The sequence below is a fragment of the Boleophthalmus pectinirostris genome, unplaced genomic scaffold (assembly GCF_026225935.1).
Source record: "Boleophthalmus pectinirostris isolate CB_2022bp ecotype Guang Dong unplaced genomic scaffold, ASM2622593v1 HiC_scaffold_1, whole genome shotgun sequence".
In the NCBI taxonomy this organism is placed as follows: domain Eukaryota; kingdom Metazoa; phylum Chordata; class Actinopteri; order Gobiiformes; family Gobiidae; genus Boleophthalmus; species Boleophthalmus pectinirostris.
Window position 1 is genome coordinate 32,513,315 of NW_026570970.1, and position 144,179 is coordinate 32,657,493.

Sequence of the window (144,179 nt, forward strand, 5' to 3'; positions counted from 1 at the left end):
TACTGTGTAACTTTGCTGGTAGGGGAAATTTGGTCGTCTCTGTGGGGTAGAAAGGTAGAATGTTTCACAGTATGGCATTAAAGTCCCCATATTACGCTATTTTCTGATCTAGGTTATAATGTTTCCTCATCAAAAACATACCTGGAGTTGTGTTTTGTTTTATTCACACATGTTTAACACAGAAACCCTGCAAATAAAATGCTCTGTTCCACCTTGTGATGTCATGTGGTAAGACAGGAAGTGCTCCACTGTGTTTTTAAACTCCATACAGTTTTACTAGAATCATCTGATCATCATATCAACCTCGAAATTGCCCATCTCAACTGAACAAAAGGTAAAAGGAGGCTAATAACTTGAACATATCATGACATGACAAGGTTGAACATAACATTTTGAACTTTGGAAATGTAAACAGACTAATTAGAAAGGATTACTCAAACGTGCATGAATGAAACGAAACATGTCTCAAGGTGTTTTTGATGAGGTGACACATTGCAATATGAACTTTTGTGGGACCATTAAAGGGACAGTCCGGAATTTTTGACATAGGACCTCCTTTCCTAGTGAGCCAGAGTGTTGGAGACGTATGGAGACACTTTTAAAAATATTCCATCCAGTCCTTGTATTTACAGAGGTCTTACCCACTCCACAAAACACCCGAAGCAAATCTATTATTACGCCAGACTGCCGATGTGAATGTCTGTCAATAGAATAATTTTAGAAGTATAACCATTCTTGCATTTGAAGGATTTCTGTCTGAGCAACAGCATTGAGTTGTACTTCCTGATAGAAAGCTTGGCAATGATGGACTAATATATGAGAAAATAGTCCCTCAACATGTGATGATTCATGCGATGCAAGTTTAGTTTTATTTCAAACATTCTATCAACAAAGACATTCACATCATAGTAATAGATTTGCTTCAGGTGTTTTGTGGAGTGGGTAAGACTGTTTTTAGTGGCAGGATAACTATGGCCATTGACATATGCTAGACTAGCACCAGCGACCTCTGCAAATACAAGGACTGAATGGAATATTTAAAAAAGTGTCTCCACACGTCTCCAACACTCTGGCTCACTACGAAATGAGGTCCTATGTCCAAAAAACTTGTTTAAACTTGTTAATCTTAGTGTTGACAAGCAGGTGAAGCTCCTAGGCCAATTTACAAGTCAGGTCTATGGACAGGTTACCCCATGTTTGCAAGGTTTTTGAGCATTCAACATGTTTGTTTACAATGCACAATGCACTTATTTAGCTGCATAATATTAGCAATAATAGTTAATAAATAAATAATAATAAAGGTTGGAGGTTCAGTCTTTACCCGTATTACCACTGTGTCTTTGAGCAAAGCTTTTAAACGTACAGTGCCACATTATTACTGTCTTAATATATGAAAAATAGAACTAGTGTATTTTAAACGTGACAACATTAAGCTCACAAGAATCAATTTTGTGTAATTTAGAACCTTTAATGCCATACTGCGGAAGTATGCAGGCCAAACAATAACATCTTCGTGGAAAGTTCCATATTGCGCCTTTATGTTAAATCCATTGACCTAATTAAAACCAAATACTTTTCCTACTTTCCTTGTAGCATCTAAACTTGAAGATCCTCCCTGTCAGATAGAGATCCGTGGAATTGCGTTTGGCTTTGCTCTCCAAACCACAGTAATGTAAACTCCACTGTCCATGGTCTCACAGTGTAATCCACTTGGCAACCCCCAGACAGCGTTCATTCTGTAATCTTTTCGTTTTTTCATTTTTAACCAGACGACAAAATCAGCTCCAGTTGTTTGGATTTGCACCGAAGGCCAAGCTAACACAATCTGTGAACACAAACGCACTTAAACACATTATAATGGTTTACATCTGGACAGAGCGGCTGCATCACGTCATAAAGAGGAGGGAGAGTGAATGTACCACCTATTCACAGTCCCTCCTGTGTACCATACAGAAGAGGGACAGCAAATATATGGTACAGAGGAGGGACTGTAAATGTATGCACAGAGGAGTGAGAGTGAATATATGGTACAGAGGAGGTTTTTCATTCACAGTATACTGTATACAAAGAGGCCAGAGCTGTTTTGTAACTGTTATTTATCATTTAAAGCAACTAGAGAACAGCTTTGAAAAAATACAAGTTGAATAATACAAGGTGTTTTGGGCCAGCATTGGTGAGTAAATCATCTTATTACACCAAAGCAACACCGAAATGAGATATCAACTGAACAGCCTCGGCTGGAAAGACCACAACAAAGGAGGGAGAACACGACAACGGCGGCATTTTTAACCCCTTGCGAGGGCATTTATTATAAGAACATGATGTTAATGGGCGTGGCGGCCCCAGAATGGGGGAGGAGAGAGAGAGCATGCACTCGAATGCTGCTTTATTGTCCCGCGGTGATTGGCGGCTAGAGCCAGCGGCAGGGCAATGGAGGGAGGCGAAGACACCTGGAGGGAAAGGAGAGCGGAAGGGGCAGGGCAGAGCACAGCCTGGGCTGTAACACTCCCTCCTTTCAGGAAAAGGGCCTCACTTGGATCTTGTTAAAAACAATTAATTTTCTTCACCACAGTGTACCTCAAAGGCTCAGGTGGCCCCGGGATAAGGGCTCCTCCACTGTGCTGTCCCAGTTGAGCAGAGCACTGTGGTTTCAGCAGCAGTCAGACTTCTGCAAATGCCTCTCCAGAGCTAGGTGGCACCACCTCTCAATTCCATTCTGGCACAGCTGTGGCGAGAAAGAGCATAACAAGGCTGCTTAATTGTGCTGTTATCCCCTGGTAAAACTGTACGTGGTGTACACACTGCATTCGCCTTACTCGAATTTAACTACCCTTGTAAACAATATATTGGAATCGATAACCGATCCATCAAAAGTTTCAGTATTGGCGTTACTATCCGATATTGTTGTGTTCCTACTCCTCAATGAGTGGCTGCCGGTGCTGGGGTTTAGGTAGTGATCATTCAGATCAGAGAGAGGCATTTTAGGTGTAAACCAACTGGATCTTGTGAATCAAAACACCAAATTAACACAAATAATAACTTCTCCATCATATCCAATGTTTTTATAATTAAGAATAAATCAGCATTACAGTTGTTACTGTAAAACGTATTTCTGATTTGAACATGTTTACATCATATCCGGGGATGCACACTGCAAAAACAAAAAATCTAGTCATGTTAAGATTGCTTGAATTAAGACATTTTTTATCATGATTTGAGTAAATTGATCTACCAATGGAACAAGACGTTTTGTTTTTAAAATATGAAAATACATCTTGATACACTTAAGATAAGAAAACAACTCTTTGCACTAAGAATGAAAATCTGTTGTTGCTTGAATAAAAACACATTTATTCCATTGTTGATCATTTTTCTTGCCAAGTTGAATCTACTCAAATAAAGTAAAATGTTCTTAATTTAAGGCATTTTAGGTTGCAGAGATATTGCTTTTTACAGTGTGATTACGTCATGCGTTAAAAATCTAAATCTTACATTTAAACAGGGAAAGATAACTTTTTGTACATTACCATGCAGAATATTTTTGATTAATAGTGTATTGTATAAATCTGATGGTAGCTATGATTGCATAAAGTCCATTGGTTTAAATAGTCAAGTGGATTATCATGTTAGAGAGCAGCACCACTTTAGTACAGGCTTAATCTCCAATCATTTGTTTGAGTCAGGGCTCCATTAGCTGCTATTGAAAAAGAACAGGTGGCTCTATAAGGGCTGGTGCTCAGAGAAGGCTAACACACAGATTAAATGGATTGTAGTAAGTAGTGTCACGATAGTTACATTTCAAACTTCATTTTGATACTAATGCAATAAACTCAATACTGATTTTCCACAGTATGGTATTGAACATATCTACTAGTATCTTGCATTTATTCCACTACAGTTTTTATTGACCTTTCCACAGATATGACCTCTAACTTAGCATTGTGGTGTCACCTACTTGTCTCCATGGAGAAAGATATTAGGGATGCAACAGTATTTGATATAATATCAAATCATTCGGTGGTCTCATACTGGTCTCACGATTCGATACACATGTTCGTTCGATACACGTGTCGATATACACGTGTCCTTCCATGCACGCTGTATTGTCATTTTTTTTGGTTTAAAGGAAAACAGTTATTGCAGCATCCTCAGATGCATCAAGAAAGCAGCTCCATAAGGACTGAATTGTTCTAACAGAGGTGGATTTTATCTTTCAGTCACTTTTATTTTACTTTGACTTTAGGCCCAGGAATGACAGATATCAACTTTTAAATACTTTAGAATTGCTTTTGGCTTTACATTGGCTTTAATCAAATGTTCTCGTATACACACATGCGACATTACTCACAATATACACAATCTTTTTCTCAGACTCTGTCTCACAAGTTTTACTCGAAAATGATCTGTTGAGACATTTCTATGTAATATAACATAGTTTTAGTGTCCAGAAAAAGGATGTGTGTCACAGACTGTAGCAGGACAGTGTGGGAGGAGCTACTGTCTGTCTCTGCTGGAGAGGGCAGAGCAGCGGACACAAGCGTGAGGCATGTGCATGCTGAGAGTGGCAGGAAAATAAACCAAATCATCATGAAAGAAGGAAATGTATGATAGTGTAAGTCCCCTACCACTCTATATTAAGAGTAGACTGGCCATATTATAAAATATAAAATATATAAAATAGCGTGAGAAAGCTCTCTTTCTTATTTTCACTGAATAAAAATTCTGAGCTGTAAATGAACTAAAACACATATAAACTGCAGCTGTACAGTAGTTCTACTGTAATGTATTGTATGTATTGTATGTAATGTAATATATGTAAGTCATTAACATCATAGTTTTATTATATTATACTCATTAGCAGAAAAAAAATACATGACTTTTTTTTGTCTTAAAACATATTGAAATTGAATTGATATCGTGACCCGTATATTGAGATAGGTATCAAATCATCATAAAGTATAGTGGAACATTCCAGGCAAATAACATGTCTAAGGTGATTTTGAAAATAAACAACGATTTTTCATGCCTGGAGTTGTTTTTGTTTTTTTTGTGTGTCCATCCATCCATTTTCGTCCGCTTATCTGGGGCCGGGTCGCGGGGGCAGCAGCCTAAGCAGGGACTCCCAGACTTCCTTCACCCCAGACACGTCCTCCAGCTCCTCCGGGGGGACCCCGAGGCGTTCCCAGGCCAGCCGAGAGACATAGTCCCTCCAGCGTGTCCTGGGTCTTCCCCGGGGCCTCCTCCCGGTGGGACATGCCCGGAACACCTCCCGAGGGAGGCGCCCAGGAGGCATCCGAAACAGATGCCCGAGCCACCTCAGCTGGCTCCTCTCGACGTGGAGGAGCAGCGGCTCTACTCCGAGCTCCTCCCGTGTGACTGAGCTCCTCACCCTATCTCTAAGGGAGCGCCCAGCCACCCTGTGGAGGAAACCCATTTCAAGCGCTTGTATCCACGATCTCGTCCTTTCGGTCACTACCCAGAGCTCATGACCATAGGTGAGAGTAGGAACGAAGACTGACCGGTAAATCGAGAGCTTCGCCTTTCGGCTCAGCTCCCTCTTCACCACAACAGTCCGATACAGCGACCGCATCACTGCCGAAGCTGCACCGATTCCGCCTGTCAATCTCACGTTCCGTCCTTCCCTCACTCGTGAACAAGACCCCGAGATACTTGAACTCCTCCACTTGAGGCTTGTGTGTGTTTTTTTTTAATCATTCACACATTGAGTAATCCTTTATTATTAGTCGGTAATTTCCAAATTTCCAGCTCCTTTTACCTTTAGTTCAGTAGAAATTGGCAATTCCAAAGCTGAAATCATCCAGATGATTCTAGTGATGGTGTATGGAGTTTGAAAACACTGTGGAGCACCTCCTGTACCACCACATGACATCACAATGTGAAACGGAGTGGTTTCTGTTTGAGAAAAGAACTCATTCTATATATGCAGGGTTTGTGTGTTAAACTTCTGAATGAACAAAACATAAACCAGGTATGCTTGTGATGAGGAAACATTTTAGCATAGATCAGGAAATGGCGTAACATGGGTCCTTTAAATGATAAACTCCGTTATGTAACCTTGTCACGTAGCAGACAGTCTGGAAACACCTGGAATATTCTCTCTTCACAGTGTTAGTGTAACCAGAGCTTAACCTTTCCCAAATGTCACCCTTTGGTTCCAGATAAGACGAGTCCTTTCTCTAAAGGCCAGAGTTCCCCCAGGGAGCCGGCCGGGTCTGTCCCAGAGAGGCCGCTCTGTTTCGGGGATAGTCAGCAGCTCCTGGGCCCTTGCTCCAGACTGGACAAAGGCTGAGTGTGCTGTGGGGCTACAGACACTGCTACATCAGTGGAATTCAGAATATTAATACTGATATGAAGAAATATGTAGTTAGTAGTTACGTTATTTTCTGATCTATGTTATGTTTCCTCATCACAAACATACCTGGAGTTGTGTTTTATTTAACACAAAAACCCTGCGCATATTTAAGATGAGTTATTCTCTCAAACAGAAAACACTCCTTGTGATGTCATGTGGTAATACAGGAAGTGCTCCACAGTATTTTTAAACTCCATACACCTTCACTAGAATCATTTGGATCATTTCAGCCCTGGACTTGCCCATTTCTACTGAACAAATGGCAACAGTAGCTGTTAACTTTAAACCGTTTGATGACATCACAAGGTGGAACAGAGCATTTTGAGCTTTGGAGGTCTAGACAAACTAATAATAAAGGTTTACTTAAACATACAATGAAACGAAGCACAACTTTGGGTTTTTTTCGATGAGGAAACAACATTCTAACATGGTTTAAAGCTCACAAGAGTCAATTTAGTGTAATATAGAGTGTGTTAGTGTGTTATGAAGTTGTTCCCTTATCAAAAAGATTCCTGAACAGGTTTTAGATGTCATCCATGCATGTTTGAGAAATCTAGCGATCTTTCCTGGGCCATATTCAAACTCTCCTTAGCAGATCGCAATACTAGCCTGCATAATGCTCAGTCCACAAGCCTGTCATCCATGCTCCTGCACAGCAATTCTCCATAAATATACACCACAACACCATGATAGAAAACAATGCACTACAACGTCACAAACCCAATGCAATGTGCAGAAGTTCTGTTGTGATACTTGTGATATTTGTGATATTTAAACAAGTCAACAATTCCAGGACAAAATTCCAGGTCCAGAAGTATTTAGCAATTATTATAAAGATTTTAAATTTATGTTTTTATTTGTTGGTTTGGATTTTCGTATTCATTTTTTGTCAAATTTTAAAACTCTAATATTAATCTAATTTCTTTATCCATTATTTGGTGTGTCTGTAAGGTAGTAAATGTAACCCTTCATTCTCGTGGCCCATTGGTTTGGTTGTAGTCACCTGTTTGTATTTTGGCTGCAGAGACCCTATGGAGTTTCCGGGTCAGTAGATTAGGGGCAGTCTTTCTTTCACCTGAATAGGCTCCAGTAACACAGATCTAATGCGATTAATGAGGCCAGAGAGAGACAGGGAAATAAACACGGCTACTGTAGCTCACCAGGACCAGAGAAAACAACTGTGGAAAAGCACTGTGCAAGTGGTTTTGTTTTAACAATGATCGTGTTATTTTTAATCATCAGTGATCTGCCTGGGTGTTTTTAATGGACCTCTGTAGCCTCTGTCAGTCAAACATGTGGTCTGGAGCAGAGTTGAGTTTTTGGAGCCTTGGGACCAACTGTTTCCTCTGCAACAAAACCATTCTCCTGTTCATGACATTATTGAATGTAATATCATAAGATCAGTTATCGTCACATCTCTGTTCTTGTAGAGTTTGTCTGGAGCTATGACTGCACTATGAAGGTGGAGAGTAACCCAGACCATGTTCTTCACAGTCAGTTTGAGTTGATGCCATCAGGCAGAAGGTACAGAGTCAAACTGCAAACTGAACAGATTCAAACATTCTTAGGGAATATGCAATCAAAACTGCACATATGCCAAGGGAATGTGCAATCAAAACTACACATATGTCAAGGGAATGTGCAATCAAAACTGCACATAAGTCAAGGGAATGTGCAATCAAATCCTGTTGATAGACCAAGGAAATGTGCAATCAAAACTGACGTGCAATCAAAACTGCACATAGGCCAAGGGAACGTTCAATCAAAACTGCACACAGACCAATGGAATGTGCAATCAAAACTGATATGCAATCAAAACTGCACATAGTCCAAGGGAATGTGCAATCAAAACTGCACATAAGTCAAGGGAATGTGCAATCAAACCTGTTGATAGACCAAGGAAATGTGCAATCAAAACTGACGTGCAATCAAAACTGCACATAGGCCAAGGGAATGTGCAATCAAAACTGCACAAAGGTCAAGGGAACGTTCAATCAAAACTGCACACAGACCAATGGAATGTGCAATCAAAACTGATATGCAATCAAAACTGCACATAGTCCAAGGGAATGTGCAATCAAAACTGCACATAGGCCAAGGGAATGTGCAATCAAAACTGCACATAGATCAAGGGAATGTGCAATCAAAACTGCACATAGGCTTAGCGGAGTGTGCAGTTAATAATAGAATACAAGACTGTGAAGAGCTTGCCTGTATCAAGTGACTTAAAGGTCCTGTTGGTGCCTCACAGTCATACTTAGTCTCTTATTTATTTATGTTCTATGGTGGATGTTTGTCTGGTGCGTATGTTGCTTTGTTGTCTTGGTGTTAAAGCATGTGTCTGTCCCAAGACAAATTTCTCCCATGGGATTCAATAAAGGATTATCTGCCTTATCTATATATACTGCATCTGAATTGAAAATTGAATTGAAAGAGTCACGGCCATGCACAGATCATCAAGGGCTCAAACTAAAAAAAAAAAAATGGGGCACGCATAGAAAACCTGTGGGGTATTTTAATGAGAAGGCAAAAATTTATGCTAACTGATAGAGCAGGTATCCTTGTGTTTGTTGTAAAGACATTTATAGCACTCTGAGCTACTGCACAGGTATGATAGTCACTGCTTTATGTCAAAAACTGCTGCAAACTACAAGTATTTAGATGTACTTCTACTTGTAGTTCAGACCTCTACAAACATGTTAGAGGTTAAATAAATGTGATTCTTGAGCTCAGTATCAGTTCATATTTCAGTCTTCTCTCCTGTGTTAATGCTTCTAAAGCTGTTTACATTGTACACACTGTTAGACTTTGGTGTAAATTAACGGCCAAATTCCAATAGTATTTTACTGTTGTTATAGTAAACAGTACTCTATCGTAAAACGCAATGGATTCTGGGAGAAAAAGCGGTGGGAAAGTGGATAGTGGTAGTATACATCAGCTGCAAAATGAGCAAAGTGACAGTCTTGTTTTAATTACTACTGTAAATCTCCGCCTCTGAACAGATTCCTACTTTTTAAACTGTTGCAAGACTTTCAGGTTTTATGTTGTTGCTGTTTTTTTTATTGTTCTATACTCAAGCCTTTTTAACCTTCTCTTTATCTCTCTTCTCTTCTATTTTTCCATAAGCTCTTATCTTTTTTTGTTTATGTATTAACACAGTGTCATCAATGTTTTTAGCTATTTTAGTTTTTGTTTTTTTATGTTATAGAGGGCGATTTCTTAGATTTCTGCACATACTTTCCAATATGTTTTTAAATTGCAAAGTGCAAATAAACTGAATGGAACTCTGTCTTCCTCTCCTTTCTCTCTTCTCTTTCTCCTCCTAACCCGCTCTTTCTTCCTTTCACTCCCTCCCTCTCCGCTGCTCTCTCTCTTCTTTCTCTCTTCCCTCTCTCTCTTTTCTCTCACTCTCTTTGTCTCTCTTCCTCTCTTCTCTTTCCCTCCCCTCTCCCTCTGTCACTCTTCTCTCTTTCTCTACTGCATCTCTCTTTTCTCTCTCTCTATCCCTCTCTTCTGCTCTCGCTCTCCTCTTTCTCTCTCTTCTTCTCTTCCCTGCTCTCTTCACCTCCCTCTTTCCCTCTCTCTCTTCCTCTCTCTCCCTCTCTGTACATTTTCTCTTTCTCTCTCTCTCTCCTCTCACTCTCTGTCTCTCTTTCTCTCTTCTCTTTCCCTCACCTCTCCCTCTGTCACTCTTCTCTCTTTCTCCACCGCCTCTCTCTCTCTTCTCTCTATCCCTCTCTTTTGCTCTCGCTCTCCTCTCTGTCTCTCTTGTCTCTTCACCTTCCTCTCCCTCTCTCTCTGTACATTCTCTCTCTTCTCATTCTCTTCTCTCTCTTTTTTAGTAAACGGCGCAGACTTGATGGCCGACCTCCAGGACCCGTATTTGGTCAGCGTTCACCTCATCGCAGACCCGGACCAGGGCAGCTTCCTCCAGCACGCCACGGACGCCGCCCTCTCCTGGATACACCCGGACCTGCAGCTTTTCCGCGTCTCCGAACGTGCCCACCGTTCCAAAAAAAGACCCCCGAACCCCACCTCCCAGCCCGCTTTAGCCGTCATCCTCTTCCTCCAAGAATCCTACGGGGGCGAGGAGCATATTTTATCGTTACATCGCGCTTTGCAAAGACCACCGTGGCGTTACCATCACACAGAAAAAGTCAGCAACGGCAAACGGATGCTCCCGCTAACTCCGAGTAGCCAGGATTTCTTCACTCTGACACCCGGGACTCCTTTATGGGCGGTGAGACAAGTCCACTACGGCAAAGAAATAGTCCGATTCACATTTTACTGTCGATATGAAAACTATATTGACATGGTGAGGCTGTACAAACTGTTGCTACAAAAGCGAGTTGCTCAAAAGAAGGAGGATTTTTGTTTTTTCGTGGTGTATTCCAACGCAGATTTGGAGATTCAGTTGTCGTTTAAGAGGCTCCAGAAAGGCCAGGCTCCTTTGGTCTTGGACTCTTCTCTGTTGGAGATCAGAGTGAGGGACGTGGGGGCGCTGGTACCTCTCCTCCCCCACACGTGCAGACCCATCAGTGACCTGCGCTGGCAAACGCAAGACTACGACGGCAACAAGATACTGCTCCAGGTAAGAGGGATAATAAGAGGGATAATAACTACACATTAGTCTTTCAAAGTGCTTTCCAGACACTCAGTTTTATCTATTATTGATTCACTCCATAAGTTATTGTAGCCACTGCTGCCTGGTCCCTCTGACCACCTACACTCACACACCACATTCATACTCTCAGCATAAAGATTGGAAAACTATCAGATCCAGTGACCCACAGGTTGGTGTTGCAGTTCAAGCTTCCACAGATGAATGTCGTTGTTGTGTCCTTGGGCAAAACACTTACCCCCCTCACCCCTGGTGTCTGTGTACACTGATGTATCAATGTGTGTGTGAATGGGCGAGCCTTGATGTAATGACCTTGTGTGTCTTGCTATATTGCTATATTGCTGCGCTATTTACAACTGTGATCATTTACCATGACCATTTACAATTAAAAACAACGGATGTAACAATAACAGAAATACTGTGATATTGTATTGTCAAAATTCTTACAGTAATATCGTGGACCATCACAATATATGGAATTACAAGTCTCTTTGTTTAAATTAAGAGTTATGGTGCAGTAATAGCTAAAAAAAGACAGAGGGAACTACATTGACCATGATCCTTTGCTCCATTTCAGTGCAGACTACAAAAAGAAATAACAATTCTAAGCACTTTTAAGTCTTAGTTCTTTGGATTAAGTCTTGTCAAGGCATTTTAAGAGGAAAATGGAGCATATTAACAGTTTTGTTAGCCTCCACAAAATATCGCAATAAATATCATACTGTGAGATGTATATCGTGAAAATATCGTACCTAGAGATTTGGATATTGTTACATCCCTAATCGTGAGCCTCCCCACCATATCGTGAGCTTTCCCGTGATATCGCAATAAATATTGTACCGTGAGGTTCATACCGTGACAATATCGTGAGACTTGGATATTGTGACACCCCTATTAAAAACATCTGAATAAATGCATAATAGAGGCAAAGCAAAGCAATACTATGGGCCCTCTACCAGAAAAGTTACTTAGAGCACCTTTAACATTAGACATGTTCTTCGCATTTGACCCATCCTTCAACCGGTGCTGTCAGGAGCTATGGGTGTATTGGCAGAGCACCCAGGGGCCCATCTGATCTCGGACCAGGACTAACTAGCTGGAGGATTAGACTATTGCGCATTATAATTAAGAGGAACAGGATTACAGCAATCTGCTCGTGTCTCTGGTTTGTAAGTATCAGTTTCACAGAGGAGCAGTGAGGAGTCAAGCCTCTGAAAGTGTAATCTGATTACTCTGTGTCCATTACTGAGATTGGACCAATACTGATACTGTTATCTAACCTGACAATAGACAGATGCAGCTGGCTTTATACCACCTGGTCCTGTTAAAGAGGGTTTATTCTAACTACAATTACAACAACAGTGAATCCTCTCCTCTGCTCCATCTGACCTCCTTCTCTCGTCTACTCCATCTGACCCTCTCCTCGACTCCATCGGACCCTCTCCTCTGCTCCTTCTGGCCCTCTCCTCTGATCCATCTAACCCTCTCCTCTGATCCATCTGACCCTCTCCTCTGATCCATCTAACCCTCTCCTCTGATCCATCTGACCCTCTCCTCTGCTCCATCTAACCCTCTCCACTGCTCCATCTAACCCTCTCCACTGCTCCATCTGACCCTCTCCTCTACTCCATCTGACCCTCTCCACTGCTCCATCTAACCCTCTCCTCTACTCCATCTGACCCTCTCCTCTGATCCATCTGACCCTCTCCTCTGATCCATCTGACCCTCTCCACTGCTCCATCTAACCCTCTCCACTGCTCCATCTGACCCTCTCCACTGCTCCTTCTAACCCCCTCCTCTGCTCCATCTGACCCTCTCCACTTCTCCTTCTGACCCTCTCCTCTGATCCATCTGACCCTCTCGTCTCCTCTATCTGACCCGTCTCTCACGCATGAAGAGGTTTTGTCCCTCCTACGCAGAAGAAACCAGACTTGAATATTGTCGCCTTCTTTCGAGTCTGTAATTTTCAACATAATCATAGTTCATTTTTAAACAGAAAACCAAAACAGAACATTTTCACATGCACCGCTGTAGTAAACATCAAGACCAAAGTATAGGTAATTTTCTACTTGTAAAAAAGAGAGATCAGGAGTCTAACCCACAACTTTCTTACTGAGACAGGATAACCACTCTGCCACAGTCACACAGAGAGAGCATGCACTGGCTCAAGAATTGAACCCTCACCCTGTAAATAGTATGCAGTTACAATTTAGTCAGTGATCTATATGTGAGAGGAGAATCCAGGCATCATTCGTTCATTCGTTTTTCATAATAAAACCAAAAATAAGAAAATGAAAAGCAACTATTTTCTTCATTATTTGTCTCCAAAACCAAAATGAAAAAACAGATGATTCGTTTTTTTCAGTTTTCGATTTTGTGTTTAAATGAATAATGGAACAAACGGATGATGACTTCAACTGAGATGCCAGACTTCTGCACCGCATACGGACTGAACCAGGACTAAACCAGGACTAAACCAGAATTAAACTGGTTTCAGTCCTGGTCTCAGTCCTGGTCTCAGTCCCGGTTTGGTCCAAGTCTGGTCCTGGTCTCAGTCCTGGTCCTGGTCCCGGTCTGGTCCTGGTCTCAGTCCTGGTCCTGGTCCCGGTGTCAGTCCTGGTCCTGGTCCCGGTCACAGTCCTGGTCTCAGTTCTGGTCTGGTCCTGTCTCAGTCCCGGTCTCAGTCCCAGTCGCAGTCCCGGTCTTGTCACGGTCTCAGTCCTGGTCTGGTCCCAGTCTGGTCCCCGTCTCAGTCCTGGTCTCAGTCCTGGTCCTGGTCCCGGTCTCAGTCCTGGTCTCAGTTCTGGTCTGGCCCTGGTCTCAGTCCCAGTCTCAGTCCTGGTCCTGGTCTGTTCCCGGTCTCAGTCCTGCTCCTGCTTTGGTTCCGATCTCAGTTCTGGTCTCAGTCCTGATCTGGTCCCGGTCTGGTTAAAACACAAACCCTGTTCTTCTCTCAGACAGAAAACACTCTGTTCCACCTTGTGATGTCATGGGGGTAATACAGGAAGTGCTCCACTGTGTTTTTAAACTCCGTACACCTTTACTAGAATCATTTGGATCAGTTGAGCTCTGGAAATGACTTTTTTTTTACTGAACTAAAGGTCAAATGCAGCTGTTAACTTGAAAACTACCGCTTCATGACATCTCAAGGTGGAACAGAACATTCTGGGCTTTGGAGATGTAGACAGACTAATAAAGGATTACTCAAACATGGGTGAATGAAACAAAACACAAGTCCAGGTATGTTTTTGAGGAGGTAACAGCATTCTAACATGTCTTAGTGCTCACAAGAGTCAATTTTGTGTAATATAGGACCTTTAAATAATTTTTTGTCAAATTTTCTAAGGATTTCAAAATCTAAATATTGAAATAAACAGCGAGACAAATATCATATTGGCTACAACTACACAAACTTTTGACCATTTCTACAAATTACTATAGATCTCCTTTTAATTTGTTATGATGGAGTCAGCCTTTTTTCCACAGTAACTATGGTTCAGAGGCACACAGCAGGGGGTTCTGGGTAGTGTAGTGTGTGTGTGTTGGGGTGTGTGTGTGTGTGTGTGTGGGGGGGGGGGGCAGCAGGGGGTTGTGTGTAATGAGGCTGTTGACATGGGGAAGATCAGAGCCAGATCTTAAAGCCTGGTCTCAGATAATCCAGGTCAAAGAGAGACTTGACCCTAAAGAGACAAACACGAAACAACCCTTCACCCACTAACACCCCGGACTGAACTTCAACTTGAGACTGGAGCTTTTTACACTGCACAAATGCAAAATGACATTTGATTCTCATGATCTATCAGCTAATCCATAGTATGAGATTTGGAGAGGAGTTCATGAATCTTATCATTAAAGCTGTGGTACCTGAGTAAATGGTGTGTTTTTCCCAGAGTATTTTGTTAGGGCAGCACTTTGTGACAAAATGAGATTGATGTGCTCTGTCTGGAGTTAACAGTAAAGTATTTTTATTTCTCTCCAACCTGGTAAGTCCCAAGTAAGTGCCAAAAGCAGCACTGTGTTCCACTTTGACATCTGGAAAGAAATGTTCTAAAGCCATGCACATGCCCTAAAATAATAATAATAATGCATTGGATTTATTTTGTGCCTTTCAAGAGACACAAAACACTTAACATTTTATTATTCATTCACTCCACACTTAGTGGTGGTAACCTGCTGTTGTAGCTGTTGTGAAAAAATAATTAATCTATTTGCAAAGCCTGGTGAGTTTTTGGAATATAGGCAAAGGTTTATTCTTGTTACAGCAGTTATGGACAGGGCCTAGACCTGCCCTGGCCACAGACCAACAGCCTCTCTCAACCAGCAGTATGTCCCTACTCTATTTGACCCCGAATGTTACAAAGTTTATTTAGCCTGAGATGACCAGAGGACATACTTTTCAAACTGAGAAGGTGACAATTCCTACTGAGGTGTGGCCAGATGTGCTTGATCTGATTTGCCTCCATATTCACACATTTGTCACATCCTGACAAGATCAGCAAGCAAAAGGGAACAGGAGTGTTTACATTGAAGGGTCTTTCTAACTTTAACGTTAACTACCAAACCAAAACCGAAGGACTTTTAGTTTCAAGACCAATGTGTTTCTATAGGATAAACTCATCACTATTTTAATTAATTATTATTTTAATTATTTTAATTAATTAATCATAATCAGTATTTTTCCTGTGGAGATTGGATAGAAATCACATCCATTCACACAAAGACAGATTGAGAGAAATCTTTCCACAATATAAATTTCCGTCACACACACCACATTCATACTAGACAAGGTAGGTGGACTGTCTTGCCTAAGAAAATATCAACATTTTTGCTATATTCATTCCACAATTGCACCTGTTATTCCATGAGGTCTCCCATTCAAGTACTAACTAGGCCTGACCTTGCTTAAATGGACAGTTCGGAATTTTAGACATAGGATCTCATTTCCTAGTGAGCCAGAGTGTTGGAGACATGTGGAGGCACTTTTTAAAATATTCCATTCAGTCTTTGTATTTGCAGAGGTCGCTGGTGCAAGGCTAGTGCATGTCAATGGCCATAGTTAGCTTGCCACTAAAAACAGTCTTACCTACTCCACAAAACACCTAAAGCAAAACAATTACAACCCTAGACAGTCTATGTGAATGTCTGTGTCGATAGAGTAATTTTAGAAGTAAAACCAACCTTGCATTTGAAGGATTTATGTCTGAGCAGCAGCAGTGAGTTGTACTGATAGAAATCTTGGCAGCAATGGACTGAGATATGAGAAAATAGTCCCTCAACATGTGACGATTCATGTGATGCAAGGTTAGTTTTATTTCAAACATTATTCTGTCAACACAGACATTTGCATCAACTGTTTGGTGTAATAATAGATTTGCTTCGAGGGAGTTATTGGAGTGGGTAAGACTGTTTTTAGTGGCAGGATAACTATGGCCATAGACATACACTAGCCTAGCACCAGCGACCTCTGTAAATACAAGGACTGGAAGGAATTTTTAGAAAAGTGTCTCCACACGTCTCCAAGACTCTGGCTCACTGGGAAATGAGGTCCTATGTCCACAGTTCCGAACTGTAACTTTAACTTGTGTTAAAGGGCTTCACGCTGGGTGAAAATAGGATTTAAAAAATAGATTTTTGTTTGAAAAAAAAATCCAATTGAAAATCTGTAATGAGAAAAATGTTGAATAATCTTTTACACATTCCCCAGCTCTATTTGAATGCATGGAGAAAACAGCTACGTAAAGATGCATTGTTACTACTTCACTACTACTACTACTACTATTACTACTACTACTACTGTTACTACTTTTACTTACTCTTATTTTTTCTCTCCTTATTCCACAGGTTCAGGCTCCTCTCTTCAAACATCGACACACCGACTCTTCTTTCCCTCACCACGAATCCACGTCTGCTCCTTCTACCTTCACCCGCCACAGCGCCCCCTACAGGCACCACCATCACCACAACCACCACCACCACCGCCGACACCCCAACCGCTCCGCTTCCCTGCATTCTAGAGGCCTGCAAACTTCACAAATGTCCATCCCTTTGGCCTACGACTATCTCAACCCCAACGACGAATGGTCCGAGCACAGATACATGGATCAATACACGGAAGAACTGAAAAACAACCATTCCGGATCACTATTCTCCCTCCCAAACATAACCTCTACTCATTCTCTGGACCTATCTCGCAATCAGCATCGCAAAAACCTCCCAAAAACAACTTCTAGTGAGGCGTATTCACTAGTCCCGCCTTTCCGCTTAAACGTTGATGCTCTGATTGGTGCGGAAGAGACAGACGTAGATACAGGAGACAAAGTAGCAATGGATTTATCAGTAGTTTCGGCGTACATTCAAGCTGGACTGAACTTAAATGGAAGACCAGTCTCTGCTCCTCCTGAAGAACTTGTCCCATCAAGATCTCCGAGTATACCAGATGTTAATGTTACGTACAAGGCAGCTACAATAGGAGGCAGGAGTGGCGTGAATCGGTCAAACAGTATGGTTGTGAATGGGAAATGCAGTAGTAGTAGTAGTTTTGGGATGTTGTTGGGACAAGCCGGTCTGGATATAAGCACGACGCCCTCAGTGAGCAGTGTGTCCATAAACCATTCTGATAACTGCAGCATCGACGACGACAAGATAGAAGAAGAGGAGTTTTATATTTAAAGTGCCTATGACAGGTTAAACTACTCATTTCACTAAAACACAGTTAAGATCGTTATATTTAAGATTTTTGCAAAAACATTCACACTTGTTTCCCCAGTTTGGCCATTTTTTTAGGTTTAAAATTTCACTTGGTGGTTGAAAATCGTTAGCCTGATTCATCAGCCGGTTTCACCTCGTGGAAACCGCCTGACCTCACAGCATTAGAATTCGTTCGCTCGACGGTAGGTGGTACCTTTTAAAATTTAACCAATTGCTGCTATTTGGTCGTGACCTATATAACAGGGCTAACTGGTGTATTAAGCTTTTCCCAAATCCTGTAGGAAGAAGGGCAATAACGTCTTTCCCCTTGATAAAATCCACCAAACATTCTCCGGCTTTAAATCCTCGAATCGGAATCCTTGACAACACTGAATGTATGACTCTTCGCTGATTGGCTGGTGCCTGAACTCGCACTTCCAGGGTTTTTGCGAACTGTCTAGTGTATTTTGATTCCTGACCTAGTGAAATTAAATAAAATTGAGCAGAGGCACTAGGTGGCGCTAACCTGGCTTGGACATTGTGACATCGTACTAGGGAAGTCCATAACAAAATTTTTATCTGATAAATACAAATAAGAAGACACCTTTATTTTGTTGAAATCATGTTTAAAGTATCAGGAAAATGTGTTTCATATGTGTGAATTGTGCATACATTTTAGAACTCTCTACTTCGTGTAGTTCAACATATTTTTCAACTTTTCTTTGCAAATTGCTTCTTGATTGGTGTAAAACTATAATTTATATTTAGAAAAGTTACAGTCTCACCAAATTAAGACAAAATTTGAGAACTATAATAACCTGTCTTATGTTTCAGGATAGTGTGGACAGGGCATTCATGTGTGTTAAAGCTACCATCTGGAATTAGATTGGCCGACTCTCCCCTGTTACATTCTCACATATCACCACTAGATGAAGAGACAGAAGAAGACCAGAGAGCGTAGGGCCGTGTTTCATTTCTCTTTTTTCGCTTCCTTCGCCTTGATTCCTCTCCTCAATTCTCCATTTTTCAGCTGCCTATCAATCATATTAAGTGTTGTCCCAAAGCAAACCATGGAAGGAGAGAGTAAACCTGAGGGAGGCTTCAGGAGCAGACATCAGAAAAAAGAATCAAACTTTATCGGTCTTAGTGAGGAGTTTATATCCTCTCCTCACTTTGTCTCCTCTGTGGGTGGGACTTCCTCACCCATTTCCTGAAGAATCGAGGAGAAGAGACAAGGGGAAGGAAGCGAGGAAAGGGAAATGAGATGCTGTCCAGGTGAGGGAATGGGAACAGGTTTGTCATCTGCCATCTACTGGTGAAAAAATTATAGTTTAAAAAAAAAAAAAAAGTAGAACTAAGCTATTTTCAAAAATAAAGAGTCTTTCAATCTTTCTTCTCTCTTTAAAAAAAAAATTAAATCATATAGCATTGACAGATAATAAAAAAGACAGTTAATTAGAGACAACAGATGCTTCAAACACCCCAGAATACACATTTAACCATTACAGGGACAATGAGTAATAAGATAAAAATATTACTTATTTTAGCTTTAAATGACATGTGTGTATTTGCATTTTGTTCAGTTCAGTAAGTTGTATTATAAACTGCGTTCTCATAACATCACAATGTTGTAAAATCTGTATACTGTATTTGAAACAGAGCAGGAGGATAGGCTCTGTGTCTCGGCAATCACACTGTTAGCGTCACTACTTCCTGTCTAATTGTATGTATATGTATGGGGCTTTTGTCAAGTTGTACTAAAATTTATACATATTTAAAGATAAGGCATTGGACAGGGAGTTGTGGGTGGATGACAATGTTGTTAAATGTTAAAAAGTACCCAAATGAAATCAATACTTCTGTGTTGAGAAAGAGAGACGTTTATGTCTCAATGCTAATGCTAATTTTAAGGCATAATACATGTTAAAACAATACCACAAACTACCAGGGATGTAACAATAACGGCAATATTGTGATATCGTATCATCAAAAGTCTCACAATAGTATCGTGGACTGCCACAGTATATCAAATTACAAGTTCCTTTGCTTAAATTCATGGTTTTATAGTAGCAACAGCTTATGAACATTGGAAACTACATATCCCTTGATCCATTTCAGCACAAACAACATGAAGATATATGTTTTTTACTTGAATTCTTGGGATTATGACAGAAATAATTCACACTAAAATCTTGTGAAGGTATTTTAAAAGCAAAAAAGTGTCCCATCTACAATTATTTTAGCCTATTAGCCAAAATATCGCAATAAATATAGTACCGTGACATTTGGATATTATTACATCGATACAAACTACACATGAAAACAATGGATAGTCTTTACTTTAATACATAAAAAAATGTAATTGGTTGTTTTTTCACATTTTATGATTTTAATAAAAGTGACTGTTAGCTTTGGTACACAGTAAGCTAGCTAGCGTCATATTGTTGTTCTGCTTTATGGTTCATATCTCTGTAAATACTGCACCTATCCACATGTTTTTTGGGTTTTTTTGTAAATAGTGTATGTATTTTGCATATAGATATAAGTCAGACTTGTGTACAGAGTCTTATGTTAAAATCACAGTATCCACATATATGTACAGATGCACGGTATAATAAAAAGAATATTTAATTTTGCCCTGATGTTGAACTGTGTTTTGTTTTTGATTTTTTAGGGATGAAAATAAAAAAGAGGGAGACATTTTTTACATTTTATTGGTTTGAAAAAGGTCACAGAAGAGCATGCCCAGTGACTATTTTCGACTGTAAAGTCATAAAAACTGCCCTCAAAACGATCCATGTTACTGAATTCTACAGATATACAAACAACTTTTTCTGTTGGAGGGCCTGCCACCTGTTTCACTAGTCCAAGTTACGGGTCAGATCTATGGAGAGACGACCCCAGTCACGGTAAGAATGCATGTTTTTTCAAGCTGTTTTTGAGCGGTTATTGAATGAATGCAAGATAGACAAGTGTAATGCCATGCTGCAGAACATTCCAGAAAAATTCTAGGGTGGCAGAAAGGTTACATAGTGCCCATTTTAAAAAAAAAGAACTGTTGAAAATGTGTTTTAATGCCAAAGTCACCAGTCCATTTTGATCCGAGCCTTGGTTTGCCTTGTTATTGTGCAGTGAATGAGAAAGTCTAAAATGTTTTAAACTGGGGCGGTTCGAATTCAAAGCAGGAATCCAGTGGTTTTGTTTAATTACAGAGAGTTTGATTTCCCCTGTTATTTTGATCCGACCAAACAACAACCCCAGCTTTGATTTGGAGTAAAAACGAGATGTCTATGTGGCAAATGAAGCACTCAAACGAATAGCACAGTTACAACTTTGGGATCAAGTATTTCAGTTGTAATTTTGGATTTACAAATCATTTTATTTTCAAGATTAAAATTTGGTTTAATGTACACCATTGAAACATTCTGATCTATATTATAATCCGTTTCCTCATCACAAACATAGCTGGAGTTTAATACGCAGGCCCTGTATATTTAGGCTGAGTTCTTCCCTGAAACTGAAAAAACTCCACCTTATGATGTCATGTGGTAATACAACAAGTGCTCTACTGTGTTTTTAAACTCCATAAACGTTCGCTAGAATCATTTCGATTATTTTAACCCTGGAATTAACAATCTCTTTTGAGTTCGAGGTATTTGTTAACTTGAAAACTACTGCTTGATGACATCACAAGGTGGAACAGAGCATTTTGAGCTTTGGAGATGTAGACAGACTAATAATAATGGGTTAGTCAAACGTGTGAAACAAAACACAACTCCAGGTATGTTTTATAACATGTTTTTTTATAACATGGTTTAAAGCTCCTAAGAATCCATTTTGTAATAGGACTTTTAAATTTAATGATTTAATTGAAAAATAAACTTCTAAAATAACACAAGAATCATTGCTACTATTTGCAGAGATTCAGTTTCATTTTGATTATGATCAATTTTGTGTCCATACAGTAGAAACTTTTGGGCTTCTTGTCTCCATGGAAATATTTTTTCTTTGCCTGAATGTTTCACAGTATAGGATTAAATGTAACCTTCTTATCATAATTAAAGTTACTGTTAAATAAATAAGCTCCATGGAGATAAGTTTAATGCCATACTGTAGGACATTCTAGGCATAGCAACAACAGCTCCATGGAGACAAGCAGGTAGTGGACCCTCCAAAAGTTACATAGTGTACCTTTAATACAACAATAAAACAAAACTCCAGGTCACGAATTAAGTGCAATGCTGCCCTCTAGTGTTCGAAATTAGCTTTGGAGTAATACATTGACTTTCTGGTTAAAGTATATAATGTAAATACATACTATATAAAATGTCCTGAGAGTGGCAAAGAAATTATGCATAATTTAAGTAAAATGTGCACTACAATAATAATTATTTAAAAACTGTTATTAAGGAACCTTTCAAAAAAGAAGGCTTGCTCATGTCATGTCACACTTTTTCTTATTTAGCAGCTTTAACCACAAAAAACCATGATGTAAAGAACATTTATCATGACAAGACAACTTTGAAATCAGGAACAGGCCCTTGAAGCGTCTTGTGGGGTCTTTTTAACCACAGCGGGGGAACTCCATGCTTTCACTGTAACTCTGGTTTGGCCATAATCAACTCTGCTCCAGCTCTGAGGAGGAGGTGATGTCATTCTGGACCAATCGGATCTCAGCCTGGTTTGAGTTAGGTCCCTGTGGACCAGCGGCTAAACATGCACGGGTCTGGAGAAGGCATTATACAGGAAATGTATATACCCCCAATCTAATATAGTGTTTAAAATGGGCTGTTATGGCTCCAATGTTTCAGGATGGAGAACAAGTTGTAGAGAAGAGCTGGCAAATGTAAAGGTGCTGTTATTTTGTTATTTTTTTCTTGTTATTTAAGCAACACCAAGTCAAACAACGTACAATTGATCATTTGCAGTGACATCATGCTGGTGGAGTTCTACTTGCATCTATGTGGTGGACTGTTAAGCAGTTACCATGGTGACACAATGCACATAGCAAACACTAACAAAAAAGTAATTGTATGTGTGAGAGACTAAAGCTTAAGCATACAAATCATCTCACCTATTGTGGTTCAAACAAAGTCAGCTCTTTTTGGTCAGATTGTGTTAAAATAAAAGATCAGATTAATGGCTTGAGTAAAACTTGAGTAAAAGAGCTTCAGACAGAGTAGCAAAGTATTCACTCGGATAGGGGTCATACATTAAAGATACACTTTTGTGGTAGAGAGCCACAACCTGCTTGATGTTTACTTTATTGGTTTACCTGGACTATTCCACAGTATGGCATTGAACTTATCAGTGTCTTTGCTGTTATCTCCATGAAGCAGTTAACTCCACTGGGGCAAATTACAGGTTAGATCTGTGGAGCAGCAACCTGGCTCACACTGAAGATAATGTTTTTCAAGATATGGAGCAATAAAAACAAGATTTATTACAGCACATTTGGACATCTTGGCAGTTGTACTTTATGTTTTATTAGGTCTAGTTAAAGGTGCGCTCTAAGTATGCTAACAATGTTTCATAGTATGGCATTAAGCGGGTCCATCTCAATGGAAACAAGCATGTGGTACAGTATGGTTGTTAGGTTACAGTTATGGAATGCCCTGATGTCATGATTTCCATCAAGGAAGTAAAATTTGAAAGCTAAAAAATGTCCAAACTGGGGAAAACTGGTAATGTCATCGGCACTTTAAGCTATAACACACAGTGTAATACACCGGTATGTTGCATTGCTTCACAAATATGCACGGTATGCTCCATCTCCTCAGGGGCATTTTCCCACATGTGTGCCCAGACTGGGAGCTCTGGCGTGGGGCTCTCCGGCTCATGTCGCCCCTGTGCAGTACCAGCTCCTCTGGCTCTGTAATCCTGCTCTGTACCTGGCGCCTCGTTCGGCTCCTCTCTCCCCTCTGCGGTCCCTCTAATCCCCCACACTCCACTGCCTCCGCCTGGGAACGCCGCGCAGATATGGGCCACAACCAGGAACCAGCACATGACCAGTACAGCAGGAAGACAGAAGAACTCTGGAAATGGTGTTGGGTTGCAGATGACATCACAACACTCTATAGGCCACTATTATTTAATACAAATGGAGACAGGAAAAGTGATTGTTAATATGCAGATTTTTGTGGCTATGCAGCAGGTTCTAGGATCTAGTTGCTGACAGAGATCATCAGGTTCAATGTTTGAGAGTTTACTTTTTGGTTATTTGTCATGAAAACACAATTTAATCAATAGGGAGAAGTGGCTCTTGCCCCTGGTAGGAGTATGACGTCATCACATTCTCAAATCTGAAAGCCACAAATGGAAGAAATCCACAGAAAAATAGTTTTACTGAAAGTCAATATCCTGGATATATTTTGTTTTACTCACCAGCTGTCCTATATTTACCCTCCCAAATGCACTCTCACTCAAGGTGCGTGAAATGTCCTGCCCAAAGACACAATGACAATATGCACTAGAACCACTGCTGCCCCACTGTGACACCTGGTATTCCCTGTGGTCTCCCATCTGCGTATTTGCCCCAACATGCTTACCTTCAGAGATCAGGTGAGATCTGGCATTCTCAGGGTGCTATGGCTAATTTCACTCACACACAGCATTCAAACATAAGACAAGTGAGTTTAGTGTCTTGCTTAAAGACACAACATCAACTCACAGTGCTTGGAGCAGGAATCAAATTCTTGATCTTCAGGTTGCTGATTGTAAGACTAGTGTTAGAGGCAGGCCAGATACTGGGTACACACACACACACACCCTCACACACACATGTTTAAAGTATTGCCATAAAGTGTACTGTGAAACAGCCCCATTACAATATAGCCATACATTGGTCTTAGAGTGGTAATGGCTGCCCTGAGGTCAGAGGTCACAGAGGTCCTGAATGGAGAGACTGGGGACAGGTTCCACAGTTTGAGATTACGTTAAGTTACTGCCAAGAGGCGAAAGGCGCAGGCATCGCACCCTCACCCGCCCGCTCCAGAAGATAACACAGGTCAGTGTAAACAAGTATAGAACAACAGGGCCTAAGTTCTTCACCTGATCAATAAGACTGTAATCGCATCAGGTTTCATGTTTACTGCAATGTAAGAAGACAATATGCTCACTGAACTAACTGAAGGTACTTCTGCATCACCATTAAAAAAATCAAAACACTGATGGTGAAAATCAGCTGCTTGTTTCATTGAAATGCCCCATGAAGTGACGCGGCCTCTCAGTTCCGCAGTTTTCAACAGGAAATCAATGCACCTGCTTCTATTTTCAAGTCTATACTGAGGTTATAATGAATGGTGATAATGAAGAATGGGGCTCAGTGGATGGAGCACTCGCCCGCCCATCAGAAGGTCACAGGGTTTGATTCCTGCTCAGTCAAGACACTTCACCCACTTTGCTTTGTGTGAATGACTGGTCGTGGTGAGAGGTTTGACAGACTCATTTCCATCAGTCTGTCCCAGAGCATCTGTGGTTTCAGAAGTATCTTACCTCAACCTGGTCAGTATATGGAGTACATGAATAATGTAGTAGAGCACTTTTATTATGGAGGAGATAAAAACACCTAAAGTAAGTGCTGAAGGTGGATTATGCAATGCAACAATTACCAAAGTAAAAGTTAGAAACAGCTTCAGTACAAGTGCCCAAAAGCATGTGTTATTTTGGAGAGATTATGGGTCTGATTTTGGCCTTGTTCTGGCCCAGTGGCAGTGAACCAAAGTTTGGGTCAAACCTGCAACTTAAGGGGCACCACTAGGAGACTATTATTAGATCTACTGATGAAACTACACCATAAGTGAATGTTCCAGAATATCTCGAAAAATATGTATTCTTACTCTGTGTGTCCTCTGCATTTGACCTACCCTTCAACGCAGCCAGAAGCAGTGGGACCCATCTCCAGATCTTGAGCTAGTCTTGGTTATGACACATACGGTGCATGTTTTGGGATGATGGGGGAGACCAGAGTGACCTAAGGAACCCCATCTAACACAGTGAGAACATGCAAACTCCACACAGAAAGAACCTTGCCTTAACTTGGTAATGGATCATTTAAGGCAAAGCAAACTAGACCATACATTTCATTAATTGTAAATCTTAATATTGCTTGAAAATAGAAACAAATCCAATGACTTCCTGTTCAAAAATGCACAGCTGAGAGACACCACCTCTTCATAGTGTATTATGTAATAACATTTTGCATTTCACATTAGCACTGTTGAATATATGACCTGGTGTCTGCTTTTTCAAAGAATATGCAGTGGGCTGGGATTGAGAGATTTCCTCAACATAGAGTAGTTGAAAAAAGAAGTACAAATGATGATGATGATGATGATGATGATGAGAACAACCTTATTACATAGTTAAAGGGCAGTTCAGAATTTTGGACATAGGGCCTCATTTCCTAGTGAGCCAGAGTGTTGGAGACATGTGGAGACACTTTTTTAAATCTTCCGTTCAGTCCTTGTATTTGCAGAGGTCGCATGTTCTAGTCTAGTGCATGTCAATGGCCATAGTTATCCTGCCACTAAAAACAGTCTTACCCACTCCACAAAACACACAAGGCAAAACAATTATTACGGCACACTGTTGATGTAAATGTCTGTGTTGATAGAATAATTTTAGAAGTAAAACCAACCTTGCATTTGAAGGATTTATGTCTGAGCAGCAGCGAGTTGTACTTCCTGATAAAAAGCTTGGCAGTGGCGGACTGATAAATGAGAAAATAGTCCCTCAACATGCGACGATTCATGCGATGCAAGGTTAGTTTTATTTTAAACATTATTCTATCAACACAGACATTTACATCGATAGTCTGGCATAATAATAGATTTGCTTCGGGTGTTTTGTGGAGTGGGTGAGACTGTTTTTAGTAGCAGGCTAACTATGGCCATTGACATGCACTAGCCTAGAACCAGCGACCTCTGCAAATACAAGGACTAGATGGAATATTTTAAAAAGTGTCTTCACACGTCTCCAACACTCTGGCTCACTAGGAAATGAGGTCCTATGTCCAAAATTCCGAACTGTCCCTTTAAAATGTCATTATTACATTGGGTTAATTTTGCTAGCTTTGTTCTTGGAGATGTCATTGCTTTTTTTAAGAAATGTTCCACAGTATGGCATTCATGACAGGTGTTTTCACTGACATTCCAGGCAAACCAATAACATTGCCATGGAGAGAAACAGGTGGCAGACTCTCCACCAGAAATGTTCCATAATGAACCTTAAACTTGTTTACATGCAGATTTTTCTGATGGTCAGGTCGCAGTAATGAAAGCAAAAATGTCTTTGTTGTGGGTGATGTGCTGGGACGTTAAAAGCCCAGCTCGTCGTGTGGAGGTGGAGGAATGTATTTGATGAGGCGCTAATTGGAGCGTTGGTCCAGTTCTGGAGGGATCCACTGGACACAGCGTGGACACAGCCTGGGCCCTCTTCATGGGAACGGGCCTGATTTTGGTGATTGCTCCTAATTAAAAGATGCCAGTTTGTTACAGAGGTCAGGTTAGGTCAAATGTTGGAATGGAATTTTTGGGTGGATTTTTTCATAAATACTGTTTAAATCTTACATTACATTTGGTTAGATATGGAAACTAATCTGAAAATGGTAGCTGAATAGCTAGAATAGCCAAAAAATAATATTATTCATGTAGTAGTATACTACTCAAGTATAAAGTAGTGCTCCAAGTAAGAGTAACTTAAAGAGTAACTGTTAGGACGTATCTTATCTGTAATTTAAAGGGTCATTATTATGCTATTTTCTGATCTATGTTATAATGTTGTTTCCACATCAAAAACATACCTGCATATTTAGGCTTCACTCTGTTCCACCCTGTGATGTCATGTGGTAATACAGGAAGTGCTTCACTGTGTTTTTAGACTCCATACAACTTCATTAGAATCGATTGGATAATTTAATTTTTGGAATTTCCAATCTTTACGGTCTGAACTAAACATAAAAGGTAGCTGTTAACTTTAAAACTACCACTAAATGACATCACAAGGCAGAACAGAACATTCTCGGGTTTGGAGATGTAGACAGAGGAATAATAAAGAGTTACTCAAAAATGTGTGAATGAAACAAAACACAACTCCAGATATGTTTTTGATGAAGTAATAATTATTATGGCTTAAATCTCACAAGAGTCATTTTTGTGTAATAGGACTCGATCGTAGACAAGCTCTACTTGTAGTATATATTTCAAATCTTTCTATATTTCCCCGTTTCTGATTTTTCACCTAAACTTGTGCGTCCGCGCCGTGGGTCCGCGCCGGGCTCACGGATGGGTGGGATGTGTCGGCCGGTGACAGCCTCGCTCCGCCTGGTCCTAAAGCCCCGAGCTCCGCAGCGGTGGTACGGACATCGCCGACAGAGATCCCCAACACCGAGCCTTAAAACGCGGTCCCATGACTCAGTGAGAAGGTTGTTTTAGTGAGAGCGGACTGGAGCACAAAGTTTAGCCCGGAGACGGTGGACCGGAGGCGGACAGAGCAGACGCAATCTTCCGGAGAAGCAAAGGTGGATCTAAACAGCTGGATCTGAACCAAGACACCTGCTCTGGCTCATAGGACTTTATACAGCTTTGGATTAACAGCACCACAGATACGGTAAGGTTTAAGACATGGTTTGGAACTTTTTCGTAGTGTCTGCTCTGTTTGGAATGTTCCACAGTAAGACACTGAACACATCTACTACACTGATTCAATTACAGGTGGTTTTATAGCTCAAAAATACCCAGAAAAACAGGCATTCTGACTGTGAGCGAGGTCGCCTCTCCACAGATCTAACCTATAATGAGGCATGGTTTGGTCTCCTTGAAGATATAAATGTTTAATGCCATACTGTGAAACATTCCAGACAAAGCAATAGCATCTTCATAAAGAAAAGCATTCAACAAACCCTCCACCAGAAAAGTCACACTAATGAGGCTCAATAAAGTTATTATATAGAAAATAGAATTCCATGCATTTCAAAACATGCTTGTAGAAGTTCAATTACATATATTATTTTCTGATCTATGTTATGTTTCCTCATCAAAAACATAGGCTCTGGAGTGGGTTTTGTTCCATTCACATGTTTAACACACAAATCCTGCATATTTAGGGAGAGTTGTTTTCTCAAGCAGGAAACACTGTTCTACCTTGTGATGTCACGTGGTAACAGAGGCAAGTGCCCCTTTGTGTTTTTAAAACTCCATACACCTTCACTAGAATCATGTGGATAATTTCAGTCCTGGAAAGGCCAATCTCTACTGAACTAAAGGTAAAATGTTGCTGTTAACATGAAAACTACCACTTCATGACATCACAAGGTGGAACAGAGTATTATGAGCTTTGGAGATGTAGACAGACTAATAATAAAGGATTACTCAAACCTGTGTGAATGACACAATTCCAGGTATGTTTTTGAGGAGGTAACAGCATTCTAACATGGCTTAAAAGCTCACAAGAGTCAATTTTGTGTAACATAGGACCTTTAAATAGAGTTAGCAGGTTTCATACAGTAAAACTTCATAGAGACAAAGAGACATCTACCTTCTTGCAGTGAACAGTATATTTTTAAATTATGATTTAAAATAATATTGCATCTGTATTGCTTGTACTAAATAAGAGCTAATATGTAGGCCTATATCTATCCATGTAGTTTTATATAATAAGTAATATATTTCTTTGTTGTTTCTGCTCTATCTAGCTCTCTGTGCCAGACTTGGACGGATCTCTGGGCATAAGACACTATTTCCTGTGGACATGTCTCGCCTGCCCCTCTCCTTCCTCTTCCTCTCCGTCCTCCTCTTCCTCCTCCTTGATGGGACCCTCACAGACAGTCTTCAGGAGGGCATGAGGGACCTCCACTCACACTTCTCCCTGTCTCTGTACCAGTCTGTGAGCTCCGGCCTCAACCAGACCAACCTGATCGTATCCCCCCTGTCTGTGGCTCTGTCTCTGGGCCTGCTGCAGCTCGGGGCTCGGGGGAACACACTCGCTCAGCTGGAGGAGACGCTCGGGTACAATGTACAAGGTGAGAATACTGGATGAGTTGATTTATTTATTTATTGTTCATCTCTGGCTGCTTGATTATGTGGTGCGACAGTGATTCAGTGGTTAGACCGGTGGTCCCTTAGCCCAAGAGAGATCGATTCCCGCTCAGACCAAGTTCTGTTGTTGTGTCCTTAGGCAAGATGCTTCAACCACTTTGCCTAGTATGAAAGTGGTGTGTGGATGTGGGAGAGGGTGATGGTGCAGATTGGCAGGCTTACTTCTGTCAGTCGGCCCCAGTGCAGCTGTAGCTGCAGTAGTATCTTACCACTACACAGTGTGGAGAGAATGAATAATGCAGAGTGAAGCGCTTTTGTGGTTTTGATATATAACTCCACTTTGCCTGAAGCCTGTGAATAGGTTCATGTAATGTTAAAATAGACTTGAAGAACATAAGAAAATGTGCTCAGTCCCTCAGTGGGTACAGGTTTCACCACAGTGGCCTTTCACTGCCACTGGACTCACTGGGCAACTATCCTTTTGTTAAACCATGTTATTGTCATTGAACTTACATGGATAGAGACTTGGAGTAGTGGTAGTAGTAGTGCAGCAGTGGCAGTAATAGCAGTATGAGTAGTAGTACTAGTAGTAGTATTTGTTGTTGGTCAGTGCAGTTGGTACTAGGACTGGAGCCATAATCTCATTAACAACAGCAGCATGGTTGTGGGGTATTTTACACTTTTAAGAATATGTAAACAAGCAGTATGTTATTTTTAAAATGTTCAAATGTACAAATGTGCAGTTCAGCAGTTCAATGTGAAATTATGATCTACTTATGTCAAACAAAGTATAGTATTTAATACTCAAATATGCAAAAAAGAAGGTGGACAAGTTTCCACTGATACTTTGAAGTGATGTCAGGCTGGGAGGCAGTTGCCATAGTTACATAGTGCACACATTAGCAAACACAGCCTGAGATGAAATTAGTCCTCACCTCTCTTTGAGCATCACACCCTGAAGAAGGCAGAAGCCAACATGCGTCATTGTGTTTTTAATGTTTTAAATATTTTCTAAGTAAGTGAGTGGCTGATGTTGTTCTTTTTCACTCAATGAACTGTACCGTTTTCGTGAGCACTCTTGGTTCTATGGACATCAGCAGCTCCATGTCCATTCAGAAATTGTACCATTCTACATTCTACTTTAAAGGTGTACTACTGTATGTAACTTTTGGTTGGGGGGGTCCTTCACCTGCTTGTTTTTATGGATATGTCACTGCTCTGACTGGAATGTTCCACAGTATGACATCAAACAACTCTACGTGACATCAGCTGCCAATTATCAATACCAGGGCAAAAGATATCAGTTAACTGATATCTTTTGCTCGTTCTGTGCGCAGATCCTCATGTCCGGGACTTCCTGCTGTTCTCTGGCTCCTCTCTGAACTCCTCTGAGGGGGTGAAGCTGCTGCAGACCTGCTCTCTCCTCGTCCACTCCTCGGTGCTCATACAGAGAGACTTCCTCCACTCGGCAGCCTCCTGGTTCAACGTCAACGTGGTCCAAGCCAACCTCAACCAGAGCCCAAGGAGAGACAGACCGGAGCGCAGGCACGGTCAGTCTCTTCATATACACAAATATTATTCTGAGCATACAGTGAGCGTGGGCACGGTCAGTCTCTTAATATGCACAAATATTATTCTGAGCATACAGTGAGCGCAGGCACGGTCAGTCTCTTCAAATACACAAATATTATTCTGAGCATACAGTGAGCGTGGGCATGGTCAGTCTCTTAATATGCACAAATATTAATCTGGGTATACAGCGAGCGCAGGCGCGATCACTCTCTTCATATACACAAATATTACTCTGGGTATACAGTGAGCGCAGGCACGATCACTCTCTTCATATACACTTTACATTATTCTGGGTGATTATGGGAAGGAGAAACATAGGCACAGAACTGCATTCACATTTCCGTCATCTGCCTTAGGGTAGCTGTGTTTATAAGGGACTTAGCAACACTTTGTATGATTGATTGAAAAGTGAGAAGGAAAGTAACCATACATACACATATACACACAAAATAGTTGGCTAAAGGCACACTAAGTCACTTTTTTGGTGGATGGCCTGTCGTCTGCTTGCCTCTATGGGTTTGTATTGCTTTGCCTGTAATGTTCCACTGTAGAGCATTATGTAGTTGTATTTATTGTATTGAGAAACAAAACTTCTTACTGTGAGTGGGGTCACTGCTCCGCAGATTTGACCTGTAGTTTGTGTTCATGGGAAAAGATAAATTCAATGCCATACTGTGGAGTATTCCAGGCAAAGCAATAACATCTCTATGGAGACATGCATGTGGAGGACTCTTCACCAGAAAAGTTACACAGGGCACCTTGAAGTGACTTGACAAATGTCCATTCTTTATAACGTTCATTTACCGTATTTTCCGCACTATAGGGCGCACTCATAATCCTCCAACCCCATAAGAAAAACGACTGCGCCCCCTACAATCCAGAGCACCCTATACACGAATCCACTCGAGTGTCCTAGCACGACTTCAGTAAACTACAAAGCCGCACCACCCCCAGCCACACTCATCACTCCACGCGGACGAGGAATGGAACGAAGGAATGAACCGGAAAAGAGAGTGCAATGTGCCACTTCTAGACACAACTGAGCAACTGAGTCACTGCAAACACGGCAACAATCCAGCGGTCCCAGACAGAACCCTCCCTACACGCCACAACTGAACAAAGCCCAGAGTCACCGTGAACGCACCAAACAAAGTCCCACTGACCCATCCAACTGTTGTGTTTCGTTTAATGCACCTTATAGTCCGGTGCGGCTTATATGTGAAAAAAGTTCGAAAATAGACCATTCTAGGACAGTGCGCTTTATAATCCTTAGCGCCCTATAGTGCGGAAAATACAGTAAATTATACAGATTACTTTGGCTGCACAATTTGGGAGGGAAATTATTGAAATTTTTATCAGTTTGAGAGAAGACTAAAATACAAACTGAAAAACAAATACAAGAATCCTATAAACTACAGCTACAAGATTTTCACTAAAAAGAGGGTACATTGTTCTTTGTAGAGGACATGCTGTTGACTGAATCATTGCAGCCTTAGCTCTGTGATCAGTCAGGTTGTATATATTGTGATATATCGTGCAGTCCTATATTCCTCCTCTTCCTCTCTCTGCTTTCAGATGAGCCATGGCCGTTGTCTGGAGGCAGTAGCAGTGGAGAGCTCTCAGGCTCTGGGGACCCTCAGCCCTCTGACTCCCCCTGGTGGCCGTCGCGGGTACAGATGGCGCTGGTGAACACTGTCAGCTTCAGAGGCACGTGGCAGAAACAGTTTGTCTTCACGCACACACAAAACCTCCCCTTTCTGCTCTCTGACGGCACCACCATCAAAGTACCCATGATGCACCAGGCCTCCGATGTCAGATTTGGTAAGACTCTTCACACACATGGAGTCACATGGTTTAAGATGATGTATATAGGCTTTGAATCTTTGATGGTCAAATTATTATTATTATGCAGATTTTTGTTGTAATAGAGAGTTCAAAAAGGGTCTGTTTTCTAACTGAAATGATCATGTTCAACAATTTTCTCTTTTCTAATCTACCATCAAATTCTAAAATCTGAATTGGTGTAATTTTACTGTACTCATGCCAAAAACAACTTGACAAATTGACAAAGCAATGGTGCACATTTTTAAGATGTGCACAAACTGAATTTTGATTTAACAATACAGGTAGAAATTTTAAGTTGCACTATGTAACTTTCCAGTTGGACGATTCTGCAAACTGCTTGTTTCCATGGGCAGGTTATCGTTCCACAGTATGACGTTTTATTCATCTTGCATGTATACAATTACACATGTTTGTTATTACTAAAAATACCTTGATAACATGCATTCTTATTGGGAGCGAGGTTACCTTTCCACTGATCTGATCTGTAACATGGCCTGAAGGTGTCACCATGGAGCTAGACAACTTTAATGCCATACTGTGGAGCATTCTGTTGAGACAAGCAGTTAGCTACCCCTCCAGCAGAAAAGACAAGATTTGTATTATGGATTATAATGGAAATGCCTTATAAGTGTTAGAATAATACAGTTATATATAATATAGTTATAACTAATAATACATTTAAAAAACAGATAACAAACAATTCAATCAATTACAATTAATGACCACACCTGAAGTCGCCAGTGTTCCCTCTGTGACATGTGACTGTCACTGCGCCCCCTGCAGGTCAGTTCCGGGCGGGCTCAGAACAGAGGTACACAGTCCTGGAGCTGCCGTACCTGGGCCAGTCCCTGAGCCTTCAGCTGGTGCTGCCCTCAGACCGTAGGAGCCCTCTGGGGCCTCTGGAGGAGCAGCTTGGGCCCCGGCACCTCTGGAGCTGGGATGCAGGACTGAGGAGGACCAGGATGGACATCTTTATACCCAGGTTAGGGGTCAAAGGTCATTATGTAAACAGTAAAAGTGCATATGTAGAATAAAAACTTAAAAATGCTCTACCTGATTTTACTGTTTTAAAAATGTGAAAAACAGAACTAATTCATTTTAAACTCTTTACAGTAGTCCCTGATTCAGAGCATCCTAATTATTCATAACGATGAGTTTATAACCACTAAGTAACTTTGCAGTCACTGTAAAGCTAACAATGACTAGGATTCTAACATGCACTTCCTGATTATGGCACAATAAAATACTTTATAATTAGATGCCGACAGCACACAGTGGACTTTTTGACCTCAAGAGCTGCTTATACGGTATATTTGAACTGCAGCTAGACACATTTTGCATAATATATGGGAAAAAATAACATACAGAGGGTTTAAACCAGTAAATATTTCAACAACTGTATAGGCATTTTGGTTTTGTTCCAGGTTTAAAATGCAGAATCGGTTCAACCTCAAGACAGTGTTACCTGTGATGGGAATCAGTGATGCATTCAACCCGTCAACAGCGGATTTCTCCAGGATCTCAGGTCAGAAACACCTCCATCCGTCCATCTGTCTGTGTATTTAATGGCAAACTGTAACTTTTCTGATGGAGGGTCTTTCAGCTGGAGATACTTTTGCTTTGAATGAATGTTGAATGAATGTAAAATGTTGCACAGTATAGCTTTTAACTTGTCCATGGTGAAAAATCAGGCCAAATTACAGGTCAGTTTTGTGGAGAGGCACCCAAGTTCACAGTAAAACTACATGTTTTTTCAGGTATTTTTGAACAATAAACACACCTGAAATGAAATAAATGCTATACTGTATGTACTGTAAGCCTAATGCCATACTGTGAAACATTTCTAGCCTAGCAACAATATCACAAAGCAGACCAAGATATGAACACTCTGCCAGAAACGTCCCCTGAACAAGCATTTTAACCTTATTGCTGTATTGTATTTTTGCTGCGCAGTATTTAATGGCATTTTTACTGTGAAGCTCTTTGTGGCTATGAAATGCTCTATATAAATAAAAGCTACTTACTTGCTCACTTTGTTATAAGCATTTTTATATTATACAGACAAGCAATTAGGATTCTAAAAATACTCTGTACCTTTTTGTCTGAGCAGAGGAGGGCCTGTACGTGTCTGACGCTTTTCATGACGTGAGGATAGAAGTGACTGAAGATGGGACCAAAGCCGCAGCAGCTACAGGTGAGACAAGCATTTTAACAGAAACCAAAATAAGTTTTAAACAGTGAATTATGGGAATCTAAATATTACAAATCTCTCTGACCTGTTGCAGCGATGGTGCTACTGAAGCGATCACGAGCTCCAGTTTTCAAAGCGGACCGTCCATTTTTGTTTCTACTAAGACACAGTAAAACAGGTAAAACTCTTCACTCTGGTTTATTTATTTGTTTTAATTTTACTAAAATTGATACATAAAAATGCATTGTGTAACATTTCTGGTGGAGGGTCTGTCAAATGATTATCTCCATGGAGATGCTATTCCTTTGTCTGGAATGTTTCACTCTATCGTATTAAAACTTTCTATCTTCATGGAGACCAAACCAGAAGTTACAGGTCAGATCTGTAGAGTGGCAAACCCGCTCACAGTCAGAATCCCTGTTTTTCTAAGTATTTTTGAGCCATAAAACCACCGGTAATTGAAGAGATGTGAGGTAAAACAATCCAGACAGAGCAGTGACATATCCATGGAAACAAGCAGGTGATGGACCCCCAACCTTGCATAAAGTAGATTTTGCATTGATAAATTCTAATCAGGAGTTCTCCCTTTATGGGTTAAAAAGAGGCCTCCTATTTTACTTACATGTGATTATATTAAAAGGAACTGTAAGCAGGATCTATCCCCCCAGATACTAGCTTTATTTTAATTGGAACATGTTAACCTTGTAACAATTGTAATGCTGTTTTTTGTAAATACAAAAAACATTGGACATGGTGTTATGATAGGCTCTATTCACACTTACGTCACAAACCAGGAAGACGCTTGGAAACATGCGATGACGACTTCTGGTGGGCTCTATTCGCGGTAGTAAGTCTGACAAAGTCTAGGAAAAATGAAAAAAAAAGTCTCAGTTTTCTAGCCTGATTCATCAGTCGGTTTTACTTCATTTCATTTCGTACAAACCATCTTACCTTACAGCCTTAAATTTCGTTTGCTCGACAGTAGGCGGGTACTTTTTATCATTTAACCAACCGCTGCTATTTGGTCATGACTTATGTAATGCACCGCTAATGGGGCTAACTGGTATATTAAGCTTTTCCTAAATCCCATAGAAAGAAGGACAGTAACATCTTTCCCCTTGATGAAATTCACCAAACATTCTCTTCCAAACATTCCTGCTTTAAATCCCCGATCTCGGGAATCGTTGCCAACACAGAATGTATGGCTCTTCCCTGATTGGCTGGTGCCTGAACTTGCACTTCTGGGGTTTTTGCAAACCGTCTAGTGTATTCTGAGTCCTGACCTAATCACTGGAGAGAAATGAAATGAGCGGAGGCACTAGGTAATGCAAGTCTTGCTATCAGTTTTCTTCTTCTCCATGTCATTGTAGTGTTCCGTTATGTTCAGCTAATCAACAATTACAACCATACCTCAGTTTTCATAATTTCCCCACTGACACACAACTCTGAGTGCACTGGGTACATGCGATTAGAAGAGATGAGGTGCCAAATTCAACATGATTCCAAACTGATCACATTTACTTCAGTGGGTTTTTATCACAGTCGGTTGCTGAACCCATTGTCCGTAACTACACCGGAAGTTTTCATCACGTTTCCAAACGTCTTCCTGGTTTATGATGTAAGCGTGATTAGAGCCTATTTTGGTTCTCAAGGTTATTATCCATCAGAAAGCAGAATGGGGGTTGCCAGGTTCAATACTGAAATCCAGTTGGTTAAAACCTAAAATGCTTCTCTCTGATCTGAATGGTCACTATCTAAACCCCAGCACCACCAATCAGTGCTAGTGCAGCCTCTGCAGCTCAGTGAGGGAATTCTGGAGGTTCTGCTCTTTCACATGAGGCCTGTCCTGTCCATATACTGAGAATGAGAAAAATTTGTATGTGTCCTCCTCTATTTGTAGGTTAAGGCTCTGGCAACACAGGGTCAAGTTGTGATGGATTATCTTTGTAAAACCGTAAGATCACAGGCTAGGTTACACACAGTTCCTTTAATACTATCAAATGAAAACAATAAAATAAGTAGAATAAGTAAATAGTAACATTTTAAACATTTTCTTGAAATGGATTGGAAAAAATCTAAACATAATGTGGTAAATATTTCTTCTCCATTCCAGGTTCAATCCTGTTCATGGGCCGAGTTATGAACCCAGTCGACCAATCATCTTGAGTCTTTTTCCTCTAAGCCCCGCCCCCACATTTTCATGCTGGTATTTATTCTGACTCCAGGAAGAGGGACTTTATTTTTGTACAGCTCTGTAAATAAAATTTTACTACATGTTTTTACAATATGTCTGTTTCTGTCTTTTTTTAAGCAGGTGGGAATTTTTCAAAAGGTTATGTGTTAGAAGAGAGTCCTGGTTCAGGGCAGATTTAGTCAAAGTTTAGTCGTGGTTTAGTGCAGCTCTTGTCGGGTGGCTCCTCATCTTTAATGGTTTGGCTTTTGTCCAGTGGGTTTGTTCACATGCACACCAGAATCTGATTATAATTGATGATTTTTAGACCTTTAAAATTATTTAAATGACATGTAAACTGCAAAATCTGATGTGAGTGATCAAACGGTTCATGATCAGATGATTTTAAGTGCACATGTAACCACAGCCTCATTTGACTGTAATCAAAATCAAATCAATGAATAAAAAAAGCAATACTGGTTTTGACTAAAAGAAAATAATACTAATAATACTATCCCAGAATAAATAATGTCTAGTTTAGAGTATCCACCTAGAGAAAGCGGATTAGACTACAACATTAACATCAAATCATATTCAGTTTCAAGATACTGCAATGATCTTCAAATACCACAGCCATAAAGCAATTCAAATATCATGATTATATCTTTTGAATGGGTAAAGGTCCTCACACAATTCTTCAAATCAGGAAGGAAACATTTGCTTGAAACCCACAAATACTCAATAATCACAAAGATAGGCGGCAAGGTGGCTCACTGGCTAGCACTCGGGTGGATTTCCTCTGGCCACTCTGGGTTTCTCCCATCAACCCAAACATGCACCATAGGTAAAATCCCCCAACTAAAGTAGACCTTAGACTAGCTTAAGATCTGGAAATAGGCCTCCAAGCACTGCACTGTGGTGGAGATGTCCCAGTGGCACTGAAGGATGAGTCAAATGCATAAGGCAACTTTCAATAAGGGGACAATAAAGTGTACCTTAAGCTTACTTTAACAATTTTCTGCCTGCAATATGAGTTTGGGTTCTCATTTGAAACCACAAAATGCTACTATGTGCGCACTACATACATACCACATACTGGATGTACAATTCTCTTTGGAGCAGTTTAATTTCTGAAAAAAATATCCCACTGTGAACAAGAGATGGGTTGATGTAGTTGACAAAAATCACACAGCACCAGATTTTAACATTAACACTTTATTTACATGGCCCTTCACAGTGTAAAATAGAAACTTTATTCATGGGAATACTTACAAAAAGGCCATTCCCTCCGAACATTCACCTCCTTAAATAGTTATTCTAGACTTATTTACATCTTTACAGTGTATTCAAAATACTCTTTTGGTAGCCTCGACAACCCACGACACATATGGCAGATTTTGGTCCCTGTCTGTGTAGTAAGTGAAAGGAGAACTGAGAAAAAAAATGGCGACTTCCACCAAGAATCAAAACTCAAGCAGAACTCAGTAACAGTTGTGCAAAAATATTAAGTAACCAGGCTGTTTATTCCAGCTAACTTAGAGATGCAATGTGTAACTTTTCAGATAGAGGGTATTGCCAGCAGCTCGTCTCCACACATTGCTTTGCCTAGAAATGTTCCACAAAATGGCATTAAACTTTCTATTTCCATGGAGACAAACAGCTGACACAACCACGATGAGTTACAAGTCAGATCTGTGGAGAGGTGACCCTGCTGCATGTTTTAAAAGTATTTTTTTTAGCTAGAACACCACCTAGATTTGAAGAAATGCAAGATCGAAAAGTTTAACACCATACTGTAGAACATTCCCAGCGAAAGCAATAACATCTCCATGGAAACAAGCAGGTGACAGATGTCTCACCAGAAAAGTTACACTGACACCTTTAAAATGAGGTCTAGAAAATACCTCAAAACCTTAGTAGAAATGAAAATCGTCTAGACAAAACACCAACAGAGGTCACTAGGCGAAGCAGTTTGTAACAAGTTTAAATGACAGCTAGCATTGATAAATTGTGTTTATTTTGGTAATTTGAAGATCTAATGAAGACTCTGGATAAGGTGTATAGACTTTTAATTAATGTATGCCGATGTGTATTGTGCCTTTATATGTATTGGTTGAGGTTCAGGAATCACAAAAACATGAATAAAAATATTGTGTCTGTTTTTGTAATCATTTTAAAAGTTGTAATTATAGATATTGTACTCGATATTCTAATTTTGCATTTCTCCACAAAAACAACTGCGAGATCCATTTTTCAATATATCTTGTCTGGGAAATTAAAGTAAAAGGTGAAGCAAAACTGAACTGGAACCATTATGTTGATAGCGCTCCAAAATCTAGGGGGCGCTCTTTGGGGAAAAAATATGAAAAACTTACCAAGACATGTGTTAATGAGTTCTGCTTTCTACGTATAGATTTTACAACATGGCTTTTTGAATGTACAAGTGCGCTAATGCCAAATAAAGGAAGAAAGTTAGTTAGCTTTAAAAAGGTAGCATCCGAAATTAGCACGCTAATAGGGCTGCAGCTAAAGATTATTTTAGTAGTCGACTAGTCTGTTATTAAAAGGTCTTTTGAACGCACTTTAGAGTCTGTATAGTCCAGATAATGATTTCAGTTATCAAAATACGACTGTTATTATTATTATTTTTTTTGTTTATAGTCGACTAGTCAGCATTAACCAAACAACCGCGGCAGCCCTACAAGCTAGCATACAATTAAACATTCACTCAATTCTTAAGGGATAAAATTAGCAAATTGCGTGTTCCAATGTGGTTTTGTAGTTCAAAAAGACACTGTTGAAATAGCTTTAAATTATTGCTAATATTAATGGACGATAATATTGGTTCCTTATGAATCAATGGCATAAAGTCATTCATAACAACTTTGTATCAATCTACAGAAAAGCCTGCGCTGCCAAAGATCCAGCATATTGTATATTTCTGTTTTTATTTCTGGACATCACTAATTTTTTTTTAAATTATTATTATCATTATTTTATTATTATGTATTTGTATTGATCCATTTCTTAGACTGAATGGTAAAATATGGGTCAGCTACACAATGCAAGATATGTAGACGATATGTTTTCATTGTCAAAAAACTATTTTTCACTATCAATCTAAAAGTGCAGAAATTTTTTTTTATATATAATGGAAGAATAAACATTACATTTAGTTTTGCAGTGCATTAATGCGGGTCAGAATTTTGTGGGTCGGTTTGTGAATTCAGTTTAATATCAAACTATGACCTCGAATTGTCATATTTGGACAATAAATTTCAATTATTTGTTATTTTTACAAATATATAAATGTATATTGATTCAGTAAACATTATTCTGTTTTTGACAAATGTGCTAAGTGTAACAATAGTTTTAAAAAAAATTTTGTTTAATTTTCTAATATAGCAAAATCTTAAAGTGACATTACAATTTTCTTATATTTTTTTAAACCCAAATTTATACTGCACATTTGCCCCATTTTATATTTTTAAATAAAGGCTTAGAACCAATATCTGAAAACTTGACCTCTTCAAATAGGTTTATGTCTATTACGGACAGAGTACCAGTATATTGAATTTAAAGTTAACAAACTATACCAACCCATATTGTACCATCCCATAGAAATGTATTATTTATATTTTCAAGACAATTTTACACAATATTCACGCATTTTTTTCCTTTTGAAATCTTAGTGGAGTGCTTAGTTCAAGGAGTGTGGTAAAAGTGCATTTCTTCTCTGTCAAAACTAAAATACAGAGAGTTTAAGACCAAAAATGAGGGGATTTATGTAGTGTTCGTCCATTGGATCCTATTTGACCCTGAGTTTGACTGAAAACAGAAAACTAAAAATTTCAATCTTGAACATTTGAAAATTGTTCCCAAACAATTCAATTCTTCTAATTCTTTGTTAAATTATTATTATTATTATTATCTGACCCCATAAAAGACCAGTAGCAAAATGAACAAGTGCTTAAAATAACGAGATACTTGCACAGGTCAAATTTCAACCAAAACTGACTGGATAACATTGTCAATTGTGTCAAAACCAGTGGTTCTCAAACTGTGATACCAGGATCAATAAAACCTGGAATTGTCCTCGAGTACTATTGTATGGACTTTTTAAGACTTTGTTTAATCCTGGTTTAGAAATAACACTGTCAATATAATCTTCATTTTGTCCTTGTTTGGTTTGAACAGTCTGGGAAAAGTTTTCCTATTTTGGACTTGGTTTAGCTCTGGTTTAGTTAGTTCTAGGTTAGTCCAGTCTTGATGATTCAGTCCAATAACACCAACAGATTTTTGAGGTACCCAGTACAAAAAGTTACGAACCACTGGTCTAGTCCCCAAATTTGATAACATTAAACAGGTGATAGTCTGGATTGTGGTCTGGTCTATGGTCTGGACCTGGTCTGGTCTGGTCTGGTCTCTGTGGGGTCTCAAAAGTTCTGGATTTGGGCAGAGCCAGTCTCAGAGTGAGTCCACATGGTTCATGTTGTTGGATCTGTTGTGAATTTCTTCCAAGAAGTTTTCCAGCTGCTCAATTAAAACTCGCTTCTTAAACCTGGGAAGACAGAAAGAAAAGTTTAATGCCATACTGTGAAACATTCCAGGAAAGTAATTTCATCTGCATGAAATAAGAACATTTAACTCCAAGTTACAATTTTATTTAAATATAATGTTGAAAGCACCTTTAATGAGACAAATTATGAATCTTTGGTCATTTATTTTGCCTTTATTTATATTAGTGTAAAACTGACAATCGACTAAACAGGATAATTGTACTGTCTGAATCCGTACCTGGCAGCTTCTTTGATGATGTTTTGTAGGAATATTAGCCGCGTATCTAGAGTTCCCTGGATCTGTTTGAGGAAGTGGAAAATTTTGTCGTAGTCTGAAAAATAAAAATATTAAAATGTTAGGAAATAATGCATGGTTTAGCAGGTTTAGTACAAACTCAGTGTATAACCTAAACGTTGGTCACCATGATAACTCACTCTGAACCTGGTCCTCAACCTTTCTGTACACAACCTACCAACAAAGAAACCATTGTACCATGACAGGCAAGGCAAGGATCTATTTGGAAAAAATCATATAAAAAGTATGGTGAAAAGTAGCTAGCCATGCCAATAGAGCTGAAGAGGGAGTAGCCCTACAAACTCATATACTGTTTAGATATAGGCAACTTGTTGGTTGCAATAAGGGTAATACTGTTTTACAGATGTGTCTAATATTGAAATTGTAACTAGCCCAGTTTGTCCTCAGATTTGTCTTTTTGAACAGAGAAAATACATAGGCACAGTTGACCAATTACACTGAAAAGATGGCTTTTACACCATCACAAAAAATATAAAATAATGATATAAAATGCCAGATACATACATTTAGCTAATTTGTGAATTTTAATATAAATTTGTGGTCTTTAAGAATAAAAAAAAAAATCGTATTCACATAGACAAATATTGGTTATCGGCGGAGATATTAATATATCATTGGTTGAAAAAAATAAATAAAAATTGTGGCAAAAAGAGCAAAAATGGACTATGAATGGCCCAAAATGTCATGAAAGAACCACAAGATTCTGCACACATGGGGGAAAAAAAATCTGAGCTCTTTTCCCCATGTACAGTTTATTTATTGAAATCTATGTCAAAATCTCCTCTTGTCTCATTCTCGTGGACCCAATCACGTGCCTCATCTTGAAGTAATTTTGTCTGGTCCCAGCCATATGCATGCATACAACAATACACATTTTCTGTTCAATGGTCCATTGATTCTCCTCTCCAGTTGTACTCACGTCTCCCTGGTTTCCTGATCTCCTTGGTGATGAGAGCTCTGAGTTCGTTGTTGACCTTTGCAGTTTCGCTGTGGATGTGTTTTTTCAGCGTTTGTGGAGAGAGGTATCGAGGCGGCTGATCTTCCAATTGAACCACCTCTGCCCCTCCTCCACTGCCCGATAAAAGCTCTCCACTCTGGGGCTGTCCGTTCTCCTCCTCCACCTTATGCCTGGTGGGGTGTAGAGCCTCTATGTGGTTTTCTTCACATATTGAGTCTGTTTCTGAGTCTGAGTTTTGGTCTGAGCCGCAGTGATTCTCATTCAAATGGTTTATGATAATGTCAGATTCAGGAAGGCCATCGCTCATCTCCGAATCTACAGGAAAATATAAAAGCCATCATTACTAAACATCATTGAAACAAGGACCCCCATCCTCCAATAACTCCACTGGCTTTCCATAAAACAAAGAATCTACTTAAAAATTCTCAACACATTCAAACTACTCCTAACCTGGCTCCATGATACTTCTCCGGTCTCCACAGCTCTGCAACTCTCTCCCACCTGACCGCAGCAAAATAGACTCCTTTCCTCTCTTCCTCTCTTCAAATCACGACTCAAAACTGTTGACCTGACAGTCCCACACCACATCACCACTCACACTGTCATCCAGTTTTGTATTATATTGTGTCTCTTATTCACCTGTTCTTACGTGTTTAACTGGTTCAGTACAATGTCCTCGGGTGTTTCGAGAAGCAGTTATAAATACAATGTATTACTATTAGAATAAAAGGAAAACAATTCTATAAGAGACCTTTAATTAAAATGGGAACATTGTAATAAAAAGAGCTTACTATGTAACTTTTCTGGTGGAACAAAAGAAAGAAAGAAGCCATTTTGACGAGCTGTGAAACTAAAGCTTTTATCCAGCTGACACACATTGTTCTGGTGGAGGGAATGCCAGGTGGCAGAAATTTTAATGAATCAAATTTGTGGCCCAAAGTCCTGAAGTTTTGTTTCATGTTTTGTTTCATGTGGATAAGTCCAGTAATTACAGAGATATTAACCACCAGCAAATCTTTATCAGAGCATAAAACTGACCTCGGGGACAGGTTAGAAATCTATCTTCAGAATGCTGAAAAATTAGGAACGTTACCACAGTGATCAACAATTTACAATGTAATATAAATATTTCTCAAGTCCTCAAACTGTTGCATGCAGCAAGAAGCTAAAGAGATAATAGAATGTTATGAAACAGCCTTTTAATGCAGTTGGTTCTATCATTTATTTGGGTACTTCCTCCAGCCAGCCCGTTTACCTGTGTTGGGGCGTGGGCTTGCGGGGGGAGTGACTGGAGGGGTGTAGGCTCGTCCCAGTCGGAGCAGAGGGGACATACAGCGTCTGCGTTTGGGACCTCCACCTTGAAGGTTACTGCTGTCTCCTGGGCGTTTTCCCTGCTTCTGAGGACCAGTCACAAACTCATCTGCCTCATCGATCATCATGCCCTGAGACAAGAGGAAAGGGACACGTTAATACAGTGAACTGAAATACAAGAAAAAATAATTAAATAAAATCTGTAACAGACTAGTTTAACATAGTAATCGCTCACAGCAATAAGTAATATTCTTTTTCATGGCTGACTAATCACAACAAGGTAAATACACTTTTGCAAACCTAGAATACAAAAATAATGACAATTTTACAGAAACGGCATACAGTCACAGGAATGATTCAGTTATCACTATACTGGCCGCCCCAACTGTACTACATGTGTGAAACTGAGCCTTGTTTAGTCCTGGTCCTGACCTAGTTTAGTTGTGTTCTTGTTAGTAATGAAAACTAGATGTGTACCTTCTTGTCCAATTTGAAGGGGTTTCCAAACGTGTGCAGGCGTTTGGGCTGTTCAGGGTCGGCATCTCGGAGCGGCTGAGGAGCGGCTTTTAGGAAGTCCTGGTAATTCCCCATCTGAGCGATCGGAACACTGTGGAGCTGGTCTGTGACAGGACACAAAATATACAGCAGTTATTATGTGAAATCTTACAGCATTATGATGAGAAAAAGTAGTAGCAAAATGTATTGCAAATTAATATTAAACTTGAAAGCACTTCATATCCCACTGAAAATGCTCCACGCAATTCATGGGTTTCAGGCAAATGATTCCTTCCTGATTTGAAGGATTTTGTGAGGACCTCTCCTCATTCAAAAGATAATATTTGAATCTGAATTGTATTGCCCTACAGAGGAATGTTGCTATGAAAATCCTTCATATCAGGAAGAAATCCTTAAACTCCTCCTAACTGTCCATCACACCCCCAGCACCGCCCTCTCACCAGAGTCGTGTCCTCTCAATGTGCAGTTTGTCTTCAGGATGTTCCTCCTCATGCGGCTCAGCTGGTCCAGGAGGTGAGAGCGTGGGATGTCGTATGGATTTCTGAAACTCTGGGGCTTCAAACCCTGAACAAGGAAACAACAGAAGATTTTAATACTTTTATATTCTACATAACCTTAAAGGAGCTGTACCTGATGTCAAAATGAGACTGCTGTGTGCTGACGGCATTTAATTATAATGCATTTTTATCATCTGTAAACCAGGAAGTGAGGCTGCTGCACTGATACAAAGCTAATTGTTATTACTATGAATCTAACAGTGTCTGTTAGTGTCTAGCCCCTGTGACCCCAGCCCTTTGGGACAACGGATGGAAATTAGCCTTAGGCTACAATCCGGTGTGTTTACATTCATGTTGTCATGTTTGTCCATTAACATGCTGTGTCCCAGTCAAATAAAGACATAAATAAATAAACAAACACCAAAACTCTGCTCTGGCACCTCTGCAGCTAAACATTAGGAAAATTATGCATATTTTTAGACCACTACAAACACCTCCAAATGAACTAGTTTTGGTTTTCTCTTTACAACAATAAAAAACACATATGACGCCTTTGGTGAAATATGGTTGTAACTTTCCATTTACATGGAATCATACAGGTAACATGCCACCTCTAGAAAGTTACACAGTGTTGCTTTAAGTATGTAGTACCTTGTTGAGCAGAGCGAGCTGGAAGCCCTGGTACTCTTTGGGGTTGAGCTCCATGGGCAGAGGACAGTCTCCGGTCAGACTGTGCAGCTGCTGAATGAAGTCCCGTCTCTGGGCCAAAGACACGCCCCCTCCCCTCCACCGCACCTTAATGGCGGCCTCCAGAGGGGGCTTCTTACCAATGGACGCGATCAAACGATCGTACTCAATCTTAGTCTGCAGGGAAATAATCACATATTTAAACATTGGCTTCCATAGTTTAGACAGCATGAAGAATAGTCTTTACACTAATCAGGATGTATTGACTAAAACATTTTAAACTAATACCTGTTGGCTAAGTTTTTTCAGGTAGGACACCACACTGTAGCTCAAGCCATACTCCATGTTGTCAGCTAACAGGTTTGGAGCGCCCATAATTCTTAGCGCTTTTTTCAATGACTGTGGAAAAACAGGCAAAGATTAATTATATAGTTTGTTTTCAGAACACAGGCTTCAATTTGTTTCCACCATAATAAAGATATAGTGAAGTTGACTGACCCCAATATAATACGGAGGCATCGTTTTCAAGTAATTTTCAAAGGATTGTCGCCATTTTAAAGTTGGCTTAAATTTGTGCACTTTTATCAAGTCATCTATGGGGAGAAAATAAGAGTAAATTAAAGCAATGCAGCATGCTCCATGAGTTTCAATAATGCTTTTAGAATCCGTAATAATTGTCCACATGTAGATCCACATGTAGACCCACATGAGCCCCTCACCGAGCAGTGGCAGCAGCACAGGGTAGTTGTAGGGCATCACAAACAGGTTGACACAGTTGAGGGCAGTGCTGGCCTTCAGGTATCCGAAGGGTTGGCCCAGGTCACTGTATTTGGCACTGTTGCACACAAACACCTGCAGGAGGCAGAGGAGCAGGTTTTAACCAGACTGATCAAAGTTTGTATATTGAGTATTAGTCTGTGCTACTGTGTTATAGTGGGGGAGGGTGAGTTACCTGCCAGCAGGTGTGTGGGGACTTCCTCTCCAGTATAAACTGTGTGAGCGGCGACGGTTCCAGTTCATATTTGTCAAACGGGACTTTGTCAATGACCATTGGCTCAGCGTCCAGGCACGAGAAACGGACATGAGGGTGGGCCGAGCGAGGGGGCTACACAGGAGGAAGAGAGGTACACATTTAGTGAAGATTTTACACGTTACTGAAGTTATTATGCCTTTTTTGTTTTTATAACTTATTCATGTAAAACAAAACTTCACTTTACAGAAAGTTTAAGTTAACATTCGTGAAAAACAAAAAGGTTTAAAGCAGGAGTGTCCAAGCTTTTTTCATCAAGGACCACATATCTAAATCCAGACAAAGCAGAGGGCTGATCCTTTCCTTTAAACATGCCTGGTTTAAAGGAAAGGACTGAAGTATTTTTTGGTTTCACATTTTAAAACTAACATGCATGCACAAAGAACATTTCAGTCTATTGTATAAATAATTGCCAAGTATATGTTCTTGTTGGAAGTGTCTCACTCACGAGAGTGGGAGAGTTCTGGTCGGGCCAGAAGGCCTCTGGGATGGGCCAGTGTCCGATGGGGACTCCAGTTTTGGGGTTTGGTCGAACGTAGATGAGTTTGTGACAGCAATGCCAGGGCTGAGGGCCGGGCTTCACTGGCTCTACAGGGGCATCTGTACAGACAGGAGGAGCATAGAAATGATTGTTCAATAAATTTATGAAATAATAGATTTGCACCTTGTGCATCAAAGAAGTGAGAAATATTTCAAATAAAGGATAATACTGATTTTTGGGAGGTTTTGGCATAGGCATTATATTCGTATATAATTTCTGATAATTGTTGTGGTTATCACAATATAATTTAAAGAACTCAAAATCTATAATCGTAACAATTTAATTCGGGTTCAATCTATAGTTCAATATTACCCTAAATGTAAAGCTTTTTTGTCTGTCTGTTGTCACATTAATTCTACTTTATCATTAAATGTAAATGAGATGGTCATGTTTGGCCATGACATCAATAATTAGAAATAATTCTTAAATTGTGTGTTTTCTTTTCGCAGTAATTGCTACAATAAAATTGTGTCATCCATATTTTGGAAATGCACAGTTGAAATAATTAGTATATTGTCCATATTGAACAATTTAGTAAAAATATAAATGAGGGGAGCAAAAACTTCAGTGTAATCTTTCAAACAGTAATATCTTCGGTCCTTGCTGTCCCTATAAAACATTGCGTTGGTCACAAAGCTTCATTTAGTTACATTACTAAGACACACATTATATTGAAAGGTACAGAGAAGTAGAGGTAGATTTTGAACACAGAACAGTTAAAGGTCATTTGAGGCCATATGACAGTTCCTCCTCCTTACCTTCGAGTGGGGGAGGATCTGGTCCCGTTTTCTCAAAGTTTATGACGACTCCGCTCTGAATCTTCTGGACTAAAGACTCCAGACACTGGTTTAACATGCGCTGGGAGAACACGCTGTACGAACGACCTACAAAAACATGGGTAGAAAAACATTTATTACAATGTTTAATGTAGAGATCGACTCTGTCCACAAGAGGGCAGTAGAACACACTAAACATAACATTCTACCTACAAGAATCTATTAGAACTGAACATGAAATTTCAACATTATCCCAATACTTTAACTCATTTAGATCTGATGGCACCATTAATTATTTACATAGATACATCACTAAGTAATTTTAGTGAAGATGTTTTTGTTTTGCCTAGAATGCTCCACAGTAATTCATTTAAAACTCTATATTACACAAAATTGACTTGAGATTTAAGCCATGTTATAATGTTGTTACCTTCTCAAAAAAAAAAAAAAAAAAAAAATTGTTGTATTTGTTTCATTTACACATGTCTGACTAATGCTTTATTATTAGTCTGTCTACATCTCCAGAGCGCAAAATGCTCTGTTCCACCTTGTGATGTCATGTGGTGGTAGTTTTCTGTTAGAGAGGAGAACTATGCAGGGTTTGTGTGTTAAACGTGGGAATAAAAAACACAACTCCATGTATGTTTGTGATGAAGAAACAGACAACAGATCATAAAAAAGTGTAATATGAACCCTTTAAGTAACTTCTCCATCTCAGTGGTGATATGATTAGATATGTTTAATGCTAGTCTATGGAACATTCCAGATAAAGCAATAGTTTCTTCATTGAGATATGCAAGTGGTGGACCCTTCAACACAAAAAAATATCAAACTCGCTCAGAAACAGAAGAATTCACCATAAGCCAATAGCTGCAACATTTATATTCAGAATCAATTCCAAAACAAACTTCTATATGATTTAGTGTCTCTTTGTAAAAGGACAAGACAAAAATGACATGAGAATAAATTAATCTGATTTAACATTAAAATGCTCTTAATGCTTTGGTTCGGAACACAGATCCATCGTGACCTGTGCTGACCTCAGGATGGACTCATTCACTCCATTCAAAGACCTGAACTTTGTGTCGTCAGCAACAACAGAACCACAGGAACAATGAACCAGGAACTGCATATCTGAACAATCACTCCACACACTAACACTATACACGACTACACACTACTGCATTCACTATACTAGTACAAGGAGCAGCATCTGAGGGACCCAATCTTCAACAGGTCACCAGGAGAGCAGCGCCTAAGGATCATTTCAGGAGTCTGTATTGTTGATGCTCATGTTTATCAGTGTGTGATTTTTGTACACTGATAAATATTTATAAAGTAGAGTATTATATTAAAGCTATGCTATAACTTTTAGCGGTGGAAGCCCTAAACCAAGTAAGTAAGTCAGGTTTGTGGAAATGCCAGCATGCTTTGAGTAAGAACATATATTTCTCTAAGTTTTAAGTGCAAGAAAAAGGTTGCCTAAAAGGTTACACAGTGGGACTTGAATAGTTGCATTAAGGTCAACAGGTCAACAGGTTCCTCTGGAGAATCTGAGATAAACACACACAAAACAAACAAACACACACAAATAAAGGATTGATTAAAATACCTTTCTTGTACCTTCTTGTTTTTATTTAATGACACTGCACTTGTGAGAAAACAAGGCATGGTCCACAGTCTGTTCAGTTATCAGTCATTCTACTGTACAACATCTGTTCAAACTTGTTCAACATTTAATTGTCACCAAGCATACTTTGTGGCATCCTCTGTCTAAACCAATCTTTATTTCTTGGACAAACTCATGGTCATCCAGCGCTACCACAGGCTCTCATATGGTATAGAAAAGGGGAATGACCCTCCTCCATCTTTAAACTGGAAGTGAGCAGCTGATTTTGGCAGCACAGACCGACCACTGAACTTGGGACAAAAACAGTTTGTCCTGGAGGTAAATCTTGAATGGTTGGACAGTGTTCGTGCTTTCAGCCGTTAGCATCACAGCAGAAGCAGAGGAGCAGAGCAGGGGTAAAAACAACAGCCTAGTGCGTTTGGGCCGAGTTCAACAGGCTATAAATATAAAACCGCCTGAAGAGACAAGTCAAATACACTACATTCATTGCTTCTCCATTATTCATTTAAACAGGTTAAGTATGAGAGGGAATAACCACCGCTTTAAGGTGCAATATGGAACTATTCTGGTTTTGTGTCTGCCTCCCGCTCGTCTCCATGGAGATATTATTGCTTCGTTTGGAATGTTCCACAGTGATATGTTAAATTTACAAATCTTAACATGTATTCAACAAGAGACATTGCAATAATTTAAAAGAAATACTTGGCCTGGAGGTGTCACTGTCTAGTCTACGGAGATGTCTATGTTTAATGCAATACAGTGGAACATTCCAGGCAAGTAAAATCTCCGTGGAGACAAAAATGAGGCGGACCCAACACCAGAAAAGTTGCATAATGGAATGTTAAATCTCTATCTCCAAGAAGGCAAGCAAATGACATCAGGTTCATTTACAGGTCAGATATGTGCATAAATGGATGTTTTTAGAGGATATTTGAACTATAAAAACTTTAACTGAATAATTGCAAGATATTCATTTATTCCATACTGTTTAGAACATTCCAGACAAAGAAATAATATCTCCATGGAGACAAGAAGCTGGCAGACCCCCACCAGAATAGATACACAGCGCAGCTTCAACCCTGAGAGAAGATATTTGTATTAAGCCAATTATCCTAAAAAGTATGCTCAAAAATACAGAAAAATAAGACTAAAACAAGACTAAAACCAACAGAACAGCCAATGAAATGAAATTGAAATAGAGACGTGTTGCAAACAGACCTTATAATTCAATGTAACTATGTGATTCATCAGGGAAACTTGAGGAATTATGAAACAAAGTGTATTTAATGTGTTGTTATAAATCCTGAGCCTGCCCCAGCCTGTCCTCTGAGCCGCACAGGGCCGTCCTCACAGGCACCTGATTGTGTTTAGGCCAAAAACATTCTAATAAAAGCAGCTCTAACCATCATGTGTTTTGGATGGTAAGAGTTGACATTACCAGTCAAACATTTGGACACACCCTCTCTTTCTATTCTTTATGTTTACTACTTTCAAAATTGTATATACATATGGAAGACATCAGAGTAAAAAAAAAGTTAACAAAACAAAGGGTGGCTACGATGAGGATCTGAATATAAGACTTTGGCCTGCTCTCAATTATATTCTTGATGAAATCTCCTGAAATGGTTTTCACTTCACAGCTCTGCTTTGTCAGTGTCAAGAAATGACAATAGTGCAAAGGAGGGTTTAAATATTTTTAAAAATGTATTATTTTTTAAATCGATTGTTATTTTGAGTTTGTCTTCTGTTTGCTTCATTCCATTTGTGTCCACTCATAGTTTTGATGCCTTCAGTCAATTATCATGAACATAAATGAAAAGAAACATAATTGAAAAAGTGTGTCCAAACTTTTGACAAGTAGTGTAGTATGAAAACTTGCCTATCTTTGAGTTTCAGAATAATGGGGGACAGGGATCGATCACTGCCATAGTCATTTAAATTTCAGATCATTACAGTATATAATATGGGTAAAAGATAGTAATAAAAATAAAAAGGAAACTGAAAAGATGAGTGGCCTTAAATATTTAGATGTATTCAAATTTCCTCCATCTAATATTAAACCAGTGTTTCCAAACTGTGGTGCATGTACCATTGGTGGTAACTGGGCTGCCTCTCATGATAACTGGGGCTCTCTGCAGTTTGAGTACTTGTTCAATTTAGAGACAAATCTATGAATATCAAAGTCCTCCCTTGGGTTAATGATTATTTTTACCCATTATCTTTTTGATCCATGGTTTTGTCTCATTTTAGACCATGGTTCTTCCCTGATATTGATACTTTGTTGATATCATGTCATTCACATTCCCTAGGGTTGTGACGCTAACCCACTCAAATGACATTATAGTCACAAGCTAGCATTAGGAAACAGTTTTTCAGTTAGTCACTCTCCCCTTTTGTTGAAAATGGAACACCCAACACCTAATCAGGATCATGAACGCTTTTATTGATCACAGACTCCTGAAAATGTGTTTTTCAGCTGTGTTTGCTAATCTATGCCTGGTGTCACCATGATAATTGCTGAACATTACATCACAACACCCCCAGAGTGATTTCACTGCACAGTATCAATAGTCTGGATGTTGATCTGGTAGTACTCAAAAAGCCCACCACTATGTTAGATGATATGATATGAAAAGTTTGATTAGCAGTACACTCATTGTGACAGGCCTGTTTGTGCATGGCCTTCTTACCTCCAGTGACCTCACACATGGGGGTGATGGGTGAGTCATCAGAGGGGACCCCACCCAATGGCTCTGGCTCCACAGATGACACCCCAGGGATCCTCAGCACCAGAGCAAACAGACGCTGGTCCCATCGAAAAGGCTCTTTGGTCAGCTCTGAGCCGGGCAGAGGAGTGGTCAGGGGCAAGTGCAACTGTGAAGGAGGAGAGAAAATGTGATTAAAATAAAGACATTTTTAACATACAAATAGAGCAGTAGAGCCTTATATCTCCAGCACAGGCCGATATTTTGTTTTGGCAGACCTGCTGCCTAAAGAATACACATAAAGCTTGTTTTTAACACTAGTGGCAATAGCAGCTTGTCAAAACCTGACCCTATCATATCTCAGAAGCTCAGCAAGGCTGGGCCTGGTTAGTACTTGGATGGGAGACCACTGGGAAAATCAGAAGCCACACGAGGGCACCAGTCACAAAAACGGTCACTGTGTCCTTAGGCAAGGCACTTCACCCACATTGCCTAGTATAACTGAAACATTATTATTATTATTATTATTATTATTATTATAAGAGTGATTAACTGCCCAAAATGTGGCTCTTTTATAGGTCTGTGGTAAAACAGGGCTGTGGGTGAGTTTGTGTAAACTTTCAATCACAGAATTTAGGAAAAATATTGGCCCCATAAATAGTTTATTGACCATCTGTTGCTTTGGATTCTAATCAATTGTTATCTGCCATGAAAAAAAAAACACATATCAGTGGATGTATATTGAATGTAATTAATGTAGATTATCATTTCATATCACTCCAGTGTTGATCTGAAACAACTTGGAAACAGGTCAGTTAATTTTTGGTTCAAAACTGCACTGTTGAATTAAAGGTGCACTATGCAACTTTTCTGAAGCACGTCTAGCACGCTACCTGCTTAACTCCATGGAGATGTTATAGCTTTGCTTGGGCTCTTCCATGATATGGCATTTAACTCATTTATCTCTATTAGGACAGGCAGTTGATACCACCAGACCAAGCTCCAAGTCAGGTCTGTGCAGAGGTGCCCTGATCACAGTAAGAATACATGTTTGTAAATGTACTGTATTTTTGAGCTTTAAAAATACCTGTAATTCGCTTATTGCAACATGGTTTAATGCCATATTGTGGAACATTCCAAAACAATCTCTCTTGAGACAAGCAGGTCTGCCTTTATTGTAGAGTAAAATTAATTTCAAGTCATGCCTCACACTAGCAGTTTAGAAAGATTAGACACTTCAACTTGCCAATTTACTCGTTTAAAAATGGATCATATTTTATTAATGAGTTGCCTCCGGTCTGTACTCTGATTATACATTTTTAAAGAACAACTTGATTTATATACTACAAGACTAGAGAATGTGACAGGAACCACTTATGTTAGCTCTGTTTAATTCAAGAGCCCCAGTGAAATATTAATGCAGACTTTAAAATTATACACACAGTGACAACGCATAAGATATAATGAGGAATTAACTCACGGATCTCAACTGCAGTGAAGTTAGATAAGGTTCAGATCTACATTTAAACTAATAATCTAGTAAAAAAACCGCTAACTGAGGGTATGACCAAAATCAATATTGGGATGCTTGGTTCAAACCTAAAGAACTGTCCTCACTAAACCCCATCAACTGCAGCCAGTCTTTAAAAAGTACTAGTGCAGCCTCTGTATACTAAGAATGAGGAAAAACTTGTTTGCAGTGTTTCCCACAGAGTATTGAGATTAGAGTGGCACAGGTGAATCATATTTGAGTCATTCCATTTAACATTCTGGATTATAAATGTTACTTATTGCCCCCACTGATCAAAAAAGAAGAAGAAGAAGAAAAAGAAGTAGAAAGTATCATTTGTTCAGCTCCTTTTTAGACTATGGGGGACCATAATAGTCTGTTCTGTTCATTTTGAAACACTGCACGTGTCCTCCATCTGCAGGTTAAGGCACTGGCAGCCTAGGTCCAGTTGTGATTTTAGTATCCTTTTTTAAAATTGTACGAGTGCAGGCTACATCCTATAAATCAGTAAAAAAGTATTTTAATAGTTTGTGCCAACACTACTGTGAACTAAATCTTGAAAAATATAAATTTTTTGACAGATATTGATTCAATCTAACCAAAATGTCTGACCTCGTCTTGGACTCCTCCGGTGCTCGTCAGCTTGTTGCCGTCGGTGATGGCGATGATGATGGCAGGTTCAAGGAAAAATGGATTTCTTCCCTGTAAAGACAAAACAACAAACAGGTGAACATCAAATCAATCATTACAGCACAGATAAAATTATAAAATGTACATGTTTTTTCTGATAAAGAGTTTGGCGAGTTTGGCATGAGTTTCCATGCCTCAAAAAAGGTAATGTACAGTGCACTTTATTGTCCCCACAGGGAAATTGTGCATTAAACTCACTAACTCAGTCCTAAAGTGTGGAACAACACAGTATTGATCTAAACTACAAGATACTAGGACAAGAGTGGTGCCGTGTGTTAAGTGCTAGTCCATAGACTAGAAGATAGGTTCAATCTTGGCCTAGTGCATGCTTTGTCCTTGGGCAAGAACTTTCACCACAATTATCTAGTGCAGTCTCTAATATGAAATTTGTGTCACAATATCATGATTTTTACATGCAGCCACAATTGTTGACACCATGACCAAATAGGGAAATCCTTAATTCACTTCATTTGCATTGTCTAATAAATTACATTACTCTAGTAGTACGTAGACAGTTTTATGGAATCAAACTTTCTGGGGAAAAAAATCGTGTGTTGCATACTGTGGATGATTGCAATTTTAATACATTTTAATCAAGGTCAGTTAGTCTTTGAAACAGGGGAGGCTCTTTACATTTCATTCACATCATATCCTCTTAATTCAGGCTATTGTAAACTGCCTTCAGTAACATTTGATGATATGCAATTAAATTTAAACAGTTTAAATTAGAATGATATTTCTTTTACATGTAAATTGTTTAATTATTAATAACCCTGCTTTCGAAATTAAGAAAGTCAGGTTTAACCGTGTTTCATAATAATCAAGATTTTTGAAAAAAATCGTGAAATCAAGGACAATTTAAAGCCCAGTGATAGGGTTATGGCACATTGGGCTGAGTTAATGTGACATTACAAGATGTGAAAACACCTAATCCACAGAAAGTTTACTTTTTTGGAGGATACACTAGACTAAAATAACATCACTTATTTTTTATTCTAAAATTCTTCCAATTATTGTTTTTTGTTCAAATTGTGACCTAAAAAAATCAACAATGATCGATTAACAAAATAGTCTGGAGTTCCCCACAGCCAAAACACAGAGCGAGCGGTTCACTGTTATGACCTCTAACAAAATCAGTGGCAGCGAAATGAGAAAATGTATTAATTGTACAAGTGTATATTAAAATAGCCCGAGACCTACCAGCACAGTGTCCCTAAAGGGAGATTTATACTGTCCATTTAAGTCATCCATTATTAGACCCACAGCGCATCCTTATTAAGAGCGGAGGGTCACTGAGCAGCAGAGGCGACTGTAGGATTAATCATGTTTAGCAGAAAACTGGTGCTTTGAGAAAACCCACACAGAAAGGTCCTGCCCTGGACTACCACTGAACCCAGACAGGAAGTGAAGACAAATGAGTGACTAGAGACAGAGAGCCATCGGCCTTAAAACTCCAGCACTGGCCCATATTTTATTTGAGCCAAAAACCTCATCAAAAACATACCTGGAGTTGTGTTTTGTTTCATTCACATGTTTGAGAAATCTTGTATTATTAGTCTGTCTACACCTCTGAAATTCAAAATGCTCTTTTCCATCTTACATCATGAAGCGGTAATTTTCAAGTTAGCAGCTACTGTTTACTAGCCAGGCTGGTGCCACCTAATGCCTCTGCTCAATTTAATTTCTCTCCAGTGACTAGGTCAAGAATCAAAATACAATAGACAGTTCGCAAAACCCCCGGAAGTGCAAGTTTGAGCACCAGCCAATCAGCGAAGAGCAATACATTCAGTGCGATTCCCGAGATCGAGGATTTAAAGCCACAATAAAGAGAATATTTGGTGAATTTCATCAAGGGGAAAGACGTTATTGCCCTTCTTCCCACAGGGTTTGGGAAAAGCTTAATATACCAGTTAGCCCCATTAGCGGTGCATTATATACGTGACAACCAAATAGCAGCGATTGGTTAAATGATAAAAAGTACCTGCCTACCATCGAGCGAATGAATTCTAACACTGCGAGGTCAGACTGTTTCTACGAAGTGAAACCAGTTGATGAATCAGGCAAACCTTTTACTTCTAGTTCAGGAGAAATTGGCTGAAATGATACAAATGATTCTAGTGAAGATGTATGGAGTTTAAAAACACAGTGGAGCACTTCCTGTATTACGACATGACATCATAAGGTGGAACAGATATACAGAAAAGAACTCAGCCTAAATAAGCAGGGTTTGTGTGTTACACATGTACTCCAGGTATGTTTGTGATGAGGAAACATTATAATAAATATACGTTAATAAATGATAATAAATAAACATGGATAAGAATGTAATATGGGTCCTTTAAGGAGATATTTTTCTTTGAACACTTTAGAGAAGCATTAAAAGGCACAGTTCCTGATTTCCTGCTCCAAAGTTTTCAGCGATTATGAGTGATTTCACAAGTTTCAGAGGCCAGATCAGAGTTTTGCTGTCACGGTAATGCTAACAACAACTAGCATGCTAACAGCGCATTTTATGATTCTTTTGTTATTGTACTTTTCTTATGTCGAGCAGTGCCCTGTAGTGGCGAGAGTTTACAGTTGCTACAAAACTGTCCATGAAAAAACCCATATTGTTCAATCGTAGCGGTGTAACGATCTCCAAGTCTCATGATACGATATCGTCACGGTATGAACCTCACGGTACAATATTTATTGCGATATTGTAGGAAAGCTCCTGATATGATGGGGAGGCTCACGATTAGAGATGTAACAATATCCAAATCTCTCGGTGCGATATTTTCATGATATACATCTCACGGTACGATATTTATTGCGATATTTTGTGGAGGCTGTTAATATGCTACTTTTTCCTCTTAAAATTCCTTGACAAGACTTAAACCAAAGAACTAAGACTTAAAAGTGCTTAGAACTGTTATTTCTTCTTGTAGTCTGCACTGAAATGGAGCAAAGGATCATGGTCTATGTAGTTCTCTGTCTTTTTTTTTAGCTGTTGCTGCACCATAACTCTTAATTTAAGCAAAGACACTTCTAATACAATATATTGTGATGGTCCATGATATTATTGTGAGAACTTTGAAGATACGATATCACAATATTTCGGTTATTGTTACGTCCCTATTCATTCGTTATTCAAACAACACTTTTATCAATTGCACATTATTATTACTAATCTGGTTATTGTTATCGGCAAAAATAATAACACGATGAGGTTACTTTTGTCACAGATAGATTTTAGAGTGACTCAAACCAAACCAATGAAAACAATAGGGCTAATCACAGCTAATAAGTGCTTTGTGACTCATTAAGGTTTTCAATGATTATGTAAAATATGACTCAGGCGACATTTCCAACTATCTGCAAATGGATCAGTCCTGGACATATTTACAGCATATCAGTCCTGGTTCAGTCCTGGTTCAGTCCTGGTTCAGTCCTGGTTCAGTCCTGGTTCAGTCCTGGTTCAGTCCTGGTTCAGTCCTGGTTCAGTCCTGGTTCAGTGGATATCCTGGTTGGGCCTATAACTTCAGACTATTTGCTGGTTATAGTTGGTGCTCATATGTCTGATGTTTGAACTTTTATAAAGCTGCTCTGTGGTTACTTGAGAGATAAACACCACCAACATTCGGATCAGTTTTAATCTCGTTTTAAAAGGTCCTATATTACGCAAAATGGACTCTTCTGAGCTTTAAGCCATGTTGTAATGTTGTTACCTCCTCAAAAAACATACCAGGAGTTGTGTTTCGTTTCATTCGCACACACACACGCACACGCTTGAGTAACCCTTTATAATTAGTCTCTACATCTCCAGACCCCGAAATGCTCTGTTCCAACTTGTGATGTCATGTAGTGGTAGTTTTCAAATTAATGGCTCCTTTTTCCTTTTGTACAGAAGAGTTTGGTGATCCCATGACTGAAAGTATTCAAAAGGGATCTGCTAAAATTGTGTAGAGTTTAAAAACCACAGTGGAGCGCTTCCTGTATTACCACATGACAGAGAGAACACAGCCCAAATATTCTGTGTGTGTGTTATACGTGTGAATGAAACAAAACACAGGTTATGGCACACACACGTTTTTTGACTTAAAGCTAAAGAATCAAAATCTGTATCAGAACTGAAAAAGCTGGATCAGTGCATCTCTATATCAGTGCTTGGGAGAGGGTTTCTCCTTCAGGTTCATCTTTTTTGAACTATTACATTTTTAATAAACCTAAAATGTGTCCACCCATTTATCCACAATTTCTACCCATCAAAAATGAAATAGTGATTTTAGCTGCGAGCAAAATTCCCTCAGGATAAGTGAAGTAGAGGCAACATTTGTGGATAATTTGAGATCTCTATTTTAAGGGAGTGGGTGTTAGAACAAGACCCACTGGAGAGGACAATAAATAGCACCAAAATAGGAAAACAATAATAAACGTACACGGGCAGGCTTAATATGGTGAATAGTTCTCATCTCTTTCCATTTCCATCTCTTTAACTGCTGATGCTCCATGTCTCCACTATATGTAAACAAATGCATACAGCCCGGAAAAATGATAAAATTCTGTTCTGAATGATATAGGGGCTGTCTTTGCTTATCAAAACAACCAGGAAAGCCACACAAGTTCTTGACTAAGTATAACATATAGATGAAAAATAAAAGGTTCTGTCCATGTTTGAAACACATGAGAATTCACATTTGAAAGAGGACTGAACTGCTAAATGAATACAAGAACCCAATGCATTTCAGAATATGTTTGTAGAGGTTTAAATTCTAAATACATTTTAAATGGAGACTTCTAAATAGGGCTGGGTATCAGTAAGAAGTTGCCAATACAATAAGTACCTCGATACACAGGCCACGATACGATACATATCTCGATACAGTGCACTTTCAATTCGATATATTTCAAATCGATTCGATACAGTTCAGTAAAAAATAAAGGCTAAATCATGGCTGTGATACTAAAAGTCTTCGTTAAATCACTTCCTGTGCAAAGTTCATATGAAACACAAACATTTTAATGCTCAAAAACTGAAAATGTCAAATGTGTCACATAAATTAGTTTCTTTCCTCTAAACAAGCAATAAAACTGTAGCGCTGTAACGAAATAATTTTGTAAAATATACCAAAAAATACTCTTGGCAATATATCGATACAGCAGCCCACAATATTGATACTGTATCATCACATTAAATATATATAGATATACTGATATTTTTGCACACCCCTACTTCTAAATAAAGAATATTTATGAATAAAGTGTATTGTTGCTAACAATCTAAAATTGCTTATTCTTTTTTGACATTTTGATTGAATTATGATGCTGTCTCTGTTTTAAAAGGGTAATCTGTCATGTGTTTAGTGTTGTGTTGAGTCTGCATAATCCAGATAATTATTTTATTGATCAAAATACAAGTTTGATTATTTTAAAGTGCCCGTATTACGCCATTTTCGACTCCATGTTATGTTGTTTCCTTATCAAAACCATACCTGGAGTTGTGTTTTGTTTCATTCACACATTTAACACACAAACCCTTCATATCCACCTTGTGATGTCATGTGGTAATACAGGAAGTGCTCCACTGTGCTTTTAAACTCCATTCACCTTCACTTGAATCATTTGGCAATTCTTGAGCTGAAATGATTCAATCTCTACTGAACTAAAATGTAAAAAGTTAATATGCAAACTACCGCTTCGTGACATCATGAGGTGGAACAGAATTCTGAACTTTAGACATGTAAACAGACTAAAAATAAAGAGTTACTCAAATATGTGCGAATGAAACAAAACAACTCCAGGTATGTTTTTGAGGAGATAAAAACATTATAACATGGCTCAAAGCTCACAAGAATCCATTTTGCATAATATAGGACCTTTAATTTTCAACTAGGCATGATTACAAGATTACTTTATAGTTAATTAATAGACAGGATATTTTCTTTGCAAATGACATGAAATCAGTGGTCTAATTACAGCCTCTCCGAACTCAAATTATGGTTTTGAGTCAACTACGGTTAATCTTTTAGCCCTCGAAACCCATATAAAGCGTGTAGTGCTTAGCTGTGCACTGCTCCCGTCTCATACAATGGCAGAGTGCATTAGCTCAGGCTGCAGCTCTGTTCTGTCAGTCTCCACTATATTTAATGACATCAGCAGTCCACACCATAAAATGAAACCAGAGCAGAGCACATTTATCTGAACGTACAAGGCCCCCGGGAATCTCTCGGAACAGGAGATAATTTGGAGAGTGGATTTTGGTGTAAGGTAGGGATGAATAAGAAGGGAAAGGCATAGTTGAAGCACTACTGAAGCAATGTTTTAAAAGGCTGTAGAGATTAAAGAGCCTATATTACAACTTTTTCTGATCCATTACGTGTCATAATGTCCTGGGAAATTTACATAGTGCTTTAAAGGTGCATTGTGTTACTTTTCTGGTGGAGGGGCAATCAACTGCTTGTTTCTATGGAAATGTCATTGCTCTGTCTGAAATGTTACACAGTATGGCATTAAACAGCTCTGAATTACATTCAATTGCAGGTGGTTTTATAGCTCAAAAATACCCAAAACAAAAGAAAACAAAACAAAAAAAACATTCCAGACAAAGCAATAACATCTCCATGGGGAAAAGCATTTGACAGACCCTCCATCAGAAAAGTTACACAATGCACCTTTAAAGTGCATTTGACAGATTATATATATTTTTTTATAATTATGAGTTGGTTTTGTGGGATAGGACCTGTGGTAAATATAATAGTTTTACATGAGTCAAGTGGCAATTTGTGAAGAAAAGTAGAATGCAAAAGATGGAAAATACACGAAGTAGCAGTTTCAAAACAGCATCCCTCACCGATTACATCAGTTTTCATCAATTCCATCCAAACAAGCACAAGGAAGGCATTTTTATGACAGTTTAAACATTGGTTGAACATGTTAATTTATAACTATTGTGTAATTTAGACAAGTTTTGGTTCTTGTCAACATTATGGTTGCTAGGTAACAGACCTCTGCCTACTAGTCATATCTGCTGCCGGTGTCCAACCAGGAAGTAAAATAACAAAAACTAGAAAAGACTAGACTAGGCAAGATTTTTAGTAAAATCTGAAATATAATTATATTAACTATGTTTTTAGAGACATGAGTAGTCTAACATGTCACATGCACTTTTATTGTTTATAAATTAACCAGCTGTCTAATAAACAAAATAAAAAAATTCACATAATTGATTGCAGCTCTAGAAGAAGCCAGAAAGAAGTGATAAATCTGAACTTGAATGAACTCTAATCCCGGCTTTGGTTTCAGTAAATGTTTTGAAACATGTTACTGTCATTTAACACTATAAAGATGAGCAAACTGTCCGAGGGAGCAATATCCTGTTACCCGCAGTTACGCAATTACCATCAAAAGAAATAGGGCATCCATCTCATATAAAACAAAATAGTACTATTCCATTTCAATAAAAAGAGAGAGGAGGAAGTTCCATCTTTTATGGATATTGTGGCTGTGGTTAATAGATTAGTAGTAGTAATTTCAACCATTTAAAGTGCATATGACAGCTTAGACTACCCATTTCATTAAAACATAGTTGACATCATTATAGACAAGAAAACAATCTTGCCTGTTTCCTTTTGATGATTTCATAATTTTACTTCTTGGTTGAACACTGGCAGATGTGACACACATGAAGGTAATTCCATAATTTACCTAGCAACCACAATGTAAACCAAGCGGCCAAACTTGTCTAAATTGCTATTAATAGTTATGATTACACAGATAAAAATAAATGACAGCACCTATATTTTGTTAAATGAAGGTTTAAACTGCCAGAAAAATAAATATCTTTGCATTTTGGAAGGAATTTTTGGTGTTGGTGACATAAGTAGAGGGATATTGTTTTAAAAATCAACGCTACTTCCTGTATTTTTGTACTTTCCCACAAGCTGCCCCTTGTAAAAGTATGAAATATTTTCCACAGGCACTATCCCACTAAACCAACACGGGTGAAGCTAAGAACCTGTTTGTAATTATTTAGATTCCAGTAATTATAGTTATTAGCAAAAACTTTAATCTGCGTTCAAGATAATAATTAACTATGGGCAGATAAAACTAGACACATTCAATCAGGTGGTTAGTATGGCTGCAAGATTAAACGCAATCGAATATCACAATTCGAATGTACACGATTGAGAAAAATTGAGCAAAATTGTGGCACATTATTAGAACCATGCTTTCTTTCACAAACAACAATGTTGTCTTTCCGCATAAAACTGCTAACCCTATAGCTTAGCTTATCATAAACATTTTGAAACATGATTCTTAGGGATGGGACAAGATCAAATATTGCCACAAAATCGTGCACACATGAGGAAAATGATCTCATTTTCCATTTAGTTTACATCTAGATTGGACAAAAAGCGCTAAGAGCTGGTAAATAATATCTCTTGTGGAGCTGTGGTTCCAAAAAGAAGGCCTACTACAAGAAAATATTAAATTAGAAAACGTTAGGCCAAAACTGCAAATGCGATAGCACAATTATTTTATTATAAATTATTCCAAAATCTCATCATGTCTCGTTTTTGTGGATCTAATCTTGTGTCTCGTCTGATCTTGTGGAAATTGTGTCTCATCCCAGCCCTAATGATTCTTGTATTACTTTGTCAGTTCATATTTCAGTCTTTGTCAGTTCTTCTAGACATGTTGAAATGTGAACTTTGAACAGAATCTCATTATTAAAACATAAATCATAAATCTAATCGCCATGCTTGTCCGAAAAATCGCAATTATATATTTTTACACAACCATTCAGCTTTAGTGGGTAGTACTTAATTACATGAAAACTGGATTTCTCTTTGTACAAATACAGGTCTATACTTGTCAACTTCAGCTGAACAAATCCACAGCACCATCTTCAGTCAAAATGTGTGAAAGACAGACTGTAACGCTGATAATTTCCTGTAGGTGGCAAGAAAATGAATAAAACGAATACAACACAACTACTGCTCCTCAGTTCTAACTCTTTCTAATGAAATGATGTTGTCGGTACCAAAAACAAAAACATAAAAGCTTACAATTTGCTTATCTCTCCTCTTTTCCTCTCCTTGATGCTCTGTCACTTTTTCTGCCTTCTCGAGCTACATACTCTCTCTCATCTCTTCTTTCTCTCTTCTCCCTCTCATCCCTCTTTCACACTCCCCTTTATCCTGTCTGTCCTTTCCTCTATTCACTTCTCTCCCCCTCTCATCCTTTTCTCTCTGCTTCATGATATTGTTTTATTCTCCTTCCATCTACCTACCTCCTTTTTAGCCATTTCCTCTTTTTTTCCTGTCTCCCTCTTCTCTCTCTCTCATCCACCCATCTCTTTACAATCTAGAGATCCCCCTTTCTCTCCTTCCCACTCTCTTCCCCCTTTGGCTTCCATCTCTCTTCTCTCCTCCCTCTCACCTTCCTTGTCCCTCCTATCCCTGCCCCTTTTTTCCATCTCTCTTCCATGCTCTCTCTTCAATCTCTCTTTCCTCTTCTCTCTTTGTCCCTCTCTTCCTGTTCCTCTTGTTACTCTACCAACTTATCTCCTCTTTCTCCATCCTTGTCTTTCCTTTCACTCTCTTCCCTTTCCCTAGCCTCCTCTCTCCCCTTGCTCCTCCTAGCTCTCCCCCTCTTTTTCTTTACTCTCTCTAACACCCACCCATCCCTCACTCTCACGGTCTCTCCATCTTCCTCCCTCCCTCCCTCCCTCTCTCTCCAACTCCCTCCATACCCATCTTGGTTTCCTTGGGGAGAGCCGTCTCAAATGCCTGGCAACCTGCTCAGCTTTTGTCAGTGTACAGAGAAACACTCCGGGACAATGATAATTCCCACGCAGCGATTCTCCCTTTGTCTAACCACAGGTGGAGAAAAATATGTCAACTTAAAGCTCACAAACAAAGTCATGTCTACAACAAAAAACGGATGCTACTACTAGTGAAGTAACAAAAGCACTTCATTCTTGTGCTTATATATTATACTAAATATAGTCCAGTGGTTAGTGCCCAATATATAGCGCAGAAAATTCATGTCAACACTATGACCTATGGATGGCCTGTCATGATAAAAAAAATGATAATGCTAAAACTAATTCAGGCCACTGACACAACAAATCCTCAATAAACGATTCCAAATGTGTAAAATGGTTCAAAAACACGGCAATAAATAAATAACAGAATGAAAAACTGAAGTAGTTTGTATCTGCAATGAGTCATAGAAGTTATTTATTCAACCCTTCACAGCTCAAATCTAATTCTAGAACCGAGAAATAAAAGATTCCTCGCTAATGCAAAGAAAAAGGCCCCACGATAAACACTGAAACCCAAAATTAATCGTTCCATTTTTCATATATTGAAGTTGAGATAGTAATTATCGTTGCCGGCCTGTGAACTGATCAGCCACTGTACTTGAATGTAATTCTGAAACGAAATCTATTACTATATAAAATTGTATCTTTTACTTGAAAAATAATACCAACATTTTATTACTTCATGCAGCTAACCAAGTATTTTACACCTATTACAGAGAACAGATAAAGCTCTTCATCTGAGACAAGCCTTCAGTTTCATTTTAAATTTCCTAACATTTGTCAACAATGGTGTCAATAAATAAAAAAAATTGCTATGTTTTCGTAACCCACCAAAATGTCAAACTTTACAAAATGAACTTATGACTTATGGCAACATCCTACAAACCGCAAGCTTTGAGTGACAGGATTGGCTAGACCTCGCCATTTAAAAGAGCCAAGCTGATCATTAACCATTAGAATCTCAATCGATAACCTCGATTACAGCCCTAAGTTTAAGGGTGGAACAAAATTTGAAACACATTGCTCAAATATTTACTTGTGCATTTAAATGAGTTCAGCTTTGGAAAAACTGTGTCTTCACCTTGTTCTGAACTTTGACCTATAGCCATTATCATATGTAAACTATAGTGATAACTGAGATAAGTTTAATTATAAAACACTTAATTATAAGCACTCTAAGACATAAAGGTTTTTATTTTTAAGTATATATTTGCAAAGTTTATATAACGCCAATACTGATTGCAGTGTCCATATTAAATAAAATTCTTGCTCAAACTTAACGTGTAATACCTAACAACTATGTAAAGGATATAGACTGTATATTTACTAATGTGGAACACTTTGACCCTGTCCTCACCTAAACTTTTGTGTAAATGTTTAATTTCATTAACTATTAAAAAATGAATGGAAAAAAGTTCATATTCTGGGTATTGTCTAGTATGAGTTGCCTGTTTCTACCCAGAAGCTGTTCAAAATACTACCTCAAGTTAAACATTTGGGTTACAGTGTCAGAACTAATCACTCACCTGTGCATTATTTTTAGACTGTTCATTTTATAGTCAAATCTGATTCATAACTTATGTATGATCATTTAAAGTGCTTTAATAATGTTTCAGATTTGGATCTTGACATATAATATAATCCAAGTGTCTATTACTTATTATGTATAGCCAAAAAAAATCTCAGCTATATGTAATTACCATAAGTGATATGAATTCAATACTCTTTATTAGTCATTTATTACCTAGTCACACATTGTACATGCTGACTTTGTAACCTTAGATTTTACTCTTTTAAATCTGTATTTTAATCCAAATAAGTATATAATGACATCCTCCCAATTCCCTCAAATCCCTATTCTAATATTGAATCCTTATTTCTTGTTTTTATTGTTATGCTATTGCAACACTGATATTTCCCCATACTGGAAAATGAAACGTTCTCCCATTTTATAGTTAAGACCTGTTTTAAAGATATTTGCATCATGTGTTCCAATTTGTTACTTATTACTAGTCTCTTGCATGTGGGCTGTAGGATGTACTGCACATTAGTTTATAGCCTCTCAATCTATATATTGGTTACTCTTTAGCCCCATAAAACAACACAATTTTAATTTGTTTATGATAGTTAAATGTCTACTCTTACAGCCTTATTTATCTTGTATTGTTTTCTTTTTACTTACTTTTTAATTCTGAAAGGTTCTTCCATCTAAGTCATAGTTAAGACCTGTTTCAAAGCTACTTGTATTATCTGGTCCTATTTGTAGTTTATGCTTGTGTCTTGCATGTGGGCCACAGTATGCGGGTGGTGCTTGGACAGTGGACAGGTGGGTAAGAGCTGGGATGGGGGCTGTTTTTGAATGGGGGGCATTGTGAACTTTATAACAGCATTCATATATTATTAGCCTACATCTTCCTTTGTGTTGGGACTACGTACCTGTCCATAGTTGTCTATTCCAGTCACTAATCTATTGAGATTGAGTAAATCAAAAGACGTCCTCAGTGAATGGCCAATAGTAGTGAGTCCGTTTGCCTGGAGATTCCTCAATTCTGTCATAAAAGTGGCATGGCTTTCCTTCCATCCGGCCTGAAAATAAATAAGAGATTTAAATATTTGTAAAATCAAACTAATAAAAAACATCAGACATATTAACATGTATATCACTTTATAATTAGTATAATAATAATAATTTCTACAACTTATTTTATTACTACTCTATTGCTTTTTAAGGTTTTTAATGTACCATGTTACCTACTGCACTACTGTGCCTAAGTAATTGCACTCATGGGTCAAATACAGTTAGCCAGTGTCTAGTTATATGTTGATTATAATGGCATCATTTATTTATTTATAAATTGCTATACGATATACAAGTATACTGATTAAATATTGTAATAATGCGAGTATTGTTTGTTTTAGTTTATGTCACTTATGGTGTTATGTCACTTTCAAATGAATTGTAGCACCATAATTGTTATACCATAAATGTTTGCATGTGTGCTCAAATACATCAGTAATTCCATAATAAATAAAAAATATTTATCTTGTGTCATTGCTCCGCTCTACTTCATTAAATTCATTGTACACTGAGAAGTACTTCATTTGGGGAATAAGTTCTTATCCTAAGCATTTAGAGACCCCCTTGACTAAATATTGTGGCATGTAACAGACTGCCACTGTTATAAACATAGGGTCGTTTAATATAAGCTGTCAAAGTGTCATTGTGTTCCGATAATAGAGTGGAAATTGGAGTCCAAACAACTAAAGTAGGCTAGTCTGTCACCCCAGCCCGCCCCCCATATCACCTCGCTGTATAAATAACACCCAGAGTTCCTTGCTGCACACATTGAAACAAAATGTCGGCCATGTTTTAAAAGGGGTATGAAAGCTCCTCCTGAAGATTTTCTTTGCACAATTGATGCATCTATCACAACGTGGCGGAGCTCTGGGACGGACTCTAGCAATCTGCGCTATGTAAAGATGGACATATCCCGAAAGCAAACTCTACCTTAATCCCGAACGGAACCTCTTCAAAATTTACCAACATATACCGGTCCCCGCGGCTCGCCGGATCTCTGCCTCTGAGCTGTGGAAACAGAGAGTTGTTCACGGTTATGGACAGATCAGCTCTGACAGAGAAGACCCTAACCCGCAGACCCGCTCGGGATCTCCCCATACAAAGTGTCCCGGGTTACAGTACCTTCATAAAAGTCTCAACAGCGCCTTTTGCTATGTCCAGATAGGTAGTGCCCAGATGGGTGCGCTGGTTCATTGAAGCGGACGTGTCTATCAGAAAAAGTAAAACGGGCATTGTGATGGTATGACACGTTCTGCATGGACTTGGTGTCAGTACAACCGGCCAAAACGCAAAAAAATCTTTTGTTCTCCCTACCGCCTGTATCACCTCTCAACTAGCTAGCTAGCGGCTAGCTGGCTAACTGTCTGTCTCACACATTCTTTCAAAAAAGTGTAAGAATAGTGAGTTTAGAGGCCCTTTCCGGGCAAACTAAACTAAAAAACTCCAACCCCGGGGGCAGGTTATTGATTTGCGAGGGATATTGATAATTTTAACACTATATAGTAAATATTTCTAAGTTTCATAGTAACAAAGTTCCCCCACAGAGTGTCCTGCTCTGCCTGCACTGACTGCGCGCTGCTTGTGCGCGGCTTTTAAACCCGGACCCGCAACAGGCCCCGCCCCCAGAGCGGGCTTTGGCAGTCACATGGAGAAATACACCCCTCTCGTTGGGTGCTCTGAGCTCTTCATTACCATATCCAAATAAGGCAAAAGCCCAGAGCCTGATGCGCATGCGCGGTCTGCCTGAGAGGAATGCAAGGAAAATAGTCTTTACAGCATTAAGTGTTAAAAACAGCGAAAATCAGGCCACGCTTTATGTTTACGGCGTAGAGACAGATGTAGGAGCAGATATATTATGTACACAGGCTGTAGGTTTAGGTGGGAAGTGATTACATAATCAGTGTTCAATGTGTACTCGGGCGTGGGCTCCTGTGAAAGACAGTCCTTGAAGAATAGCTGTGATCAAATATATCCTCTAAAACTGTTTATGTGGGGGTAATTAAGCCCACTTATTTAACTGATATTCTATGGACGAGTCTTCTCCTTAGTAAACATTTATATGTGGCACTTAATGCAAATAGGCCAAGATGTCCATTAGTGCGAGACATGAGGTAAACAGGTTTTGTTGAGTACTCGCTACGGGGACATGAGCTCGTACCCCGCGGCTTGACACTTTCTTCGGCCCATCACAGGTCTCCTCTGGGGTTAAGAGCCGCACAGACAACACGAGGCCCGGATCAGCCAGAGCGTAATACCCTTGACAATCACACGGCTCTTCAACAACTCTCACACCATCAGGGCAGATTTGGGCAATAAACCACTTAACGAGCGATTATCTACGGCTATTTACATAATTAGTCCATGGAAAATATGATGACTTCCGTAAAAAAAAATCTTAAGGATCCGCGAAGGGCTGTTGACAGTGCAGAGGAGTACTGTCTTTTGTCTGATGTTTCTTTGAGAGACTTCTTTTGGAGCAACGACAGCAAGCGCAAACTGCACCACTTTCCTTTGTAAATCTAGAGATTTTCACAATAAAATAATCCTATAGTTTCAATAGTTTATTAAAACAATTGGATAAATATCATAGGCTGTGTATTTAATAATTGAACATTCGCCATATTATATCTATATGATAAAAAATGTATGTATAAAAAGTCCAAAACATGCATTGTCATACATACAGTTGTCAACAATAAATGTATACATTTCATTCACACACACACACACACACACACACATACATATATATATATATATATATATATATATGTGTGTGTGTGTGTGTGTGTGTGTATATATATGTATATATATATGTATATATATGTATATATTATATATATGTGTGTGTGTGTGTGTATATATATATATATATATATATATGTATATATATGTATATATGTATATATATATATATATATATATATATATATATATATACATATATATACATATATATATATATATATATATATATATATATATATATATATATATATTGGAAGAAATGTAGTCATATTCTATGTTAATGTATAAAAAGTGAGGTTTCCTATTGTAAAAGTAAAGCTAGCAACAAATACTATAGAAAAACAAATTATTTTATTCTGAAATGTACATAAATGGATGTGTGCATCTTTATTTTGGAAGGGTCTGAAAAAATTGCGTTTACAAATGTTTTTAAACTTTCACAAACTCACAGCTGTTATGCACGACCACGATCTATTAATTCAATAAAGCAAAGAGAGGCTGTTAAAGAACTTTTATTTCTCTATTTTTCATCTTTTTCGGTCAAACAGGAAGTTTTATTTTGACAGCACTCATGTGTGACAGATAGGGGCGGTGTGTGCTGTCAGCTGACAGCCTCACTGCGCTCTGATCCCGGCCACAACACACCGCCTCTCCCCGTGCTCTCAGCCCGCCTCCGGAGCTCCTGTCTGCGGTCTGACACTGGCCGTTAACCGCTGCTGCTGCGGGAGGGTTATGTTCTCCTCGAGCCCCCTGGAGGACTCGACACCGGCGGAGCATTAACCCATGGCGGCAGAGACCCAAGGCGAACCCAGGGATCGGAAGCCATCTTTGCAGGGCTCCATCGAGGCTTTTCAAGATGTGGTCAGCTCAGCGGTCATCATCCCGAAAGAGGACGGGGTTATCAGCGTGTCCGATGACAGGTACACGGCCCAAGCACTGCATAGCCAGCATATTTTTAGCATTTTTCACCAGCTTCTCGTGTTTTCCTGGTCTTTTTTTACGACACAACCTCGCCATTCTTGCACAAACACGCATTCTTGTTAAATATTAGCTTTTTTTGCACAGCGCTTAAGTCTTTTAGCCCAAATAGCATGGCTGAGTGTGTGGCAATATGTGTTTAACTAGTAGGTAATAACTTGCTTATAATTTAGCTCATGTATAATGGTTGACACTTACAGCCCCAGTTTAGAGCAGGTTTTTGAGGTAAATCGCTCTTGTTAGTATAAGTATTGTTGCATTCTGGATACCACTGTATGTCAAAAATATTAAGTTAAGAAGTGTTACATACAGTTTACACGTTATTGGAATTATTTGTTATACTATCAAAATATCCACCTAGTACTTGTTTTAGAGTAGAAATTTGTTGTTATTTTGTTCTTACTGTTAGTTTAGATTGCAGATTTTTCCATGCTGGCAACCACTTATCAGAAATATGAAGAATTATCATAGGAATTATTATAGGCCATGGAAATATCCACTTTGTAATTAAAGTTTTAAAGTAGAAATGTTTGTTGATTTTGCTCCTGAGTGATTTTTTTAAATATCATGTGTCAATAGCATGTGTAATTTCTAAGAATATTTAACACTAAGCTAAGTTTCATGGTTTCTTGTCAGCTGATCATGAGGCAGTAAAGTTTGTTTTGAAAATAGCCCACGGCAAGATTAGTGTAGCAAGCCTGAGTGCACTGGTCATTCATGCTCAACACCACTCAAAAATAAAATGTTGACTTTAAAATGCATTGTCATTATTCTCAATTTAATGATTTTATATTGATCCAAAGCAAATATTACCTTAGTGAATGGAAATGGTAACATATTTCTTAATTATATTTTTCTATTTCATATTTTTAGTTCATTTATTTTTGTTTACTATAATATAAAACAAGCTTGTATTTCCATTAAAATACCCTAGGGTCATTCATTTTTAGTTAACTTCTCCTTTTTTGAGTGGCGTTACTAGAAATCAAGCTAACTATTTGTTTTGTTCTTAAATAATCTTCTTCAATATAGTCTTCTTCAATTTAGTGGAATAGCCTGTAATTTAAGCAGGCATTAATTATCATAAAAAAATAAAATTCTCAATAGTTTGGTATGGAATGTTCTCAATTGTTTTATGTGTCACAGCAAATGGTACTAACTACATGGCATCACATGCAAAGTTGTGAATGTACAATGATGTGTCTCTACTGTAGCACCTATTTATTTGCATATCCTGTACACTCTGTATTCCAGTATTTATTTAGATCTATATGATTTGCCTGTAAATGTCTCGGGTCAGTCTAAGTATTGTATTACGATAAATGAACTATTAAACTAATAGTGTGTCAAATTTCAAACTCAAAATTTTGATACTAAGGAATAGACTTGATTCTCGATAGCAAGAATATATTAAAAACAGTCTTTATTTAGACAATAGAATGTGATTTTCAACATTTAATAAAAGTACTTTCTTTCATATTACCATTATATATAATCTCTCAGTGGTCCAGGTAGGTTCCATAGTGGTCCATGGGTGTATACTAGTCTATGTGCTCTTATACTTGTTTTGATACAGCTCAAGATCATTCTAAAACTATTCAGGAAAGGTTAATTTCTGTGCTGTGAATGGGATTTTCTTAGTGTAGCTATTTTAGTATGGATTAGTATCTGATTTTTATATCTTTTTCTTTCACAGAGATAATATACTGACTTTTGTAATGTTGCGTACCTTTCAAACAATAACTTAATTAAACAAGTGATATTTTCTTGTAGCCAAAAGCAGGCTATTTTTTAACCATAACACACAAACATTACCCAGAAAGCATAAGGTAACTTTGGCCAATATGCTTAATACATACTGGGTCATATAACTCCACCTTGAGGGCAAAGGGTGAACTGACACCATAATTGTAGGATTTATTTTTCCTTAGATTTTGAAAGTCCATATGAAGTTATTTAAACATATATTTTTATTTAGGACTATTCGAGTTTGGTTGAAGAGAGACAGTGGTCAGTACTGGCCCAGCGTCTACCACACAATGCCCTGTAAGTACTAATTTTTCCTTTAATTATTATCCAAATGTACTGAATAATCTCTCAATATACTCCTTTATTTTATTTTATCATAATCTGTTTGTGATTTGTTTATTTTTATAATGACAGTATGTTTTAAACAACCGCGTGTTAATTGTTAAGTAGTAGTAACAGGCAAGTGGTTAATTACATATTTGACGTACAATTAAAGCAACACTGTGTACTTTTCTGAAGGTGACACATCTGAATGATTCCATGGAAATAGAACCTCAAAACCATGCTGTAATGTATTATATTATAGAGAAATGAAAAACTTTTCCGTGGAGACAAGCAGGAGGTCAAAGATTTGTGTAAATGCAAGTGAGTCTGGGTCTTTTTCTGAAAAGTTTACAGCCAATCCTCTGTCAGTAAAAGCAGGTGGTTTGGTGCAGAGCTCAGACTTTGGAGGAAGAACTGTGAATATTTTTGGTATTAAACTGCATTTATTACAACTAATTTATAAGTTGTTTATGAAATGATTATTGAAACCCTTTGTTATTTTTTAAACATATCACCCAGGCCTAATATTTAATATAAGATAAACATTGGTGTTATTGAAAATGTATTAAGGCTAAATGGGCTACTTGCAGATCACACATTTATAATTACCCTTACTGTAAATGTCTGATACAGCATTCCCTGTTTGAGAATAAGACTGCTCTGTTACTGCCTCTAGAGAAGTTCCTCTTTTATTTTTGCAACTGAAGGAAATTTACAGCTGCCGTCAGCACAAAGTGTACATCACACAGAGCTAATTCACTCTCATAGACTCAAGTGGATAATAGCTGAAGTATAGTTAACTAGCTTTTAGTTTATATGTTTATTTATCCGGGACAATGCACATAACAACACTGATGTACACAAAAGCGGTAATATATTTGTGCTGGGTTAAAGCTAAATTTCCACCTGCAGCATTCCCTGGACAGGTTGGTGTCATAAATGCTGTTCATGCCAATAAAATACAATGTAAATAGAGAACAAGCATAATATATTAATACAGTCACTCATCCAGTCAAACAATAGTGACCACCTGCTCTGGCTCTGTAAGTCAATTTTCCATTAATTTTTCACATAGACTTTTTTAAAAATTCAAATATTAAGACTATATGGTGATTGGCAGGACATTTAAAATGAAAGATTCTGTAAAATGTTTTAATAACGTAGCAGTTTATAAAGTTTCAGAAACAGGTTTTAAATTAAATGATAGGTCTTGTGGTTATTAGTTACCACAGAGCTGATTAGCCCTGAGCAAGCTTGCCAACTTTTAATAATCATGGGAAAAATTAATGGGAAATTTAGTTTTGGAACTGGGGGGTGGGCGGTCACTGTTGAACTCCATAGGGGAATCACTGACAGTTGTTTCCTAGTTAATGATTTGCAGTTTGATAGTATATTAGGCTGCTACATCAGGACCGTAGATATTGAACGTTCAATATCTTTGCATTAGGACTGCATTGTTTATAAGATCACATATAAGAACAGTCTAACACTTATTAATACATTTCCTTTTTCCCAGCCTCGTGCACGTGTATGTCCTTTAACCCAGAGACCAGGAGGTTGTCTATTGGAATGGACACTGGAAGCATCTGTGTAAGGATCACATTCTCTCATTCATAAAACATGCAGCTGTGTTAAGCATTATGGAATAGAGGCTACATTAACTAAAGCAGTAACAGTTCTATTACGCTTATCTTTGGCACTCAGCCGCTAATGGTCCCTTAAGGAGCTGTGACAAAATTTTTAATGAAATGCCTATTTTACGGCTCTATACAGCTCGTGTCTGCAAACCAAATGAACCACAGCTTATTTCTGTATTTTTGTTTCTAAACATTACTTTTTATATTGGATATTTTAATTGGGTAATGAAAGGCAGAAATGTTATGTTCATTATACACCACCAGTCAAAAGTTTGGACACACCATCTCCTTCAGTGTTTTCTTTTTCTTTAATTTTACTTTTATTTCTACTACTTCTACAGTATAATCACACAGAAGACATCAAATCTATGAAGCAAGATGTATGGAATTATGTAGCAAACAAAATAGCCTCAAAATAGCCACACTTGGTAAATGGTCACATTTTTCTATAGTGCTTTTCCACCTTCAAGGCACTCAAAGCGCTTAAAATATTTAGCAGTTATTTGACTTTTTTCTTTGCAATATAAATCCATATATGTCTTCTGCATGTATCTAAACTGTAGAAAGTAGTAAAAATAAATGTAACTTTTGACTGGAATTTCAACTTTTTTTGCTTCTGCTGTATCCACAATTGTGCTTTAAAATGTTTTATTATTTGTATTTATATCAATTACAATATATTTACTTGATAATTAAACAGACATTTAAGCTGAGAGTCTACTGATTTTTAGATGACAATACAATTTTAAGCTTGACATTTACACAGAGTGAGTTGATACTTTGAATACAATTCAGTACACCCACACATTCCAATATTCTCATAAACTGTCACAAGCATCAGACCTGTTACGATGACACATTTTGAAACACGATATAGGGCTATAGAGAAATATTGACATAAGCAATACCACTGAAACTACTTTAAGCCACTGACACAAAGCAGGATAATAATTCCATTAAACCAGTTTAAAAATATACCGGATTATTTAAAGACCTGAGCTGCAACAAATAAATGTAAAGGAAACAATAGCTACAGAAAATGTTTATTCCCTGTATAGCTCAAATCTTACCTTATTACACAGAATTGGCTCAAATTTCCCCACTATTGCAAAGAAAATGTACTTCAGATAAATACTGAGCCCCAAAATATATTGTTCCAGCTTTTATATACTGAACAGTATGTTGATATAGTAATTATTGTGACAGGCCGAATAAGCATGGAGATGGTGACAGTTATTCTGAAGATTCATCAAAGCTGCAGAGACCCATATAACTTTTATTTTTGTGACTGAAGTGAAACATTTTGGTTGAATTCCTTTTCTGTTTCCTGTTTTTGTTCTAGGAGTTCATCCTGTCAGAGGATTACAATAAGATGACTCCAACCAACACCTACCAGGGTGAGACCGGAAATCTGTCTGTCCAAGTCTGCTACTGTCTCACTATTTAGACACTATTTAGGGTCACATTTAAGAAAAATATGTAAAACCTTCTCCATTTGGCTGGATTACAAGTTTGTTCAACATTAAATGAATAGGTCTTTTAATGGAGATCAATTCATTTTTAATAGTTAATGATCAGCTTGGATCTTTTAAAGAGCCCATATTAAGCTCTCAAACAGAAAACACTGTTCCACCTTGCAATGTCATGTGGTAATACAGGAAGTGTATTACCACATAACTATTTACTTTAACTACAATAATTTTGATAATTTCAGCTATGTAATTGCTGATCTGTACTGAACCAAAGGTGAAAGGTAGCTGTTAACTTGAAAACTACCACTCTGACATCACAAGATGGAACAGAGCATTTTGAGTTTTGAAGACAGCCCAGTGATAAAGCAGTGTGAGTGAATAAAACAAAACACAACTCCAGGTACGTTTTTGATGAGGTAACAACATTATAACATGGCTTAAAGCTCACAAGAGTCATTTTTGTGTAATATAGGACCTTTTAATGGAGAGGTCTACAGCCAATGCTCTGTCAGTAAAAGCATGTGGTTTGTAGCAAAGTTCAGTATTCCACACTTAATAATAATAATGCAGTATTATATAGCGCCTTTCTGGACAGTCAAAGAGGCTTTACAGAGTATTATTCATTCACTCCACACTTGGTGGTGGTAAGCTACTATTGTAGCCACAACTGTCCTGGGGCAGACTGACGGAAGGGAGGCTGCCGATCTGCACCATTGGCCCCATTACTCATGCACACTTTCATACTAGGCAATGTGGGTGAAATGCCTTGCCTAAGGATACAAAGACAGTTTTTGCTACCGTGGCACCTGATTTTCCCAGTGGTCTCCCATCCAAGTACAAACCAGGCCTGGCATTTCTTAGCTTCTGAGATCTGACGGGATCAGGTTTTGACAAGCTGGTATGGTCACAAATATACATTGTAAATCCAGTAGTATTTGCAAAGCTTGCCAGCCCTACTAGGGAGCACAGTGTTTTGCAATCTTTAGCTTATTTGTGGTTCCATAATAACCTCTGCCAACTCAGTAGGGCTGAAAGACTTAGAAAGAATATTGATTATATTGATTGTGACATTTCTGACAAGTTCAAAGTTTTAAAAGTTCACATTTAAATGCATCCGGAAGAATTGACAAAAGACTGATATATTACTGATATATTTCAGAACTTATTTGCACAGATGTAAACTAATTGAACAGGATATTTTAATACAAGCTTCCCAATTTGCTATTTTAATTTGATTGCATTTAATCTTGCAGCACTAAAATTCAAATCTATATATATATTTGTTTTAAAATCTGACCTTTGGGTCAAAAGCCCTGTCTGTAACAGCCTCTTTAGAATTAACTACGGCCAGTACATTTGAATTTTCGGGCTGGACTAACGGCTGCCAATAAGCCAGATGTATTACGCGGCAAGCACCGCCACTGGTGGTTTACGAGTACGTGAGGAGCCCCTCTCAGCCCCGCTGAAAAGGGAAACGATGTGATCCAAGCACAAATGTCTGCTCTGTTTCAAAGTCCAGAGCGCACCAGTCCATGCCGTGTTGGATTGTTGTGGCTGTCAGTCAGCTGTCAATCATCGCTCCAGAGCTCGCCTCTCACCCGGCTCCACCCAACCTGCCGGGCACCGCCCATTCTGGACGATTTTTAAGATTTTGATTAGGGGCGGAGTAAAGCTTCTGGAGGGTATATAATGTCTCTTTAAAATTTTGTCTGATAATACTTCATCTTCTTCTTCCCTCTTTCTCTTCTCTGCAGCTCACCAGGGTAAAGTGTCTGTGGTCCTGTTTGTGTTGGAGATGGAGTGGCTGCTCAGTACAGGGCAGGACAAAAGCTTCACGTGGCACTGCTCCGAGAGCGGGCAGCAGCTGGGCACACACCGCACCTCCTCCTGGGTCTCCGGACTCCAGTATCCTTTAAAATTTGTCTTTAAAAGATGAAAAACAGTACCAGCTCATTTTAATACATGTATATATTTTTATCTTCTAGATGGGGGATAATAAATGTAATAATTAAGGTTAAGGTAGATTCATGTTATTGTCCTATTGGAAAGTCATCCTCTGTATTTGACTCATCCTTCAGTGTCTCTGGGTTAAACCTGTCAGGAGCAGTGGGACCTAGTTCCAGATCTTGAGCTAGTCTTGGTTAGGATTACCTTAGCTGAAGGATTTGACCTATGGTGCATATTTTGGGAGTGCACAGAGGAAACCAACCCAGACACTTCTAGTATGTTCCTTTATAAAGTTGACTTCTCCTCCTTCTTATAGTATTATATTTCACTCTTGTAGTTTAGTTGCTTAATGGTCCCAGGTTTGATATGGAGACTCGTCATGCATTTGTGGGGGATCAGTCTGGACAGGTGACCATCCTGAAGCTGGAGCAGGACTCATGCAGCCTGGTCACCACCTTCAAGGGACACACTGGTAAAAAGGCTATGCAATTAATCATTGTCTACCGATTATAAAATTAAGACTGAATGCCATTTATACAGGAAAATGTATACATACATAGTGCAGTAAATATACAGCAACTTACCTGGTGGAGGGCCTGTCACCTGCTAGTCTCCATGGAGATGTTATTTGGCATGCATGGAATGTTCCACAGTATGAGAATGTGTAATTCCTCATTCACCAGGGGTGGTCCAATGTAGAGTATTGTTCCACAGTATGGCATTAAACTTTTTATCTCCATTGAAATGCCACCAGGCCAAATTCCTAGTGACATTTTTCTTAGTCAGAAGTTATTTTTATTCAGTTAAAAGATCTGTAATTGTATAAATGCAAGATGGAAGTTAAGTGCCATACTGTGGAACATTCCAGGCAAAAGTTACATAACCTCATAACCTATGATATGTAGTGGTAGTTTTCATTGTAACAGCTACATTTTACCTTTAGTTCAGCAATTTCTGGGCTAAAAGTGATCCAAATGATTCTAGTGATTAGGTATGGAGTTTAAAAACACAGTGAAGCGCCTCCTGTATTGTCACATGACAGCATAATGTGGTACAGTGTTTTCTGTTTGAGAGAAGCTTAAGTAGGCAAGGTTTGTGTGTGTGTGTGAATGAAACAAAACACAATTCCATGTATGCTTTTTGTTGAGGACACATTATAACATAGATCAGAATTATGGTGTAATGGCATCTTTATGGTGTATTTGTGTTTTTCGCCCCCTGCAGGTAACGTGACAGCGCTGTGCTGGGACCCTGTTCAGAGGGTGCTGTTTTCAGGGAGCTCAGATCACTCCATCATCATGTGGGACATCGGGGGCAGGAAGGGCACTGCCATTGAACTGCAGGGGCACAGGTGACAAACACATTTACACATGTAAAGGGAAAGCACCATTTTGGAAATATTTTACTGATTTTACTGTATTATGATTAGGATTCTAGCATTCACAGTCCATGCTGCAAGATTGATTACATTGTATTTTGCCATGAAATATGTAAAAGGTACATGCAACCTGATATAGTTTTTTTTTTACTAAACCCAAAAGCTCACTTCAACACTTTTCATTTGAATTATATTAACTTTAGCTGCCCCATCTGTATAAAATATTATTGGGCTATAGAATGTCGTGATGCAGGTAACTGATGAGCAGCCAAAGGCATATTTTTGACTAAAATGTCCAAAAGAATGCCACTAATTCTATAAACTAAATAGACTTGGTTGAACTTCATATCATCCATAGCCTTTAGGATATTTTTCTAACAATAAAATGGTTTAATAAATAGTGATGGGCCTTAAAAATCCTGATGGGAGCACCTCTAATACATTCTCTGTCTTTTCCTCAGTGAGAAGATCGAGGGCTTGTGTTATGCTTCTCACACTCGACAACTCATCTCCTGCAGCTCAGACGGATCCATCGTTGTCTGGAACATGGACGTCACACGACAAGAGGTCAGGAGCCTGTGTGTTTTGTCAAGAGTATTTACATTTACAAATGAATGATTGTATTATAAGTTATATTCATATGTTCCGTGTGTTGCAGACTCCTGAGTGGTTGGACAGTGACTCATGTCAGAAATGTGAGCAGCCGTTTTTCTGGAACTTCAAACAGATGTGGGACAGTAAGAAGATCGGCCTCAGACAGGTAAGTGTGAGAGTGTAAAGAAGCGGCAAGGGATACTGACAAAAATTAATATTTTCAATTGTGATCTATTTGAGGAAAAATACTTTTACGGTCATGTCACTGAGCCATCCTTCACTAGACTCATTCTAATAATTTCTGGCTAAAATGTAACCTGGCTCACACCAGTTTGATATGTTTAGCACTATGAAGTGAGTTCTACATATTTATCACTCTGGAACGGCTCTTGCTGTGAACAGGGAAATGCTGAACGTCATGACGAATGTTTGAATGTGATTGGTCAAAGCGCCACAACAGTAGAAGAAGTCAAAAATCAAACTTTGGTTAAATGAATTTGAGAGAAAAGCACAGACTTTCGCTCCACAAATGCACAAAGGGCTTACCTCTGCACATTTTTCACAAACAAAATGTTCTGTATTTTTGCTAAAATTGGCTGAAGTATTTTACTTTGGTGTTGCTGTGTTTGTTTTGGTTCATCTGAGTACTTCATTTTGGATCCGCCCAAACCACAATACTGTGCTGTAATTGGTCTGAACCACTTATTAACTGTGCCAGTCACAACAGTGTGAGCCAGGTCAGATGGATTCTTGTAGATTTAGTAACTCACAAAATTTGCGAGAATTCATCTTACTGTACAAGGTTAGCTAACCTGTCCTTTGTCCTTCCTCATGTGTTCTCCCTCCCCTGCTCTCAGCACCACTGTAGAAAGTGCGGTCAGGCGGTGTGTGGAAAGTGCTCTTCGAAGCGCTCGGCGATTCCTCTGATGGGTTTTGAGTTTGAGGTGCGAGTTTGCGACAGCTGCTATGGCTCCATCACAGAAGAGGAGTGAGTCACTGTCTCTGTTCTTTGTAACACTATGTGCATAAGGCTGTTGTCTGTTTGTCACACTAGGCTACCTACGCTAACTGCAGCTGTCTCTACTGCATAGGCTGCATTCAAATGACATCACAACAGTCAATATAGTAGTTATAGTTTAAAGTTATGGACAGAAGGGAACTATATGGTGGAATTTTCTTTAACTGTCAAAATCCATTTTCACATGTTTCATATACTGAAAATGAGAAAAAAAAAACATGTTCCATGTTATGATTGCAGTTCTTCCTTTAAACCAGTAACAGAACAGAATATACACTATCAATCAAAAGTTTTAGAACACCCTAATTTTTTCAGTTATTTATTGCAATTCAAGTCGTGCAAGTCCAATGAAGAGCTTGAAAGGGTACAAAGGTAGGTATTGAACAGGCAGAGGTTAAAAAAGATAACAAAACATAAGTCCAAGCTCTGCCAAAACAAAAATAACAAGATGGTGAGCTTGAAAAAATGGAGTGTCCAGCACAGTCTCCAGACTTAAACCCCACTGAGCTGGTTTGGGATGAACTAGACAGAAGAGTGAAGCAACCTACAAGTGCCACACATTTATGGAAACATCTGCAACAGACTTAGGAAGAACTTTCTGAAGAATATTTGATTTCTGTTGTAAAAAGAACGAGCCACAAGTGTGTTCAGCTGTTATATCTGCCAAAAGTGGACACTTGGATGAATCAAAAGTTTAGAATACATTTTGGTAAACAGTAAACGGTAAAAAACTGGAAAATGTGTGGTGCTCTTAAACTTTTGACTGCTAGAGTATTACAAAACCATATGAGGTAATATAAACATTTGGACATGAAAAGTTTGGGAAATGGACAACTAGACTACGCCAGTATTTGTTAAACTCAAACAAATAAATATTTTCTTTTTCAGCCGGGCGCCCACAGCCACCTTCCATGACAGCAAGCACAACATTGTTTACATGCACTATGAGCCCACCACAGGCTGCCTGCTCACCTCTGGTACAGATAAAGTCATCAAGGTACGGAAGAAATATGGTTTGTGCTAAAATAGAGAGACACAGTAGCATATGTTCAGTATGAGGCTGCGCAAAATATCACAAAAATATTGGTATGTGATTTTATATTTATATGTATATGGTAATTTAAATCTAAAATAAGGTATATTCTATCAAATTCCTACAGTAGAATTGGTTTGGTCATGGTTTAGCTTCTGTTAAGTTTATTTTTTGTGCCAAAAGCTATATTATAATTGATACTTTGCAGCTGATATCATCAACATTCCCTGGGGATGTGAAGCTAACTGAAAGCACTGCTCTGTTAGAAGATCCGTTATTCAAGTTAGACTTAATCCGAGTTTTATTTTAACACAATGTGACCTGAAAGTGCTGACTTGGCTGGAACTACAACAGGTAAAATTATTTGTGCACTGAAACAAGTCTCTCACACATAAAATTACTGTTTATTACTTTCTTTCTTACCTAATCAAATACCTAAGCAGGACCATGATTGTTCATATTGATTACAGGCTCCTGAAAAATGCGTTGTTTAAACCCACTTTGTAGTTTTCAGACATATACAATTTTTGGCTGTTTTTGCTAATGTGTGCATTGTGTCACCATGGTAACTGTTGAACATTCTGCCTGTAGAGATACATGTAGAACAACTCCAGCGTGATATCACTGCAAAGTATCGTATCAAGACTGCAATAATGTTGTTTTCGCTAAACAAAACATGGTTATCGGTTACCACTTATTTTTCTCATATTATGCAATGCTAGTTCAGTATTACATTTAGTAGTATGCTACTATTAATCAGTGGTGGTTGAAGTACAAAATTTTGTTACTTAAGTACTGTACAGATACAAAGGCAAAAAGGTACTCAAGTAAAAATAAAAGTATCACATGAAAAAATCTCTCAAGTAAAACTATGAAAGTACCTGTTTAAAAATGTACAAATGCACAATGTCCATGTAAAAAAAAAAAGTATTTTGCAGAGATTTTTAGAACTATTAAAGGATGAAATGTAGTGATATTGAAAAATAATTGAGCAGACTTTAAGTGATTCAATTGTTTTCTTAATGTTTCTAGCCACTTTTGTGTATTTGGTTTGCTCAAAATTGGGACCGAAACTCATAATAAATGTGCTGAAAAAAAAAAAGAAGTCTCAGCAATTTCAGCAGGTCTCACACCATAAAGAAAAGTACTTTTTACTTTTCAGTCCAGATCTAAAATGTAGTGGAGCAGAATGTACAGATACACGTTCTCAAATGTAGTGGAGTAAAAGTAAAAAGTATTGTACTATTATTTGTAGTTTGTTACCTTCCACCACTGCTATTAGTACTAGTGCTTACTATTATAAGAGCTGGGGAGAAAGGTATGTGGACTTGGCTTGTAATTCACTCTAGAAAAATGGTTGTATATAGCTAACTATCCATGTTACATATTTATAGGAGGCGCATTAACATTTCAAAGAAGACAGAAAATACAAAACTAATCCAAGAATTCCATGCATTTCGGAAAGTGTTTGTAGAGGTCTAAACTATAGGGTTAATAGTTTTAGACAGAATAAGACTATTGAAGATCTCTTTTGTACTGGACAACTTTGAACATTTTTATCTTGTTCCGCAGCTGTGGGACATGACGGCTGTGGTGTCCTGAAGTCTTTCAGAATGTGACAGTGGACAACAGGAAGTATTCTCTGTTTTGTCGAGCAGCTGGAAAATGTTTAACAGGAATTTTGTGGTGCACGTTTACATCAAGAGTTACTGCAAGACGGACACAGAGTTAAGCCTATTCTGTATAAGGCTGTGAGGGTAGTGTTCTATTGTAGCAGTAATACTTAAAGGTCCTGTACCAGATTTTTTTCCCCATGTATTTGAGAAAAATGGTCTTGCCCCAGACAGTACAGACATGTTATGTAAGCAGGTCTTTTGATCAAAATAAGTCTGCTGCATCTGCATCTAATTACAAAGCGTTTTATTTTCAGTGAATCAGGAAGTACAGTTAGCATGGTAGTTGTTTTTAGCTTTTCTGTCACAGCAAACTCCGCACTGGCTTCTGAAAGTTGTGTGAAGTGCTTATAAACTCATCAAAGTGAATAATTAGGATGCTCTGAATGCGTCTGGTAAGTGAAGAATAACTTTGGACCATTGCAAACGGTTTGAAATTAACTAGTTCTGTTTTTCACTTTTTTTTAAGACTGTAAAAATCAGGTACAACCTTTAAATTAATCAATTAATTATTATTGATAGTTTTTCATTCAGCATTAACAGTGTTTTAGTTTGGTCCATTTCAATGCAGACATCATGTACAGCCTACAGGGGGAACCGGGGAGTAAGTGTCAACAATTCATTAGCAAGCAGAACTGTAAAAATAACATACTTTCTGATGTCTTTTTGATTTACAAGCTATTAATGTGAATTTGAATGAGATTTCAATGTATTCTTATACTGGTATTGCTCAAAAATTACGCTGTGCTCTGTATAATTGTAAATCTTAACTTTTGCAAGGCATGAATCATGAAGTTACACTGTAACTTTTATGGAGATGATATTTCTTTGCCTGAAATGTTGCGCAGTCTGGTATTAAACTTAGCTATCTTGCATTTATTCAGTTACAGGTGTTTTTATTTCTCAAAAAATGGCTTGAAAAGTAGGCATTCTTACTGGGAGTGGGTTTGCTTTTCCACAAATCTGATCTATAAATTGTTCTGGTTGTGCCACTTGCTTGTCTCAATGGAAATGTTTAATGCCATACTGTGGAACATTCCAGGCCAAGCAAAGCCAAAGTGCACCTTTAAGAATACTTTATCTATAGCTGTGGGCATTACTGAATCATGATTTGCACCAACTTATGCAGTGTATTCAGATCATGTGTGATTTCTGTTTTTTATTTCTTTTTCTCTTAAAGCTGTGTAAAAATGTAAACTATTGTCTTTTTTCTGTTTACGGTAAATCTGAAGAGCTAAATCAAGTGCAATCATACAGAGTATGATCACAAACCCATTAGTGTTGTACTCAGTTGGAGTTTTTGTATCATGCTACATATTACTAATGCTGTCACAACTGTATTACTGAGTATCACAACATCAACATGTTAGAATGTTGTTCCATGATCAAAAACAGACCTGGAGTTGTGTTTTGTTTCATTCACACATGTTTGTAACCCTTTATTATTAGTCTGTCTACATCAAAGCTCAAAATGCTCTGTTCCACTTGGTGATGTCATGAAGCAGTAGTTTTCAAGTTAACAGCTCAGTTTTACCTTTACTTTAGTAGAGATTAGCAATTCAATGGCTGAAATTATCTAAATGATTCTAGTGAAGATGTTTGGAGTTTAAAAACACAGTGGAGCACTTCCTGTATTACCACATGACATCACAAGGTGGAACCAAGTGTGAATGAAACAAAACACAACTCCAAAACTCCAAGTATGTTTTTGATGAGGGAACAACATTATAACAGATCATGAAACAACAAGATTTGTCATTTAATAGAGATGAGGAAAGTAATTTAATAATAATTTGTGGATTTGTCATACAAAATATCTAAACCAAATGAATAGGGAAAACTGATTACTGCAAATCTTCAATCAGCATATGGATTTATAACATTCTTTATTTTTTACAAACTTTCCTCTGATTTGAGGGCACTATGTAACTTTCCTGGTGAAGTGTTATATTGCTCAAAATTCCATGTAGTTTTACTGTTCCCTTTTGTCATTTGCTTGTCTCCATGGAGATAGCAAAGGCACAGCACTAACTTCTCTATTGGTGGTTTCAGATGTGATGATGTCGTATGCCCCGATGGGGGGCAGCAGCCAAGTTTTTCCTATTGTTTTTTCAATTGTACTTTGCCAAGAAATATCCAAAAGGTAAATGTACAAATGTGGAACCTGATTTCTATTAGTGACTAGACCAAAGAGTTCACTGAATTACAACAAAAATCTGCATTTCAACCATATTCATTTTACCTGCCCTCATCGGTATTAAATATTACTTGCTTATAGAATGTTATGATATCAACTGCAACCCAGCAATTGAGACAGACAAGCAGGTAGTGGACCTTCCTCCAGAAAAGTTACCTAGTACAAAAAAGATCTCAGATACAACACTAGCAACTATCACTTGAAAATTGGCATGAGGCATTAAAACTCACGAGCTAAGTGTATGGTAAATGTTAAGTCTTTCTGTTTTACTTTTACTTGAATCTGTGCTTTTTCTTTGTTTTGAAATAATTTATTGTATTTTATTTTGTAATCATCTTCAGTGCTAATTGCTTTTAAAACAACAATATGAATATCATGCAACAATATAAAGCAAATGGTTAAATGTTAAAGTGCATATGACAAGTTAAGACTACGCCACCACAAAACATAGTTAAAGTCTTTAGATTTACGATTTCACTAAAGACCTTGTCTAGTTTTTTCAATTTTATTTTAATTTTACTTCCTGTTTGGACACAGGCAGCAGATGTGACGAGTTTACATCATTATTTATGTATTAACATTATTGTTATTTTAATAGAGCCATGGTTTACATGTTGTCTATGGCCGCGTCTCATTTCTCTTTCCTCGCTTCCTTCTCCTTGATTCCTCGTCTCGATCCTCCAGTTTTCTAGCCTGATTCATCAGCTGGTTTTACTTTGTTTCACGTTGTACAAACAGTCTGACCTCGCAGTGTTAGAATTCGTTCGCTTGACTGTAGGCGGGTACTTTTTATCATTTAACCAGTCGCTGCTGTTTGGTCATGACGTATGTAATGCACCGCTAACTGGGCTAACTGGTATATTAAGCTTTTCCCAAATCCCGTAGGAAGAAGGGCAATAACGTCTTTCCCCTTGATAAAATTCACCAAACATTCTCTTTGTTACAACTTTAAATCCTCGATCTCGGGAATCGTTGACAACACAGAATGTTTGGCTCTTCGCTGATTGGCTGGTGCCCAGACTTGCTCTTCCAGGGTTTTTGTAAACCGTTTGTTGTATTTTGATTCCTGACCTAGTCGCTGGAGAGAAATGAAATTGATTGGAGGCACTAGGTGACCAGTTTTCAGCTGTCAATCAAATGTGTCATATTAAGTGGTGTCCCAAAGAAAACCACGGAAGGAAGGAGTAAATCTGAGGGAGACTTCATGAGAAGACATCGGATAAAAGAATCAAACTTTATAGTGAGGAGTTCAGATTCTCTTTCCTCGCTTTGTCTCCGCTGTGGGTGGGACTTCCTCACTCATTTCCTGCAGAATCAATGAGAGGAATGAAAGAGAAGGAAGCAAGGAAAGAGAAATGAGACATGGCCTATGTGGACATGCATCTAAGCCATCCTGTGTTTCTGTGATACTTTTTTAAGTGTCAGTGCAGTATGAATCTGGCAATTACGCGCCGCATCTGGAACGTTCATACTTTGGACACTGTTGTTGCATCCAAACACGTTAAAAAAAAAGATATATCTGTAAAACTATGAAAACCACAGGTACAGGTACTATAGCAGCAAACTAAGTCAGAATTAGAACAAGAAGAAGACGTGTCATATATGCACTTTAACAATACATTTCAAGCTACTGTCACAATATCACATATGATGAAAGCACTGGTGAAAATGAAGAAATGTCGCTGCTATAAGTGAAATCATAGGCTTTCTTGATCATTTTGTTTACTTAAATTTAAAATAATTGTGTTTGTGAATTGATTCCAGATTTTATCTTGTGCACATGTACTTTCTTGTGGCATTTCATATTTGTGCAAATGTCATAATTTGAAGATATAAAGATTTATAAATAAGCATATGGTGTTGATTTTCTGTCCACGAGTTGAAAAGAATTTTGAATATTAATCTTAACTTGTTTTGGTTTAGTAGGTTCTCTCATGTATTTTTTAAGGCAGAAAATAGACTAAAATAAATTAAACTGTATAACATTTCCAAAAAACAAAAAACAAACAAACAAACAAACAAAAAAAAACGTGTCCTTTCTGGGTGGGCTTGCATTTCCATAAACCTGACTCTTATTTGGTGGGCCTCTATCTGCTTGTTTCCAGGGAAATGTGCCTTTGGAGAATGTTCTTTCTGTAGCTTTATACTTCAACTGAATCATGCAGGCAATATGTGTGTGCACCTCCAGAAAGTTACACACTATTGCTTTAAATTCAGGTCTAGATTTGTCTTATTTTAAACGTTTCTATCAATACAAACATTAATAGCCTATTAGACTATTTTGATCCTTATAAGTGTTTACTATTATAAGGAAACATTTGTGCAAAGTGGCCTCTAGTGGAGATACAGAGTAAACACTTGTGTCCTTGAGGATATGACTTTTACACTAGCTTCACATAAACATATATAGGCCACATTATAGCATTTTATAGTGCCTTATTATTTTCCTTTAATATCTCTTATGCTGTGTTGATATTCTAATTCACAAGGCACTTTTATCAATTTCTCCAAATAAAATAGATACCTTTTATCTTATGAATAGCAAATTATACGCAGGCCGTTGTGTGAATTGTGTTAGACTGTTGCCTCAATACATTCATTCATTAATTAAAATAAAAAGTCGACTGAAATAAGAATTACTTTGCACTTAGGTGACCTCTAGTGGTGATGAAGAACACAACACACCCTCCTTTTTTCTGTATATCACAATCACTATTACATTTTAAAAGGCATATGGTTCAACATTGTGTCAAAAGTTGGTTACAAATGAACTAATTCAATAAATGAAGCTGTGTCAAAAATATAGGCGAGTGATGAAGAAATCAAATTAACGATTAAAAAAATATATATACATATTGATAATGGTTTTAAAACTGTATCAAATATTTATATTAACAAAGAACAGAAAATGATCTGAACCCAAAATTGTGTCAAAGATGTATGTTTTTAAAGTGAAAGGTTATTTGGGGCACCTGCGCGTGACTTCCTGTTTTCCTCCCCCGGAGCAGAGCGCGGTTCGGAGCAGAGCCGAGTGGACCGGCCCCGGGCAGGACGGTACCATGAGGGCCGCTCTGCGCGTTGCTTGGGTTTGGGTCTTCTGGAGCTTAGCCCGGCCGATCAGCGCGTGGCGGCCCGTCCTTTTGTCCCCGGGTCACGGTCAGGAGCAGGGACAGTCCTTTCCTCCTCCTCCTCCTCTTCCTCCTCCGCGCTCTGCACAAGGAGCTCTGCCAAGTTTCAGTGCGCCCGTGTGGGACTTTGTACAAGGTGAAAAACACTGAAAACACTGAAGACACTGAAGACACTGCACAGATGGGGTTGGATTGTTGTTTAGTCTGCCAAAACTACACGCTTTTAGATTGACAATACTTTACAGAGGAGACTGGCTGGTCAGACAGGTTCAATTGATGCTTTGCAGTGGCATCATGCAGGGGGTGTTCCACAGCACTCTATTGACGAAATATTCAGCAGTTACCATGGTGACACAAAACTCACATTAGCAAACAAAAGTTTTAAGATAGTATGAAAACTCAAGTAAAATACTAAATGGATTTAAACAGCACATTTTCTGGTCAGATTGTGTTAAAACTAAATTCAGATTAAAGCTTAATTTGAGTAACAGAGCTTCAGACAGAGAAGAGCTTACAGTTTATCACCCCCTCTCACCAGAAACTTTGATGACATCAGCTGCAAAGCATCAATATACTGCACTAATAGGCTTGAATTCCACACAAAAGGAGGTTTTGCAGAGCTGTTGACATCTTGATAAAGGACACAGTAAGTTGTGTCAATTGAATCACAAAAATCATTCAACAACATCATTTAGACCAATATTAGTCTGTCTTCTATGAGCAAATGCTTGTTGAGATTGGAAAATATGGTCCAATTTTCACTGTCCGTGTGGGACTTTGCACAAGGTGAAAGACACTGAATACACTGCACTGATGAATAGACTTGGACACAAGAGGAAGTTGCTTGTTTTGCAGGGATGTTGACATTGTGTGATAAGGACACAGAGCTGAAGCCAGAAATAAACTTTCAACATAATTTAAGCCAATATTAACCTGCTGTGACCTGGCTCTTCAGATTGGAAAATACATTCCTGTTTGATTGTTTGATTTGGTAAAGTTCTGTCAACACTTTTGTGAAGCCCTGTGAGGCAGCTGCTGTTATGATTTTGGGCTATACAAAAATAAATTAGAGTTGAATTGAACAGCCTGACAATGCAACACCAAATAAACCAATTATATTTCGAAGTCTGACTTTCTAAACACAGAGACAGAATATAAAAGCTATTTTATTTGGGATCCTAATTTCCTGCCACAAATGACTCCTCCTGGTGTTAGCACAGGCCTCTCCAAAAAGCAGACTGTGTAAGATAATTATGTAGCTATATGAAAAACTTGGAAATAACAGTCTATTTTGGTGTACTTTGCTGTTACAATATTGCAGTTGCCCCCTTGTTGGAATAATTGGGTATCTTATCTAATGAAATCATATATTCAATTGAATGTGGCAATATATTGTGTAGTACTTTTTACTGTCTGGAGAGAAAGGTGTGTGGACGCTCGTATAGATTGAAAGCTCTTGAAAATGTGTTTAATTCCTGTTTTTATTTTGTTAAAACTGTTTTTGGTGTGTGCACTGTGTCTGTGATAACTACAGAAACATTGCGCCATAGAAATACATGTAGGACACCACAAGGGCGATGTCACTGCAAAGTGTTAATAATCTTACCTTTACTCATTTCCATTGTGTCTTCAGAGAGTGGACGTAGCAGAGAGCCGTCAGATTTTAACCCTCTTCTGTGTCGCTGCAGCAAAGAAACGCTTCACCTTCGTTTCTCTCTTTTACGATACAGAAGTCTGAGATTTAAAGGTCTGTTTGAAAATCTGTGTCATCTTCACTGTATATATATGTTTTTCGCACAATATTTCATGTTTTCGCTGGTTTGTTCCGTCTCAGATGGCTCTCCGCTGCTGTCACTGCCTAAAAGTTGCCTCAGCTCCTCCAGTTTTCATAAGAAGTGGTTCTTGGTGAAGCTCAACTTAAAATATTGTGGTCCCAAGAAACCGGTACTAACTCCAAACATGTTTTATACTCAGACTGACCATTGAACTCACCATAGCACTCAAAACACTTTACATCAAGAAACCACTCACCCATTCACATACACACTCATACACCAATGTATGCAGACACTGGGGTGGGTTAAGTGTCTTACCCAAGGACACAACAACAGCATTCATCTGTAGGAGCTGGAATTGCACTGCCGACCATTCGATCAGTGGACAAACACTCTACCAACTGAGCTACTGCCGTTCAGAATGCAACCCCAAAATTACATTATGCAAAATTATACTGTCAAATGTGAGCCAACATACTGATAATATACTCATGTATTTTTTGGCAAGACACTTCACCCCTTCTCCCTGTACCAGTGTGTAACCATTACTGTTGGAGATTGTAGAGGCTGCTGGGTAGATGGGTTAAGCTGAGGCTAAGAGGCAGTATGACTGTAGAGTGAATGAATACTGCTGTTAATTTGGTTTGGTTATATTTTAAAGAAGATTATATAGAATTCTTTAAATTTAATTATAAAAGTTTAAATTAAAAATATTCATAGAAGAACTTCTGTGAGCAAATAGACATCTGCATGCATCTGTTGTTCAGTGCACTCATTATAGTACTATGGAAGCATGTTGAAATATATATACACACAAATGTATATGTAAATCATTCTCAACAGGACTGATTATAGGATTAAAAGAATTGACAAAAAGACTGAAATTTAGACTGACAAACTAAAGCATGGATCACAATTCAGAACATGTGCATACAGATCCAAATTACAGGGTCTGCAGTATATTTGCAGAATAAGACCAGGATATTTTGTTGTTTGTGAAGGAAATGATGGTAAACTGCAGTTTCAGTGCACATTACAGCTCTCATTGCTTTCAGATTTCAGCAGAGGAGACGAGACTGAAGCTGTTTTATTTTGACGTTTTCTTGAAGAGGAGGAGGACTGGTTCAGTCCACTGTGATCAGACTGAGACAGAGGCAGAGGTGACTTGTGCAAAAACACACGTCACTCTGAAGATACCTGCAGGAGCTGAAGTCAAGACTGTCAAAACACTCTGTAAGTCTCAATTAAACAAATGTATACTGTTCATGTATTAAAATGCATAATGACAGGTTAGAGTAATCATTTCACTAAAACAGAGTTAACACCATAATATTTTAGATTTTATCAAATGTATTACCTAGTTGTTGTTGTTTTTTTGTTTTTTTTGTGTTTTTAACTGATGAAGTTTATTATTTTGTTTCTGGTTGGACATGAGCAGCAGATGTGACGTATGTAGAGGTAATTTCATAACCTGGCAATCAAAATGTTAACAAGAGTCTGATGAGAATAACAAATGCATGACAACATCTCTGGTTTGTCAAATCAATATTTAAACTGTTTAAATAGATTTTCTGTGACTTCTTGTATTTTTGTACTTTTCTTCTCAACCTTTTTCCACAAACTAATGCAAAACTCTAATAAATATTTATCACAGATACTATCTCAGCAAACCAAGTCATAGATTTAAAAACACGAAAACCTGTCATATGCTTTAAGTTTGTTAAGGCAGTGCTATGTCAGCAGGTCGATCAACCGGTGAAGATTTTACTGTGAGACAATGGAGAAGAAACAGAGATTTGATTGTAGTGATGAATCAGCCTAAAGAAAAGGTAAGTGATGCAGAATATATGACAAATTTTAAATGTATTTGCAGTTTGAACGTGTGTAACCTGCGTCTACCAACTTGTCTCCTTGGGGATACTTTGCCAGTGTTGTTCCACAGCAGGGCATTAAATCTTTCTTTCTCCATGGAGACAAGAAGGTGACAACATCCAGGGTTCCCACAGTCATGGAAATTGAAAATGTAATTTTCCAGGCCTGGAAAAGACATGGAATTTTAATATCTCTTTCATGCAACTACAGCAGTTATCATTGCGCTATTATGATTATTTCCGAACTTATGCTCCTTTTGTTTAAAAGAGACAACAATAAATGCACTGACAGTATTTTTAATGTTAAAAAAGTATAATACCAAACCGTAAGGTGAGTGGAAAGGGTTAACATTTCATATTTAGCCCTAAAAATATGATTAATTCTACACATGTAGGTAGCATAAAGTCATGGAAAATTCATTTTAGGTCATGAAAAAGTCATGGAAAGGTTTTGAAATTTTGTCAGTGAAAAGAGTGGGAACCCTGAACACCAGTCTAAATTACAGATCAAATCTTGCTCACAGTAAGTGTTTATTTTCTTCTTTAGGTATTTTTCATTAATAAAAAGATCTGTAATTGAATAAATGCTAGATAGATAGATAGATGAATGCCATACTGTGGAACATTCTATGCAAGGCAGTTACATCTCCCTGGGGACAAGCAAAGCCTCCACCAGAAAAGTTACATAATGCACTTTTAATGTATATTTATTTAATGTAATAAAATGAGAGTTTACTTTACATTCAGCTAAAATAGTGCAAGTGACATTTTTGATATTCTCTTGACCCTGTTTTGCAGGTTTCTGACTTTGAGGTAATTTATTTCGACGGGAAAAGAAAACTCCACTCTGTGCTGGTGACATGTTCCTCCAACCAGCCAAAACATAAAGAGAAAAGGTCTATCCGTCCAATCTCCCATGATGCCCACCTCTCCAAAACAAAGGTAATTCGGAGATCCAAGATGGCAGGATCAAATCGACGAAGAGGACGTGCAAGATTTAATAATTTCTGGGGTTTCCGAGAAATACCGAAAGTCCCATATAAAGGAGTAGCTGTACCAAAAACTACTGCTACTACTACTACGTCTACTACTACTTCTACTACTACTGCTACTACTAGAAAGTTAAAGAAATGCAAAAACTGTGCAAGGAAAAAGAAGAAAACGAACAGTTATCAACGCAAAGAGAGGTGGTACAATATGTGGGGATTTGCTACGATTCCTAATAAGCCATTTCAAGGATTTGATGGGGCCAAGAGAACTTTGCAGCTACTACTACTACTACTACTACTACTACTACTACTACTACTACTACTACTACTACATCTACTACAATAATAAACAAGGACATTACAAAACATACCACTGACATATATGGTACTACCAAATGCATTACTTCTACTACTACGTCCTCTTCCGAATATATTAATTGTGAAACTTTTCTTTTGAGAATTAAAGAAAGAAGAGAAAGACTGTACAATATGTGGGGGTTTAATACAATTCCCAGTGGTAATAGAATAGAGATGGATGAAGATGCTACAAGTCCTGCACCTCAAAGCAAGATTTCAACTACTTCTATGTATACAAAGGGGCAGGAAAACAGTGGCTTGGTAAATCGATCAACTATTAATGATTTCCTCTTGTCCAAATTGATCAGTACGAAAGCACAGAGCAGCAGAAGTCCAGTTCTTTCAGACAGTACTGTAAGTTCAAGTACTGATGGTGTAATCTTTACGACAGAAAAGACCAAATTAAGTCAAAGTACATTGAAAAGTACAACTGAAATCATCAATACTGATTCACAGACCAGCGAAACTTCAAAACAAGTTAACCCTGTGGTAAAAGAAATGGCTACAACTATCAATGCGGACTTACCCTATACAAGTGTAAACCCAAGTCAAACTACTATGTCCGATGCAGTATTAAGTACACGTGAAGGGCCTAATATAATTGCACAAACCAGCCAAATTGAAATGGAAACTGTCGATCCAACTGTACAGAATTCACACCCATATTTAACCAAAACAAATGACGTCTCAACTTTGTCAGATATAATGGAAACAACTACTGAAAATGTTAATAAATGTGCACAGACAACCACAAGTCCAATTTTTGCAGACGCTACTGTAAAAACTGCGAGTTTGATTGTAAATGATGCAACTCCCATTACATCATCTATGGCAGAGACATCCAAAACTAATATTGTCTCAACTTTGTCATCTGTAATGGCAAGGACTAGCGAAATTACCAGTACAAATGTACAGACAAATAGTAGTCCAGTTCTTGCAGATTCTACCATTGAGACTAATGGTTCGCCTGTAAATATTTTTCCTAATACTAATACAAAATTTAAGCCGGATCAAACTACAATTGCAAGTCCAATTTATACTACATTGAATACAAAATTTATCGTAAACAACTTGGCTCACAGTGATAAACAGACCAGCACAGATCCAGTTATTGAGGATCATGCAATTAAAACTACAAATCCGACAACATCTGATGCAATTTCTTCAACTATGCCAATACGTCAAGAACTTTCAACTTCAAATGCAATGTTAACGACTACTAAAGTGGTCAATACCAATGCACAGACTAGTGAAAGTCCAGTTCTAACAGATTTTAAAACTGAGAGTTCAACTGTGAGTGGTGCAATTCAATATACAACTTTAAACGCAGAATTAACTTCACGCAAAATAGATGGACAAGCTACTATTAAAGTGAATGGTTCTTCAGTAAAGCAATTTCTGTATACAAGATTGGACCCGACAACTCGGCAATCAAGATCAAGTACTACAACAACTATGGTGGCTGCTCCTAGGTCTATTACTGCCACTCCTACTACTTTCACTGCTATGTCTGCTACTACTGCCACTACTACAACTCCTAGAACTACTATCACTGGTACTACTGCAACTACTACTGCTACTACTACTACTGCTACTTCTCCTCATACTACTACAACCAAAACAGACTCAACTATCACCGAGTTATTCAGTGATATGGCCTACGATGATTTTGATGCTTATGACGATCCAATGTCTAAAATGGACACAAGTACACAAGCTACTCCTACTAGATTAAAAACAAAAACAGTAACTTCAAAGATGAATGTAACTTATTTCACCAGTTCAGCTACAAAATCTACTACATTGTCAACCAGCACTAAACAGCCTTTAAAATTAAGAGCGTTTGAGGCGAAGGTGGATACTATTAAAATACGAGACAGAACTAAAACCAAGACCAAACCAACCGAAATAGCTGCTGCAACCAAAATAGCTACTGCAACTTCTAAGCCATTATCCCTAATTTCCTCCACTATGGCAAGACTGTCTCGTTACAGAATGTCAAGTAACACCCAATCTCCAACTTTTGATGCTTTTAAAACTGCTAAACCAGAACATGTATTGAACAGTGATTGGGACTATGATTATGGGTTGAGTTTTGTAGATGATTTTGAGTTGCCATATGAAGATCCAGACCTAGAAATGGTTCAAGATAAAACAAGAAGTGCGCTAACCACTAAAGCTGCTAAAACAAGAAAGGATGTTATAACCGAGTCTTCAGTTTCGACTGGTGTGACGCTGACAACTTCTACTTCAAATCCTAAGACTAGTCCCCCTCCTACTACTACTGATTCTGTTGCTTCTATGTCTATCGCAAAAAACAATCCTGAAACCTCTACAATCGCCTCAAGTTTATTCAATATTGTTGGAAATGTAACTAGTGGAAAGCCAGCCTCCCTCACAATGAGTGCTACTTCTGCAAGGTCAACCAATGCAATTTTAGCAACTACAAAGTCAACATCTTTTGCTCCAACAAGTGACATTTCTATTAATACTGCTACTCCTACAACTATTGCAAGGATAAATAATGCAAGCTCTGTAAACGCCTCTAGTTTAATTTCTGCTGTAGTCAATATAACAAGTAGAAAGCCAGCCTCCCTAACAATGAGTGCTGCTGCTGTCAATACAAAACAATCTACTCTGCAAACAAAGGTCTCCAGGAGGAGATCAACTTTATCAAAAAAGATTGGCTTGACAAGCGTAAATGGAAAGTCAATGGCTTCTCCCTCAGCAACGTTTGCCCCAACAAGTGAAATTAAGACTACCTTTGGAGCTACTATTGCTACTACTACTATGTCCATTGCAAAGCCAAGTTACACAACTGCTGCAGTTGAGTCAAATTCATTGTCCACAGATTTAGGAAATAAAACTAGCAGAAATTCAGCCTCCCTAACAATGAGCGCTGTCTTTTTGACTACTAAAACTAATATTATTTTAGCAGCACCAGAGTCAACCAGAAATGTACCTACTCTGAAAGCAAAGGTCCCAAGAAGGAGTGCAACTTTATCAAGAAAGAATGGTTTGTTAAGCCCAATTGTAAAGCCAATAGCCTCAACATCATCAATGGCCTCTACTTCAGCATCGGTTACACCTACACAAAAAATCAAGCCCACTAGAACTAGTACTTCTTCCATTACTACTACTACTTCTACTAGAGCTGTGTCCATTTCAGAGACAAATAACAAAACTATTACACATTTTTTAAGCTTATTGTCCACTGTTGTAAACAATGTAACAAGCAGAAATCCAGCCTCCCTAACAATGAGTACTAATTCTGCAAGTTCAACCAATGAAATTTTAGCAGCTTCATCTACTAAAAATGTCCCCACTTTGAAAGCAACACATCCAAGAAGGAGTACAACTTCAAGAAACATTGGTCTGTCAAGCACAAATGGAAAATCTCATATACCATCTTTTTCCCCTACAAGTAACATTAAGCGTCATACTACTACTGCTACTACGTCTATTGGAAAAACAAATATTGCAGCTTCTACAATTGCCTCAAGTTTAATATCCACTGTTGTAAAAAATGTCACTAGCAGAAATCCAGCCTCCCTAACAATGAGTGCCGCTTCTGTGAGTGCAACTAAAGAAAATGCAACTGTGGCTACTCCAAAGTCAACTCGAAATGTATCCACTTTGAGAACAAAGGTCCCCAGGAGGTGGACAACTTTATCAAGAGTGATTGGTCTGTCAAGCATGAATGGAAAATCTTTGGCCACAACAGTAATGGCTTCTCCCATACCATCTTTTGCCCCTACCAGTGAAATTGAGACTATTTCCTCTACTACTTTTACTGCATCCACTGCCAACACAAATGATGAAATTTCTACAAATGTTTCAAATTTAACCATTATTGTTGGCAATGTAACCAGCAGAAATCCAGCCTCCCTAACAATGAGTGCTACTTCTGCGAGTTCAGTCAACACAACTTTGGTCAGTATAAAGTCGACCAAAAACGTTCCCACTTTGAAAGCAAAGATCTTGAGTACAACTTTATTAAGAAAGATTGCTTTGTCAAGCGTTAGAATTTTGTTTGGCACCACAGCAACTCCCATAGCTTCTTCTGTAGCATCCATCACTCCTACAAGTAAAATCAAAACAGCCAGAACTACAGGTACTATGACTACTACTACTGCAACTATTGCAAAGACAAAGGAAGTAACCTTTACAACTGCCTTAGGTTTACTGTCCACTGTTGTAGGAAGCAGAAATCCAGCCTCCCTAACAATGAGTGCTGCTTCTGCGAGTACAACCAGTGCAACATTAGCAACTACAAAGTCAACCAAAACTGTACCCACTTTGAAAGCAAAAGGTCCAAGGAGGAGTACAACTTTAAAGATCGGTTTATCAAGTATAAATGGAAAAGCTAAAGCAACACCCATGGCGTCAATGTCCATTGTCCCTAAAATTGAACTTAAGTCTGATTCTGGTTTTAACAGTGCTCTTACTTCAACTTCAAGTTTTTTCAATATTCTAGGAAATGTAACAAGCAGAAATCCTGCCTCCCTAACAATGAGTACGGCTTCTGCTAGTTTAACCAATGCAATTTTAACAACAAAGTCCACCAAAAATGTATCCACTTTCAAAACAAATGTTCCAAGGAGTACAATTTCATCCAGAACGATTGGTTTGCCAAGTCTGAATGAAAAATCTATAACTACTGCAACAACTCCCTCAAAGACATTTAATGCAATCTCTACAGGTGTGCTGTCCACCTTTGCAGAAAAAGCAAGCAGAAATCCAATCAATAAAGCTACTCACATAAGCAGTGTCTTGCCTTCCACCAAGCCACTGTTAAAAAATACAACAAAAATTGACACATCCATTTCTTCTACGAGAAATTCAACCTCCTTTATTGAAAATGAAACCTTCAGTAACTCAACAGCCTCTTTTCATAACAGTAGTTCAAACACCATCTATAAATCTGAAATATTTAATAACACAACTTCAACGTCAATTCTACTTACAAGACTGACCTCAATGAAAAGAACACCATCAAGTACAGTTGAGTCAACAAGTGTCTTGCCAACAACCAAGACGATGTTGACCACTATAAGAACAATATCAGGTACTAAAAAAACTAAATGTAATGTAGTTTCTTTATTCGCAAAATTGTTGCTAATGAAAAATATAACTAATTCAACTGAAGTTTTGACTACCACCAAGATTTCTATAAAAGCCAATACACCAAAGGCAGTCTCAACTATTACCAATGCAACTACCTTTTTCACATTGTCAAAAACTAATTACACTGGATCATTGCCTACTAACAATGCTACCATCACAAACTCGTCTAAAATGAATATTGCCACAACTTCATCAAATTTTATTATGACAAAAAGCGATGCAACTCTTCTATTGACAAGATTAACTTCAATTAAAAGGACGGCTTCGAATAGTATGAAGTCAACAAAGGTCTTGCCAGCAAACAAGACCACGCAAAGACAATTTTCAACACCAATTACCAGAATGCTAAGTAATGCAACTACAATATTGAAAAGTAACCCAATCGCAAATAAAACTGCATTCAGTGGAGTCTTGCCTTCTACCAAGATGGCTACTAGCAATGGCACAACTTTATACAGAAATTTGGTCTCTATCAAAAGTGCAGTTTCAACTACAAGAAATGCAACTACGTTATTCACAAGATTTACATCAATGAAAAACACCATTTCTGATGTTACTGCGTCAACTGAAGTCTTGCCAACAAACAAGACGTTGACAAATCTACAAACAGAACATGATTTGAACGTTTTAACAAATCAGGAGACAAAAGCCATCAACACAAGCGAAAACTCAAATAAGACACGACTCTTTTCAACGACACCACCTTTAATTTTTAATACTACTTTATCTATGCAGAAAACTCAAGAGGCTCCACTTAGGACTACAAAATCGCCATCAAGTTCAGCTAATACAAGATTAAACAAAATGTGTCCATGTAATTGTTTAAATAAAGGGTGGACAACTTTAGCTAAAGTCTCCACAACAATTAAATCAAAAATAAAAAAAATATGTGGTAATCAAGATAAAGCGTCAGAAACAAAGAGCACTATCTCTTCCAGTTCAAATGGTGTAACTTTGTCTCATACAAAAACAGCTGGTGCACCCACAACCATTTTGGTATTGTTAAGCAAAATGAATGCAACTTTATTCAATGCAAGCACTGATATAAAGTTCACAGAAGTTGAAGACCAAGCTATAACCAAAAGAGTGTCCACTACCAATACTGTAACTTCAAATGCCACAACTACACCAAAATGTGCAACTAAACTCTTGCCTAAAACCAAGACACAGTTGACAACTTTGAGACGCTCATATTCAACAATCGTAAATGTAACCAATTTAGACTCAACAAAAATCAATGCATTATCTTTTTATACAAATCTGACTTCTAAATCCAAAAATTCTACTTTTAAAATGACAACAAAAGCCTTGCCAATGAACAAGACAATGTTGACAACTCCAGAAATGACAAATTCATCCAACGTTTTAACAACTGCCATACTTGATAATGAAAGAAGATATAGTTCAACAATAGCTGTTCCTATAAGAAGTCAGACCACAGTTAAAAGAACCACTCCAAGAGAAAGGTCCACTAACAAAATAATGACAACTTTGAGGAGTTTGAGTACATTTAATGAATCAGATGCAAGTACAAGAAATTCATCTTCATTATTCACCCGCTTGGCTTCTATCAAACTTACTCAGCCAACCAGGAGTAATACTTTAACTAATATTGTGAGTCCAACTATATCTCAGTCTAAATTGCCACCAACAAGTTCACCCAATATAAAGATAACCAAAATGTGTCCTTGTAAATGTTCAAATAAAGTGACAACCTTATTACCAAAACTGTCAAATATAGATACAAGAAATTCCCCTGCAAATGATGATAATGGACAACATAGTTCAACTATTGATTCAAATCTAAACAATAACTTAACCAAACCAAGCAATTCCTCTACTGTCAAAAGCTTACTATGGACTATATTGGGCACAAATGCTACGTCAATGCATCAGATTTCAAATAGGACTACAAAGCCTCCAAGCTTTCTTTCAGCAAGAAGTGACATATACAATGCAAAACTGGAACATGTCACAAAAACTGCAGATACTCCCAAACGTTCAAGTAAAATCCATGCTATTTCAACTACAATGGTGACAACAGCTAAAATAAAATGCAAAAATGTTGGAACGATGACTACTGCTACTTCAACTAATATCGTGAGTCCAATTATATCTCAGACAAGAGTGCCATCAACAAGTTCAGCTAACACAAAGATAACCAAAATGTGTCTTTGTAAATGTTCAAATAAATCACCAAAACTGTCAAATACAAGAATTACCACTACTAATCATGAAAGTGGACAACATAGTTCAACTTTAGTTACAATTGGCTCAACTTTCAACAATGAATTAACCACACCAAGTAATGCAACTGCTGTCAAAAGCTTACTATGGATTATAATGGAGACAAATACTACTTCAATGAATAGGATTTCAACTGGTACAAAATCTTATCAGCAAAAATTAGCAAAAACTTATACGGACAATGCAAAACTGGAACATATCACGAAAACTACAGATACTCCCATAAGTTCAAGTAAAGTCCATGCTACTTCAACTACAGCTAAAATAAAATGCAAAAATGCTGGAACTATGACTACTACTACTACTTCAACTAATATTGTGAGCCCAACTATATCTCAGACAAGAATGCCACCTACGAGTTCAGCTAACACAAGGATAACCAAAATGTGTCCTTGTAAATGTTCAAATAAAGTGACAAGCCTAAAACCAGAACTGCCAAATACAAGAATTACCACTGCCAGTCATGATAGAGGACAACATAGTTCAACTTTCAACAATAACCTAACCACATCAAGTAATGTAACTGCTGTCAAAAGGTTAATATGGACTATAATGAGCACAAATACTACATCAATGAAAAGGATTTCAACTGGGAGTACACAATCTCCAAGCTTTCATTCAACAAAAACTTATACAGACAATACAAAACTGGAACATATCGTGAAAAAAACTACAAATATTCCTAAATGTTCAAGTAATGTCCCTGCTACTTCAACTACAATGGCAATAACAGGGAAAATAAAATGCAAAAATGCTGGAATGAAGACTACTACTACTACTGCTACTTTAACTAATATTGTGAGACCGTCTATATCTCAGACAAGAGTGCCACCAACAAATTCAGCTAACACAAGGACAACAAAAATGTGTCCTTGTAAATGTTCAAATAAAGTGACAAACCTATCACCAAAACTATCAAATACAAGAATTACTGCTGATCATGACAGTGGACAACATGGTTCAACTTTTGGCTCAACTTTCAACAATAACTTAACCACACCAAGTAATGCAACTGCTGTCAAAAGCTTACTATCGACTATAATGTGCACAAATACTACATTAATGAATAGGATTTCAACTGGAAGTACAAAATCTCCAAGCTTTCGTTCAGTAAAAACTGATACGGACAATGCAAAACTGGAACATATCATGAAAACTACAGATACTCCCAAACATTCAAGTAAAGTCTATGCTACTTCAATTACAATGGCGACACCAACTAAAATAAAATGCAAAAATGCTGGAACTATGACTACTGCTACTACTACTTTAACTAATATTGTGAGACCAACTATATCTCAGACAAGAGTGCCATCAACAAGTTCAGTTAACACAAGGATAACCAAAATGTGTCCATGTAAATGTTCAAATAAAGTGACAAACCTATCACCAAAACTGTCAAATACAAGAATTACTGCTGATCATGACAGTGGACAACATGGTTCAGCTTTTGGCTCAACTTTCAACAATAACTTAACCACACCAAGTAATGCAACTGCTGTCAAAAGCTTACTATCGACTATAATGGGCACAAATACTACATTAATGAATAGGATTTCAACTGGAAGTACAAAATCTCCAAGTGTTCGTTCAGCAAAAACTGATACGGACAATGCCAAACTGGAACGTATCACGAAAACTACAGATACTCCCATAAGTTCAAGTAAAGCCCATGCTACTTCAGCTACAATGGTGACAACAGCTAAAATAAAATGCAAAAATGCTGGAACTATGACTACTGCTACGTCAACTAATATTGTGAGTCCAGCTATATCTCAGACAAGAATACTATCAACAAGTTCAGCTAATATAAGGACAACCAAAATGTGTCCTTGTAAATGTTCCAACAAAGACTTACCAACAAACAAGGCAAAGTTGACAACCCTATCACCTAAACTGTCAAATACAAGAATTACCACTGCTGATCATGACAGGGGACAACACAGTTCAACTTTCAACAATAACCTAACCACACCAAGTAAAGCAACTGCTCTCAAAAGCTTACTATGGACTATAAAGGGCACGAATACTACATCAATGAATAGGATTTCAACTGGGAGTACAAAATCTCCAAGCTTTCCTTCAGCAAAAACTAATATGGACACAACAAAACATATCCTGAAAACTACAGATACTCCCAAACGTTCAAGTAATGTTCATGCTTCTTCAACTACTATGGCTACAACAACTACTACTACTTCAACTCAAATTGTGAGTCCAACTATATCTCAAACAAGAGTGCAATCAACAAGGTCAGCTAATATCAGAATAACCAAACTGTGTCCTTTTAAATGTTCAAATAAAGGCTTGCCAACAATGAAATCAACTGTTAATAATAATAACAATTTTGGCAAAGCGGAAAACCAAAATTCAACAAACTTAACAAAGAATCCTGCCCATTTGAATTCAATTAATGCATTTTTTCCTTGCACCAAAACAACTGCCCCATCCACAGCAGTGTCCACAGACTCTATCAAAATGAATGCAGCTTTATCCAGTGCTTCAAATTCAACTTTAAAATCTAAAAGTGAACCAAAAAATACAACTGGAGTCAAGATGATGTTGACAACTTTGAAGAAACCAACTACAATCAACACAGCTTTATCAAATTTAATTGCAAATACGAGGAAAGCATCTACAATCTCAGCAAATATTGTAGCATCAACAGTTAAACCACCTTGTTATGTAAGAAATACAAGAAAGTCTACAACAACAACTACTACTACTACTACTACTACTGCTACAAGTTTATCTTCAATGAAAAGGCCATTCTCAAGCAAAAATTATTACACACATGGCTTCACTACCAAAAATGCTACTACAATGTTCTCAGTTAGTGTAGTACCAACTTTGAGTACTTCAAGTTGGAAACACACATCTAGCTTTATTACAAACTTAACGATAATGAAAACAGCATCCTCCAACTTCTTGCCAACAAACAAGAAGTTGACAAACATAAAAATGGTTAATATTTTGAATGGTTTAACACCAAGCAAAAATTCATATATGACAAAACCTACATCAACTACCACGCCTTTAGTTGTGAATGCTACTTCACCTATGCCGAAAAGATTAGGTGCTACAAAATTGCCACTGTGTTTGGCTAGATTAACCAAAATGTGTCCATGTAAATGTTTAAAGAAAGGGTTGACGACTTTAACTGCACCTACAACAATCAGGAAGCAAATTCTCAATACTAAGACTTTATCGAATTCAGTTTTAAGTACCAGTACGAATAAAAATTTTGGGCATACCAGCGTATTCACTCTTTTGGCCAAATTGGCCACTACAAAAATACCAGTTTCTAAAAATTAATCCGTCAAAAAACAAGACAATAACATAAACTGGACCAATTATAACGTTTACTAATGTACCAAATTGAGTTACAAGTTCAGTAAATCAACACTATATATGAATTGGCCTATCTGAAATGTAATATTACTAGGTCAACAAAAGTCTTGCCAACTACCAAGACCAAGTTGACAACCTCTTCACCAGATATCAGGCAAAAGGATTCAGCCACACCAACAAACAATCTCTTCTTTCAACCGCTGATAAGCAACTATGTTTTTAGTCCCTTACATCTCAAACTCCATTTAAAACAACTTTTTTGCTAGTCATAAATGTTCAACTTATGTCTTGCCTTCCAACAAGACGATATGTTGACAACCCAGGAAATAACTCCCAAACATACTGTAACAACACTGAGGTCTATAAGCCAAGCAAACCCTATTCCAAAGACTATAATTATATGGGACTGTGAGATAAGTAAGGCTGCAGATTTGTAGGTTAAGTTTAAATGAACTGCAGTGGACTTTACAAGTGAAAAAAAAAAAAAAATAATAATATTAATTTAAAAAAAAAAATAAAAAAATACATAAATGACTAAATAAAATTCCCAAATAACACAATTGTTGCAACAAGTAGAGCATTGTCAACAAATTATGTGTCTACTTTTTAACTTTCAGATATTAATAAGAAGATGATCATTTTAAAACATGTAAAGATTACTTCAGCTATATCCAAGATGTAATCTATTAATATAAATATAAAGAAACTATGTAAAATGCACTATTAATTGCACATTGTTGCAAATGAGTTATGTGTTTACAAGTTGAAGTGTGGCTAAAAGTGCCAAAATGTCGTCCTCATGTTGAAAACGAAGGAGCTTTGTGTCTTAACCCAGTGCGTCTGTCCCCAGTGTGTGTCCATGCTGTCGACAGAGCCTCCTAAAAATTATTTATTAAAAAAATATTTAATAAACTTATTTTTATACAAATTTGATCTGTGTTTTTTTTTTTAAATGAACCTCAAAGGTTGTTGAAATATTTAAGATTATGTTATGTTTACTTAATCTACTGCTGTTTATCTAATCTGGGTTATTTTTTATTTAATTTACCATTTTGTAATCCATTAACTTTATTAAAAGGTGCAATTTACATTTCATTTAATTTTTCAAACACAATTTACAAGACAGTCTGCATCATTTGAAATCAATCATTGTCCTCATACTTTAAAAATTGCATTGTCTCATGTATGGAATAATCCCCTATCAATTATTTGGAGCCTTTCTGAACAATTGAAACTTTTGTCTTATCTAGGGTGACATGCCAGATAACCAGGGAGCGCAGAGGAAGATGATACAATATAACAGATGAAAATGAGTCTACACTGCGAACTCTGGCACATTTACATGCAGTACTAACACATGTTGATTAATATGCATTGTCTCATTGCATTAGCTGTAATAATACACTTTTTTTTTGCATTTGAACCAATTATTTGGTATTTTAAGTCTTCATATTACCAGTTTGTATCATCATTAGTATAACCTGTGTCTGTGTTCAGAGTGCAAAAACAATGAACCACCACACACAAAAAAATCTATCTCAAAAACATTGATTTATATCAATTATCATTTTACAATAAATTGTACATTTAAAAATAATAATTCATCTTAACTTGCCTCACAGTATGCAAAATAGAATTCACAATCTCATAAGCAATAGCAATATTTTAAAGGTGCGCAGCGTAACTTTTCTGGAGGAGGATACGACATCTGCTTGTCTCAGTGATGTTGCTTTGCCAAGAATGTATTCACACTTTGATATTGAACTTATCTCTTTGGAGATTTACAGGTTAAATCTGGGGAGAGGTGACCTCACACAGAAAGTTTGTTTTTGTAAGGTATTTTGAGCAATAAAAATGTCAAAAATGAAATAAATGCTATGGATATATTGTGGAACATTCCAGGCACAGCAATAACACTTAATACAAGCAGGTAGGACCTTCTCCCAGAAAAGTGCACCTTCTAGGTTTAAGCTTAACACTGGAGGAAATGTTATAATGTAAACGATTAATCATATATAAGATCCAAAGCACATATTAACGTGTTCATTAATAAAAGTGTAAACATGGGTATATGAATAAGTAGTGCTCTTTAATTTCAAGTTACATAAAGTAAGTTTTACAAAGAATAATTTATGGTTTAAATTTCTGAGCAAATTCTTCCAAAATGTTCAAGAGTTTTTCTTCGTCCTGTGGAGAGGATCTGGATGCAGCCAGAGGTAAATGTGTGGACACAGCCGTGCGGTCTGGGGAGAAAAAGAAATCATTTAATCATTTTTAAAAATTTATTAAGTTAGGATTAGATCAGAACTAAACCGCAACTAAAGCATTAGGAGGCAACCAGATATATAGCAACCACGTATATCAATACCTAGAGCAACCAGTATTGGACCACAACTAAAGCAAGTATGACTGAACCAGGTCTAAGTCTAAACAGAACTAAAGCAGAACTGCAGGGGCTAACGCAGGACTAAAACTGTGACTAGACCAAGACTAAAACAGAACTAAGCCAGGACTATACCAGAGCTAAAACCTTGACAACCACAGCTGAACGACAACTAAAGCAAATTTGACTCATGACTGCACCAGACTAAAGCAGACTAAGTCAGGACTGACCAAGGACAAACATAGGGCTAAAACTAGGATTAAACCAGGACTATAGCAGCACGGAACTGGGACAAAACTCAAGAAACAGAGTTTGAACCAGGACTAAACCTGGACTGAAAATGAACAGAGCCAGGCCTAAAGCTAGGACTAAACCAGGACTGACATTACGACTGAAGCAGGACTGAAGATGGCCACAATTTGTAACAAAAGACAAGACAAAGATGAACATTTTTCTATTTAAAAATGGACTAAACCAGAGCTTAAACCAGGGTCAAACTGGAACTAAAATAGGATTAAACGAGGACAGACCATGTCTAAAACAAGGATAAAAAAAGGAATAACCATGGACTATAGCAGGACTGAACCAGGACTGTGCCAGGACTAAAGTACTTTAATTATATTCTAATGCAGAAGACTATATCAGAGCAAGGCCACATGTGTACCCTGCTTCAGGTCCATAGTAACAACTGAACCCACTTAATATCCCTACTGTGAAAATGGATTGAAAGTATAAATAAATACATTTTAGTCTGACCTTGGAAGAATAGTCCACTGTTCTGCTTGGAGGCAGCCTCAGACATGGCTAACCACACCACAGTGTCTGCCCCCATGGCCTCAGTGCGCAGCCTCGACTGCATCTTCGCATGAAAGGAGGGCATCGAGGTCTGGACCGCTACAGGAGCGACAAAGGGACATTTAAATGAAAACAAACAAACAAACAAACAAAAAAACAACTTAAATACATTACAAATGTACTATTCTATTTATTTTGTATGGCCCCAAATTGCAACAGCAGAAAATAGTTGATTTAACCAATGAGTCACTGAGCAATCACTGAGCAATAACTGAGAAGGCAAATGGAACACTGGCAGAGCGCCCCCCCCGTCCTTTCTGCAGTATGTAACTTTTGTTGATGTTGATGCCTTTGAACTCTTAATATTTGCGTTTTTGAGAAGTTTGAGAGTTCCATTGACCTTATAAAGCTCCACCCACTCTTGCTCCTAAACCACAATTTGTGGTGGCACTTCAGTGAAGAGGGAATTCTATTTATTTCAGTGGAGAATTTGAGAAAAATGTCACCACTCAAATATGAGACAAAGTAGGCTGGTTTGTGTAAAAAGTTCAATGTTCATGTGCACTGTCAAGACCGGCAGCTCCACACAACATAATACAACCCGGATAATGAAAGCAGCGCCTATGGTAACTTCCACAATGAGGTGAATACTGGCAGTGTGTTTTGTGCATAACAGACAGGTGTGTTTTTACCTGGAGTGTCAGCCCATCCCGGGTGCATGGAGGAGAAATGAATCTCTTTGTGCTGAGTGGCCCATCTCTCAGTGAGGATCACCTGCTGCCTCTGCACAAACCAAACCAAACAAAACCAAACACGCCAATGTCAAATAGGAGAGGGAAAAAAAAACAACACAAGTCCTATTCACAGCACTGACATAAAACAACAGTGTGGTAAGCTGTGTGAGTGACAGGCCACAGGTAAAGGAATGTCTGTTTGTCTAACAAAGACAACTGCTTTTTCAGGAGTATTTGAAATGAAACTATAACATACATAAATACATCATTCACACACGTTTCACATTTTGTTCTTTGTAAACCACAACACTGATCTAAAATTACTTTACAGAAAACGGCCGTTAAAATTTTTGGAACCTACATGTATGACCTGAAGTTTGAATCTTGTAAATAAATGCAAGTATGTAACGAGCAGTGGGCGGAGATTAGCCAGGCTGGCGCCACCTAGTGCCTCTGCTCAATTTAATTTCTCTCCAGTGACTAGATCAGCAATCAGAATACACTAGATGGTTTGCAAGAACCCCGAAAGTGTGAGTCTGGGCACCAGCCAATCAGCGAAAAGCCACACATTCTATGTTGGCAACAATTCCAGAGATTGAGGATTTAAAACCTTAACAAAGAAAATGTTTGGTGAATTTTATCAAGGGGAAAGATGTTATTGTCCTTCTTCTATGACATTTGGGAAAAGCTTAATACACCAGTTAGGCCTGTTAGTGGCGCATTACATACATCACGACCAAATATCAGCGACTGGTTAAATGAAAAAAGTACATGCCTACCATCGAGCGAACAAATTCTAACGCTACAAGGTCAGACGGCTTCTACGAAGTGAAACCGGCTGATGAATCATGCTAGGCGGCGATAGGAAGTGGGTAAAACAGACATTTTCTGAGCACTTGAGGCTCGTATGTGGGACAATACAGGATTAAAATTTATAATTCAGTATTACATATTTTTACCTTGTTCTGAGCATAAGCCATGGTCCCATCAAACGTTCCTTTTTCAAACTGCAGGTCGTCTACATTGAGTTTTTGTGTTAACATCCCACCTGATGATACTGTGATCTGGGAAAATGAAAAATATGTAAGGTTTTATAATAGTAGATTTATAATAATACAAAGCCAGTTTACTCACCACTCTGGGATTTGTGGCCTGCTTTAACAGAGGAATTAAAGCTGTGGTGAGGATATAAGTACCTGAAAAACGCAAAATTGTATAATATTTAATTATGAAATAACAGTTTAGCCTTAAATTTAAGCAGGTGACAATAAAGACACCTGTGATTAACAAAAAGCAAGATATATTAATGCCATACTGTGCATCATTAAAGGCAAAGCAATTCAATCTCCATGGAAACAAGTAGTTGCAGAGAAGTCAGAGGTTTTTAGAGTGATAGAGTAATCTGTAACTCAAAGATTAATGGTTCAAATTCCTCTCTAGTCACCTCATTTGTACGGAGACAGGAAGTGAGAGATCTGCCAGCTACTTGTCTCATGGATATGTTACATCTTTGCCTGAAATGTTCTACAACATGGCATAAAAAAATTCAGTGCTTCTCTCCACGGAGAAAGAAACAAGATCCAACATTCCACCAGAAAAGTTACACTGTGCACTTTTAAACAAACTGTGTTATAAAATACAGAAATTGGTGCATGAACTGTAAACAATTTAACTGATCCTCAACATTGAAGGAAAACATTGTTACATTTAAACCTTATTTTGGTCATATGATGTTTTGCTTGGACCCTTTGAATTAACCATAGTCATTAGATTATCATTGGTGGTAAATCCAGGAAAAGTCTGAGTGAGTCTGTGGATTTCAGTGGCGCTTAAAGCTACATTTGTTGTTAAAAGTTGACTTCTTTCTTTTACCGAGTGTGTTGGTGGCAAAGTTCTTCTCGAGCCCCTCCTCTGTCACTTCCCTCTGGTTTATCATACATCCAGCGTTGTTAATCTGGTGAAAATAGAGCATTAGTAATTAAAATAGGCATTAGAATGAGTAACAAGTAAAATAAACATGACATTTGCATCAGAAAAACTGCACTGACAATCGATACTATTAATTGGAAATTAGTTTGAAATGTCCCAATCAAATTACTATCAAAAACAATAGAAGTTATATTACTACAGTGAGCGGGGTAAATAATAAATGTTTAACAAATTCAATTTTTATTTCCTGTTTTTTTAGTGAAATTTCACTTTGAACTTTCACATGTAATCCAATTATGTGTTACCCACTGACTCATATCTCTAATTAAAATATCCAATAGAAGTAATAGTGATTCTAAAAATTTTATTATTTATTTTGGGGGGGGTCAAATTATAGTTTTAGAATACATCGTAAAACAAACATTTCATTCTGAAATCACATCCAAATTAACAAGAAAATCTTTTTGTTACAGCACCATTTACTGGATTTCTTATTACATTAAACATAGATATGGCAAGAGTAAAATATCATTATAATTTAACACTTCAGTCATACTTTACATCAACTATAGAAGTTGTACTCACTAGAACATGGAGTGTGTTGTTTTGTGAAAAGTTTTGGGCAAACTCCCAAACCTGCTTCATATTGGACATGTCGACGATGTGGACGTAGACATCCTGTGAAGAGAAACAGAGCTCAGATAAACAATAAAACAACCTTTGGCCACGTTTTTGTCTGTAATAATGTAGGAACTTTAAAATACTAACCTGGTTTTTGCTGCTTTCTACGATCTCGTCTTTGGCTGCATCTGCTCTGCCTTTGTTTCTGCACACCATGTGAACAGTGCCACCTGGAGACAATAAGATACTTTTAATTAATCTGTACTTTGTGTTTCACTCAAATGCTAATGCTCTGGGATTTGTTTAAAATGTCCACATGAACTCAGTCTTGAATTAACAAAAATAAAAAATATATGAAGTAAATCTAATGTAAATCACATTACTTCATGCACTATGTAGACTCAGGTGGAGGACTGGCCACACTCTTGTCTGTATGGTAATGTACTTACTTTGCCTGACTTAACTGTCCACAGTATAACATTACATTTATTATGTAACATGAATTTATTGGATTACAGATGTTGAAAGTAATCTATTACATTATAATAAAAAAGTACAATCTCAGACACATTTATATTAACATGAACTTGAGGTTCAGATTAAATATATTTCTTACAGCCACATCACAATTTTTATTTTATCCCTGATTTTATTGCCTTTAAGAGTTAATAGAGCCATCTGCTTCTTTTGAAAGTTCACACTTCACTGAATGGTTAAATAATTTCTTATGTAGGAGTTAGATTGTCACATTCAGGAAAGCATTCTTGTATCTTAATGCAACAGACCATCCCCCAGTCCTTTTTCATAGCCTTTTAAGTCCTGTGTTTACCTCTGTTGGCGATCTCCAGCGCTGTGGCCTTCCCAATACCGCTGTTTGCTCCTGTGATCATAAAGGACCTGCCGCTCAAATTCACCTCCAGGTCTGAGGGATTAAAACGCTTCGCTGCAGCCTCGTAACCGCACCTACACAGTCCAGAGTGCACAGGGATCAATAAAAGGAAGGAAGATAAATTACATAGTTGTGATATACATTCCAAACTTTACTCTAGTTAAAAAGTGCACTATGTAACCTTTCTGGGGTTACATGTAGCTATCTCCAAGGAGGCTAGGAAATGATGCCACCACGCCTCATTACCAGCCAAATTTTTCAAGGAAATTTATCAGCAGTAAAATAAATAAATAAATAAATAAATAACATGGGTAGGATGTATTGATTCAAATACAAATTATATTAAATTCAAATATGAACTAAAATATAATATTTCTCTCTCTAGATTACAGTAGTCCTATGTGGCAAAGGCTATGGTTTCCAAAGGTGGGATCTATCATTGTTATTTTAATGAAAAGAGTCACTGGTTCATTGATAATTCACATGCCTTCTCGACATTTCTGTTAGCCTTTGTATGTTTATTGTTTGCACACAAAAATCATTAAACCTATTTGCCCTCCTTTAACCCTTGTTAAAGTTTTGTAAGATTATCAATACCACAATAGCTTTGTCTCAACTGGGATTACATCAACTTGAACTTCCAGAGAGAATTTATGAAAGCTGTCACTGACAATGAATAAAGATAATGTGTTATATTGATTTAGGCTTAGACACATTACATTTACAGTATAGATAGTTGCATGGGCAATAAACAATGGTCCAATTATTCTAGAGGTAATTTGAGGTCACAGAATGCTCCCATTGACATATAATTTTAACCGTATACATCAATAACTATAACATACAGTATCATGTTATAGAAAATGCAAATAATCCATTTAGTTAAGAATAATATCTTATAGCTCAAACCGATGCCTTAAACACGTGCATTACTCAAGTAATGTCCACACCTACCTCGTATACTCCTGCATTCCTTTCAAAAACCACACCGCATTTCTGTAGATCGACATATTTGCGGGATAGCTGCTACGTAAAACTATCCAAAAATCGTTTCTGAATGCAAAACGGCGTCTTTTAAGGGCGTCGGAGCATTAAACGTTTCGTAAGAATGACTTGTTTTCGTTATGTATGGAGTAAAGGGGCGTGGCTTGAGAATCACGTGTGCAAAACCCCAGAAACGGAAGTTAGCGTGATGGTGGCTAAAAACAATGCTAACGGAGAATACGTAACAAAAAGCATTAGTTTGACTTTATTAAATCATCTATGACATTTATATCAACATCAATTAATATTTTTTACTAATATAGGAAGGTGGTAGTACTGAAAAACGATGTAATGTAACGTACTGTAATTTCAATCTGGTTTATTAATATTATGTTCTCCCGTTTTATCGCATTGAAATGAATATCACGCAATAAGCAATAAAGTGATTTTATTATAATGCACGGAATTTATGTTTAATTGAATACATATATGTCAATGCCAAAAACAATTTAGCAAAAAAATTAATTGTTAAGAAGTATTACGGTTTATCAGCGCTATTTCACAGTTGAAGCATGGTTGTCAGGATGGCCGAGTGGTCTAAGGCGCCAGACTCAAGGTAACTCCTTCCTCTACAATGGGGCTTCTGGTCTCCGAATGGAGGCGTGGGTTCGAATCCCACTTCTGACAATAACTTTTTGTCTCAAATATAAAGGAAATACGGAATATAAATTGTATTAATTTGCACGACTTTTGTATATAAACATAGCGCTTTTTGATAGGTTTGATATTTGTGTAGAGTTGTTGTGCAGAAGAATACGAACTGAAACATCAAACGCCGTATGGTGATAACAAAAAATATATTGCACAGTTTACCTGCAAGTTCTGTCGCGCATTTTCTGTTTTGTGATTTGGATTTCGTTTTGACGTTTTTATTCCTATTTAGGGCTACTTACAGAATTCCTGAGCATAATTTCCTAACTACTGTAACACCGACTGAAGTATTTTCATTTATCATCTATTTAATCAACTGGCCTGTTTTCTATATCTATGAGGCTTAAAACGTTTTCACATAAAATTAAACGATAAAAACTAAAATAAAATAAAGTAACTGAATTAACAAATTGAAGTGCATATGAACCACTAGAGGGCAGTCTAATAAAACAGCTTTGCAGCTTAGAAATCGATAGACTGCAATACCCGATTATTTCACTAGATGGAGACATTGCAAAGCACATGACACATGACAAAGTGAGCGAGTAGTTTAGGCCAAATTAAAGTCAGACTTATGAGACGCAAACATGGAAAAATGTATTATCTTTTATGATTATAGTTTTTTTTTAATTATTTTATTTAGTGGGGCTTTAAATAAACATGAAAGTGTGAGTGAATTGTGTAGATTATTTGGGTGCTATTTACCGGAAAAAAGCACAGACCTCTTTAGTGTTAATCTTATAATGAGGTCTGAGCTTCACATGAGCCAAAACCTTCCTCAAATGTACCAGAGCTGCAAGCAAACCAATCAGACAAACACTAAATCATAATTTTCTTCTTTTTTTTCCAATTAAAATGACTAAACAGTGCAAAATGTCTTAAAATATATCAAATTTACTAAGTAGGCTTATGTGTGGAAAATGGAAAATGTTCATGCAATTTTTATAAAGATGTTTAAAAGAGAAATCAGCATATTCTTTAAATTCTGCACCAGAAAAAGTTACATAATGCATCTTTAAACATTATCTTTTTTTCTTCTGTCAGACCTAAACTAGATTGACCGCTCAGTTTAATTTGTTTGTCCCCCGTTCAGCCTGAAAACTCTGTGTAGTAATGTCCAGTCTGTTTGGTCTGGTCCTTAGTCTGGTCTAAGTCTGGTCCTTAGTCTGGTCCAGTCCTCCTCCTTCTGCTCAGCGTCTTGTTTTGAATTAAAATTGTGTGAACAACTCTCTCTGCATATTTCCCTTTTACAGACCCCACTCTTGAGTCTGGACTTGATGCTGTAGACCCTTTAATCCCCTGTTTAGCATGCCAAGACCAAAACAGGACTAAACCAGAACTAAACCAGGACTAAACCAGGACTAAACCAGAAATAACCAGGACTGAAGGAGGACTAAACCAAAACTAAACCCGGATTAAACCAGGACTAAACTAGGACTACATATGCTCCTCTGTGACCAAAAACCAAAAAAGAACCAAAAAGTGGCACTAAGAGAGTGAAGTGCCTTGCCCATGAACACAATGGCAGTATGTACAGATCAGCTTTGGAATAAAATAAAATAAAATACATTTATTTGGTGTGATGACAAGTTAGCTGGATTACAACCTTGTACAAAGCAACACAATCTATATTATAATGAAGTGTTGGTCTTAATCTGACGCAGACTCTCGGAGTGAGTCTGGAGAAACAGGAGTGGAGGGGTTCAGATGTTCTCGGGTCCCATTTGTCAGGTCCAAGTTGGTCCAGACAAAGGCCAAAGGGTGAATGGACTTAAGGCCGGGACTAAGCACACAAACTATTAACACTGGTCCATCCATGACACACAGTGGCCCCAAAAGCCTGCTTTATACACACACACAGATAGAGACACAACGCAACGCAATGCAAAGCAATGCACCCTGTGTTTGTGGAGAGAAAGAAGGGCCGGAGAGGGAGAGAGAAGGGGGTTGGGGAGGGTGGAGAGCGAGAGAGAGAGAGAGAGAGAGAGGAGAAAGAAAAGGAGAGAGTGAGAGAAAGGGTGGAGAGGGACAAAGGAGAAGGAGAGAGACTGGGAGAGAGGAAGAGGAGGAGGAGAGAGAGGGGAGGGAGAAAGGAGAAGGAGAGAGAGAGGGGGAGAGAAGGTGGAGAAAGAGATGAGAGGGAGAGAAGCTGGTGAGATAAAGGTAAGGAAAGAGGAGAGGGAGAGAGAGAGAGAGAGAGAGGGGGAGAAGGAGAGAGACAGGGGAGTTGTGTTTCGTTTCATTCACACATGTTTAACACAAATCCTGCATGTTTAGGCTTCTCTCAAACAGAAAACGCTCTGTTCCATCTTGTGATGTCATGTTGCAATACAGGAACTACTCCACAGTGTTTGTAAACTCCATAAAAGCTACATTTTCAGACTAGGGGCTACTAGGGGCAGGCTTGTGGGCGGACCCTTAGGTGCTGTTCACACAACAATGTTTTTTGGTCAAAACTGTGAAGTTTTTATTCATTTTGTCCTTTCACCCACATGGAGCTGGCATTTCAGGTGGGTGAAAATGGTGTATTTATTGATTGACACATGTGTGGATGCAAATAAAAAAAATAAAATAAATAAAAATAATAATAAAATAAAATAAATAAATAAATAAATCAGGAGTGTTGTCATGTGGACGTAGCCTTAGACAAGACTTGTGGTCTTGTATAACCAAGACTTTGAATAGTGGCAGTGAGAGATCACATTATTATTCAAACATGCACAAATGATTAAGAAAACCAAAATCTAAAAGAAAAAGCTGTGAAAACACTGCAAAAAACAAAATCCAGCCAAGTTAAGATAACTTGAATTAAGAAAGTTTTATCATGATTAGAGTAAATTTAAATTAACAAGTAAAATTATCTGCCAGTGGAATAAGACGTTTTGTACCTAATATATTAAAATACATCTTGTTACACTTAAAATAAGAAAAACAACAACTTTATGCACTTAAAATAATAAACAAAATCGAATGTTGCTTGAATTAAGAAAAACACACTTATTCCTTTGGCAGATCATTTTACTTGTCAAGTTGAACCAACTCAAATAAAGTCAAATGTTCTTAATTTAAGTCATTTTCATTTAACTAGAGATTGTTTTTTCCAGTGAAAACACCACAACTGTATTTTGTATTTCACATTATGGCACATCACACCAAAATGTTGCACAGGCTGTTGAATGCATGGGTATAAGGGGATCTATTGGAATATGAGCTCCTCTAGTGCTGGGCCTCGAGCACTGGGATGGTCTCGAGTCCTGGGAGGGCCTCAAGTCCAGAGATCTGCTCAAATCCTGGAAGGGTGTCCAATCCTGCAACGGTCTCGAGTCCAGGGATCTGCTTGAGTCTTGGAAGGCTCTGGAGTCCTGGGAGGGCCTTTAGTCCAGGGATCTGCTCGAGTCCTGGAAGGGCCTCGAGTCCAAGAATCTCCTCGAGTCCTTGATGGGTCTGGAGTCCAGGGATCTGGAGTCCTGCGAGGGCCTCGAATCCAGGGATCTGCTCGAATCCTGGAAGGGTCTCGAGTCCTAGGAGGGCCTCAAGTCCAGGAATCTACCTGAGTCCTGGGAGGGTCTGTTTGAGTGAAGAACTCAGTGTAAAAATGCAGGTTTTTGTGTTAAACGTGTGAATAAAACAAAACACAACTCCAGGTCTGTTTGTGATAAGAAAACAACTTTATAACACAGATATGAAAATAGGGTAATATGGACCCTTTAAAAGTCCCTGGTGCAGTGAGACTCGTTTAGTAGTAAATTAGCTATAGTAGTAGTTTTCCACTTTGAATTGTGAGTTTTATGAATAGCGACCATCTTGGGTTCAACCAGGTCCCAGACTGAGCTCCATAAGGGCCCTTCTTTGATGCCACATTTGCACTTTCCCTTTGACTTCCACACATTTACATACTCAAGTCCTATCAAACGCTCAAAACTCACCCCGTCTCAAGCACCCAATTAGTTCAAGCCAAATTAGACGAGAGACAAAAGCTTCGCAAATTAAGTCAATTCTTTATAAGTCTTTCCAGCTCCTTCTTCCTGCTCGGAATCCATACATGCATAGGAGACGAGCAATGAGTGACACGAGCACAGAGGCGGGAGGGCGTAGCGACGTTAGCATGTCCACACAGTACTACTGGGGTGATTAGCAGGCTCCCTCCCTCAGGTTAGAGCCCATAGAGATGCATGCGTTGTTTGTTTGCTCAGAGCTTTTGTTGGTGAGAGAGGACAGCCCCGTGACACCGTGACACCCGCGACGACAGAGGAGCTTCCTGTTCCATATAAACCTGTGATTCCTAAGTAACAAAGTAAAGTAAAGTACCGTTCTTAAAGGCGCACTGTGTAACTTTTTGGTTGGGGGTTCATCATCTTCTTGTTTCTATGAATGTCGTTTCTCTGCTTAGAATGTTCCACAGTACGACATTAAACATTTCTACCTTACATTTATTCAATTACAGTTGGTTTTATAGCTCAAAAATACTTAGAAAACAGGCATCCTGACTGTGAACGGGATCGCCTCTCCACAGATCTGACCTGTAACCTGCTCTGGTTTGGTCTCCATGGTGACAGAAAGGTTTAATTTACTGTGAAACATTCCAGACAAATCAATAACATCTCCATGGAGAAAAGCATTTGACGGACCCTCCACCAGAAAAGTTACACAATGCACCTTTAAGTTTAAATTTAACTTTACTTCATATTTCTTTCTTTCTTTTATTTTTATTTATTTATTTAAGTTGTCTACTTTTTACTTTTACTTCACTACTTACTTCAAAGTATCTGTACTTCCCACTACATTTCTGTATTAAGTATTTTTTGTGATAGTCTGAGACTTGAAAAACTTGAGGGGTTTATTTTTAACATGTTTGTAGTTAGAGCAAACAAAAATATACAAATAAAAACTGCTAGAAAAAATGAAGTGAAATATGAATTCCCTTGTGTCTGTTGACCAAAATTGAGCACAAATCTGTATCAAAATCACTACATTTTAATCTTCTGGTGCTCTTCAGTGTAGGGACCAGTCTCAAATACAAAGTTTAAAAAGCTGAGGCTCTCAAAAAGTACAAAATATTTAAAAGCCTTTAATACCACACGGCAGGTAAAGTTAAAATCACGACTTACACACAATCACACATTGCCACAAGCTTTAAATGTGCAATCTATTCCTATTTTTAACATCTTCATCTCCAGAAAACTGTTTAAGACTAACCCTCTTATATATTATACAAATTATACATGTTGTATCTGTAGCACTTTAGTATTTTTTGCACTATATATATTTTTATACTGGGTATTTTTCTATGTATTGGTTGTTGGGAATTGTACTATTTATATATTTTATCTTGTATTATATCTTATCTTAAATGGCTTGTAACTAAAATCTGTTCAGCCTACATGTCCCATCATGCACCAGGGGACTGTGAGCAAGCCCAGTGTGAACATGTGACCTACACCTGTGACTTTAAATCTGCACTGTGATCGCCATCTCAAGTTTGCTCTGATCAAGGCGGAAGAGCCTAAATGCGCTGGTGTGATTTTAACTTTATCTGCCATGTGATATTAAAGTATTTTCATTATTTTGTGCTTTTTTGAGTGCCTCAGCTTTTTTTTAAGTATGTTCTGTAATGATTTTGACAAGAGATTGTTGTTTACTTTGAACATGATCTTCAAAGTCTACTGAATTGTAAAATTTTCAGAGTTTGAAGATTTATCAATAACGCATTGGTTGGTTCATTATAAGCTGATAATGTGATTGCTTTTATTGCCTTTTTGTGAGGTAAAGATTTGATTTGTATTAGTCTTATATTGCACCAAATCTCAAAACAGTAGGTTATGTAGAACAGTGTTTCCCAAACTTTTTTCTGGGGAACCATAGTTTAAAAATCACAAATCTTTTCGACCCAAGTCAATGGACATCATTTGTAAATCACAAAATAAAGGTGGATTTTATCATTATTGAACGTTAATGAGGATATTTTATTGTTGACTGAGTGATCGTGTCTCTGAACAGTTAGTATTACTCAAGTTTTAAACAATGAAAAACAGTCATTGAAAAAGAATCCATAAGTCGCCTATTTGGACTTATGGACATTAAATGTTGTCCTGTATATTGCAGACCTACATGCAGATCATGACAAGGCCACCCAAAAAAAAAAATCTCTTGTGACGCACCTGAGAGTCTTTGGAAAACAATGATGTAGGGCAGGGGTCTCCAACCTGTGGCTCGGGAGCTACCAGCAGCTCTTCACAACTTTACAAGTAGTTCGCCAAGGGATTTTTGAATTATACGTATTGTACTGAATAAGTCAGATTTGACTACCATTGTACATGTGTTATTTTGAACTTTATGTACTAATAAATGATAATGGTATAGTGTTTTATAGGCATCTAACCTTACAACACGTAAAGCTTGTCCACTTATCGACACAGTTTCTTGTGACTGCTAAAATGAGTGGCTCTCTGGCATTTTCATTTTGTAAAGATAACTCACTGGACACAAAATGTTTGGAGATCCCTGAGATAGGGCATCAGAAAATGGTGCAAATAGCAAAACGTTCCTTCAAACTATTAAACATTGTGTAGAAACCTGCCAGCACTCCTGTTTAGACTGATGTCACAAACCTTTCTGCACACAACACTACAAAACACAACTCCAGGTTCGTTTTTATCCACAAAACAACACTATAACACAGATCATAAAACAGAGTAACGTGGGTCCTTTAAATCCTTCACCCATATGTCGTCGTCGTTCGGTTTCTTTCACAATTCCAAATCCGACTTGTCCAAAACCTGCATCTTTGTGAACACACGTGCATGTCTTATAATGAAACCAGCTCTGCCCCACACGCCACAATATGGAGCTTCATTCAGACCCGGACCCTCTCAGTCAAAAAGTAGGAGGGCCCGGACCGTTTAGCGCCCTGTCCCCAATAAAGAAACAACATTGGTGATTGTGAATTTGACACATTAAATAGCACCGGTAATTAGCATGTCCCCGTTTAGCACTATAGTATTCAGCTCGGACTTGAATTGCCTCGGTTCTGCCCTGTCCATCATGGCCGCCTTTCACTCGGGACCACCCCATTTGCGTCTTTTATTTTACCTCACGCCTCTACAGCTTTTCAGCGTCGCTCATAGCACCGGCGCTAACCCCCCCAATCAAAACAAATTAGGGACGATAATTAGCCGCTACAGTTGCTAAGCTTGGTCAGAGGCTAATCGTTCTTGCATTGCAACCGGCTACTTTGTTCAAACGTGTTTCAATGCCGTTTTTGTCAGGGGGAGATAAGTCGTAGCAGCGGTAATGACTAGTTTGTGGTTGAAATTTGGCGTTTTTATGCTAATTGTAGCGTTGACGTAGCGTGCTGGAGGTGTTATATGCCTGTAAAAGAGCAAAGTACAGCCCAGCGTGATACCGGAGTCGCTTTTGTGTAGCTGTTCACGTTAGCCGCATTTCTTCTGTCACATTAACGGATGTCAAACTCCACCGCACTGGGCCTGTAGTCTCCAACAGTGGATTTTCCTTTTTAATAGTTACTACCTGGTTTGCGGGCGTAGTACCTGTGGTTAAATATTTCGTTTTTACATCAGTTAAGTGGCAGTTTGTGTAGGTTGACCAGATTTACAAGGTAAGTTTATTTGTATAGCACAATTCGTAGGGGTGTGCAAAAATATTGAAATATTGATATATCGTATCATTTAAAGTGATGACACAGTATCGATATCATGGGCTGCTGTATTGATATATTGCCAAGCTTATTTTTTTATGTATATTTTACTATTAGTGTACTACTGCTACTATTTACAGCGCTACAGTTCTGTTACTTGTTTAGAGGAAGGAAACTCCTTTATTTGACATTTTCACTGTTTTGATGATTAAAATGTTTGTGTTTCATATTAACTTTGCACAAGAAGTGGTTTAACAAAGACTTTTAGTTTCACAGCCATGATTTAGGCATTATTTTTTATTGAACCGTATCAAATCGATTTGAAATATATCGTATTGAAGCTAAAGTGGCTTTTGTATCGAGGTATGTATCGTATTGGCAACTTCTTAATGATACCCAGCCCTAACAATTCACACACAAAGTAATTCAAAGGGCTTTATAGAATAAGAAATACATTAAAATCACAATACAAAAAAAATTTAAAAAATCATCATAAAATAAAAAGAGAGAGAGAGAGACATTAAATTAGAAAGAAGAGTGCGGAATGAAAAATGAAAACCTTTCAGTCAAACACAGCTAAACAGAACTGTTTTGAGTCTGGATTTAAACAGCGTTAAAGTTGAGTCCTGTCTCACATGTTCAGACTGTTCCAGGTTTTAGCTGCATGAAGCTGAAATGCTGACTCCTCGTGTTTAGTCGTGACTCTGGGCACCAGCAGGAGGCCGGTCCTTGAGCTCCTCAGAGTGCAGATGGTTCACATGGCACTAACATGTCAAAGATGTACTTTGGTGCTCGGCCATGGAGAGACTTGTACAAGCAGAGCCGCTTCAAAGTTTACTGGGGCAGTGCAGAGACCTGAGCACAGGACCTATATATTCTTACTTCCTAATTGGAGTCAGAACCTGAGCTGCAGTGTTCTAAATGTTCTGCAGCGTCTCACAGCTCGTTTGGTGAGACCAATGAGCAGACCATTACAGTAGTTTCACCTACTGAAGACAAAGGCATGGATAAGTCTCCCCAAGTCTACTTTAGACGGAATACCTTCGATTTCTGCTGTTTTTAGATGGTAAAAAGCTGCAGATGTTATTGATTTGATGTGGCTGGTAAAATTCAAGTCTGAGTCCATTATTACCTCTAGATTTCTTGCCTGATTTGAAGGTTTTAGAGAGAGAGAGACTGGAGGTGACTGCTGACACTCTCTTTGTTTCTGTGGACCACCAACTATGACCTCAGTCTTGTCTGAGTTTAGCTGGAGAAAGATGTTTTGCATCGACACACTGATGTGTTAGATGCAGTGGCAGAGTGAGTCCACTGGTTCATAGTCCCCAGGTGGTTGGCAATAACACAATTGTGAAACAAATGAATAATTAAAGAAAACTGTTCTGCACATGTGATTCACATTTTCTTTGTATTTTGGTCATTTTTAAGCAGCTTTTCTGTATTTTACCAACACAAATGTCAATATACTGTTGGTAGGGATCAAACTGGTCAAAAATAGGGACACCTGGGACATTTCTTGTATAAAACTGGGACAAATCACTGGTTTTGAATGAATCTGCTGGGACAGGGGACACAGGACTCAAAACTGGGACTGTCACGCGTAAACAGGGACGTCGGGTCACCCTATAACAGAGTATTGTCACTTTGAAAGAAGAACTCAGCCTAAATATGCAAGGTTCAGTATGTAACTTTTCTGTTGGTGATAGTATTGCTTTGCAGAATGTTCCACAATAAGGCATTCAGATTTGGCCAATTTACTGGTCGGATCTGTGAAGAGGCTACCCCACTCACAATAATGCATGTTTGTCAAGGTATTTTAACTACAAAAACACCTGTAATAAAAGACTAAATAAAAGACTTGTTGTCACCTTGGAGACAAGCAACAAATATGCAACCAAAAAGTCTAAAATGGAAAAAACAGACTACTAGCATGTATGGTAACAATGCTTCTGGTCATCATCATTTTTAAGCCAGATGCCCTACCCGTTGTTATCATACAGATTTGGAACTGACAAACAACAACATTGACACTTTCATTAAAAAAAAAAAAAAAAATCCAGTGAAGCAAATGGTTTTGTTAGCAGCAACATTTCAGATGCCATCAACAACATTCACAGTAAAATTCTATTACATAAACACACATCTCATTTAACAAAAAAAAAAAAAAAAAAACTACATAATTTCCTTGGGCTTATTTTACTTGTATGTGTTTATCTTTTACAACATTTTAAAAGCCTTAAGTTTGTGAACAGCTTTATAATACAAGCACTTGGCTGAGAGGGAACATCTCCTTGGAGTCTCCAGGAGAAAAAAGAGGGAAAAGTGGTACAGTATTTTTATTTCTCACGGTTCCATATAATATTAATTATACAGCATGCATGTGCCTCATTGAACTGTGACTTGAAGTTGTTACATTTGCAATAAAGCTGTGGAGGCATTTTAACATTGTTAATTTAACATCAGCACCAAGATAAGAATGTAATTACATCCAAACCAGTATTGTTCAGTGGTAAAAGAGTCTTGAGTAGTCTTGAAGGAACATTTTTACTATATTATTAACATTATTGATTTTAATTTAATAAGAAATTGTTGCAGTTAGCAACAGACAAAATCTGTAACACTAAAACAATAATGTAAATCCAGCAATTCATTTCTTAGAGTGTAGGGCTCACTCTCAAGGAGCTTCTGAGATCTGATGAGATAATCAAACACATGTCTAATTTAAAAGTCCTATGTAACCCTCATGTTACAGTCGGAATATAATTTTAACCCCAAATTCCACTCCAACTGTACTTTAAATAATTTGGACCAGAAGACTCGACTACTTACAGGAGCAGTGATGTGAATGAGACTCAGACAAAGGCTTAAAAGTTTTAAATGCCGGCTTGTATTAAAGTAGAAAATAAGATAAATTGTAAACAGGATTATCTCTTTTTGGTACCAACACTTCTCATTGACAACTTTCCTTTACAGTCACAGTAGTCAACAGTTCTTACCTGGGTGCACCCTTTCAAATTCACATTCAATTTAAGTTCAACAAAAATATCTGGTACAATTCAAGTTCGATGGACATTACATTCATCAACAAATCAAACAACAAACCCTTTTGTGGAAGAATGACTCTACCCCACCCCAAGTTCACTTCCTGCATGTAGATATGTGTACAGTCCGCAAAAGTCCTTATGAATTTCAGGTAAGTTTAACGTCCAGTGTTCCAGGGGAATGTGTGCAAGGAAGGAGCAGCAAATGACAAGGCGTGGAAGGGTATGTTGCTGTGGGGCCTACCACACTGCACCGTGCAGTAGATGATCGACTCAACCAGTTTATCCAAGGGGGTGGCTCGCCATCAACGACAGGTCCGCCCAACAAAAAAAACCTGACCTGTCGGACACAGTGTCATAAAATACTATAAATGCAAAGAAAAACATTCTCACAATCTGTTCTGATTGTAACCTTTGGCTTGTAACATTACCCATGTTCACAAGTAGGAATAAAATCATGAAATTACTAATACATTCTCAAATCAACAACATGAACTGCATTAAAATCGCAGCGGAAAACAAAACATAGATTAATTCCCTCTGATAATCAAATATTTTTTTTTTTACAAAGTAAGTATCAACCATATGTTTTTTACAATTTGACATGAACATAAACAACAAAATGCTCACCGATCTCACAGTAGTGAAAAGGCTGGAGTTCAAAATGGCGCTTCCTCCTAGCCTCTCTCTCGTCTAAAACCAAAAGTGCAAAGGGTAAAAATAATGAATTCCTAACTTAATATATCGTTTCTTTCAAATAAATATGCGAGATATAACGTTTAACTTCAACGATTGATCGGTTAAATTAACACTGTGCGTTAAGTTTGTACCTGTATTTGTTTTTTTCAACTGCAGTTTTCTGCCAGTGTCTCATGTGCTCGGATTGGAAGAAAGGAGAAAGAGACCTGGTGACTGGTGGCTGCGCGCGCGTGTGGGGCCATGGGGCGGGACAAGTGCGCAGATAAGGACAGGTCGTTGGACCAGAGCTAAATGTCAATCACTTGGAAAAATTAACTCTTTAAAAGCTGACAATTAGTCTGTTCACAACAGAATCATGTAGCAGTCTGGAACTACTAACAAAATACTTATTTGGGCTTTAAGCATATTTTATTAAAAGCACTCAATTGTCAAATATGGGCTACACCCTCCCCACTTTGATGGTATGCACGGCCCTGTGCATCCAACCGGTTAAGCTGTTGCATGGAACTTGTAATAGCTTCATTCAGGCTACTAAAGACAGCATTAACAACATACAGTAAGGGATTGCCCAATCTTGAATACTGTAATCTTTCTGGTCTTTCATGTGATCTTTGAGACCTTCGTGGGACGTTTTGAGCTTGAGAACCAGCTTGTGCATCAAGTGAACATGGTTGCTCAGAGATAACAGTTTCATGGGGGAAACCATTGAGACATGTGGGCAATGTCTCCTCTGCAATGGGCTGCAGTTCTTCACCAGATTGCTGATTTCCATCACCAGAATCATCGGTTGGAATATAATTTTCCAAGGAACAAGGTAAGTAAGTACAATCAGGTAAGTCCACACTTTCCTTAGCTTGTCTGTCTCCTTCATTTAGATTGTCATGTGTGGTTTCATTGCCATATTCTGTTTGGTTGGCATATTCGGTTTGTTTGTCTCGTTCGGTAAGATTGACTTCTTCAGTAGGTTTGACTTGTTCAGTAGTTTTGACTTGTTCGGTATCACAGGTTGGTAGGTGTGTTACATTTTCAGCATTGGGCATGGCGGAAGTTGACATCCTTTCAGGAGGTCTGGTTGAAGTGGAGGAAGGCAATGATGTCCAGGTAGGTATTGGTAAGTATTCAGATTCTGAGTCTTCCTCATACTCCTCATCTTCTTGAACAACACACTGCCTTGTTCTTCGTTTTGTCTGAGGCTTTTTGGAGCTCTCTTCTGTTGTATTTGTGGCAGATATAAAACTGCAAGGGAGGAGCAGATCACGGTGTAAGGTTCTGATTGGCCTATCCTTGCCCTCAGGCTTTACTGTATAGACTGGCAGTTCACCCGCTTTCCTCAGGACCACATACACGTCATCCTCCCATCTGTTTGCTAATTTGTGCTTTCCTCTGAGTTTAACATTACGCACCAAGACTCTGTCACCCACATCCAAGGTTGAATCTACCACTTGTTTGTCGAAACGTGCCTTATTGCGTTCCGCGTTCTTCTGTGCATTAGAAGTTGCAATTTTAAAACTTTCCTCCAGTCGTTGTTTTAGGTCAGTGACGTACTGAGAGTGAGACTTCTTCTGGGAGTTTACTGGTAATCCGAATGCCAGATCAATGGGGAGCCTAGGTTGTCTCCCGAACATTAGTTCATAGGGTGAATAGCCTGTTGTATCATTTTTTGTACTGTTATACGCATGGACAAGAGGTTTTACATGTTCCTTCCAATGCATCTTTTCCTGTCCACTCAAGGTACCAAGCATCTGGAGAAGGGTCCTATTGAATCTCTCGACAGGATTGGCCCTGGGGTGATACGGAGTTGTGCGTACTTTTTTTCATGCCAGTGATTTCACAGAGCTCTTGTATGGTCTTCGATTCAAAATCGGGGCCTTGGTCACTCAAGAGCCTATCGGGGACACCATAATGAACAATAAAGTTCTCCCAAAGTGCTTTTGCAACTGTGCGTGCTCGTTGGTTCGGGGTTGGAATTGCCACTGCGTATTTAGTAAAATGATCAGTCATGACCAATACATCTTTTGTGTTGGACTGGTCTGGTTCAATAGACAGATAGTCTATACAAAGTAACTCGAGGGGCCTACTTGTCTGTATGTTCATTAATGGAGCTGCCCTCTCGGGTTTACACTTGCGGCGAACACAGCGTTCACATGTGCTGATCATCTTTTCAACAGAAGCATACATCTTTGGCCAATAGAATCTGGCTCGGACTAAGTCAATGGTGCGATCAACTCCTAAATGCCCCATGTCATGGTGAAGGCTTTGGAGGGCTATTGGCCTTAGCTCCTCGGGGAGCACGAGTTGAAAGGAGAGATCCGAACCGGTTTGTCTTTTTCGGTAGAGCACACCATTTTGCAGTTCAAGGCGATTGAGTTCACGCAGCAACAGTGGAAGCTCGGGAAACTCTGCTTTTAGGCTGGGGGGTGGTGTCAGACCAGTTTCTAACTGAGTGATTACAGCATCGATGGCCAGGTCTGATCTTTGTTTTTGCCTGAGCTCATTCTCTGTGATGGAAGGAATGAGAGGGAAACCATCTAGCTGCTCTACCTCAAAGCTATCAGGGACAGCATCACCATGCAGGGCTAGAGACTCGACGAGGGCTAACCCAGGACAGGTAAGTTCACAGGTAAGTTGGTCTGTGGTGGTAACTGTGTGTCTGTCACAAATGGCTTGTATGACTTCCTTTGGGACAGTATCAGTGTCATCACTGCTTAGATGGGTGAGAGCAAACTGTTTGATTCTTTCCAGCTCCTTTTGTGATGTAAGATCATCTGCTGGAGCACTGTGAGGGCGACGGGACAGTGCATCCGCATCGACATTTTGCTTCCCGGCCCTGTATTGGAGTTGGAATGAGAAAGTGGACAGGGCTGAGAGCCACCTATAACTCGTTGCGTCCAGTTTTGCTGACGTCAAAATGTACGTTAACGGGTTACTATCCGTTACTACAGTGAAATCTGTTCCGTAAAGGTAGTCTGAGAATTTTTCAGTGACGGCCCACTTAAGGGCCAAGAACTCTAGTTTGTGGGCTGGATATTTCATTTCACTTTTTGACAGGCCTCTACTGGCAAAAGCTATAGCTCTTAACTGTCCATCCTGAAGCTGGTACAAAGCCGCACCAAGACCGACTGTGCTTGCGTCTGTATGGAGGATATACGGAAGTTTGGGATCTGCATATCCTAATACGGGTGCTGTGGTGAGTTTACAGATGATCTGTTCGAAGGCCTCTTGACAATTTTGAGTCCATCTCTGGCCAAATGGCTCTTTCGGATTGTGGTACTGAGAGCCTCCTTGTTTTGTGGGCTTTTTCTTCCCTTTTCGAAGTGGTGGATAACCAGCAGTCAAATCATTTAAGGGCCTTACGATGTTGGAGTATCCCTGAATGAATCGCCGGTAATACCCAGCAAAGCCCAAAAAGGACCTTAGTTCTTTAAGGTTGGTGGGGACAGGCCAGGTGGTAAGTGCTTTGATTTTTTCAGCGTCTGTTTCGACACCTCGCTCGGACACCACATGGCCGAGGTATCTGACTGAAGACTGAAAAAACTTACATTTCTCTGGTGCCAATTTTAATCCGAACTCCTTCAGTCGCAGCAGTACTCGCTTCAGGCGTTGCTCATGTTCCTCCAGAGATGATGAAAAAACGATTAAATCGTCAATAAAGACAAGGACTTCCTTTAAGTTCATTGAGCCCATACATCGCTCCATGAGCCTTTGGAACGTAGAAGGTGCGTTGGTAATCCCCTGGGGCATTCTGTTGAACTCCCAGAACCCCAGGGGGCACACGAATGCTGTTTTCTGCTTGTCCGACTCTGACATCTCTATTTGATAGTACCCTGACTTTAGGTCCAAGACCGAGAACCATTTCGATCCTGCAAGAGCTGAAAACGCCTCCTGAAGATTGGGCAGCGCATAAGCGTCCTTAATAGTTTGGAGATTGAGCTTTCTATAGTCGATGCAGAGACGAACTGACCCATCTTTTTTTCTGACTACTACAATCGGGGAAGCGAACGGGGATTCAGACTCCCGTATGACTCCTGCATCCAAAAGCTCCTGAAGGTGTTTTCTAACAGCCTCCACATCATGAGGGTGTATTGGTCGAGGTCTGAATTTGAACGGTGTCTCGTCACTGAGCTTTATTTGATGTTGCACTTTATCAGTGTGCCCAAAATCTAGTTCATGCTGCGAGAACACTTCAGGCATTGAATTCAGCATTGCTGTAACACGTTCTTTCCATTCTACAGGCAGCGGAGAGTCTGCAAAGTCAAAGTGAATCTTTTCTGAATGTGTGGCGTTTCTCAATTTGTCAAGGGAGTTTGGCATTTTCACCTGTTTGCTCTTTGTTGAAGACTCGAGTTATGGCATTGACATCAGCCAACACACTGTCTGAGGGGACAACTATGTCATGGTCTGTCTCATTTTTTATGACGACTGGTAGTTTACAGGGCTGCTTAGCTGGCAAGTCAACAAGGCTGGTTAATACGAACAGGCCACTAGGCAAGGGGGAGGCTGATGGCTGTTCAATAATCACACATTTGTCAGTGAATGAGCTGGGAATGCACACTGAGGCCTCGAAAACTGTGGTCTTGCCTGCCTGCACTACAGTTTGACTGTCTTTCAGTTTTGCAAAGCCAAGACTACAGAAGTTAGAGGTTTTCTGTCGCGTTTCAAGGATTTTTAGAAGAACTCTGTAACCATAAGGAACAGGCTGAAAGTCTGGATTGGATTCATGGAAAGTGGCATACAGGGCATCTAGAGTGTTGGTGCCTACTAGCACCTGCTCTTGAGCAGCGGCTCGGAGAGGGGGAATGACTAAAGCCAAGGTGTTAACACTAATTTCTGAGCCAACAAAATCTTTTGGAAAGGTTATTGGGAGCTCAACATAACCTAAATAGGGAACTGCTTGGCCATTAGCGCCCTCTACATCAAGAATATCTCCCAACGAATGAATAGGTAAGTCTGAAAGATGTTGCTCATAGAATTTTTGGGGCACTGTTGTCACCTGGGACCCAGTATCTAAAAGACAGTTTGCCTCTCTGCCAGCAATAGTGACACTTGCAGTAGTTCTGGTGCCGACCAAGCCCTTTGGAAGATTGACAGACTGCGTGGTTGTCTGAGTTTCCTTTAAAGAAGCTTTACATGGTTTGGGACATGGTTTGTCTGCTACAGCCTCCACTTGTCCCGCAATGGAGGCTGGAGTCAGTTTAAATGGGGCTTACTGCTGGAGCCATTTGAAGATTCCCAATTAGCTTGTTTCTCTTTCAACTGTTTTTTCTTTGTGGCAACCAGGGACGGGTTTGGTTCATTTTCACATGCTGAAGCAATGTGACCATCCTCTCCACATTGAAAGCAATACCATGGTCGTGGCTTTACGTTTGTTTTATCAAAATTCTGTGTAGATGTGGTTCTCTTTTTTGCAGGTCGAGCCTCGATTTTGGCATTAGTTGTCTGGCATTTTGGCTTTTGTGACTTTGGTTGTTTCTGTTTCTCACTTTCTGCTTTCCAGCTGCTGAGCTGCGCGCTCAGGTCAGCTATTTGTTTCTTTAACATGTCTAAATCTGACTCTGTGGTACTTACTGTTTGTACATGTGACATGACTCGTTGTTTTTGATTAGTGAAAGATGGTTTGTTACGACCGAGATGTTGCCTCATACGACTGACTTTTGCTGTTTGTTTGTCCTCTTCAGTCCGTAAGAGCAAGAGTAGTTCTGAAAAAGACGGGGGGCTTCCCTTCCTTTGCTCCAACTGGAGGTCATTGATCAGGCTGTTCTCCCAGCAGCCTCGACAAAACTGCTTCAACAACTGCTTATCAAATTCCGACTCACTGACACCTCCACGCCGCATAGCTTTTGTCAAGCACAGATGCAATCTTTGCAAATAGGTCGATGGCTGTTCGCCTTCATCCTGAAGGGTGTTCATAAATCGAGCAAAGAGCTCATCACCATCTTCCACAGCTCCGAAAGCTGAATCAAGCACTTTCAAGTACTCAGCAGGCTTAGCATGTGGGCCTAAATGCTTTGTAAGATCTGTGGCGGGTGGCAGAAGGCTGTCAAGTATTCTTTGTGTGCAGTTTAAGTCTGACACAGCTGGGTCTTTTATGAGCACTTCCACACTTGTGCGCCATGTATCGTAATCTGCTTCATTGTTTGGACGAGGGACACGACCAGAGAAGGCTCTAAATCGGCTTGGCATGGGTGAGTGTGAAGGCATTTCACTATTACGCACTACATGTTCGACCACAACTCGTTGGACACTGGGCGGATTGAGTTCAAGTGTGGGATGAGATGTGGCATTAGGTTGCGTTCGCTCAAGGTTGAAATCAGTCAGGTTTTTGTTTGAAGTTGGGTCAGTGGACTGAGAAGATTCTACTATTGGATCAGGGGTAAGTAACTCACCGCCTTGTGTGTCTTGTGACTCTGTTTCAATACATTCAATGGGTGCAAGGTTTGAGTGTTGAGGTGACTCAGGAGGTGATACTTTCAGAATAGCTAGCTCTTCCTTCAGAATATCCTCAAGTGAGTTTCCACAGAGATTGGCTATTTCGCTCAGCTGTTTCATGTATTCTCTTGTGGCACTCCTTGCATTTTCTGCATAGACTTCTGCCAGGCTTTTTATTTCGAAAGTCATTTCAGGCTGAACAGAGCTTTGGATTGTCAGGGGCAGAAGGGGCTTTAAAGATTCCATAGCAGTGCCATGAGTGAATTCTACAATGACATGCTGATCAAACTCAGATTCACGGTTGTCTATGCGAAAGTGGCGGTTAACGGAGCCATATTTCTGAAGGTAAGTGGCTATTTCTTCATCAAGAATAGTTTTGGTAAGACCTTTAATGATTACTGAGTTAGGGACTTTGATAGATTCTTGTTGTATTATCTCCATTTTACCGGACTTGTCTTTTGGCCTAATAATCTTTTAGAATGTCTGTTTGTGTAGAGTCTCACACACTCACAATATCTCCTGGCTGGCTGGCTCGCCACTTGTAACCCTCATGTTACAGTCGGAATATAATTTTAACCCCAAATTCCACTCCAACTGTACTTTAAATAATTTGGACCAGAAGACTCGACTACTTACAGGAGCAGTGATGTGAATGAGACTCAGACAAAGGCTTAAAAGTTTTAAATGCCGGCTTGTATTAAAGTAGAAAATAAAATAAATTGTAAACAGGATTATCTCTTTTGGTACCAACACTTCTCATTGACAACTTTCTTTACAGTCACAGTAGTCAACAGTTCTTACCTGGGTGCACCCTTTCAAATTCACATTCAATTTAAGTTCAACAAAAATATCTGGTACAATTCAAGTTCGATGGACATTACATTCATCAACAAATCAAACAACAAACCCTTTTGTGGAAGAATGACTCTACCCCACCCCAAGTTCACTTCCTGCATGTAGATATGTGTACAGTCCGCAAAAGTCCTTATGAATTTCAGGTAAGTTTAACGTCCAGTGTTCCAGGGGAATGTGTGCAAGGAAGGAGCAGCAAATGACAAGGCGTGGAAGGGTATGTTGCTGTGGGGCCTACCACACTGCACCGTGCAGTAGATGATCGACTCAACCAGTTTATCCAAGGGGGTGGCTCGCCATCAACGACAGGTCCGCCCAACAAAAAAACCTGACCTGTCGGACACAGTGTCATAAAATACTATAAATGCAAAGAAAAACATTCTCACAATCTGTTCTGATTGTAACCTTTGGCTTGTAACATTACCCATGTTCACAAGTAGGAATAAAATCATGAAATTACTAATACATTCTCAAATCAACAACATGAACTGCATTAAAATCGCAGCGAAAGACAAAACATAGATTAATTCCCTCTGATAATCAAATATTTTTTTACAAAGTAAGTATCAACCATATGTTTTTTTTACAATTTGACATGAACATAAACAACAAAATGCTCACCGATCTCACAGTAGTGAAAAGGCTGGAGTTCAAAATGGCGCTTCCTCCTAACCTCTCTCTCGTCTAAAACCAAAAGTGCAAAGGGTAAAAATAATGAATTCCTAACTTAATATATCGTTTCTTTCAAATAAATATGCGAGATATAACGTTTAACTTCAACGATTGATCGGTTTAAATTAACATTGTGCGTTAAGTTTGTACCTGTATTTGTTTTTTTTTCAACTGCAGTTTTCTGCCAGTGTCTCATGTGCTCGGATTGGAAGAAAGGAGAAAGAGACCTGGTGACTGGTGGCTGCGCGCGTGTGGGGCCATGGGGCGGGACAAGTGCGCAGATAAGGACAGGTCACTGGACCAGAGCTAAATGTCAATCACTTGGAAAAATTAACTCTTTAAAAGCTGACAATTAGTCTGTTCACAACAGAATCATGTAGCAGTCTGGAACTACTAACAAAATACTGATTTGGGCTTTAAGCATATTTTATTAAAAGCACTCAATTGTCAAATATGGGCTACACCTACTTACAAAAATTATTCTTGTGAGTTTTAAGCCATGTTTTAACAAAGTTACCTCATCAGAAATATAATGAGTTGCGTTTTGTTTCATTCACACACGTTTGAGTACACTGGATTAGGCGCAATATCAATAATGTTGAATTCTTTCATCTATTTTCATACATAAGGTGCACCAAATTATCAGGCGCATTAAGCGATACAAACAGCTGACACTTGAGACTGATCCCTTAGTCCAGGCATCCATGATCCATTGGTGTAATTCGCCCGGCGCTGCCTCCCTGTCTAGGTGAATGTGTGTAATGAATGTTAATGTGGGTGGATGATTTAAGTTTTTTTTTTTTTTTTATGAGGACGACTCAAATTTACATTGAATAATAATGGGTTTAATGCAGCTTTGTGCACATTTGTTTACGCTTTACAGAAACTAAACTTAAAACCACATGACTCATTTACATAAACTATAAGCTCTGAAAAAACAGCTCCCTCCTTGTGCGCTGATGCGGTTCAGCTTCTGTCGGACTCTGCAAGGCTCCTGACTCCGGTAGCCATAATGCTCCGACAATCCATCAAACGGTGCGGCTTTGTAGTTTACCGAAGTTGTACTAAAACATTCAGACAGATTTTTGAGCACCGTGTACCACATAAAATCAGTTTGAAGTCAGTAAGCACAACCAGATTTAATACATAAGGCGCACTGTTGATTTTTGAGAAAATAAAAGGATTTTAAGTGCGCCTTATAGTTTGAAAAATACGATAATCCTTTATTACTAGTCCAGGTCTTTAATTATCCATATGATTCTAGTGTAGGTGTATGGATTTTAAAAACACAGTGAAGCACTTCCTGTATTACCACATGACCTCACAAGGTGGAACAGGGTGTTTTCTGTTTGGGAGAAGAACAGCCAATGGACCATATATTCACTAATATAGACTGGAGTAAAACATGTTTAAATCCTTTCAAATACTGCATTAATAACAAGATCAAAGAACTATATTGGAATATTATTCACAAAATTTACCCGACCAATTTACTCATAGCCAAATTCAAGGAAATCGAAACATATTGCACCTTTGGCCATAGCGAAGAAGAATCCATCCCCCATCTTTTTTATTACTGTAAATACTCAAGGAAACTTTGGTCATATTTAGAAAGCACTTATCCAAGAAAAAACATCCGTCAGAATTCATTTGGACTGCTCAAGCATCAATAAATCCAAATTCTCCAATTTCAGACCTCTTTTCAAAATCATTATACTCGACATCAAAAATTATTTTCAAACACTGAAAACTATTTCATTATATATAACATAACATTATATATATTAAAACTAGAGTCCGACCGATATATCAGTTGGCCGATATTATTGGCCAATATAAGCAACTGTAAGTATATCGGCTATCGGCCGATATGCTTGCTGATAGGGGCCGATATTTCACGTGGGCATGTTATACCTCGTTATAAAGCTTAGACTCTCTACATTATGTTCATTTAATCCAATTTACAGACAGATAAATTTATCTGCGGAGTCATTTGTCAGTGTGTGTGTCTGTACTGTCCCTGAACACACCACAGAGTCACGTGTGTTTGTTTACACCCGCAGACACAGATCCATGTGCAACACTGAGATTATTTTCTTTTTACGGACAATTGGTTTGAGTCTGGATTAAAAGGACATTTATTAGTGCAGACTTGTGATGTGAGGAGGAGCCTGTGTGAGCGGTGAGTGTTGATAATATGTCGACTTTGAAGCTAGTTTTGGTTCGTTCCGATAGGTTAGTGATTAGCTGCTGTAGCTCTCACACATAAACAGGCTGTTTTCTATTGGTCTATTGTAAAGTGACTGTATTGGCCGTATATTTGTTACTGGACCTGCATTGATATGGAAATGAGCTGTGAATAGATGTGTGAATTATGACATTTGCGCATATAATGAATTACCGCGGCGTGCAGCATTTACGGCTAAAGGCTAATAGCGATTGTTTATTTACTAGCTAGGTTAGTAGTGACAGGTCAGTCGCGAATGAAGCGGCTCTTAGAGCCGGGATTGAGAGCCGTGTTTTCTCTTTCTCTCACTTTTTTTTCTTCATGCCGCGTGCAGTTTGACAGCGGCAGCGGCTAAAAACAAAACTTTCATGAATATGCGTGTGCATAGGGTAAAAAAAACTTGCATATATATATATCTATATCTATATCTATCTATATATATATATATATATATTATATATATATATATATATATATATATATATATATATATATATATATATATATTCAGCATAAAATAAATAACTAATCTTGGGATCGAGAGAGGGAGAGAGATAGAGACCGAGTCCAGACACAGTTCTGGTTTAGTCCTGTTTTACACATGGTTTAGATCAGTTTTAGTCCTGGTTTAGTCCTTTTTCAGTCCTGGTTCAGTTCTGGTTCAGTCCTGCTTTAGACCTGCCTTAGACCTGCTTTAGTCCTATAACATATCATGTAAAGAGGCAGAATAACAATAATAATAAATGTTGCCTAAATAAACCCAGTTTAAAATCCACCAGAGCCAAACCTTTGTTTTTTTATATAATTCAAGATTTACAGTGAATTTTTACATCGGCGATTATATCGTGAGCTGGATTATGGATTATATCCAGCTCCCATTATATCGGTATCATATCGGCCACAACAAAATCCATATCGGTTGGGCTCTAATTAAAACACTTAAAATTGTAGAAGAATTTGAATTTTCTTTTCAGTTTCTTGTAATGATTTTCTTTTGTACGCGTTATATGTCTCAAGTTAAGTTTACATGTATGTCAACTTTGTTTTGGATTAGTTTTGGCTTTAAGTTATGTATGTATGTGTGTATGTGTGTGTGTATGTGTGTATGTGGTTATGTGTATGTATGTGCATATATTTCTCTCCACCCTCCACTCCTGCCATAACTGTGAACTGGACTTTGCACTGATGCGACAACAATCCCATCTGTACTTTATACCTTTGTTGTTTTTTCTTGTTGTTATGTTTCTGTAATAATAATAATAAAAAAAAAAAAAATGTTTGAGAGAAGAACTAAATATAAGCAAGGTTTGTGTTACAGTGGTCCCTCGTTTATCTCGGCGGTTACGTTCTAAAAATAACCCACGATAGGTGAAATCTGTGAAGTAGTCAACTTTATACTTTACAATGATTATATCTGTTTTAAGTCTGTAAAACCCCTCAGCACACACTTTATACACTTTTTTCAGACAGGACAGTTACAACCCTTTTTACATCCTTCTTAAAACTTATTGCTGCTGTCATCCTTTTGTTATTCTCTTCCTTCTTTATGTAACGAACCAATGATTCATTAATTCTGTAATGCAGCTCTACAGCACTGAGTCCTGTACGGGTCCATTTTTGGAGACTCATTCCCGTGCAGGACAGTAAAGCACTGCACCCGCCCGCTAACCCGAGATTATATCAAACTGTTGCGCTGCATATGCCACAGACTGAACCAAGACTAAACCAGAACTACCCCAGGACTAACCTAGGACTGATTCCAGGACTGAAGAGGAGAACTAATCTAGGACCGAACTAGGACTTTATAAAACAGGACTAAACCAAGACTAAACCAGAACTGAAACAGGATTCACTGTCGGGACGGGCTCGAATGTGACTGCAGGAGAAAGTACTGGCTCAGCTCTGCACCTCATGAAGGTAAGCGCAGCCATAGCCCAATCGCGCTTTAAATCCTGGTTTCAGCAACTATTTGCGGACACCCAACCGGTGCAGGACTCTGCCACAGCGTGTAACCTCTCCCTTCCTTCAGCGTGTCCAGAAGTTCAATTTTTTTGTGCGATGGTTACATCTTCCTCTTCCTTTTGGGTGCGACCACAGGAGCCTTTGTCGACATTGTGGGTTTTGTCGGGGAGAAAACTTATAAACATACATGACTTCAGAATCACACTGCTAGAGATCCAACATATATGTAAATTTGGCTAAACGCATTCAGTATTGTACAGGAGACAAGAGTCCCTTAGCCAATCAGGAAGCAGCGAGAGGAACGCAATATGTGTAGAATAATGTTTGAAATAAAACTAACCTTGCATTGCTTGAATCGTCGCATGTTGAGGGACTATTTTCTAATATATCAGTCCGCCGCTGCCAAGTTTTCTATCAGGATTTACCAGTCACTGCTACTGCTCACACATAAATCCTTCAAATGCCAGGTTAAAATAATTCTATCAACACAGACATTTACATCAACAGTCTGGCGTAATAATAGATTTGCTTTAGGTGTTTTGTGGAGTGGGTAAGACTGTTTTTAGTGGCAGGATAACTATGGCCATTGACATGCACTAGCCTAGCACCAGAGACCTCTGCAAATACAAGGACTGGATGGAATATTTTAAAAAGTGTCTCCACACGTCTCCAATACTCTGGCTCACTAGGAAATGAGGTCCTATGTCCAAAATTCTGGACTGTCCCTTTCAAAAAACTATAATACCATAAGGTGAGTGAAAAGGGTTAACATTTTATATTCAGCCCTAAAAGTCTGATCAATTCTACACATGTAGAGTGCTGTAAAATCATGGAAAAGTTTTACAGTTTTGTCAGTGAAGAAGAGAACCCTGAACAAAGAGGTTTTATATGTTGTCCATGCATATTTGACGATTTCAGCGAGCTCTCCCAGGCTCTATTCGAACCCTCCTTAAGGTTAGCTCTAAGATTCTGTTCCCACATGATAATTCTCCACAAAACTTGATACAAAACTGTGCACAGCAATTTGGCAAACTTGAGTGATGTGCAGTAGTTTCATTAGCGGGAAGCATGCTGCTTGTGTTGTGATAACGCTCTGAATGGTTAGGGTTAGGGTTAGTGATTTGGCGCGAGGAGCAAAAGGAGGAGAGACTCACAACATCAAAAATGAAAGTCATACTCATAAAGTTAATAGTTAAAACCCCATAGAAGTAAAAAGCCCTGTATTTAATAACAGGTATTTTTATTTGTCAAAAATACCTTCCTGTAACTAAACCTGATGGGACCATTTTTTGCTTCCATGGGCATAAATGAAAAGACAAACATTCGAATCAAGGGACTAACATCTTCACGGAGAGAAGCAGGAGGTGTACAAGCCTCCAGAAATGTTATGCAGTGCACCTTTAAAGATGAGAGTCAATCTACTCCCTGGAGAGTATAGCTGAATTTCTGTTCTTTAACATTGTTTAGACATTGTTATGCACCTTATTCCAGAAGTTGCATGGGTGCCTCAATCGTCATGTGCGCATTATTATTTTGCTTGGAGGCTGCTGATCTTCACAGCTAAAAAGTTCTAGTATATGGACAACAAAGCTGTTTTAAAGTCTCTTAGAGAATTATGCATTGTTGACTTGTTGGTGCACATGAACAATGAACATTTTATATCATATTTTAGCAGCAAAACATTTCTCATATTTGACATTCAAATGAATAGGATTTGCTTATTTATTCTTATTTTTATTCATTAATTTCTCCATATTTCATTTCTGCAGTCTGTTTGCAGATGCGTACTTAGATTGGTGACTTTATAAGACTAGATCGTGTTTATTATGATAGATGACGTGAATAACAATAATACTGTAAAGTCCAATGAAATCTAGAGAAACTCATTGATACATATTGCAAAATTCATAATTTGAAGATAACAATAACATCTACTGTGAAATCGAATGGAGAGAAACAACTCGCTTATAAGACAGTATTGTTTTTTGGGGGGAAAGGGAGATCTTAAGTAAAAAATGTACTTTTAAAACACAACATTGCTAAAATGTAGAAGTCATGTAATATTTTAAGTAAAATCCAATGTTAAAATCCATATTAAACAAGTTAAAAATAATTAATTGTAATTATTTTTCTGTATTTAGTGAAAATTTTATGTTTTGTAGGTTATCAGCCGACTCACTCACCTACTCAATCCTGCGAGTCAACCAATAAAAGTACTCGACTACTACTACTATGTTACAATAAACGATACTGAATGTTGAATATAATGTAGCTCAGACCTTTCTGTTTGTGTGCCCAGTATTTTAAATTGGTTTCATCTGATGGGATTGAGGAGGAAAAACAAAGTTTGCTTTCGTTTCTATAGTTTGATCATGTCATAATCTCAGATGATAAACAAGTCCCTTAATAATTTATTTCTTATATTATTTAAAGGAAAGGAAATTTTAATTGTAAATATGTAAAGATTACAGCCTACGTGGCTAAATTCCATCTTTAACTCTATGGGGGATTTACTGATTTTAAAAGAATGCAAACGTATGATCCAATAATGTTGAACCATATAATTATTTGTAAATAACTGGGTCTCAAATGTCTCATATTAATCTTGTGCTTTAAAGTTCTTCCATCTGACAACAATCACATTTTTGTGATAGCCACCACTTTCTGAGAATATTGTGAAAAAAAAAAAAGAGAATCTGTTGAAATTCGAGCCAGTTTTTGAGTCAGCACAGCCGAGCTCTAGGTGAGTTCCAAGTTTGTGCGTAATGCAGTAGGTTTGCTGCATTCACGTGCCTGTACAACTACAGGGTCCATGGATGGGTGCTCACCTGGAGGCGCACAAGCCCAGCCTCTCCCCTGGCGGGGGGGGCCCCGCAGCACAGCAGAGCTCATCATAGGTGAGTTCAAGTCTGTGCGAAATGCAGTAGTTTTGCTGCATTCACGTGCCTGTACGACTACAGGCTCCATGGACGGGTGCATACCTGGAGGCCTATAAGCCCGGCCTCTGCTTCTTTGGGCCTGTGCTTTTGAGTGCATTCTGAGCACTCAAGGTACAAGCCCACAAACCAAGAAGCAGACTTTGTTCAAACAAATGCCTGTCACGTGCCTGTACAACTTCAGGGTCCACGGACGGGTGCATACCTGGAGGTGTGTCAGCCCAGGTACCTTAAATGTATTTAAACATGTACAACAAAGTAGATCATCATAATGTAATCATGTGTTATTCCTGTGTCCACAGGCAGAGTCCAGAGCGTCTTCACTGGAATAAATCTTCACACTGTCCAGTTGTACTAAAATTTGAATGTGTTTGTTCCAGAGTTGTTCTACTACAAACAAAGAGTGATATCCAGCGCACTGCTGTAGATGTGGGGAAGTTCAAGAATGTTATATCTGATGTTTCAGAAAAAAGGAAGATGTTTGAGAACCAACAAAACCAGACCACAGATGAACAACGTAAGTAACTCTACTAAAATGATTTTAAACAATTTTTTCAAAATGAACTTCTTATTGAAACAGTTATTGTGTTTCTACAGGGTGATGTGGCACTAGGAGGACTTTATACCAGATGCCCTACCTGTTACTGTGTTTAGAGGAAGAAAAGCAGCACACAGTGAGCTTTCTTTCTGCAGATACAGTTCTAATGTTCTTGTGATTCTGTTCTGGTCCATTATTGTAGTAATAAGTACTTTAAATGTATTTAAACATGTACAGCAGAGTAGATCATCATAATGTGATCATCATGTGTTATTCCTGTGTCCACAGGCAGAGACCAGAGCGTCTTCACTGGAATAAATCTTCACACTGTCCAGCTCCAAACTGTGTGTCTCTGTACTTGTGCTCTCTGTGTGTTTGATTCTGTTTGAGACAATACAGAACTGTGGAAAACAAAAGACTGTTTTTGTATTCTTTTACATAATTAGATCAATTAAATTAAATTATACATACTTATACATTTCACAATAAGGTAACATAAGATAAATATGCATATTCAGCATGATTTGATCAAATTTCATCAACATGAAAAAGTGACATTCATGTTCTGAGAAAAATATGTGTAAATGGGATTGAAATAAGATTCAAAGCCTAAACATAATTTTATTGCATGCAACCGCTTTCCATAACTTTTTAATGCAAATCCAGCAACCTTTTTTTTTCAGTGTAAGTTTGAGGAAGAGAGACTGACATGAAAAGTCCAAAAATCAGAGGTGGGCAAAGTTTAGTTTAGTTTTACTGAAGTAAAAGTACAGATACAGGGGCAAACAGTTACTGAAGTAAAAGAATTACATGAAAAAAGCAACTACTAAAACTATTAAAGTACCTGTCTAAAAATATACTTAAAGAATAAAAAGTAAAAGTATTTTCCAGAGATGTTTTGAACAGTTAAAGATTCTTATTTTTCTACCTATTTTTGTGCTTTTGTGTATTTTGCTCAAAGTTGGGATTAGGCGTGTGCAAAAATATTTTACTCAATTATTGTTTTACAGCACTACAGTTTGTTGCTTTTTCAGAGGAAGGAAACCCATTTATGCAACACATTTGACATTTTCACTTGAAAACAAGAAGTGGTTTAACAAAGACTTTTAGTATCACAGCCATGATTAAGCCTTTATTATTTATTGAACCATATCAAATCTGAATGATACCCAGCCCTATTTGGGATGGAAACTCAAATGAACTGTTCTAGAAATGAAGTCTCAGCCATTTTAACAGTTGTCACACTGTAAAGAAAAGTACTTTTGACTTTTGAGTCCAGGTAAAAAAAAAAAAAAGTGGAGTAGAAAGTACAGATACCTACTCTCAAATGTAGGGAAGTAAAAGTAAAAAGTATCCACTGTAAAACTGACTTAAGTAAAGTACAGATACTGTAAAATTTTTACTTAAGTATTCTAGTTTTACTTTTGCACTTCGTTACCTTCCACCACTGACAAAAATGCATGAGTACTAAAATGGAGCACCTCTACAATCCGTGTATCATTCATTCATTCGTTTTTCAATATAAAACCAAAAATAAGAAAATGAAATAACAACTGCTTTCTTCATTATTTGTCCCCAAAACCAAAATGAAAAAACAGATAACGATTCGTTTTTTCAGTTTTCGATTTTGTGTTTAAATGAAGAATGGAAAAAACGGATAACGGCCATTTTCCGTTTACGTGACTTTTGTGACTGTGATGCCGGACTTTTGCACCGCGTACGGACTGAACCAGGACTGATCCAGGTCCGATCCAGGTCCGAGACCAGAACGGGACCAGAACGGGACTGAGACCGGGACAGACCGGGACCAGAGCGGGACTGAGACCGGGACCAGAGCGAGACTGAGACCGGGACGAGACCGGGACTGAGACCACGACCAGACTGGGACTGAGACCGGGACCAGAGCGGGACTGAGACCGAGACCAGCGGTCCGAGCGGTTCCATGTCATCGTCTGTGCGCTGGTTCCAGTGCGGGGAAAGCAAGAATGCGCTGTGGACTACAGGTCCTCCGTGCTCAAGAACCGCGGCTGGTTCCAGGGTGGTGCAAAGCATCTGGACAGAAGCGTGAGTCCAGTTTGGTTGGTTATATTGTTTTGACCATTCGTCCTCCGCGCATTTGGCTCTTCCCAGGGAAAAGCGCTTCTCAGGCCGAGGCTCCTAACACCACTCCCCGCTCCAGCTCATCTGAGCCCGGCCTGAACCGGAGCTGCTCTCGCTGGTTGGAATAGTTCGTTTAGACCCGCTGTCTCTGGTTTCGATCCGAGTTTGCGTTCACACCGCACCAAAATTTGGTATTTGGTGCGGATTCAAGCGAACCGAGACCACCTCTTTTTTGATGTCTCGGTCCGTTTGATTTGGTGCTGGTCCGAGTCCAATTGACGCTTTCACACCAACAAAAACGAACCGAACTAAGAGCTTTTGGTTCAAATGGACCAGGTCCGGGACCAGACCAGGACGGTAGCGCTACTGAGACTGGGACTGAGACCGAGACAAGACCAGGACCAGGCCGGGACCAGACTGGGACTGAGACCGGAAATGACACCGAGACCACCAATATAGTCACTTTACAATAGGCCAATAGAAAACAGCCTGTTTATGTGTGAGAGCTACAGCAGCTAATCGCTAACCTATCAGAACGAACCAAAACTAGCTTCAAACTTGACATATTATCAACACTCAGCGCTCACACAGGCTCCTCCTCACGTCACAAGTCTGCACTAATAAATGTTCTTTTAATCCAGACTCAAACCAATTGTCCGTAAAAAGAAAATAATCTCAGTGTTGCACATGGATCTGTGTCTGCGGCTGTAAACAAACACACGTGACTCTGTGGTGTGTTCAGGGACAGTACAGACACACACGCTGACAAATGACTCCGCAGATAAATTTATCTATCTGTAAATTGGATTAAATGAACATAATGTAGA

General features: G+C 38.4%; 6 protein-coding genes and 1 non-coding gene across 9 annotated transcripts; 4 read left to right on the plus strand and 3 right to left on the minus strand.

The window, feature by feature from the left end:
• Window positions 1-9,257: 9,257 nt before the first annotated feature.
• Window positions 9,258-18,379, plus strand: LOC110162150 (protein FAM124A). Its single transcript, XM_055150758.1, has 4 exons — window positions 9,258-9,286; window positions 10,190-10,964; window positions 16,836-17,650; window positions 18,361-18,379. Exons 1-4 carry the CDS (start codon window positions 9,258-9,260, stop codon window positions 18,377-18,379), a joined length of 1,638 nt encoding a protein of 545 aa, XP_055006733.1.
• A 9,584-nt stretch (window positions 18,380-27,963) lies between these two features.
• On the plus strand, window positions 27,964-37,611 carry serpine3 (serpin peptidase inhibitor, clade E (nexin, plasminogen activator inhibitor type 1), member 3). Its single transcript, XM_055152104.1, has 9 exons — window positions 27,964-28,289; window positions 29,374-29,700; window positions 31,054-31,266; window positions 32,864-33,109; window positions 33,917-34,115; window positions 34,558-34,658; window positions 35,244-35,327; window positions 35,419-35,502; window positions 37,438-37,611. The coding sequence occupies exons 2-9, from the start codon at window positions 29,430-29,432 to the stop codon at window positions 37,488-37,490; spliced, it is 1,251 nt and encodes a 416-aa protein (XP_055008079.1). The 5' UTR covers window positions 27,964-28,289; window positions 29,374-29,429; the 3' UTR covers window positions 37,491-37,611.
• Window positions 37,612-38,693: 1,082 nt separating this feature from the next.
• On the minus strand, window positions 38,694-70,042 carry ints6 (integrator complex subunit 6). Of its 2 annotated transcripts, XM_055150566.1 has the most exons (19): window positions 69,765-70,042; window positions 68,729-68,814; window positions 68,537-68,614; window positions 67,465-67,614; window positions 55,143-55,232; window positions 53,006-53,189; window positions 48,668-48,793; window positions 47,817-47,968; window positions 47,291-47,443; window positions 47,058-47,190; window positions 46,837-46,931; window positions 46,627-46,737; window positions 46,303-46,515; window positions 45,595-45,718; window positions 45,116-45,258; window positions 44,583-44,769; window positions 43,289-43,642; window positions 42,292-42,385; window positions 38,694-42,055 (listed from the first exon to the last, which is right to left on the minus strand). In XM_055150566.1, exons 2-19 carry the CDS (start codon window positions 68,798-68,800, stop codon window positions 41,962-41,964), a joined length of 2,553 nt encoding a protein of 850 aa, XP_055006541.1. In that variant the 5' UTR covers window positions 68,801-68,814; window positions 69,765-70,042; the 3' UTR covers window positions 38,694-41,961. The 2 variants fall into 2 exon arrangements, with proteins under 2 accessions (XP_055006541.1, XP_020782652.1); XM_020926993.2 differs by lacking the exon at window positions 69,765-70,042 and having other exon boundaries at window positions 68,729-69,178.
• A 938-nt stretch (window positions 70,043-70,980) lies between these two features.
• Window positions 70,981-88,204, plus strand: wdfy2 (WD repeat and FYVE domain containing 2). The gene is made up of 12 exons (XM_020926998.2): window positions 70,981-71,274; window positions 73,311-73,378; window positions 74,922-74,995; window positions 76,385-76,439; window positions 78,269-78,419; window positions 78,821-78,933; window positions 79,686-79,812; window positions 80,301-80,406; window positions 80,498-80,599; window positions 81,291-81,421; window positions 82,340-82,448; window positions 84,057-88,204. The coding sequence occupies exons 1-12, from the start codon at window positions 71,138-71,140 to the stop codon at window positions 84,084-84,086; spliced, it is 1,203 nt and encodes a 400-aa protein (XP_020782657.1). The 5' UTR covers window positions 70,981-71,137; the 3' UTR covers window positions 84,087-88,204.
• An 18,527-nt stretch (window positions 88,205-106,731) lies between these two features.
• Window positions 106,732-113,690, minus strand: dhrs12 (dehydrogenase/reductase (SDR family) member 12). Its single transcript, XM_020926997.2, has 10 exons — window positions 113,505-113,690; window positions 112,491-112,624; window positions 111,809-111,891; window positions 111,626-111,718; window positions 110,984-111,065; window positions 110,246-110,307; window positions 110,071-110,175; window positions 109,070-109,160; window positions 108,339-108,476; window positions 106,732-107,442 (listed from the first exon to the last, which is right to left on the minus strand). Exons 1-10 carry the CDS (start codon window positions 113,558-113,560, stop codon window positions 107,330-107,332), a joined length of 957 nt encoding a protein of 318 aa, XP_020782656.2. The 5' UTR covers window positions 113,561-113,690; the 3' UTR covers window positions 106,732-107,329.
• Window positions 113,691-114,112: 422 nt separating this feature from the next.
• trnal-caa (transfer RNA leucine (anticodon CAA)) lies at window positions 114,113-114,221 on the plus strand. Its single transcript has 2 exons — window positions 114,113-114,150; window positions 114,176-114,221. It is a non-coding gene; the product is annotated as a tRNA-Leu (tRNA).
• Window positions 114,222-124,877: 10,656 nt separating this feature from the next.
• LOC129408675 (uncharacterized) lies at window positions 124,878-127,445 on the minus strand. Of its 2 annotated transcripts, XM_055152900.1 has the most exons (3): window positions 125,771-127,445; window positions 125,571-125,633; window positions 124,878-125,280 (listed from the first exon to the last, which is right to left on the minus strand). In XM_055152900.1, exon 1 carries the CDS (start codon window positions 127,379-127,381, stop codon window positions 126,068-126,070), a length of 1,314 nt encoding a protein of 437 aa, XP_055008875.1. In that variant the 5' UTR covers window positions 127,382-127,445; the 3' UTR covers window positions 124,878-125,280; window positions 125,571-125,633; window positions 125,771-126,067. The 2 variants fall into 2 exon arrangements, with proteins under 2 accessions (XP_055008875.1, XP_055008873.1); XM_055152898.1 differs by having other exon boundaries at window positions 125,571-127,445.
• Window positions 127,446-144,179: the final 16,734 nt, after the last annotated feature.

What these genes read in the sequence shown, in the direction of transcription:
- LOC110162150 (XM_055150758.1), top strand. Translation starts at nt 9,258, where the DNA reads ATGGATTCTGGGAGAAAAAGCGGTGGGAA. An exon ending in GGGAGAAAAAGCGGTGGGAA is followed by an intron (nt 9,287 to 10,189) that starts AGTGGATAGTGG and finishes ATTCTCTCTCTT; the next exon opens with CTCATTCTCTTCTCTCTCTT. An exon ending in GCAACAAGATACTGCTCCAG is followed by an intron (nt 10,965 to 16,835) that starts GTAAGAGGGATA and finishes CTTATTCCACAG; the next exon opens with GTTCAGGCTCCTCTCTTCAA.
- serpine3 (XM_055152104.1), top strand. Translation starts at nt 29,430, where the DNA reads ATGTCTCGCCTGCCCCTCTCCTTCCTCTTCCTCTCCGTCCTCCTCTTC. An exon ending in GGATTTCTCCAGGATCTCAG is followed by an intron (nt 34,659 to 35,243) that starts GTCAGAAACACC and finishes TTGTCTGAGCAG; the next exon opens with AGGAGGGCCTGTACGTGTCT. An exon ending in CAAAGCCGCAGCAGCTACAG is followed by an intron (nt 35,328 to 35,418) that starts GTGAGACAAGCA and finishes GACCTGTTGCAG; the next exon opens with CGATGGTGCTACTGAAGCGA.
- ints6 (XM_020926993.2), bottom strand. Translation starts at nt 68,839, where the DNA reads ATGCCCGTTTTACTTTTTCTGATAGACACGTCCGCTTCAATGAACCAG. An exon ending in AGATCCTCCCCCACTCGAAG is followed by an intron (nt 47,969 to 48,667) that starts GTAAGGAGGAGG and finishes CTGTCTGTACAG; the next exon opens with ATGCCCCTGTAGAGCCAGTG. An exon ending in CCTTCAAATTGGACAAGAAG is followed by an intron (nt 44,770 to 45,115) that starts GTACACATCTAG and finishes CTCTTGTCTCAG; the next exon opens with GGCATGATGATCGATGAGGC.
- wdfy2 (XM_020926998.2), top strand. Translation starts at nt 71,138, where the DNA reads ATGGCGGCAGAGACCCAAGGCGAACCCAGGGATCGGAAGCCATCTTTG. An exon ending in TCCTGGGTCTCCGGACTCCA is followed by an intron (nt 78,420 to 78,820) that starts GTATCCTTTAAA and finishes TAATGGTCCCAG; the next exon opens with GTTTGATATGGAGACTCGTC. An exon ending in GGCTCCATCACAGAAGAGGA is followed by an intron (nt 81,422 to 82,339) that starts GTGAGTCACTGT and finishes TTTCTTTTTCAG; the next exon opens with CCGGGCGCCCACAGCCACCT.
- dhrs12 (XM_020926997.2), bottom strand. Translation starts at nt 113,560, where the DNA reads ATGTCGATCTACAGAAATGCGGTGTGGTTTTTGAAAGGAATGCAGGAG. An exon ending in GGAATGCAGGAGTATACGAG is followed by an intron (nt 112,625 to 113,504) that starts GTAGGTGTGGAC and finishes TGGACTGTGTAG; the next exon opens with GTGCGGTTACGAGGCTGCAG. An exon ending in GCTGGAGATCGCCAACAGAG is followed by an intron (nt 111,892 to 112,490) that starts GTAAACACAGGA and finishes TATTGTCTCCAG; the next exon opens with GTGGCACTGTTCACATGGTG.
- LOC129408675 (XM_055152900.1), bottom strand. Translation starts at nt 127,381, where the DNA reads ATGCTTGGTACCTTGAGTGGACAGGAAAAGATGCATTGGAAGGAACAT.